At 37.4% G+C, this 144,179-nt stretch overlaps 1 protein-coding gene across 10 annotated transcripts; it reads right to left on the reverse strand.

Annotated features, from left to right (window-relative positions):
• Positions 1-7,944: 7,944 nt before the first annotated feature.
• Positions 7,945-110,930, reverse strand: SPIN1 (spindlin 1). 10 transcript variants are annotated; one of them, XM_077139564.1, is made up of 8 exons: positions 110,817-110,916; positions 105,513-105,581; positions 56,285-56,487; positions 31,409-31,457; positions 22,855-22,932; positions 17,666-17,919; positions 14,110-14,343; positions 7,945-11,569 (listed from the first exon to the last, which is right to left on the reverse strand). In XM_077139564.1, the coding sequence occupies exons 3-8, from the start codon at positions 56,334-56,336 to the stop codon at positions 11,370-11,372; spliced, it is 867 nt and encodes a 288-aa protein (XP_076995679.1). In that variant the 5' UTR covers positions 56,337-56,487; positions 105,513-105,581; positions 110,817-110,916; the 3' UTR covers positions 7,945-11,369. The 10 variants fall into 10 exon arrangements, with proteins under 10 accessions (XP_076995679.1, XP_076995690.1, XP_076995676.1 ...); XM_077139575.1 differs by lacking the exons at positions 105,513-105,581; positions 110,817-110,916 and adding exons at positions 26,258-26,331; positions 30,405-30,653 and having other exon boundaries at positions 56,285-56,318; XM_077139561.1 differs by lacking the exon at positions 105,513-105,581 and having other exon boundaries at positions 110,817-110,930.
• Positions 110,931-144,179: the final 33,249 nt, after the last annotated feature.

Consider the following 144,179-nt stretch of genomic DNA (forward strand, 5'->3'; position numbering starts at 1 on the left):
TCATTCACGAAGACTATATTTCTGATGATTATCAAAGCTAATGTGCAGTAAATTCCTATTTCTTGGATTTTTAAATCCTTTTTCCCCAAAGGAGTAAAGAACTTAATAGTGAGTTTAAGCACATCACACATTGATAAAGAAAAATACAAAAAAAACCACTCCTTAAAGGATTTAAGGCAATGAGTGAATTTTCTGGAAGGGCTTACTTGGGCTTATGACAGACCAGTTTAGAAACCTAAAAAGTATGTGAACTGTTGGCATGGCAAGGGAAATAAAATCATGAAAGGACTGGGGAATTACCTGTGTAAAAGAAAGCAGTCAAGCAAGTCTATATTTCATTAAGTTACATAGTGCTGATTCCAACAGGCAACCTTAGTCATCTGCTCAAAAAAGCTAAAAAAGAGGCAATTAGACACTGACTAGTTTTCCCAGCTACCACTCATTTTAAAGGAACCAGTTTCGGTGAAAAGAATTCCCAAGCTCCTAAATAACTGAAAAGCATGCATATTTGATAGCAAGATTAGTCATCACAGTCACACTAGACAAGCTTCCAAGCTTATAAATTCTAGCAAAGCCATTTATGATTGAGTTTCGGTTCTTGTTTGTAAACTGGTGAAGCCTATAACCATTTGCTCCTTCCATCGTGGTCCTGCCTAGCCATCTTCAACAGGTTTATAAGTTCAGACAGTATTTCAATTTGTATTTTTCTTCTAGCAAATTAGTCCCTAATTTCAGATTCTTCTCAGGGTCTATGTATGTACCCTGATTTTTTTATGTTAAGTGTGGATCTTTAACCTTTCCCACAATCTAGGAGTGTTAATAAACACATTTCACATTGCCAATCAAGTGGAGTTAACAGTGCCAGCCTCTATCTACTTAGGCACCTTTGATACTACTTTTAATTTGGGACCTAAGGAAAGGTCACTGCATCCATTGTACCCAGCAATGTCTGAAGGGTGGCCAGTGCAGCAAGATCCTCAAAAGGTAAATGGACATCTTGATTTCCTGAGGTTTACTGTTTCAGTGTCATCTCAAGGGATACAGTCAAGAGCTACATTTCTTACCCAAGGACTGCAATCATCACTGTGAATCAGGTCTGGTCTGCACTGCAGCTTGGAGTTTATGGAGACTTCATGGGTAACACCACATTCAGGGGCCTGTGCCACCAATTATGACGTTACAGGAAATGCTGTGCTTAGCGAACTCTGGTCAGATGACACTGAAAAAGATCCTGGGGGACTTGACCAGCGTGGCTGGAGGAGCCTCATCACTCTAACTTGTTTCACCTCTGAATGCCTCAAACCCATGCACATCTGATAGGAACTCAGGGGCTTTCACTAAGGTGAGCAGAAAGCCTGACCTGGAGAGTGAAATATAGAAGAAACTGCATTGAACATTTCTTCTAATGCTTAAAGGTATCTGGGGCACTGTATGAATTAAAGCTTACTCCTTTTTTTCAACAATGTACTTTCATCTATTTCCTTTCCTTGGGATTTTATTATGAAACTCACAACCAGAACTTTTTCCAAAGGGTACTTTCCCAGATAGACTACTTCCAAAACAATGAACTAGGACTTAAGTCTTAAAAATTCTTAAAATCTTTGCTTTAAAAATCACGAGAAAAAGTGAAATCAAACACAAAATTCTACTAATACGATGCTTAATAAAAATCCTTAATAAAAGCGTGACAATGATAAACATGGTTTTTACTAAATGCATATATTTGGTTTTGTGGTTGCTTATAAGAGCAACTGTGTTTTCCTGGAAATTAGCATCTCAAAATAAATTGCATGTTTAAGGCCTCTCATCAACTTTGAAAAATATCAATTCACTTCCAGTTCAGTGCTGAGACAGCATATAAACTAGGATTCTTTCCACAGTTTAAGGAAAACATTAAAATACTGTGGTTCACCAAAGGCCCATTTTAATAATTTCTTTCCTCAAAATATTTGAAATCTTTTTTGAAATCCATTGAATCCACCATATCCCCATCAAAAAGGTAAAGCTGGTATTTTTTTTCTTCTAAATACTGTGCCTTGACTAAGTGGGTAATTCATCCAGTTACCTTTAAGATAGGATTTCTAACCAAAATCACAGCTCAGCACCAATTCCTCCTTCTATTACACATTAAAACCAAAGCTATTTTTAAAGGTTAGTAAAATATGTGAAAAAGCAATTTTAGGAAATTTTAAATTACAAAGACATAGAAACTAGGAAAAAAGCATTTGAAGTTCTCTGAAAGTAATGGGATACATACAACTTGAAATCTGACCTTGCAATTCATGATTAAAACGATATGGTAATGTGCACATAAAACCTGAGAATTAGCAGATACAATGTCCATGGCAGGCAAGATCCTGAACACAGCCAAATGGATCCTGCTTAAATACTCAAAGCATATTTTGTTGATTGGGCAGAAGGCCAGCCACTGCAAGAAATTGTGCAGAAACAGCTATGGTAGATTCTAATGAATTAAAATGCCCATTGGCTAATGGGCAGCTGAGAGAACGATGGCTATAAACTGAAATTATACTACAGTTTATATTTACTTTATTCCCCTTTTTAAAAGTTACATCACACTACTATCTAGTTTCACAAATAATCGAAATGCTTCAGACTTTGGCTCCTCTACAGAGTACGGAGCCCACAAGAAGAAATGGTTAGAAGCAAATGCCTATATCGGCTTGACGTCCACAGTTCAAAAGTTCCAGTACAGCTGCTGCTTTTAAGACAAGAGCAATGAACGTACCAGTTAAACTATGTGAACAAGGTAGAACCTGCGATATAGTAATACTTAAAATAGACACTAATGATTCACAGGCAACAAGAGCTTTTGTGAGTTACCTTCATTATCAAGCTGGTTTTACAGATAAAAGGCCAGACAAACTGCTACTTATTCTGAGGCATTTTGTTTCCAACAAGCTTTTAAGAAACAGGAAATCATAACATTATTCTGGATAAAGAAATAAGAAGTTCAGAAGTGAATAGAAAGAAAATCACTTAAGGAAGGAAACTGACACACAGAGATGTTTTAAAATAGAGAACAGTATCCAAACTCCAAAATCCTTGCCCAAGGCTAATTCTATGAGATTTGTTAATTTACCAGGAGTCCAACTGCTGCCTCAGTACAGCAATCTCTACCTTCCTCAAATCATAACCACCATATTCTTCACGTACTGGCAAATTAAACGTATTTAATAATAATAATTGGACCACAGATTTTAGGAGCCATTACTTTAACTGTCACCTGAAATTAACTGGCAGGACACATTACCATTACATTTACTTGACAGGAGCAATCTCAACATGACTGGTTTAAAAATTCACAATTAATGATGAAGAACTTAAAAGAATGATAAAATATATTCTCCTTGCTCCGTAAGATTTTAGGTGGCTCAGAAAACTATTTGTAAGTATACACATTTACAAAATACACTAGAGGAAAATGTTCATTCCTGCTACTATATCACTAACATTTAAGCGGAATTAGGTTAGAATTAATCTGTTTATAAGTAGCAATAAAGATTCCAAAATTTGAAAATTCCATTCTAAAGTTTAATTAAGCCTTCCCCTCCAAGGATTTTCTGTACTGGTGGTACAGACTTAATTCTTTAGGAAGTTTGCCTAATACTGTGGATTTCCTTCTACATGTGCTATCACTGTGACCCCCTCTGCCACCTGGAACACCTTGTCAAAGGACCCGAACAACACTGCATGCCCATGCCAGGACTGAGATCACCATTCTAACACAATCTTGATGGAAGCTTTTCAGCACACATTAAAATAGAATGATTCTATTGCAATTTAAATAAAACTACTTTTATTCAGAGAGTATAGGGAACCAATTATATTTCTAATCTGTATTAGAAATATAATTAATGACAGAATATAAAAAACTAAGGTGAATTCTTACACCTGCAAATATCCCCCCTAGAATCATAGCCAACCCTTCAAACTTAATTTCAAATTACGTTAGAAAGGAAGAAAGAGCTGTTTGTCAAAGACTAGGTGAAAATGAGGACAAAGCTGACTTCCTTACTGGACACAACTGATGCATTTTTTTTGTCCATAGCTGTTAACTGTCCTCTTGCATAGCTCTGCTTCCCTCTTTGGCAACAATATATCCCGAAAGAGGATATGCTATTTAAATTACTTCTAATACAGCCATCACTTTACATTGCAAACTAAAGTACCGTCTTATGAAAGTACTAGGGAGACATTTAGTATTCATGGGTGCTATGATACTGTGACTGCATATAGAACAGATGTATACATTTATTCATAAAGGTTAGATTTATAGCCTACTTCTCAGTTACACTAAAATAGAAAATGCTAAACTTTCTACTACCATTTTACACACTGCTTATTGCATTAATTTTTACATGTGCCGGGATGTCAGTGTTTAAAAAAAAAAAAGTAGATTCTGAAATTTTCCCGATTATATGATCAGTGAAATTGATCACATGGAACTGAATATGTGATCTAGAACATCAAAAAATAAAACATGTTAAGCCCTTAAATGACAAAACCATTAACCCTTACCTATATGGAATCGGAGTGGAATATTCTGGCACCAAGATGGGTCACACAGCCTTGCATTATGCCCAGGCAGATTCTCTTCCGAAGCTTTAAACAAGGAAGGATTTTACCCCCATTTTGCAGATGAGGGAATCCAGTTGGAGAGGATAAGTAATTTGTCCTGAGACCTCACCAAGAGGAAGTGCTTGAGCTAGACCTAGAACTCAGTCATTTGGCTTATTTCAATGCTCCTTTTAGCACATTTTAGTACACTAAATTTATATCAAGTTTTACTTTCATATCAAAGTAGCCTATCAGTATTCATAGTTTGTCAAAAATAATGCCGTCAATAAGATTTTTGTTCTTAATGTTAATAAGAAAAGCCAACTAAATTTTAATATACAAAATATTATCATAGAAGCACTTCTTTAACAGTCTACCAAATGTACTTGATAAATCAGGACACGGTCCCTTTAAAAAATATTTACTAATCAAAAAGGGCCAGTGACAATGACTGTGAGATATTTTCATATTACTTAGGGGTGTGTGGTAAGCTACAGGCATCTGGGTAAGAGGAAGTGTGTCTTTGCACACAGAAGACAATGGCTCTAGTGTGTTACTATGCAGACTGTGGAGTCTATCGCCTCAGACATGTTGGGTCTTTGATAATTCTGCTCCACTGCAGCTGCTCTGAGAAGGACCACAGTCTTCATCTTCCTAGTAGGACAAATCAGATTTGGATTAGATTAAGAACTCAGTCCAGTGGTTAAAACTGCTTTACCCCAGTGTTACAACACAACTCGATAAGCATTTTCCTGATAAAATTAAGACCCTGATACTGACACAGACAGCACACACACACTGCCTGATAAAGAACAACTTTAGGGAAAACAGCCACTGTTGACGTCATTTTCCTGAGAGCTCAGTGACCCGTTCCTCCTGTTTTCTGTTGACAATGCCCAGGGATGCAGTCACGAAGAAACAAGCACAAGCACTTCGAGTGCTGAGAAGATAGAGTAAAAAGTAGCTAGTTACCAAATTTCCTACAAATCTTGAAGGAGACAAATCTTTATCTGAAGGCAATTCAGACTGCTAAAATCCAATTTTGAGTTGTTTTTAATTGTTGTTTGGTAACATCAAGGTTTTAAAAAGGTCTTCTACTATCCTTTCTACAAGCATCATAATCTGCTTCAGCAGTTCCAACATAAAAACACATCATTTAAATTTATAATAATCTTTCCTAGCCTATAAAGGATTTTAGCTGGTTTACAGGATACCTCTCTCCTCCACTCAGAAAGCATCTCAGCCGGCAGGCCACTTTGTACAGGTCCTCACTTAAAAACTAGGCAGAAAAAACATCAATGTCACCTTTAGGTACAATTATGTGCCCAGGAAATATCCCAAACCTGTCTGCCACTTGATTCACTAAAATTTAAAGATTCATAGTCAATATAAGAACTAATAAAAAATAATGAGGACGGTCTGGAGAAATAATTTAAAGAGATTCACCTGTCTGAAACTCTCCAGCATAAAAACATAATTATGTGATAGATCAAACCAAGCAACAAAAAATTTATTACAAGAGTGTACACTATGATTGTAAGAAATTCAGAATTTATGAAACTATTAACTAATGATGCTTAGTGTCTCAAATATAAAAATATCTATGTTCTTGTGATGAAAAATTACTATTTAAATTCTTTTAGCATAATTTCTCTAATTAAATAAGATAACTCATTTTTTTCAAGGAAAAAACAACTTTAGGGTTAATTCTTAGTATACAAATATAGAAACAGATTCCTACATCAAGAGACTAATTAATGCAAAACTTTTTATTTGGAAATTTGGAAATAGAACACTTTCACTATCTATCAACTTGTGAAATAAGGTTAAAAAATTATTCATAGAAAGTATAAGACCTTAGGTCTCCAATCACTGCTGAAGTAACTTAAGTCTCAACTGTCAGCAGAGACGCCCGGGCACAAGGTCAAGGGCAACATGAGTATGTGTTTCAGCTCCAACACCTCTCATTTTTACAATCCTAGGTGAGTACTAAACTGCTTCTGCTCCTTTTCCTCATCTATAAAAAAAGCAGTGCCTTCCTCACAGGACTGTTAAGAATTAAATGATACAGTACATGTAAAATGCTTGGCATGGTTATTTATTAAGCAGCTTCTAATACTTACACATATCAAATGCTTTTACCATCACAGAGCTGTAATTGAACTAAGACCCAAAAATAACTCCACACTGATAAAAAAGAAGGTCCATTTCTCCAATTTTCCAGTAGTGCTGACTTAAAATGCTGATCCAATTCATTAGTTTACAAATATCAGCCAGCAACTTCTAACCTTTACATTAAACTTGCTCTGTTGTTTTTCTAAGAAAATATTTACCAAGCTGTACTTTCCACACCATGGACAATGATTATCTTCAGCAAAGAGGACTATGAAAGCACCTGTGTTTTCTCAGAACGAGACTCTCCAATTCTTCATTTCCTTCCCAGCAACTATAGCATTCTATCGGAGTCAGGGAAGACCCTACACTTAGTTCATCTCACTGCACCAGTACAAGACTGGAAGCCAGGTTTCCTAAAGCTGAAGTTTATCTCCTCCCCAGATATCAACCATTTTCATACAAGCAGGAAACAGGAGATCCACCTCTCCTCACCTATCCATAACTGTGAGTTCATTTAGCCAAACTTAACAGAGGACCATTACAAAAAAAAAAAATAGAAAAAAGAAACTAATTAAAAGCACATCATATGATATTGTGAATTACTGATTATATATATAGAACAGAATGATCAAAAGTTAGAATGTTTGTATTTGTTTGGTGTTTTTCGGTATTTTTTTAAAAATTTAAAAATTAATAAAAAAAGTCATATTAAAAGAAAAAAGCACATCATAAACTCTTATAACCTTGCTAACTAAAATTACCAAGGAAGGAAAAACATGGAACACATGTAGGTTTTTAACACTGCCTTCATTTCTTTATCCTTAGATTGATAAATGGAGATTTTTCACTGTAGAATCTCACTGATTGGTATTTAAATTATGTATAGAAGTGTAATAGGCATTAAAAGGAAGAATAGAATGAAAGTTTAAAACATATTATGGTAATTAACCCTTTTTAAAACAATTAAGTTTAAAATTTTATGATAAATTAAAAATTCTCATTAACATGAAATCATAAACTTAGTATCTTGGACTAATATATTTGAGATACTGATTACCAAACCCCTTCTTCTCAGTATTGTTAAAAGCTATCATACAAATACAAAACTCTATCTTGTTCTGTTCCTCTGCACACCTGATAATGAGAGAGGTGAAAAAGGAAAAAATATTCATTGGCTTAAAAGCTTTTTTCAAAAGTAGGTTTAACACATCACATTTTGCTCATGAGCACAAAATTTACAGTCAGAAGTTGCACATAAAGGGTTTATTTTAAATGTTTTAAAGATAGGATAGAGTTACATCATAATTATAAAAATTACTTACAGAATTAACAGATTTATATTGTTTATACTTCTAAATGCAGAGAACAGGGAACTGTCTACACATTGTATAAAATAAAATGAAAATTAAAAATGAATTCAAGCTCTAAAGATGAGGTCATTTACCTATTTTTAAAATGTGAACACGAAGACCTCTGAACTATACACATTCATTCAAACTGCACTAATGATGTAAAATACAAAAAGCGCAGCATTTCCAAGGAACCACAAACATTTCAACCATAATTACTTTCTGTCATAGTAATTGTTTCTGTTTTGTCTTTGGAGAACTTTCATTTTTTTAAGACAATCAGCTTCAGAATGTTTTTAGGCACTACAATTTGTGACAATCAAAACAGTTTTCTAATGGGTCTACAGCTTTCAAAAATTCAAGTCCAACACACTTTGGGGTTTGGCACATAAAACAATAATAGAAATGAAATCTGTTTTTAGAAGTAACTGTGATTTTTTTTAAGAATACACAGTCCCTTCAAATGCTGCATGACATATACAAGTGGAAAATTACCTTCTGTTGGCACTACATTTGCTTCACCAGTGCATTTTTATCCAACAACCACTAAAACAGCACAGTAAGCAAATATACAGAAAACAGAAAACAAATAAAAGCAAAGAGTAAAAAAAAACCTAAATATCCTTAACATGCAATTTTAGTTAGTTACATTGAACATTCTACTTATAATAGAGCATGCAAAAAAGGATGGTCTGCTTTTCAGATTTTTCTTTGAAGTTTGACATGGCAGCCCGACAGCTCTCTCTCCCTCCTCTCTCTTTCACGCTCTCTCTCACACTCACACACACCTACACACACCCACACACACAATAATACTATAGCAGGTAAATGAGAAAGGCCAATAAATTTTGTACAGATTCATGTCTTGTGTTGTCACAAGCCCCATGATAATTTTGGAAATTAATGCTGAATTCCTAGAATAAGGAATCAACATTCAGATAACCAGGAAAATGCAAGCAACGCATGCAGATCTGAAACAGGAGCCTAAAATGAAGAAAGCCCCAAACATATGGGCTAGGGAGTAGAAACAGTCACAGCATCAATAAATGTGGTCTAAGCCACCAAAAGAAAAGGGGGGAAAAAAGGAACCAAATAAACAAAACCCTTCCCCTTCCCTTGACCTAAAAGCAATAAATGGGAGAATTATTAAAATAATAATAATCATGTCACATTATTCTGTAGATGGGCAGAACGTGTGGCATATTAAAGTTGCTTGTAGAAAAACCACAATGCAAGTCATTAAATAATGCTAAATATGTTTTGGTTGACCCGTCAGGACACTTCAAAATGAACTTTATTTTTCAGCCCCAAATTCACGGTACCATGTTATGCATATATTTTGTGTGTACTGAACACACCTACTCACCCTTGTGCCACAAACTGAGCACGGGCTCAAGCAGTCAGGCTCAGCCTTGGGATTTACATGCAGGACTCTTGAGAGTCAGTAGAAAACACAACAGATCTATAAGATGAAACTTGTTCCAACACACAAGAAACATTTATGACTTGGGTACTCAGTGCTTTCACACTGCATTGAGCAGCTTGCCTTTGGTCGTCTGAGGTGAAAAACTGGGCGCAATACAACCATAGTCATGGACAGAGAACTGAGATATTTACATCATGAGTAGTTGTTACCATCCAACAGCATGATGAGGCACAAACCTTAAGGCTTAAATGGGAATCAAGCAAAACATGTTGGGGGAAGGCCTTTGAACTTCTCAATCTCTAACTTCAAGACCAGTCACAGCAAAGAAATCACACAGACCTCTGATGGAAAACCCCTGATGTTGACCCACAGCATGTATGCCTAGCCTTCTGCCCACTCACTAAACACACAAGATCCAATTTCAGGCCTCATAGGTTTCACATAATACCTTTCTCCTTGCTTTCAAACCGCCAAGGTTCATCCCAAACAAAGTGATACATGGAGATTTTGCTGCTAAACCAACCACTTTTGCAGTTCTATTTTGGTTTAAAACTACCTTGCAGGAATAAACCATGAAAGGATTCTGTGGCTAAGGGATGCTATTATTTACACCCACAAGCTAACACGGATGACTGAACCTTATATGGTGATATACCACTGACATGCAAAATCCTAGAGTCCACTGAATGGAATTCACATTAACAGCATACTTTAAGCAAGAACATACAACACCACAGAAAGACTTTAAGAGATTTAAGCTGTTATTTGTCTAGACATTCTTTGTGGGGAAAAGCAGGGGTAAAAAGCCTTCTGACCATAATCATTTATCAATAATAATAAAAAAAATAAAATAAAAGAATCCCAGAGAACTTGTTAGAAGGCAACAATGCCATTCTTAAAACTTACTTTTCTAATATAAAAGCATTGTGTTCTTCTAGGAACTTAAAACACATACACACAAATCACTGATGCACTATTGCCTTTTAAATTCATGAACTAATATCCAGGTTATTAATTTGTACAAATATCTGACCAAATGTGCCAACCAAAATACACCTGCATTATATGTTGTGGACCAAGTACCTGGGTTTTGCTAAAAAGTATTTATGTTTTAAAATGTAAACAAACAAAAATTGACAATGCTTAGAATTAAAGGCAGCCTTTTAACCAGATTTCTAACCGTATGTACAACTGCTAATGTGGGTCATTAATTATTCACAACCGTTTCATATTTTTTTACTTATAGTTTAAAGAGACAACTCCAGATTTTAAAGGTGCACTGAACTTCCAACTTTCAAAACAGGTTCAACATTCCTACATGTTTCCTGTGCCCAAATTTAATTAAAATAAAGAATATAATATAGTAAATATATGACTGACTTGGGTCAAGCACAATTGGAGAAAATTATTCAACCCCTACCCCCATCCACAAAGAAAGAACTGCCAATAGTGTATGTGTACACACATACAGCACATATGTATACACTTAAAGACATACAGACAGGTAAAACAGATACATATCTCAAAAAGGCAGTAACAAAAATACCAAACTATGCTTGCATTGTGGCAGCAGAATAAGAGTGTTAAGGTGAAGGGGAAAATGGTTAAGATCTATTATAGTTTCAGATGACTATGATATTAGCTTAACTTTTACCAAACGATGTCTGTAACTCCCCTTCAAACAGACAGGCTTCTTTTAAGAGGAAGGGGTTCCTTAAACAAAATGCTTTGTGTTCACATATATATGTACTATTCAGAACAAAAACAGTTTTGCTGGCAGAGATTGTGGGTTCGCAGGGACATTTAAGCTTTCATTAAACTGGAAAGCAATCAAGTCTTTATGTCTACAAATTATACATTTAATAGTTCCACAAATTTGGCAAAGTTTATGATGACATCTAGGATGTTTTCACCAAATCGTAGACATAAATATGGAAATCATCATCAAACTTGATGAAATAGACAGATGGTTTGGCTTCTACTTGATGAATGACCATGCCAGTCCTTTTCGAGCCATCTTCTTTGGCATATTCCACTTGTTTGCCTACCAGGCTGTCCACAACTTCTCCTGGTTCCCTTTCTGCTGGAGGAGAATCATCTGTATTTAAAGGAAAACAAACAAATAAAAACCTGAAGTCAATTTGTAGAAAAACTAACATCTATTTTAATAATAATATATATATAGACACACTTTTTTTTATCTTTTATCTGTTTTTATAATATATATATGTACATACACCCTTTTTTATCTAGAGCAGAGAGTAAATATTTTTTTTTTCTCTTAAAAGGCCAGAGAGTAAATATTTAGGCTTCAGGGAAATATGATCTCTGTACCTACCATTCAACTCCACCATCTAGCATGAAAGCAGCAATGAACAAAACACAAATGAACAGGTTTACAGTAAAATTTTATTTAACCTCTGATCTAGACAGGTTAATGATTTTGAAAACAGAAGTCTCCCTCTCTCATATTTAACTATAGCTGTCAGAACCAGAGAAGCAGATAAGAACTAAAAGAAAGCAAGGGCCAAGGCAAAATCTAAATGATCGAATAGTTTCTTAAAAACAAGTTTGAGTAGTTGTAAAACAGAATTTCAAAGCACCAGAATTCTTACAGGGATTATTGAGAATGTGCTATATATATCCTCCTTGACTACACTGCCTTCCATAACATATTCCTAACCTCATTTTAAAAGAAAGTTAACATAACTTAAAAACAGGTAACAACTGAACTCCCCTGCCAATCAATTACAAGTGAATCTATGAGGATGGCCCCGGAAAAACTGAGTGTGGAAAAAACTCTAACTTATGACACAGCGAGCACTGTGTAAACTCTAGGACTACAGATAAGCTGACAGCAAACCAACAACATCAAAGAAATAAAGGAAAAGGAAAGGTGGGTGGGTGGGTTAGGGGGCTAAAGTTAAAATTTTATTTTAAGAAAACTTATAGGTCCTCAATAACTCAAGGCTCTATGTCACGGCAGATGGTCTTCAGACAGGGTGATCAGTTGCCCCAGCATGACTGAGCAGTGCAACCACCTCACTCTCACGAGTATCCTGGTATGGACCATAGAACGTATTTATAGTAACAGTCCTCTGCTGCTTTGGTTACAACAAATTCTCTCACTGAATGATACAATCCGAAACCTGTGATTCTGATTTCTGGCACTAACAGTTATACACAATATAAACAAAACATCTAAGCACAATGTAATCAATCCGCTTTGGTAAAGAAGAAGGTGAAGAAGAAACCTACGCTGATCTCTTTTCTTCAAAAATTCTCTTACCTCAAAGAGCATCATTATACTGCAGTATTTCTATGGCACATTAACTATTTATAAAGGAATTCTAAATACATGATCACACTTAACTTGTCAATAACCCTGAGCAACCCAAGAGGCCTACGTTAGCACCAGTGCTGGGGTTCGAATGTAAGTGATGAAACCATTTCAGAGTTCTTTACTTCAGGGCCATCACCTGTTCTGAAATGATTTAAATAAATCTCCAAACCACTAGCAAAAATATTTGGCAGTCTGGAGAAAGAAAGGAGTGAGAGGATAAAGAAGTGGTTAGGAAAGGTGATGGGGCATGTGTGAATGATCTCACACTTTCTATTATTAGGTTAACAATACGGGCTTTCACTGGATTTGTCTGTACAAAAATATTAAAAACTAACTTCATAAAGATTGGCACATGCTTTCAAGGAATGCTGTCGTGATAAGTTAATTTCTCTGTATTTAAATAATTTCCACTGTAACAAATATACCCAAACTGAAAAAATATATAAAATCTTAGTAGGAAGATATGAAAGGCCAGATAAATACACTGATAAGTTCATTAACTAACTGACCTGTGGGCAAGAAGAACTAAAAAATAAAGAAAGAATAGAGATGACTGCCACTCTGCTAACTTACGGACTGTCTATGAGCCACATGTCCAGGGCCACAGAGCTCCGTGTGTATTAAGGCCACGGAGAGGCTTAACAGGCTTGATAAAATTAGCCCAGGTCACACCCCTTTCTATTCTCTCTCCTAAACAAGTTTGTTCTGTTTTTGGTTAATAACTGTTAAAGCTGAGTGAAAAGCACATGGAAATTTATTTTATTAGTTTCCACACCTTCATGTATTACTAAATTATAGATAGTAATAATAAAGTAATTTAAAAGAATAAATACAAAACTGAAATTCACAACACGCAAGTATATGGCTTCTCTCAGGAACTGAAAATGCAGAGACCAGATCCTATGCTTGGATTATTTACTTTATGAAAAAAAGTGCTCCCTCTAATGATAGCTGATTATCAAGAATCAGAAGCTAAAAGTACATTCCTATTGCTATGTATAATTCTAAAGGGAAAATTATGTGAATAGGAAGCTTCAAATATACTTAAATTCCAAAATTTTTCACAACCTATGCTTGTCATGACTAACTGAATAATCACATACCCCTAATAACTAAAATTAAAAAATGTTATCTAAGGTGGGCAGAATTCTCACCTGCCATTCCAGAGACCCGGGTTCAATTCCCGGAGCCGGACCATACAGAAAAAAAAAGGTTATCTGTAACACAGCAGTATTTTCTAAAATTTAAATTCTTGTTGAATAATCAAAAATAGGAAGTTGCCAATATCTACTTACTTGAATCAGGCATAATGCGAAGGTCACCTTCTTTATAGTCATCTAAGAGCTGGTACATATATAAGACAGGATCTTTCTCATAGGTAATGTAAAACCACGTGTTCATTATAGGCGCGCGGGCCAAGACCATTCCCCTCCATTCATCTTTAGAACCATCCTCCGTCTCAAACATATGCTCCACTGCTTTGCCAATCATTGTGTCTGCTAAGTGTGCATCACTAATCCGAGATGTTGCTAGAAAACAAAACAAAAACCTGACAGTTTACAAATTGTTCATGAAATATATACTATGAAAACTGAACTTATTAAAGACTTCCTGAAATATTCTCTAGGAAGTATGTACCAGAATCGCCAGAAGGCTTCTTTAACACAAATTATCAGGTTCCAATTCCAGTTGGATTTAGTACCCCTGGAGAATGTGAACTCCTTATGCTTCCTAGGACCACACTTCGAAAACCACTAGTTTATTCTATTTATTTCTGAATTTCAGAAAACTCCCTGACAGCCACAGAGACAACCGTCTTTAAAAAACAATTAGCACTTCTGTTTTACTCATTATTTCTACTGATGTCACATAAAATAAAAACTAAAGAAAGAAAAATTGGAGTTGGTAAATATAATGCCATTTTAATTCTTCAATCAGAAGGATATATTAAATATATATGGTGGTTTTCTTTGCTTAAATAATTTGCAATAACCATCAAAAATTACATAGTTTTCTTCTGTGCAATTAGAAAAAATTCTGGTTTCTTTATGCCAGCAACTTTTAAACGTGGTGATTTCAAGAGTCCTAAATATTTTAAAATTTACTGACAAACCCAAAGAGCATTTGTTTATATGGACTATATCATCAATATTTACTATTTTAGCAATCAAAAAATTGAGAAATTTTGAAAGTACTTATTTAAAAATATAAACATAATGCATTTTAACGAAAAAACTGTTTTCTAACAAAAAATTGTACCAAGAATGGAATTTTTTTGCATGTTTTCAAACCTCTTTATTGTCTAGTTAATAGAAGAGAGCTAGATTTTCATATCTCTTTCTGCATTCAATCCGTTATATATGGTTTAGGTTGATGTATAAAAATCCAGCCTCGTAAAGATACGCTATTGAAAAATAGGATTATTTTAATATCTTTCAAATAATTTTGGATATTTTTCTATGATACTACATTAAAATGCAATGAGTGGTAATTCTTTAAAGGTTAGTTGCAAGGAAGAATCTGAAAACATTATCAGTAAACTCACATACATTAAAATCCATTCATCTGTCTTGCATAATGACTGGATCACCACTGCTTATTTGGTGATTATCACCAATGGTTCATATGGAAAATACTGTGTTTGCTGAATTATACAGATCTTCCACATGGACAGTGAAAATTCCACTGGGTACTTATGAAAGAAAAAAGGCAAATTACATCTTGATATTATTAAGCAAATAGTTTTGACTTCATAGCCTCTTTGAAAGGGCTTCAGTGTACTCCATGGGTAACAGAACGAGCTTTGGGAACTATAACTCTGTATGCTACCACATGTTTTATTTAGGCCAATTAACTTTCCTTTTTCTCCACCTTTAGCTTAAGGAAAACACAATTATAACTACAGTGTAATGAATTACTGGAAGCAAATTAGGGAAGCCTGTTTTCTTTCTATATGGAAAATCAATGAAGGCCAAATAATTCTTTAGGCTAAAGCATAGTGAATACTAAAATTACAGTAACTGAATAGTAAGTAAATTAGGCACATATGCTGATCTACATAAAAGCTTTTCAATATTTAAAAATTTTTTTTCTGTTTATATAAGCAATCTGTGTCTACTGTTGGACAATGAGATGTCTGAAAAATACCAAAACAACAACAACAACAACAACAACAAAAAAAACATTTAACGAATATTTAGTCCCACCACCCAGAGATACTTAATATTTTAGGGTGCTTATGTTTAGTCAAATACCTTTTTTTTTTTTTTTTTTTTTTAAGTAAAAAGATTTTTCTGTTGTGTGATGACAAAAGAGCTAATTAGCTCTGGTCATACAGCTATGTAAGCTTCAAGTGAACTAGCAACCCTGCCCTCCCTAAAAGGAATGGAGTCTGTATTTCTGGGTCAGAACGAGAATGAATGATGACTATTTGGAACAAATAAGTAGTATGAAGTTTAGGATAATATTTTGTAACCGGTGTCAGTATGTTAGTTTCTTATGAGAGAAATGGATGATATCAAGACCAACAGGAAATACAGGATGTGTATCATGAGGAAGAATGAGATGTCCAGTAATATAAAAAGAGATAATGTTGAAAACGTAAAAAGGTTTAATACTATCCCATTAGTTACCTTTGGGAATAATAATAAGAGATTCAAATTTAAAGAAGGATTTCTGTGAAACTGAACTGTTTATATAGGATGAGTAAAGATTAAACATCTGCTATCTCAGCAGAGAAGATTAATAAAATAAATTTGCTGCTGTGGCAAAGAATCAATTTTGGAGGAAATGCAGATGTCCTAAGAACATAATGGTATAATCTGAAGAAAAATTTAGGGGGGGGATTAGATTAGTTTCTTAACAATTTGATGCAAAATTTCTTCTTAGGATGAATACTAAATTTTTATAAAATCACATCTGTCCCTCAGTGTCTAGGTCTGAACCTTTTTATTTTTTTTTAATTAGTGGCATAAGTTTTTAAAGGCAATTCTAAAAGCAAAAACCAGTATTTTAGCAAGAGCAGCACCACAGTAATAATAAAACATTTAAAAATAAATACTCTGAATAAATTAATATTAATTTGTTTGTATTCAATCTGACTTTAAAATAAAAGCAATTATTTTTATATAACTTACACTTTATGCCTTAACAAACATTTGGCAAGGGAATACTGATACCAGCATATACATAAAAATGGAGCCTTTCATTTCCACAAATAGTGTGCAAGCAAATGCTAAGGAATTATAAAGATTGCTTGTTCTGGTTTTAATTTTAACTCAAAAGTACAGACAATAGTATTTATATAGAATACAATGAAAGATATACTTTATATAAAGATTCAAAAATAAACACAACACAGTCCCGGAGCCTGCCCATGCAAAAATAAACAAACACACAAGATTTTTTAGATACTAAAATCTGGGTGCATGGGTGGTTCAGTGGTAGAATGCTTGTCTTTCATGCAGGAGACCCAGGTTAGATTCCCAGACCATGTACCACACCCTCACCCCCTCCCAAAAAAGTGATGAAATCAACTCACAAGATATTTCAGTTAATAATGGATATTCTTATCCATCAGAGTCCAGAAAAGAGCAAGCAAAAATTTTAGAAATGTATATTGTAAGCTTACTGAGGCAACAATTTCATAAATTTTTATATTCTTCATGGACCCCTGAACAGTAGTTTTATGTTTGCTGATCAGGTTTTGTGGTTTTAGGTGACTAATTTAAATGTGTACCAGGAGTGCTACTATTCCAGTAAAAATATTAATAATGTAAAAGTGATTAAAAAAAAGCAACTTCTTCAAAATTATTTTAAAAGCACATAATACAAAAATAAAAAAGAACTTACCAACTCTATCAGGGAGAACTTCAAGTGCAGAAACTCTTTCATCTTTATTAAGTTCTAGTCCATAAACACAGTCAAATCCATCATATTTTATAAGATACAAAGAAGGGTTTACAGGAACCTGATCCAGAACTGTTCCTTTCCACTGTGTAACAGGTCCATTCCCTTCTTTCCACCCATGTTGAATCCTGCAGCCTACGATGTTTCGCCGGGGCTGGGAAACAGGCTTGCTGGGCCCCACACTGCTCCGATGTTTTCTGTATTCACACATATATACACACAATGTATCATCTACAGCAAAACTACTGACTTTCATGACAGTAATCTTGAATTATATGTTCACTAGTGGCTGCCTCATTCATTTTTCAGGATACTTAAGACTTTTATCCACTAATCCCATTGTAGTAGTGGTTCCAGGGTGTAAACCCTTCTCCACTCATATCCCCACCCTATCCCGCCCCATCACAGAAGTAAAATGATATGTAACACAATAGGGGCTTGCTGTGCGGTGAACCTGAGTACAGGTAGGGAAAAAAAGCTATGTACTACTATTCAAAAGTAACTTAAATCCTAATATTAATCACTAGTTTTTCAGCTGAGTCTCATTTAACTCACAATTATCCAAGAATCAAAGAGAAGGGCTGATCACATTAAGAAGATATTTATACATGCAAATGGCTTTATATAGTATGAATCCATTCAAGTAAAAAAGAAATAAAAAACTATTCTACTTCTTCCATTCTAAAGTCCCAATAATTCTGCCAGCACTGGCTTGAACAACAGGAGTAAGTGCAATATTCAACTTTTTCTTAAACTAGAGTCCAGGCTAGCTTGTGTCTATGTTATACCACCATTACTTCTCTAGGAAACATACAATTTTAAACACACCAGCATTTAGGACAAATAAATTTAATACTGAAAACTATTAGAGTGACATCAAACTACTTTTTTCTGGAAAAATTAGCAATTGAAAAATTTACATGTAATATTTATAAACACTACACCTGGCTCTTTATGTCAAGTTAGGTTTTTGCTTCATCTAGAAAACCCAATGACAAAGCACAGCCTTGGTTTGAATACAAGTTGAAGGTAAAAACAACATGGTAGGTGTTGATACATGCCAAGGATGAAAGTTAAGAGCAAAATAATCCTCCTTTTCCATAGCTTTATAGGTATAATGCTGCCATGAATAGAAGTGTGGCATATCACACAAATTTTTGAACAAACAAAACACCCCAACTTACTACAGGTTTGTAATATCCAAAACTATAATTATATTCTAAATAGGAATAATTTATCCTAGACTACTTAGTTAAATTTAACAGTTTGGGGAAATAAGTATATTATAGCAAACTACCAGGGCAGCCTCCATAAGGCCTTGAATCAGTTGATAAGGCAATTAAACCTAATGGAGAAAGGAAAATGATAGCAGAATCACAGTTGTGTCATCTTTCAAATCTCACAAAACAGGCAAGCAACTGGGATAACAGAAGAAAACTCCCCATATACACTCTTTAACAAAACTAGGCGTCAGGGTATCCTCAACAAATCCCAGAATACAGGTAGATATGGCCAAACCACCAAATGCAGCAACAACCGTGGGGGGGCATCAGCCAAGTCAGAGCTCCTGGAAAGAAGGAAAAGGGGGCTGCTTAGTCATGAGAGCTGCAGAAGCCATCCAGAAGTACTTGCCCCAAAAGGAAAACCTGTCCACATGGAGTGGAAAACTCAGCAAGGGGATCTGAGAACAATGTTGAAGAGCATGATGGTGAGACCAGAAACACTGGAGGAGCCTAAACCTGTAAGGCTCTTGAAACACCCAACAAAATTTCCTTCCAGGAAGGCAGAGCTTTGCACTGAGGACAGGCTGCTGAAATTAAAATCCTAGTTGAGAAGGGCTGGAAGGGTATGGTCAAACACCAATGGGGCAGGGACCCAATGAAGGCAGATCTCAAAAAGTGTAAAAAAAGTGACTACAGAGAGAGCCCATATTTTAAAATAGGTCACAGGAAAACAAAAGAGGAGGCAGCCTTAGAGCTCTATGCTAGGAAAGCTATCTTGGAAGCTCCTCTTAAAACAGGAAACACTTATCGCATTTACATATGTATCGCAGAAAGAAATTTTGGTTGGACGTCACATGAAAACAAGTAAAAAGGAGACTAACAACCTGAATGATAAGACTGACAGGCAATGAAAGCAGACTAGAAAAACATGCCCAAGAAAATGAAAACTATTACCTAACATTAAGCAAACAACAGAAACAATGACAGAGGAAAATAAATCAGAAATAGATAAGCTCAGAAACCAGACACAAAATAAATGAAAAAAAATCAGATGAACGTAAGGAAGCAATTCTGAAATTTTTTTTTTTCAGAAATCAACACTAAACTAGAAGAATATGAGAGCAAAAAATAGACATCATGGAAGCATTACAAAAAGGAAATAAATGCCAGAGAGAAGATGGAAAACAGAAATAATTAATTAAAAGATGGTGACAGATATAAGACAGCTGCAGAAAATTCAACTTAAATGTAACAGGAGCAACTAAAAATAAAATCAAGAAACAGAAAAGAATACTAAAAACAGTAATTCAAGCAAACTTTGCTGAAATAAAAGACGTGAATGTACACAAAGCACTCTGGGAAAATTGACCCAGAACAAAAACACTAATACACATTCCAGTAAAACAAGAGGAATTCAAAGGGGGGAAAATCCTTTGAGCATCCAGGAAAGAGGGCTGAATAATGTATAAGAGAAAGAAAATGAGATTTTGAACGTGACTTTATTAAAAATTTTTTATTAGAGAAGTTGTAGCTTTACAGAACAATCATGCAAAAAATACAGGATTCCCATACCACTATCTGCACCTTGCACTGTCCTGGAACATATTACCATTGTTGATAGCACTTTTTAGTAATTGTCCTATTTTTAAACAGTAGTTACATTTGTTAAAATTGATGAAAGCTTAAAATATTAAGTATTGTCTAGAGTTTACAACAGATTTTTTTCTCACATACTATTAACACCTTGTATTAGTGTTGTACATTTGGTATAATTCATGAAAGAACATTTTTATTCTAGTACTATTAATTATAATCCTTTGTCTAGAACAGGGGTCACTGTGTTGCTCCGTCCTAAATTCAGTTCTTCTGGGAATACACCTAGTAGCGGGATTACCAGTTTCCTGAGGAAGTGCCAAAACTGCCTTCCACTGCGACTGTACCATTTTACATTCCCACCAGCAATGAATGAGTGTTCCTATTTCTCCACATCCTCTCTGACACCTGTAGTTATCTGTTTTTTTCTTAATAGCAGACATTTTGGATGTGAAAAGATATCTCGTGATTTTGATTTGCATTTACCTAACGGCTAGCTGAGGATCTTTCCATGCGCTTTTTCAACCATTTGTATTTCTTCTTTGGTGCAATGTCTATACAAGTCTTTTGTACATTTTTAAAATTGGATTGTCTAACTTTCTATTGTTGAGAAGTAGGATCTGATAGTGCCATTTTATACCAGGAAACAAGGGTCTTAGGGAAAAGAAAATGTGAGCCGAAGACTTTATAACAACCTTCAAATATAAAGGACACAGATAATATTATTATGAAAATGTAAGAATTCAGGTAATATTGTCCTCAAAAATGCTACCTAAAAAAAAGTTTATAGGACAATGAACTGCAGATAATCAAGGAACACCTGCAGAAGTTTCAGCAAAGAACTGATAGTAAACAAGAAATACATTTAACTGCAAAATCAAGACAAATGATGTGGAAAAGCAACAGCAGCATATAACTGTTATATGCTCTAATAATGTAGATTCAACTTTCAAAATGGGAGGAAAGAATGTGGAAAGCAGAATTTGCTTGCTGATACCCTTCCTAAACTTGTACAAAAGGATATTAAATTAGGAGAGAAGGAAATTAGAATAAAAATCTAAATTCAATAATTATTCCAAGTAAGGAATCAAAACATATTATCTTAAAACAAAACAAAACAAAACACCCTAAAAGGAATGAGCAATGTAAAACTTAATGAAGATTGTTGAAGAAATATACACGGATCTAATGACCAATAATACCCACAATCAAAAGATCTTTGTATCTCTTGGAATATGGAACTACATCCAATTGGCCCTCTGTAGGAAAATGGCCAGTGAAGGCAAATACATTTATCCCTTAGAAAAGAACATAGGAATCTTTTTTAACCTTAGTTTCTACTTCAACTAGACAAGCAATTTTTATCTTCTTTTGATCATTAAGCCAAATTCTTAGTGATTCACCCTCTGTACTAGGTCAGATTCCTTTCAGACTTTTGTAACCAAGAAGATGGGATTTATGGTGAATCCCATAAAGATGTTTATGATTACTGAATTACATAGATACTTCTTTTTACTTTCTGTACATTAGAATAGACAGAGGGAAATATCTGATATCTCTGAACTGTAATCCAGATGCCTTGATCTTTGATAATGATTGTGTAACTATATAGCCTTTATCTTGTTATGGTAAAAACCTTGGGACTGATCCTCACTTATCCTTTTTTCAACTTTAGAGTCTTATGGTCACTAAAGACATCTCCTAATGTTTATTAATGAAGGGCCTTGAGTCAGCCCAGAACTAACCTATCTCAATTTCAAAGCATCTCTAATCTCCTTACCTTGAACTACTGTATTCATTATCCACCAACACATCTTTTGACACTATAAACCATCAGAGTAACTGCACTTTGGAGAGACAGATGTTTAGGCCCATAGGCCATGTGATCTCGTTTCCCACCTAGCAATACACTCTTTCTCTTTGAAACGTGGTGCCCCAAGAATTGGTCATTTGAATGCACCAATTCAAAAAGCAGGGAACTCACCACTTTTGATTACTTATCAATTTGGCAACCCCCAGAAGGGACCAAGGTTCCTAAGAAGGAATCTGACTGCCTTAAGTTCTGGAGTCCCAGCATGACAGGTAAACAGATCATTGAGCCTCTTTTTTTAGCTTAGACACTCGGCAATCAGGTTTTTCTGTTTTCTGCAAGCACCCTAGCCCCTCAGTGCCTTAAAAATTTCAAAGAGAGAAAGTGTGAAGATGAGTGGGTCAGCAAGGAAAAGGTGGGGCGGGAAGTAGAAAAGGCAGTTCAAGAGTCCCTGGACCTGGGAATGAGGCCCAGGTGCAACGTAAAACATCCCCCTTTGCTCTGACCTCTTCGCATTCTGTTTATGAACACCATTCTGTTTGGGATTCAAGGCCATGATCTGAATCTGTCTGTTGAGTATATTCCTAGAAAATAAATAATCCAACAATTCATTGGTCATTTGAGCACATTGGGCAGAGAACCCACCACTTTTGATTGGCATCAATCACCCTTAAGTAAAAGCTTTAGACTGGCTCCCAAGCCTTGTTTAGGAAAGAATTCAATCATACCATTTTGTAATTTACATAGACATTCAGCAGCAAATATAACTTTGCTGCAAAAAGGTTCTTTTCCAGTTTCAGTGGCATGAATTTTTCTATTACTTTGATTCTCAATAAAACCAATATAAATTTAGCCAATAATAATAAAAAAGAGCAACTGACTCTGGATACTGATTTTCTAATTCAATCATTCATCCTTTCACATTTATTAGCTGGCATTCTTCTGTAAATAGCAGCCACCTGCACTTCTGTTTAAGAGGTTAGGTAGACACTTGGTTATTTACTTATAAATAAGGTTTACCACCCTTTTGTGAGTATTGCAATGGATTTAAATTTGGCCAGCAAGAATCCTTTCCAAACTGGCTCCCGTGTCCTTTACTTCTGAACACATAGGATCCTTCTTTTTAGGTATATTTTATTTTCTTTCTTTTATAGGGGAATTTTAATCATTAATTTTCACTGTGATAAATTATATCCCTAATCTTACTCTTGACATTTTGTTTTGTGTTTTGTTGGGTTTTTTTCCCTTTTCCTTGCCGTTTTTCCTTTTTCTATCTACCTTATCTGTATAGGTAGAATAACGTTTCTTTGCACCAAATGCAATTTCTAATGGAAAGTATATACCTTATTTTTAGTCTCCCAATAATAACTTTCCAAGCAATAAACTAAAATTTATATTTTTCTAGTAAAATTTAGTCAAAGCCTATTGTTAGGTAGTCATGAGCCCACTTCATGGGAAAAAGGGAACCAGGCTGCTCCCCGGAGGCTAGAACATACCACATTTTTCTGATTGCTAAATGGTTAAATCGATTGAGCAAAGTGCAGTCAGAACATTCTGTTAAAGCAAGAAACAAAGCCGGAAGGGAAAAAACCCAACAAAGTCCCCAGTAATGTGTGCACATTACTACCATCAGCTGGCCCCATAAAACGGTAACCCAGGCCAGTCTGGTTCTTCACCAACTGAGCCCGCTCTTCTTTAGGATATACTCTCCTCCCTTTACTCGCTGCTTTTAATAAATCACCTTGTTCTACCAACTTTGACTCAAGTTTCAATTCTTTGTCTTGGCAAGTAAAGGACCAGGCCTCCCGGACACGTAAGGCTGGGGCTAACATAACTACCACCTGCTCTCCCAACCTTGAGTTTCAATTCTTTGTCTGGGAGAGCCAAGGAATAGGACTCCCAGCCAGTTAAGGCTGGGGCCGACACCATACTTTCCCTTCCCATTTCAATTAAGATGAAAAACAAAACAACAAAAAACCTTTAGCCAAATGGGGAGGAGGAGGAGGGAAAAAGAAAAAAAATAACTTCATAAATTTTAAGTAACCTTACCTGGCCACTTCCATTGTGCTACTGATATTGATGCTTCCATTTTGCAACCTTCTTAAGAATAATTTTTAGCAACTCTTTTATTTAGATATCAGTAAGAAACAGTTTGGTGTTGCTTCCTCCCTAATACTTCCCTCCCTTTTCTTCTCATGTATATTGTTTTCCTAGATCGATCTTCTGGTGACTTAGATAGGGTTGATAAATGCAAACTTTCTGAATTCCTGCAAGCCTCAAAATGATTTTGCCTTCATCCCTGAATTTGTTAGGTATACAAAATCAGGCTCAAAATCTTTTCCCTTTCAGTACTTTTAGGGAAAACAGTATTTTCATCTTCTCATCCACCACTGGCAGATATCAGATACCAATCTGATCCTTGTTCCTTTGACAGTAACCTATCTTTTCCTCTTTTAAGGATTTTCATTGTTCTTGGAGTTCTGAAAAGTCACCACGACTTATGACGTGCTTTTTAATTGCCCCTCACTAGCAGCTGGTCTTCTAAAGATAAGTATACAAAATTATCTTCCAAATTTATTCTTTGATGATTTTTCACCTCCATTCTCTGTTCAAAACCCTTACTAGATAGATGGACTACAGGGTTTCTTGATCTATCCTCCATGAGTCAACTCCCCTCTCAAACTTTTCATCTTTCAGAAACCCTTACTTCAATTTTTCTGGAGTTAGGTAAAATTCTACTTAAGCCTATCTACTGAATATCTTACTCAAGTAGTATTTTAAGAACTGATCGTTTCTTTTCAATTTTTTTTTCCTGAGTCTTCTATTAACTCTTAAGGGGCTGGGTCTTCTTTGTGTTTAGTCTGGTGCCATTCTGAGCGCTAGCTTTCTTTACTTGTTTGGTGATTACTGGTTAGTTCTTCTGTTGTATTTAATGACTTTACTGATGTTTCCTTAGACACTTAGGAATTTTGGTGTTCATGTATGCAAGTCAAGATTAAATGGTATTTTTAGCTGCAGTGTACTTTTTCAGCCCAAGTGAGAGTCTTGGTCTCTTATCAATAATGGCAGGTTCTGAATGCGTCAGCCAAGATCCAGGTTACCGTACAGCAAGCAGGAAGTGAAAAGCGGCCTTAAGTCAAGGGGAAGTAAGCCCAGTATCTTCTGTTTCAGGCTGTTTCCTCACCTCATTCCACTTTCTAGCCCTTTGCTACCTCTGAACTTGACCATATTTATCTGCTTTGAATATCATTTTGATAGTCTTCTTTTACAGCTCTAAGTAGCTGTAAGTTTCTCAGCCCAGCTTAGTTTTGATGTAAATTTGTTCCTATCTGCTCTAGATCTTTCAGAAATTTCACACTGTACTGGTTTGCTGGTAGGATGGGACTTTCTACATCAACAGATACCCACACTGCAAATTCTGATGATTTATTCTAATACAAGTTATGGTAAGGTACTATTTTTTGTCTGCTCACAGAACAGATACAACTTTCCTAGGGAACAATTTGGCAATATGTGCCCAAAGCTTTACCATATGCCCCAGTGATTCTACATCTAGGAATTTACAGAACGAAAATAATGTACATGCACAAAGATATAGATACTATAATTCTGTGAGTATTGTTCATAACAAGGAAAACTGGGGGAAAAGGTTTAACATAGGTACTACTAATTAAATAAGTAAAATACAACTGTATGTGATGAAATAACTATATAGCTTTTTAAATCATGGGAAAGAATTTTAAGACATTTTTAAAAGTTCACAAATGTTGAAAACATGACCCTGAGAAGAACTTGTATGCACAATTATCCATACAGTAACTGTGTAGCAAAGACTGAAAATACATACATTAAATTATTAACAGTTGTTATCTTTGGATGAAAGCATTAAAAATAACTCAGTTTTCTTACCATGTGTTTACCTGCACTTTCAAGATGTCTTATAATTTAACTGCTGCTCAATTAATGTAATTGATGCCAGAATTCTACAAAGAATGGTATTAATAGATTGATATTTTATAAATTTATAGGCTTTATAAAATAGATTCATGTCTTAATGCCAATTTTCACATTTTATTTCTAGTGCCTTTTTTGGTCAAGAATAACTCTACTTTTAGAACATCGTTTCATTACTTCTAAAAGAAGAATTTAACAATATTTAATATAGATGCCATTTCTACCTTTAATGAAGAACATAAGATAACAGAAAAAGCAGAAAAAGCAAAGTTAAGTTTTTACAAAGACAGTCTCTCCCCAATGAATCCTGAAAGTAAAAACGTTTTAAAATCTAAAGTCAAGTTTTTCAGTTATTGGGCCCTGAATCCCTAATCACTCTGCAAACAGAGTTTACAAAGAGCGATTTTTTGTTTTTTTTTTTCCCCACAAAGAGTATTTTTAAAAAATCAGGCCAACCCCAGTATTAAGAGTCTAGAAAATACATAAACCTGTAAATAAATAACTTGGTTTAAGCCCTTTCAACTAGCATCTACTTGAAGACAGGTTGAGAATCTTCCTAAATAACAATTTGCAAAAAGAACATCTAATACTTAGAAAAATATCAATAATTATTGAAGTTAGATGATAGGGATGCATGATTTATTAAATAACTATTCTCACTATTTTTGTGATATATTAAAATCCACAGTAAAAAGTTAAAAATTATATATTAGGCAAGTTCTTCAAAGAAATTTAACTTCTGATTGTTGAACAGGATTAAAAATATCAACAAGAAAAACTTTTATTAAAAAAGTTTGCTGTATGTGAATTGAAATAGTATACATAAAAGCCAAGTATTAGAACACGTCACATTACTAAAAGATACAAAATTAAAACAAACATCCTTTGGTCATTACTGGATACTTTAACCTAAAATCATTACAAATAGAGAAGTGTGATTAATAAATTAAAAAATATGTATTTTTAAATTTAAAATGGTAAATCCCTGGATATGTGTACTATGAGAAGCCATTCAATCCTCTCATATTTTCTTGGAAAAATATCTAAAGCATTCTTAAGGAACCATTATACAGCAATTAGTAACATCCCTTCCCAAAGACCAACACTGTAAAACAGATACCAATACAATTCAATCTAGAAAATCTTAAATTAGAGACAACTGCAAAAAAACTACATGTCATGATTCAAACAATCCAAGTGATAAAAGTAGAGAAACCAGGAATAAACATGTCTGATTTCTTTATTTGTTACTTATCTTCAGAAAGTAGTGCTTTGCAGAAAACAAAAGGGTCAAGGAAAAAAACAGACTAAAAGATATTTAGAGATGAAGTGCTATCTGTCAGAATCTAAGAAGAGCTCTCCATGCAGTGTCAACGAAAGTAAATGGTCAGTTACACAGCATCACAACTATCTCTAAATGCTATTATTTTGTGTACTAATTTCCACACAACTTGACTGTGTCCCTAAGATATTACTTCCAGTAACAGAATGCTTTTACATGTAACAATAACTTGGAGAGCTCATTCAAAGATATTAAGTCTTACCCCCACAAATTCTGATTAGCAGGTCTAGAGAGGAACCAAAAACTTTCCAACAAACTCTCAAGTGATGTGGATATTGTTGACCCATGGGCCACACCTCAGGTAGCACTGATTTAGACCAAAAACTAACTTCTGCATATCCATGTTGCGAAAAGGGTCAAGTGTGACATATATGTATTTTGCTCAACACTTCAAACAAAATTCTGAAGAGTACCATTCTAATTATTTTGTTGTCAAGGGAGGAAAAGCCTGGGTTGAACAACTCCTCAGTAGCCTAAATTGGCAATTATTCCTCACCAGCATTTAAATGTCTTCTTTTGAAAGTCAATATGTAAAGACCCCACACCTCTTAAATTTTCAACCATCAGAATATCACTATGAACTAGCAGCTGCCTGTCATACTATGCACCTTGTTGTATAAATTAATCACTGATGCCCTTTACTATTCTATTTGTAACTTTGATGTATAAAAGTTTACTGTCTCAACAGCTTTTAGAAGAAAAAATTAGTTAAATCAAAATGATACTTTTGTCATATGCATTCTCTGAGAATACCGGAGATTTCCATGACAGATTCTCCAAAGCATCACATACTTTCACTGGCATGAATAACAGTTTATGTACACTGATTAAAAACTATTACATGTTTTGACAAATTCAAGATTGCAAAATCACTGTTGCATTTAGAGGCATGTTCTAACTTGCATGCATATGCCTGAGATGCTCCATTTTTCCAGACATGAACTAACAAACCATATGTTTCAGTAAATATGGTAAGGTAGTTTAATAATGTGTTCTAGAATCAGTGTCCTGTTTTTGAATCCTAGCTCAATCACTTATTAGTTGTAGGACCTTGTCTCCCTGTGCATTAGTTTCTTCATCTATAAAAAAGGGCTCATGGTTCCTACTTCACAGGTTTATCATGAAAACTAAATGAGACTTTACCATGAAATTACGATGATTATGTGTACAATATTATTTGTTAATGAATAGCATTTGTGTTTATAAAATACAAGAAACATCTCTGGAAATGGATCTATACAGTGATCAGTAGAGGTTGATCCACTTTCTGGTCTAGTGAGAAATATACTAAAGTACAAGTTAGCCCTTTCAAGAGTACCTTTAAATGGAAATCTGCTCACTATTCAAATCAGAAAACAAAACAGATTTACATTTAAAGCTAAAACAAACAATCCCTGGTAACTAAACTAAATTCATCCTAGACTCTTCTCCTCCCCTAATTGTACTTTCAATGCAGAAACATTTCCCAAACAACTTCAAAGAAAGACCAGAAAAAAGGCTTGACAACAAAGAACAGCACACTGCCCCACACACAGAAATCACTTAAATTTATTTTTATTTACTTAAAAACAACAACAAAAGCTCACTTCCTATGTAAAGGCAAATATAACACCATTTCTGTATATGGAAACTTCTGTTTCTACTTCTTTCCCCCTCTATTCATTTTCAAATTTGAATACTGAAAAAAGAATATTAAAAAAATAGGAACATGAGGAAAAGTAGGATTTAAAGCTTTTCCTTTTATTTTAACTTCTCCTTTTGCTACACAGTAACACATTTAAGGCGTCTAGTTCTTCAGTCTCCTGTTACAAAGCACTTCCCACAGCACTGGACATACGGGATAGAACCTTTTAGCTGGCATACCTATCAACATTTTAAAATGTTAACAATTATGTTTTCATTTCTCATTTTTAGGAAAAGAGTACAACCAGTTCATCAAACCTGTGAGCAATAAATACTGCTTAGGAGGAAAGACATGAAATCTTTCTTGTACAAGGTACCACTATGAGGCCCATTACTCAAATCCATGAATGCCTCTAATCCTAAGAAAACAAACTTTTAATAATAGCTATCTGCAAATACATAAGGATGGATAAACAGGACGCACATTAGCATTCTGAAGTCTTTCATTTTAACCTAATTGGCAAAAATTTGTTTTGAGTGTACTGCTTTAGTTTTGGCATATTAATACTGCCCTCCTACCCCTGGATTTAAGTTTTTATCATTACCTAATATTTATGGCTTATATTTCTATTTTTATTATTACCTTCTGTTTATGGCAAGAGATGGTTTACCACTTATGGTCATAATATGGTAATGGGTACAGATATATTATGTAAGTTATTAGGTCACTGGATAGGGCAAAACTGTGAGGATGGCAGGCAAATGAATGAAATCTGAAATATACTCCATTAAATCTCAGGGATACAAGGGTATACTTAGTTTACCTTCACATTTTTTCTTTCTGGGTCATTTCTTAAACTGAGTATTAGAAATATTTACATTATATATCCATGTATTCATTTAAACAGAAGAGCTTTGAAAAGGACACATACTGGAGAGGCAACCTTTACCAGGAGCTTGGTCTCGGGGTTGGGGTTGGGAAACTTGCCTGAACTCAACTGTTAGGACTTTAGAGCAAGGTAACCTGTCTGGGTTTCAGTTTAGTCCTGTCAGTGTACTCACCTTCTCAGCATGGAGCCCTTCTTACAAATTAATTTTTATGGAAAAAACTTTAAAAAAACAAAAATGTGGTCTCACCTCTATCCTACCTTGTCTTCAATTAAGGCATGTAAGGGCATTCCAAGGAGTGAGTGAAATGCCTCAGCAAACACTGGGCTGGGTGATTGCAGCACCTGTGACTGTGATCAAGCATTAAGCCCCATATGTTTATAAGAATGTGAGAAATCCACTTGCAATTGCCTCTGGTGCTTGAGGAGAAGTTACAGGGCTACACTGGAGAGCTGTTTTTCATGGTCATCCTTCCTCAGATGACAAGAGCACCTATTCCTGTAAGTTGTTATGAAGTTAAGGGAATCATCTTTAAAGGACTTAAACTTCTGGCTCAGAAGAAACATTACATAATTTAAGATAATGTCCTGATACTCTTTCTGGATCAAACTATGCCAGGCAAAAAAAAGATTTCAGAGAAAAAAAGAGTGACTTTGTATTTTAGTCTAGTGCCTACTGAATGTAGGATTTTAACACATATTTGTCACTTTAAATGCGTGACATTTAGTTAGTTTTTGACATAAATATGCTTTCTGTAATTACAAGCTTTTCATTCATTTAAAAATGTTATAAAGCAGGGAGTGCCAGGCAGAGTACTGGACAGGTCCTCCCAGCAGGGATGGTCTGTGTCCTTAAGAAGCCTCCAACCTAAGATAGAGGAAAGGAACACTGCCTGTCATGACTGTGCAAGCTTCCCAAGGAGGGAAGGTAAAAGTTATTTATTCATGATGTGCTGCTTGCTACTCTCCTGACAACTGGTATTTAATTCCATCAGGACAGGCTTAACTCCCAGGCTTTTAAAGACTAAAGGAATATTCAGGTGCACTTTTAAGCCTGGGCTATATAAAAGAAGGGACCAGACAGGGAATATGATTACTACCACTACCTACACCCACACATAGCGTGGAGGCTATGTGACACCCCTCCTCCTATGTGCTAAGGAGCCCCTCACCGACAGGACACAGGTGGTGGGCTTGTATCCTTGGAAATGAAGGGACACAGCATTTCGAAAAACAAGGTGCAGAATTGCTTACTTGTGGGAAGTCCTTTTCTTCATCATATTTGCAGACACACCAGCATGTCCTATAAGAGAGGTGAATATACAGTCAATGAAAACTGAATAAAAATACTTTAGAACGAGGAAAAATTAATTTCTGAACAACTCCTACATAAAGCACTAAATGAAAATAAACTGTTAGTCAAATGTAAGAAAACCACTTGCTTATTTAGCCTTTACAAAGAAGATATGAGGGATCATGGGAAAATAAAAAGGCAACGATGACAGCCTTGTCATCTCTCCAAATCAACCATAAAAACCCAGAGCAACTAAGACAACAAAACTGAAATCCGATGGACAAAAACTACAACAAAAACGGGTGACAATTTGAGTCATAAAGTACTAAATGGTACAGAGTTTGTCTTTCTGCCACAAACAACAACTAGAAACTGGACTAAATAAATAAAACACCTGGTTTCAGACACTGGGAAAACAGGCACTATAGGCCCAGGGCACCTGAGAGCAGGGTTCAAACCAGACCCTGCATTCACTAACTTCAAGCCTGAAGGCAGTTTCTCTATAAGGCTAATGAGAACTGAGAGCAGTTTTGCTAAGTTTTGCTTAGCTGAGAGTGAGCCTGAAGTTGGGAGGGTGAGGATGAAAGTTGTTTAAACCTCAGACAGCCAGAGTAGAGAAATTTCTTTGAATGCCTGGGGCAATCAATAAAAATTGCCAAAATGGGTGATGCCTTTGTCAGAAAGCTAAAGGAGCCTAGAGGGGAGTTACTCTAGACCTGCCCTAACAACAACAATAAAAAGAATGCCAACAAAATTCCAACTCTCAAAAACTCAACACTTCAAACGTCCAAAATCTCATCAAAAATTACAAAAACATAAAAAACACAGATTGTAACACCATAATGAAGAGGATTATAACTCAAATGATAAAATTAGTAGGCAAAGACCTTAAAAAAGCTATAATACATACGTGCAGATATTTAAAGGAAAACACAAACACTGAAAATTTTAAAATGGAAAATAAAGAAAAAAAACAAACAAAAACTGCTGGAAAAATACATGATGCGAAATGAACAATTCACTGGATATGACTAACAGATTGGGCCCTGCAGAAAAGAAGATCAATAAACTTGAAAGACACAGGAATACAAACTATCCAAAATGTAGCACAAAGACTAAACATTGGGGAAAAAATGAGCAGAACCTGGACGCCCAGGTGAGGAGAGAAGGGGTGGGTGGAGAGAAAGCATCTGAAGAAAGAATGGCAGAGAGGTTTTCCAGATTTGATACAAAGAACATTATACCCAGGCACTTCCCCAATCCAATTTCTGAAAACTATTAATAAACAGAAAACTCTAATAACTAAAAAACAGAAAACACATTAAATATAGGGAAACAAAGGTATGACTACACCAGAGCTCTTGTCAAAAACCAGGAAACAGTGAACTGAAATCTTCAAGGCACTGCTTGAAAAAACTGTCAATTTAGAACACTATAAGCAGGATTACCAGCAAAAAGATCTTTCAAAACAGAGCAAGAGCAACAGTTATATTAAGCATAAACTGTCTAAAATAATCTAACAAAAACTATAAAATGAGAAGGGCCAATCACTGATATCAAAGCAATTAACTTTAAGACAAAGAGTATGCCAGGGAACAAGAACATGGGTCAGTTAATCAAGAAAACATAATCTTATATGTGTATAAACCTACAGAGCATCAAAAACGCATGAAGCAAAAACTGACAGAAACGAAAACAAGAAGTAGATATACCATAATTATACTTAGGAGATTTCAACTGTCCTTTCTCAGTCATCAATGTAACGTAGATAGAAAATTTTTAAAAAATGGAGAAGACATGAACTTCACTAACAACCGACTAGGTGACATTTATAGAACATAACATCCAATAATGGCACAATACAAAATATTTCTCAAATTCACAGGGAACATTTATCCAGAAAGACCATATCAGAGTTATTAGAAATAAAGAATCCATACTTGGAAATTACTCAAGTATTTGAAAATTAATCTCCTAAAACCCCATGGTTCAGAGACAAAAATCATAAAAGAAATTTTAAATTATTAAAAAATTCTGAACTGCATAAAAATTAAAACACAAAATCTGTGAGATACAGCAAAAGCAGTATTACTATATAGAGTTTAACAGTTACTTATCTGTCTCTATAAAACTTGTCAAGTGTCCACACCCCACCCAAAGTCCCTACAAAGTTGGCTTCTCCATTCAGGGGAGTATGGCAGGAACAGAACCTGCTATATAACAGTCAAGGAAAGGTAAGTCACTTAATCTAATAATCATTTATTCTTAAATATGAATGGACAAACAACAACCAATAGCCAAAATTCTTTAAAAAAAACTGCATAAATATGACTGAGAAAGACCACAACCAGTAGTATCATCTATAAAATGATCAAAGAACTAAAAAAATTAAAAGAATTTGTATCATCAAGGAAACTGAAGCTACAGGAACAAGAGGCTATGAAAACGGAAAACAAGAGGTCTTTAGAGATACCATATCTGTCAACTCTTCCGTAAATCTAAAATTATTTTGAAATAAATAGGCTTTTAAAAATTAACCCAGACTCATTCCTTCATCATCAACCCTGGGTTAGAAGAGCAAATAACTAGCACCTTCAAACCTAAGATAAAACGATAATTCTGAACACTGAGCTCCATATTTGGCTAAATGACAAATGGAAGGCAAAGACATTTCCATACATTTCAAGGCTCAAATTTTAAAGGCTCAAAGACTTCTACTAAAGCATACCCTTCAGGAAATAAAAGGGGGGGAAATAGCATAAAAACATAATAAGATCCAAGAAACCATACCAAACCTAGGAGCGCAGAAATTCCAGCATGACTTCTGTTAAGCAGGTTAGGATAACCTGTACAGACAGAAGCCAGAGACTCATGGAAAAATGTCTCCAAGGTGATGCCATACAACAGAATGCGTAAGATGAATAATAACCTATATCACAAACACAAGGTTAATAACTCTAAAATAAAAATATTTTGCCAATCAGATGTTCATTTGACTTAATTTCATTTGCCTGCTCAATAGTGAGGCTGAGCTTCTTTTCATAAGTTTACTGGATACTGTGGTTTCTTTTAAAAATTACTTTTTATACCCTTCTACCCATTTTCTTTTGGACTTTTTGTCTTTCTTTTTGCTTTTTAGGAGACTTCATATATTCTAGATACAATCCTTTGTTGATGTGTATTGCATATACATTCTTAAAAGACACATGAGAAGAACATTATTGTTTGTGATAACAAAAAGCTGTCAATAGAAATCATTCCATTCTACATATGCAATCAGTAATTCTTAACATCGTCACATAGATGCATGATCATCATTTCTTAGTACATTTGCATCGATTTAGGAAAAGAACTAGCAAAACAACAGAAAAAGATATAGAATGTTAATATAGAGAAAAAATAAAAATAATAATAAAAAAAAGAAAAGGAAAAAGAAAAAAAACAAAAGACACAAACAAACAAACAAACCAAAAAAAAGCTGTCAATAAAGTTTATGCCCTTCAATAAAATGAGTCAAATCTGATCATACAATGAATAAAACAGTTTGAATGAACTATCAACAAAGAAAAATCACAAAAACAATGACAAGCAAAAAAAGCAAGCTGTGAACTATGTTCAGCACATCATTTCTTTAAATTAAAATATATTAGCAATACAATATATGCAATAAAAGTATAAAAGTGATACACTCAACTATAGAATACAGCTAATTTGGGTACAGGACAAAGGGAAATAGGGCGGTGTGCTGGTTTAGAACTGTTATGTACCTCAGAAAAGCTATGTTCTTTTAATCCAATCTTGTGGGGCAGGCCTATTGTTGAGCGGGACCTTTTGATTAGGTTGTTTCCATGAAGATGTGATACTTCCCACTGCAGGTGGGTCTTAATCTGCTTGCTGGAGCCCTTTATGAGGGAGACATTCTGGAGAAAGTATGGACACTTGGGAGACAGAAAATGCCTTAGTAGACACTAACCTAAGAGATAAAATCCAGAGTTTGTCCCAGAGAAATCAAGACAGGACCCACAGATGTTTAGAAAGAGAAATGCTCAAGAAATGCTAAGAGAAGACCCGCAGGACACAGAGGGAAAGCCACTGGTATCAGAAACTAAAGGCAACGAACCAGGAGCAAGGATGCCACCACATGCCTTCCCAGCTGAATGAGGCGTTTCAGATGCTGGTGGCCTTTCTTTAGAGTCCAGGCATCATCTTGTTGATACCTTAATTTGGACATTTTCATGACCTTAGAACTGTAAATCTGTAACCTAATAAATTCCCTTTGTAAAAGACACAGAACTGCAGAAGAGCTCAGAAATCAGTAGGACCAGGTTCCTAAAAGAGAGAAATGTGGCAGATGCCAAAAAGAGGACAACTGTTTTAGAATCTGTGTAAAGAGCAGGAAAAAACTACGTCATCCCTCTCCCACCTCATACTGACCAACCATTAACCTATTCCAAAGAAATTTCTATAGTTTCTGCAGAAATTTTAGTCAAGGCTTGAGAACTAGACACCATAGGCACAAAGAAGCACAGGAATGAAGCTTGGTGCTGAAACTGTAGGGATTATGTGAAAGTCTGCACAAAAAATGGCAAGCTCCCCTTCCTATGAAACCCTTTGGCCATCACCCAGCAAGAAGTATGAAAACCACCCCTGGGGACAACATTCACAACTACTGAATCCCCAACAGTTACGAGAAGTCCACCAGGCAACAAGGTGTACTTGCACACACATGGGTTCCAATTAAGAAATATAATTCATTCCTTCAAGGTTACTATTTGCACTTATTAGAACTTTAAAATGCTGACTGAAATTTTAAAAAGTGTTATGGTTAGAAAATAAAGCTAATAAACTCCTAAGGGCGGCATATGACAGAAATGAAAATTGGAGAGAAAATTAAAAAAAAAAAAAAAAAAGAAAAAGAAAAGCCAACCTAATAGGTCTAACATACAACTAGCATGCATTCCAGAGAAGAGAGAAAACAGAATAAAGGCCATCACCAAGGAACAATGCAAGAATATTGCACACAATTAAAGGATGAAGCCAAGTATCAAAGAAGCATGAACAATTATGAAAAAGACACCAAAATATGTTATCACAAAGTTTTAGAACATATAAAAAGATAATTTTAAAAGTCCCCAGAGAAGAGGAAATTAACCATCAGACAACAGAAAGGATAAAATATGAAAATGGTAGCAACTTCCCTGAATAGCATCACTGGAACATCACAGACAATAGAGTCATGACTTCAAAATTCTGAGTGAAAAGTATTTCAAACCTGAACCTTTCACCCAGCCAATGGATTACACATGATGGTAGAAAAAAGACAATTTCAATGAAGATCTTAAAAAATTTTATCTTCTAGGTATCATTTTGAAAATTATAGAAAATTTTAAACATGCATAAAAGTAGAGAGAATAATTTTTATATTTGTATATGTCACCATATATTCCATTTATACCTTTAACAACCAATTCATTCACTGTAAGCGCATGGAAATTTCTTTAATATGAATATGCCTCAGCAAAACCAGAGTACACACTAAAAAATGGGTACCTTATGGGACCCAGGAAACAGATATTTCTAGGATTACAGTATTGCAGCATATCTAATCGGCAGATTAAGAAAAGACAGAAGGTGGCAAAAAAAATGTTTCCAAAAAAAACACGGAACAGATGGAATATCTATCACATATGACTGTGCAGGAAATTATACTGAGAGGAGTTTTACAAACTGTTGGAGGTTATGAGGCTTCAAATTTAAAAGAAATTAAAGTAAACATAAAAATATTTAAAACAATCATTATATTCTAGGTTAAACAAAATGTTATTAAGACCCCCACCACACCCCCCGCGCCGCCCAACGTGGGACATGACTCTCAGGGGTGTAAATCTCCCTGGAAACGTGGGACAGAACTTCTGGGATGAGCTGGGGGCCCAGGATTGAGAAAGCCCTCTTGACGAAAACAGGGAAGAAAGAAATGAGAAAAAATATGACAGGAGGTTATCTTAACGGTTATTCTTTCGGATTGTATAGTTAACCCATTTTAGTTTATGGTATATTGGAGTGACTAAAGAGAAGTAGCCAAAACCATTGAGCTGTGTCCAGTAGCCTTGATTCTTGAAGACAACTGTATAACTATGTAGCTTTTACTATGCGACCTTATGTCTGATGTTCCTTTTATTCAGGGTATAGACAGATGAGTAATAAAAGAAGGATAAAAATAAATAAATAATGGGGGGGGAATAAAGGGTAAAAAATTGGACAGACTGAAATACTGGTGGGTCAATGAGAGGGAGGAGTAAGGGGTATGGGACGAATAAGTTTTTCTTTTCCTTTCTTTTTCTAGAGTGATGCAAATGTTCTAAAAATGATCATGATGATGAATACACAAGTATATGATGATACCTTGAGCCACTGATTGTATACCATGTATGGACTGTATGTGTGTGAAGATTTCTCACTAAAAATACACATTAAAGCAAAAAAAAGTCAACACTCAAAACTTCTGGGTAGACCAAGAGAGAAATTCATATACCCATATTACTTACAAATTATGAACACAAAATTCAGAATGAGTTAAATGTTACCAGAATGAGTTAAGTAGGAGCACCTATTTTTTTTGTTGTAAGCCTTTTAACATTACTTGATATTTTTTAAAACATTTTTGCTTTAGTCTCACACATTCAGTTAAAGTTTTAAAATATGAATCACCATTTATTTTCAACACCCTGCAGTATTAACATTCCTTTCTTTTTCCTCATGTTTTAAATTTGTACATTTAGTCACTATCATTATAATCCAATTTAGTCAATAGATTATATACCATCTCAGTCTTTACTGTCTATCTTGCCTTCTATTTCGTTTGTGTCCCCATCATATTTTCAACTATGATTTTATTATTTTCAATAAAATAACTTGAATTAAAAAAAAAAGATACAAAATAAATATAACAAGTTAGGATTTGTTAGAGTGTTAAGTCTATGAATATCTAGTATTATCATTCCTTATACCTATCAGTATCATTAAAGTATGTCATAAATTTTTTTAAAAGAATAAAGAAAGAAGATGGTGGTTTAGTGAGGTGAAATTTAGTTCATCCTCCAGAGCAGCTAGTAAATAGCTACGAACAGTACAGAACAACTTTTGGGGCCACATAAGTGACTAGACACACAGCATACACCAGCCTAGACCAAGTGGACCAGCTGAGACCCCACACAGAACTGTAAGTCCCCCAGAAGGCTGGCACCCCTTCCCCACAGTTGCAGCACGCTAGTTCCCTGAGGGTAAAGGAAACAGACTTTACTAGCAGCAAGGGTTGAGTTCAACCAAGCTCCAAGTGCAGAATTAATTAACAAATTCTGACAACTAAAAATAAGCCCCCAGGACAGATAAACCTGGAATAAGCATTAAAGGTACTAGAACTTTCTGTACCTACAGAGAAGAGGTGGGGCTGATTGAAAAAAAAACAAAACAAAACAGTTTTTTGAGTCGGACAGCACAACATACTAGAAAAGGGCTGGGCCCTAAAAGGGGGGGCATACAGAGCCTGGAGATACACAGAGCCACGGACCACCTTAACCTTTTCATTGACAAATGAGAGGAGCAGGGGTCCTGCTCTGAAAAGGCTTTTTTTTTTGCTTTATTTCTACTACTTAACAGCTCATTAGATAGAACTGGAAGCCTTCTCAGGCCCCAGCATTGCCCCAGACAAGGGCAAAAGCTTGTCTAAGAGATAAAGTAACCAGTCAGGTGAAAGGAGTTAATTCCTAAAGTGTGTATTTTCCCCAAGACAAAGGTGGGGCCCAGCTCAAGTGGAATGCCTTCAAGGAACTCAGGCCCCAGGGACTGGAAAACTGAACCAATTCAGGCCAGTTTACAACCTCTCCTCTGTCTCAACCGCGCCCCTGCAGGGAGAGTCTGCTGAAGTTAAAGGCAGCACATTACATTACTCTAGTGGGAAGCTACAGGCTAACAAGCGCCATATGTTGGGCAGCATAGGAAAAGCAGAGTCCAGAGGTTTCATTGGAAAGTCCGGGTCTCACTCTCAGGGGAAACTGATGCTGGCTACTCTTTCCTCCTGAGAGGAGGCCAGTCCAGTCTGGGAAAACCTGAAAGCAATCAGGCAAGAAAATCCTAGGTAAAAGAGTGAAAACAATCTCCAGAATAAACTAATTAAGGAAATCAAATGATTAGCTGCCAGCAAAAAATGAGTCATACTAGGAAAATCGAAGATATGGACCAGTCAAAAGAACAAACCAACAATTCAAATGAGATACAGAAACCAACAATTCAAATGAGATACAGGAGTTGAAACAACTAATTGAGGATGTTCGAACAGATGTGGAAAATTGCCTGGGATTTCCTGGAGACAGAGAAAGAAAATGGACACAGCACTAGATGAAGAAAAATAAGACACAGTAGAAAAGTGGGGTCAGGGGATTCAAGTCTTCATTGAGACAAGAGCCACAAACAGCCTTATTACAACATATTTATTCTTTAGATCAACAGAAAGTAAAGTTGTATTTTAACCAAGAATTCTCTAAGTTTTTTCTGCATACTGCATAGGTAAGCACTTAATGTTTAAACCAAGTTCTCATAACACAAAAATATTTTAAACATCTCATCGGGAACTGCAGGGACAACAGTTTCAGACTGTGACATAAACTTTCTTAAGAACCTTGCCTCAGTGGTCTGCTCACTTGTCTGATAAGCACAGCATGCCAATGCTTTGAGTTTTTGATTCATAGCCAACTTACTGAGTCTCCACCACTAGCTGCCAACAGAAAATGTCATCAAAAATCAAACCAACGAGCTGAAGGAGGATATAAAGAGGATACTGAGTGAACAAAAAGAAGAAATAGAAACTTTAAAAAAGCAAATCACAGAACTTACAGAAATGAAAGGCATAGCAGTATAGATGAAAAAAAAAACAATGGAAACCTACAACAGATTTGAAGAGACAGAAGAAAGGATTAGTAAACTAGAGGACTGGACATCTGAAATCTGAAACACAAAAGAAACCATAAGGAAGAGAAAGGAAAAATATGAGCAGGGTCTCAGGGAATTTAGTGACAACATGCAGTGCATGAATATATGTGTACTAGATGTCCCAGAAGGAGAAGAGAAGGGAAAAGGAGGAGAAAGACTAATGGAGGAAACAGTCACTGAAAATTTCCCATCCCTCATGAAAGACACAAAATTACACATCCAAGAAGTACAGCATACCACAAACAGAATAGATCCAGACAGACATACAGCAAGACACTTACTAATCAGACTGTCAGATGATGAAGAGAAAGAAAATTTTGAAAGCAGCAAGAGTAAAGCAATATATCACATATAAGGGAAGGCCAATAAGACCAAGTGTGGATTTTTCAGCAGAAACCATGGAGGCGAAAAGGCAGTGGTATGATATATTTAAGATTCTAAAAGAGAAATTGCCAACCAAGAATTCTATATCCAACAAAACTGTCCTTCAGTTTTGAGATTAAATGAAAGAGAGATTAAAATACTTTCAGAAAAATAATCACAGAGAGAATTTGTGACCAAGAGACTGGTTCTCCAAGAAATACTGAAGGGAGCGCTACAGGCAGATAAGAAAAGAAAGGAGAAAGAAATCTGGAGAATAGTGTAGATATGAAGACTATTACTAAAGGTAAAAAGAGAAAAAAGAACAAAACAAAACAGATTATGACACAAACCCAAAAGACAAAATGGTAGAAGTACTGCCTTTAGAGTAGTAACATTAAATGTTAATGGATTAAACTCCCTAATCAAAAGATACAGCCTGACAGAATGGATTAAAAACAGGACTCATCTATATGTTGTCTACAGAACACTCATTTTAGACCCAAGGACAAAAACAGGTTGAAAGTAAAAGGCTGGGAAAAGATATTGCATGCAAACAACCATCAGAAAAGAGCAGGAGTAGCTATACTAATATTCGACAAATTAGACTTCAAATATAAAACAAAAGAGACAAAGAAGGACACTATGTATAATAAAAGGAACAATTCAACAAAAAGACATAATAATCATAAATACTTATGCACCAAATTACAGTGCCCCAAAGTACCTGAGGCAAACGCTGACAACAATGAAGGGAAAAACAGACACCTCTACCATAATAGTGGGAGATTTCAATTCCCCATTCTCATCAATGGACAGATCATCTAGACAGAGGATAAACAGAGAATCTGAATAATACAATAAATGAACTAGACTTAACAGACATTTACAGAACATTATACCCCACTACCGCAGGATACACATTTTTCTCAAGAGTTCATGGATCAGTCAAGGACAGACCATATGATGGGTCAAAAAGCAAGTCTCAACGAATTTGAAAGGACTGAAATCATACAAAACACTTTCTCAGGTCATAATGGAATGAAAGTGGAAATCAGTAACAGGCAGAAGGCCAGAAAATCAACAATCACATGGAGGCTAAAAAACATACTCTTAAACAGCCAGTGGGCCAAGGAAGAAATTACAAGAGAAATCAATAAATATCTTGAGGCAAATGAAAATGAAATCACAATGTATTAAAATTTAAGGGATGTGAGTGGTGCGACGGTGGCTTAGTGGCAGAATTCTCACCTGCCGTGCCGGAAACCCAGGTTTGATTCCCAGTGCCTGCCCATGCCAAAAAAAAAAAAAAGAGAGAGAGAGAGAGATGCAGCAGGGGCAGTACTAACAGGCAAATTTATTGCCTTAAATGTCCATATTAAAAAAGAAGAGCAAAAATCAAGGAATTAACTGATCACTTGGAAGAACTACAGAAAGAACAGCAAACTAACCCAAAAGCAAACAAAGGAAAAAAAATAATGATTAGAGCAGAAAGAAATGAAACTGAGAATGAGAAAACCAACAAAATTGGAAGCTGGTTCTTTGGAGAAAATTAATAAAATCAATAGGTCCCTAGCTAGGAAGGCAAAAAAAAAAGATGCAAATAAATAAAATCAGAAAGGGAAGAGCAGACATAGCCACTGACCCTACAGAAATAAAGGAGGTAGTGAGAAGATACTATAAGCAACTGCAAGCTAATAAACTAGACAATGTAGATGAAATGGAAAACTTCCAAGAAAGGCATGAACAACCAACAAGAAGAAATAGATGCCCTCAACAAACCAATCACAAGTAAAGAGACTGAATTAGTCATCAAGACGCTCCCCAAAAAGAAAAGTCCAGGACCAGATAGATGGCTTCACTTGTGAATTCTTCCAAACATTCAAGAAAGAATTAATACAAACCCTGCTAAACTCTTCAAAAAATATAGAAGAGAAGAGAAAGCTACCTAACTCATTCAATGAAACCAACATCACCCTAATACCAAAGCCAAACAAAGATACTACAAGAAAAGAAAATTACAGACCAATATCGCTAATGAATTTAGATGCAAAAATCTTCAAAAAACACCTGAAAATCAAATCCAGCAGCACATTAAAAGAAATATACCCACGACCAAGTGGGATTAATTCCAGCTTTGCAAGTCTGGTTCAACATAAGAAAATCAATTAATGTAATACACTGTTATCAACAAATCAAACCAGAAAACCACATGATCATCTCGACTGATGCAGAAAAGGCATCTGACAGGTTCAAATTCCTTTCTTGATGAAAACATTTCAAAGGATAGGAATAGAAGGTAACTTTCTCAATGTGATAAAGGGAATATATGAAAAACCCACAGCTAACATCATTCTCAATGGGGAAAGACCGAAATCTTTCCATCTAAGATCAGGAATAAGACAAGGATGGATGCCCACTGTCCCCACTATTATTCAGCATTGTGCTGGAAGTTATAGCCAGCGGAATTAAAAAAGAAAAAGATAAAAAAGTCATCCAAACTGGAAAGGAAGAAGTAAAACTCTCACTGTTTGCAGATATGATACTATATGTTGAAAATTCCAAAAAATCTACAGCAAAGTGGCAGGGTGTAAGATCAACACCCCAAAATCAGCAGTGTTTCTTTTCTATACACTAGTTATGAGCAATCTAAGGAGGAAATAAAGAAAAAAAATCCATTTATAATAGCAACCAAAAGAATCATAAATTTAGGAATAAATTCAACTACAGATACAAAAGACCTATGCACAGAAAACCACGAGAAATTGCTAAAAGAAATCATGGAAGACCTAGTACCATGTTCATGGACTGGAAGACTAAATACAGTGAAGATGTCAATTCTATCCAAGCTGATATACAGATTCAATGCAATACCAATTACAAACTCAACAATTTATTTTGCAAAATAGAAAAACCAATAACCAAATTTATTTGGAAGAGAAGGGTGCCCTGAATAGCTAAAAATATCTTGAGAAAGAAAAATGAAGTGGGAGGTCGTACACTACCTGACTTGAAAGCATTATGAAGCTACAGGTCAAAACAGCATGGTACTGGCAGAAAGACAGATATACCGACCAATGGAATCAAACAGAGTGTTCAGATATAGACCCTCTTGTCTACAGAAAACTGATCTTTGATAAGTCAGTTAAGCCTACCCACCTGGGACACAGCGGCCTCTTCAATAAATGGTGCTTGGAGAACTGCAAAAGAATGAAAGAGGATCCATATCTCATATCCTATACAAATTTTAACTCAAAATGGATCAAAGACCTAAGCATTAGAGTTAAGGCCATAAAACTTCCAGAAGAAAACGTAGGGAAAGAAAATAAAACCTGTAATAGGAGGGTGTTTCCTAGACCCTAAACTCAAAGCATGAGCATTGAAGAAATAGATAAATGGGGACTCCTCAAAATTAAACACTTTTGTACATCAAAGAAATTTGTCAAGAAAGTAAAAAGGCAGCCTATGCAATGAGAGACAATATTTGGAAACACATATCAGATAAGGGTTTAATATCCAGAATATATAAAGAGATTCTTCAACTCAACAACAAAAAAGACAAACAACCCAATTTAAAAATGGGCAAAAAATATGAACAGACATTTCTCAGAAGAGGAAATACAAATGGCTAAAAGGCACATGAAAAGATGTTCAACTTCACTTACTATTAGGGAAATGCAAATCAAAACCACAATGAGGTATCATCTGACACCTACTAGAATGGCTATTATTGAAAATACAAAAAATGACAAGTGTTAGAGAGGATGAGGAAAAAGAGGCACACTTATCCACTGATAGAGGGAATGTAAAATGATACAACCTGGGTGGGGTGGGGGGAAGTTTCACAGTTCCTTAGGAAGCTAAGTATAGAACTGTGATATGATCCAGCAATTCAATTACTAGGTATATATTCAGAGGACCTGAGGGCAAGGACAAAAATGGATATTTGCATACCAATGTTTATAGCAGCATTCTTTATGACTGCCAAGAGATAGAAAAAGCCTAAATGTCCATCAACAGATAAGTGGCTAAACAAGCTGTGACATACACATACAATGGAATCACACAACTGATAAGACAGAATAAAGTCATGAAGCAAGTAACAATGTGGTTGAACCTTGGGGACATTATGCTGAGTGAAAATTGTATAATTAAAGGACAAATACTGTATGGTCCCACTAATATTAACTGACATTTATGAGTGAACTTGGAGAACTGAAGTTAAAAAACACAGACTATCAGGATATAGAAACAGCATAGATATTGGGCAAATGGTGCAGAAGAAATACAGATTGTGCAACAGGACTGACTATAACATTTCAGAAATGGATAGCAGAATACTACCTGATTGTAGCCCAATAATATAAATACTGAATGAAGCTGGATGTGAGTGTGATAGATGGTAGATGGAGAAGGGTGGGGTCACGCATGAAATCAGAAGGAAAGTAGAAGATAAAGACTGAGATGGTATAGTTTATGCACGTCTAGAGTGGACAATGATGGTGATTAAATGTACAAATAAAAAAATGTTTTGCATGAAGGAGAACAAATGAATGTCATTATTTCAGGGTGTTGGAAATTTACGGCATATGAAAAAAAGTACAATCAATGCAAACGAGGGTCTACAGTCAATAGTAACATTGTAATATGCTTCCACTGAGTATAACAAAGGCATTATGCTAAAACTAATTGTCAACAGGCTTGGGGAAGGGATATGGTTCTTTGTGGAAGAAAAGGAAATATCTTCAGATAGGTTATGGTGGTGAAGACATTTCCATACACTTAGATTTAATTGTATGCTGTGTGAATAAAACTGTTTAAAAATGAACAGAGAGAAATAAGTGCTAGAGAAAATGTGCAGAAAGAGATGAACCTATTAACTATCGGTAGGGGAAATGAGAGGTGCAGCCCCTTGCAGGGCAGTGTAATGGTTCCACAGGAGGCTAGGGGTGAGGTTGCCATATGATCCTGAAATACCGCTGCTCAGTAGATACCTGGAGGAACTGAGTGTGGAGATACAAATGGACATTTGCACACTGGTGTTTATGGTGGCAGTGTTTGCAATCCACAATGGACAGAGGCACTCTAAGGGTACAATGACTGAGGAATGGAAAGGGCAACTGTGGTTTAACATATAACAAACATTGACTGGCTGCAAGAAGGAACAAAGTCATGAGGCATTCAACTAGGTGAATGAACCTTGAGGACTGTATGTTGAATGAAATGTCAGAAACAAAAAGACAAATATTATCATGCCTCACTTATATGGACTAACAATAATATAAACACTTGGTGGACTGAAGTCGAGAGCATGGGTTATCAAGTTGGGACATACTGTAAAAGGAACTAGATTGTAAACTCTTACAGCAATCATTATATTCAGGAGTTATAACTGTTATTTCTAAACTCTGAAATACTAACTGTTTATAACCTGGTCATTCTCAGAAACTTCAGATATTTATGTGACACCTGAGACTCAGAATTAGAGCTCTGAAGCTATGAAAGTCAGCAATACCACATACAGGAACCGTGTAAAAAGGTGAAAAAGGGATCTCTCTTCACTAGAGATATGAATGAAGCTGATCTGGACAGGACTAAGGTAAATCAGAATACAGGGTAAAGGATGATATCATCCAAATATATATATATTTTTTGTATGGGCAGACACCAGGAATCGAAGATATCATTCATATCTTAAAACTTTTGTGTGAGACCAAAGGGAGAGATGTTTACTTGGTGCAAAATGTGTATTTTGGGTAGCGCATTTCCTAATTTCACTTGCATAGTCAGTTTAACTGAACACCGTAAATACATGGAATCTTGAATAGGGTGTGTTGGTTAGTATGATGCCCTGATATATCCCACAGTAATTTGGGTAGTGAATAAAGAAGTATTTGCAATGTCCCCTTGGGGCACTGGGGAGAAAGGAAAAACCCAACTTCTCCACTTTGAGAATTTCTGATATTCTCGCAAGTAGTGGGGACAGCCAATTACATAGACAGATACCTCAATTTTGAGGTTTGCCCTTATGGAACTTATTCATGCAAAGGACAGGCTAAGCCTACTTAAAATTAGGCCTAAGAATCACCTCCAGAGAACTTTCATCACTCAGATGTGGCCTCTTTCTCTAACAACCAGGCGGCACGTGAACCCTCCCCCACTACATGGGACATGACCCCTAGGGGTAAATCTCCCTGGCAATGCGGGACAGAAATCCCAGGATGAGACAGGTTTTCTCATCAAGAGATTGAGAAAACCTTCTTGACCAAAAGGGGGAAAAGAGAAATGAGAAAAAATGTCTCAGTGGCTGAAAGATTTCAAACAGACTCAAAAGGTTATCCCGGAGGTTATTCTTATACATTATATAGATATCCCTTTTTAGTTTATGGTGTATTGGAGTGGCTAGAAGGAAGTACCTGAAGCTGCTGAACTGTGTTCCAGTAGCCTTGTTTCTTGAAGAGGATTATATAATGATATACCTTTTACAATGTGACTGCATGATTGCGAAAACCTTGTGTCTGATGCTCCTTTTATCTAGGGCATAGACATGAATAAAAAACATGGATAGAAGTCTGTCCATGCAAAAAAAAAAGGATAAAAAATAAACAATAGTGGGGACAAAGGTTAAAATAAATTGGGCATTCCAGGTCAAGATGGCAGCTTAACAACGTGCGCATTTTAGTTCATCCTCCAGAACAACTATTAAATAACCAGAAACAGTACAGAACAGCTCCCGGAGCCACAATAGTGACCGGACACACAGCGTACCCCAGTCTGGACCAGCTGGACCGGCTGTGAGCATCCCCCAGAACTGTGAGTTCCCAAAGCTGCGGCAGCCAGTGCCCCTCCACCACAGGCCACTTCCCAGAGGGGAAAGGAAAGGACTTTACCAGCAGCAGGGACTGGGCACAATCAAACACCAATTGTGGAACTAATTAACAAATTCTGACTACTAAAAATAGGCCCCCAGCTTAGGTGAACCTGATCAAAGCGGAGGTTGCTCATTTTTGCCCCAGTGCCAAGGGGGCAGGACTGACAGAAAAAGGGGGAAAAAAAAAGAAGGAAACAGAGGTTTTTGTGGCTGTGTATCTACAAAGGCTTGACTGCCTCTGGATACAGTGGCAGGACTTTTCAGGCTGCAACTGCCCAGGCATAGGCAGAAGTGAGCTCTTTGGGGGGCTTATCTGGAGCTTGTGCCTTCCCCAGGAGAGGGGTAAAGTCCCACCCAGGTGGAATCCCTCCATCAAGGAATTCAGACACCAGGGCTTGGTAAATTGAAGCCATTAAAACCAGCCTACAACCTCTCCTCTGTCTCCACCACGCCCCCAGCAGGAAGAGTCTGCCAAAGTTAAAGGTACCGCATCATCTTATGCTTGTGGGATCTGCAGTCAGACAAGCGCCACATACTGAGCAGGATAAGAAAAACAGAGTCCAGAGACTTCACAGGAAAATCTTTCAACCTGCTGGGTCTCACCCTCAGGGAAAACTGACGCAGGTGACTCTTTCCTCCTGATAGTTTGGTCTGGGAAAATCTGGCTGGGGTCTATAATATCTAAGTAAACCCTCCTAAGTGTGTGTGTGTTGGGGAAGGCACCACACAAGCAGGGCAAGAAACAAAAACACAAGAACTGAAAAATTCTCCTCTGTTAAACAAAACTTAAGCTAAAGGTCCAGATAAAGCTGAACGGAATATCAAAGAACAGATAGACAACAAATTCATCCAGCAAGAAAACCCTAGGTAAAAGAAGTGAAAGCCATCTCCAGAATAAACTAATTAAGGTAATTAAATGCCTAGGCACCAGCAAAAAAATAACAAATCACACTAGGAAAATTGAAGCTATGGCCCAGTCAAAGGAACAAACCAACAATTCAAATGACATACAGGAGCTGAAACAATTCAGAATGCACGAACAGACATGGAAAACCTCATCAAAAACCAAATCAATGAACTGAGGGAGGATATAAAGAAGGCAAGGAATGAACAAAAAGAAGAAATGGAAAGTCTGAAAACACAAATCACAGAACTTATGGGAATCAAAGACACAGAAGAAGAGATGAAAAAAACAATGGAAACCTACAATGGTAGATTTCGAGAGACAGAACATAGGATTTCTCAACTGGAGGATGGAACATCTGAAATCTGAAAAGAAACAGAAACTATAGGGAAAAAAAATGGAAAAATATGAGCAGGGACTCAGGGAATTGAAAGACAATATGAAGCGCATGAATATACATGTTGTGGGTGGCCCAGAAGGAGAAGAGAAGGGAAAAGGAGGAGAAAAACTAATGGAGGAAATAATCACTGAAAACTTGCCAACTCTCATGAAAGACTTAAAATTACAGATCCAAGAAGTGCAGCGTACCCCAAAGAGAATAGACCCCAAATAGATATACTCCAAGACATTTAATAATCAGAATGTCAGAGGTCAAAGAGAAAGAGAGGATCTTGAAAGCAGCAAGAGAAAAGCAATCCATCACATACAAGGGAAGCCCAATAAGACTATGGGCAGATCTCTCAGCAGAAACCATGGAGGCGAGAAGACAGTAGGATAATATATTTAAATTATTAAAAGAGAAAAACTGCCCACCAAGAACTCTATATCCAGCAAAACTGTCCTTCAAAAATGAGGGAGAAATTAAAACATTTTCAGACAAAAAAACCACTGAGAGAATTTGTGACCAAGACACCAGCTCTGCAAGAAATACTGAAGGAAACACTAGAGACAAATACGAAGACAGAAGAGAGAGGTGTGGAGAAGAGTGTAGAAAGGAAGACTATGAGTAAAGATAAAAAGAAGGAAAATTAGATATGACATACAAAATCCAGAAGGCAAAATAGTAGAAGAAAGTACTACCCATGCAGTAATAACACTGAATGTTAATGGATTAAACTCTCCAATCAAAAGACATAGTCTGAAAGAATGGATTAAAAAACAGGACCCATCTATATGCTGTCTCTACTCAAAGGACATGAGGCCAAGGACACAAATGGACATTTACACACTAATGTTTATAGCAGCATTATTAACAATTACCAAGAGATGGAAACAGCCAAAATGTCCATCAACAGACAGTTGGCTAAACAAACTGTGACATTTACATAAGATGGAATATTATGCAGCTGTAAGACAGAATAAAGTTTTGAAGTATGTAACAACATGAATGAACCTTAAGGACATTATGCTGAGTGAGATTAGCCAGAAACAAAAGGACAAATACTGTATGGTCTCACTGATATGAACTGACATTAGTGAATAAACTTGGAATATTTCCTTGGTAACAGAGACCATCAGGAGATAGAAAAAGGATAAGATGTTGTGTAACTGGAGCTGAAGGGATACTGTACAACAGGACTGAATATAAAAACTCAGAAATGGACAGCACAATATTACCTAACTGTAATACAATTATGTTAAAACACTGACTGAAGCTGCATATGAGAACGATAGAGGGAGGAGGGCTGGGGCATAAATGAAATCACAAAGAAAGATAGACAAAGATTGAGATGGTGTGATCTAGGAATGCCTAGAGTGTATAATGATAGTGACTAAATGTACCAATTTAAAAAATGTTTTTGTATGAGGAAGAACAAAAGAATGTCATTACTGCAGTGTGCTGAAAATAGATGGTACTTAATATTTTAAAATTTCAACTAATGTGTGAGACTAAAGCAAAAAATGTTTATTTGGTACAAATCTACACTTTGACTAGTGCATCTCCTAATATAACTTATGTAGATAGTGGATTGAACACCTTAAGTACATGAAACTTTGTATAGGACATGAGATTTTGTTGGTTTGTCCAGGTGATGCCCTGATGAATCCCAGAGTGATCTGATCAGTGAGTGGAAAAGCATTTGCAAAGTCCCCTTCGAGGAAAGGTGAGAACGGGGGAAAACCCAACTTCCCCAAGTTGAATTCTTGATATTCTCATAAGCAGTGTGGACAACCAAACCTATCGGCTGAGCCCCTAGTCTTGGGGTTTGTTCATATGAAACTTAACCCCACAGGGGATAGGTCAAGCCTACTTAAAATTAAGTCTAAGAGTCACCCCCAAGAGAACCTCTTTTGGTGCTCAGATGTGGCCTCTCTCTCCAGCCAACACAGCAAGCAGACTCACCACCCTCCCCCTGTCTACATGGGACATGACTACCAGGGGTGTGGATCTTCCTGGCAGCGTGGACAGAAATCCCAGAATGAGCTGAGACCCAGCATCAAGGGATTGAGAAAACCTTCTCGATCAAAAGGGGGAAGAGTGAAATGAGACAAAGTGTCAATGGCTGAGAGATTCCAAACAGAGTCAAGAGGTTATTCTTATGCATTAAGTAAGATATCACCTTGTTATCCAAGATGTAATGGAGAGGCTGGAGGGAACTGCCTGAAAATGTAGAGCTGTGTTCCAGTAGCCACGTTTCTTGATGATGATTGTATAATGATATAGCTTTCACAATGTGACTGTGTGATTGTGAAAACCTTGTGTCTGATGCTCCTTTTATCTACCTCGTCAACAGATGAGAGGAACATATGGAATAAAAATAAATAATCGGGGGAACAAATGTTAAAATAGATTTAGTTTGAAATGCTAGTGATCAATGAAAGTGATCAGTAAGGGGTATGGCTTGTAAAATCTTTTTTTTTTCTGTTTGTTATATTTTTCTGTTGTCTTTTTATTTCTTTTTCTGAATTGATGCTAATGTTCTGGGAAATGATCATGACGATGAATATGCAACTATGTGATGATATTGTGAATTGCTGAGTGTATGTGCTGGGAATGTTTGTTTCTTGTATTTTGTTAACTAATAAAAAATTAAATAAATAAATAAATAAATTGGGCTGATGAAAATACTAGTAGTCAGTGAGATGGAGGGGTAAGGGTATGGTATGGATGCGTTTTTTCTCACATGGAGGCTAACATTACAGGAAAAAAATATTCAAAAAGAAATCCCGTAACAGTACTTCTATCCAGTATATACAGAAATAAACTACTACTTTAGTAGCCAATTATATTCCGACATAATTATATAGGTAAATCTAAGTTATATTCAAAGTAGAAGCCTATTAGAATAGAATGCAGAAATACGTTAAACTAGTTATATGAAGAGAATATAAAAATCTAGCTTACACATTCATATTAATCACTCACTCTCTTGTCAAACACAGTGGATTTGTGGAAGACAATGGGAGCTGCCTGCGCAATCTATGATCCCTCCCCTTGAACCTGGGTGGGTCTTTGTGACAAACTCAACAAACAGATGTGGCAGAAATGACAATGTGTGATTTCCAAGGCTAGGAGAGAAGCAACCATGTGCTTCTACTATTTTTTCTTGGCACACTTGCTCTGGGAGCCTTCAGTCTACACCTAAGAAGCCTGGATACCCCAAGGTTCCCATGTGAAAAGACCACCTAAAGAGAGATGTCCAGGAGCTCAAACTGTTAAAGCCCCCCAGTTCTATTTCACAATAAAATATAACATAGATAAAGAAAAGTGATGAATTTCAAAATACAGTATAACAAGCAGTTTTAGAGGGAATTTCAAACTGTAGTATGAGTTACAGTTCCACAATTTGAAGTATTTCCTTCTGGTTGCTCTAACGCACTAGAAACTAAAAAACTTTTATAGTAAGCCCCAGCTATTTTAATTTTCCGAGCCTAAGAGTCAGGCATATAAGGGAAGAATCTGAGGTCGCCCTATCCTGATGCATACCTGAGGCACCATATCAACTCTCATATGCCTACCTGGGCTCCTTACTGGATGAGGCAAACTCTTGTGTGAATTTTCTGTTATTTGCAAATGGACATATTCCTAATGGATAAGCAATCAGCATTTGTCAAAGTTAACAGGAAGGATGATTAAGACTTAATTTTATAAACAAGATTTTACAAAGGCTCAGCATTATTTCCAAATTACGGAGTATACTGCACAATAGTGAAAAAAAGTAAATAACCCAATGGCCACATATACTAAAATATCTATCAATAAGTCAGTTAGAATTTGCAGAGTATCCACATTGTCTTTAGCCCTGTGCCATATGTTCTTAGAAATATGGAAAAATAAGAGAACATAAAATGAAAGTAATGGTTAGGATTAACATCCCCACTTAAAAAAAAAAGTTAACATATTTTAGTTTTTAGTTCCTTCAGTTCCTTATACCATACTACACATCAAGGAACAATGAATTTCATTTGCAAAAAAAAAAAAAAAACTTTGGAAATTGAATCACTATTTCAAATGACAGAGACCTGAGAAGTGTTATCGTTCCACAAGAACCTGACAAAAAGTATTTTCTTATAAGGAATATGATCAATAATACTATTTACATGCAGCTATATGTCAGGTATCTAGCTAAGCACCGATACAAAGTACTGCATTTATTCCTCATAATAACTCCACCAGCTATATAATATTAACAGGACCATTTGTAGATGAGAAAAACCAAGAATCTCAAGAAGATTAAAAAATACACTCGATTGAGTTTGTACAGTTGTCCCCATGAGTTTATGCTATGCTGGTCTACAGGTCTTAGTTCCATAAGGAGGAGTGCTTCCACCAAGGGACACAACAATGATTCCACTGAACTGGAAGTTCACTGCCACCTGGCCACTTGGGGTGCTCATGCCCCTGAGTCAACAGGCAAAGAAGGGAGTTACTGTACCGGCTGGGTGACTGATCCTGATTATCAAGGTGAAATAGGACTGCTACTATACCATGGAGGTAAAGAAGAGCTTGCCTGGAATACAAGACATTTCTTAGGGCATTACTTAGTACTATCATGTCCTGTGATTATAGTCACTGGAAAACTTCAACAATCCAATCCAGGCAGGACTACTAATGGCCCAGACCCTTCAGGAATGAAGGTGTGGGTCACCCTACCAGGCAAAGAGCCATAACCTACTGAGATTCCTGCTGAGGTTAAAGGGAATATGGAATGGGTAGTGGAAGAAGGTAGTTATAATATGAGCTATTACCACATGATCAGTTGCAGAAGGATTGTAATGATCGTAAGTATTTCTCCTTTGTTTTGTTATATGGCTGCATGTATGTATAAAGCAAATGTCTGCTCTCTTCCCTCTTTTATCCTCTTATCATATAAGCTGTATTAACCATGTCATATTTAAGTTATTGGGTATCAAGTTTAAGAGTGAATATTACCCACCAACCCCACCCTCTTACATGGGACATGACTCCCAGACATGTAAATCTCTCTGGCAATGGGGAACCTGGCTCCTAGGGATGAGCTGGGACCCAGGACCATTGGAATGAGAAAGGTTTCTTGACCAAAAGGAGGAAAAGAGAAATGAGACAAAATAAAGTCTCTGGCCAAGAGATATCAAACAGGTCGAAAGGTTATCCTGGAGGTTATTCTTATACATTATACAGATATCCCTTTTTAATTTATGGTGTACTGGAATGGCTAAAGCGAAGCACCTGAAACTGTTGAACTGTGTTCCAGAAGCCTTAATTCTTGAAAAGACTGTTTAACTACATAGCTTTTACAATGTGACTGTGTGACTGTGGAACTGTGAAAGCCTTGTGTCTGATGCTTCTTTTACCCAAGGTATGGACAGGTGAGTTTAAAAAAAAGAAAAATAAATAAATAATGGGGGAGATAAAGACTAAAATCTTGGTAGATTAAAATATTGTGGGTCAATGAGAGGGGAAGGGTACAAGTTCTTTTTTTTCCTTTTTTCTGAAGTTATGCAAATGTTCTAAAAATGATCATGGTGAAGAGTACACAACTATGTGATGATATTGTGAGCCACTGATTGTATAATATGATTGGACTGTACATGCGTGGATATTTCTGAATATAAAAAAAAAAAAAAAGAGTGAATATTACCCAAGGATTTGCATCCTTTTCTGTGGAAAGTGTTAGGACATTTCTGGTTGTATGCAGAACAACTCAATGAAGTTTAGCAAGAGTATGACTATGTCATTGTCTTTATTTAGAGATTAAATATGGTTTAAAGAAGTGTATATGAGTTCCAGGTTAACAAGGGGTAGACTGTGGTAATTAACTTCACATGTCAACTTGGCTAGGTTAAGGTGCCCAGTTGTTTGGTCAAACAAGCACTGGCCTGATTGTTACTGTGAGGATATTTCTTAAGCATATTAAATCATTAGTTGATTGCATCTGTAGCTGATAAACATCTACAATCAACAAAGGAGACTGTCTTCAGCAATGCGACAAGCCTCATGTACTCAGCTGACAACCTTAAAGGAGAACTGACTATTTCAGCAGTCAGAAAAGATATTCATCTCTACTTCAGCCAGCCCCCTTATCCTGGAGTGTTCAGACAACATGGAGTTTCCAGCTAGCAAACTGTCCTATGGAATTTGCACCTGCCAATTTTCATGGTCTCATGAGACAATCCTTTTAATAAATCTCCCTAAAATTCACACACACACACACACACACACACACACACACACACACACACACAGTTGGTTCTACTTTTCTGGAGAAACCTGACTAATACAGACAGCTAGTAAGAGTGCTAGGATTCTGAATAATAATGTCTCAGTGATTACACTTCAGTCAGTCATCATTATATCACAATTTAACCTATTTGATAAATACCAAATACACTATTATGTTAGTATTATCTTTACTTTATAAAAGAAGAAGTAAAATCAGAAAAAATATCAGGAAAACTTAAAATCAATCCCTGTTGCTCTTCTACAAAGAACTTCAAATACTACAGTAAATAAATATAAGAGTTCTAAATCACATAGCAACCTTTTTCTAAGATTAATATTTTTGCTAAAATGTTTCTGATTCATTTATCAAAGAACCTTAAGGTGTTATAACAGCTCTTTTTCAAACATTCAAATGTGTTTCTGGGTTAGAAAAAAACATAGATCACATACCTATTTTATATAAATCGTAATAGTGTATCCTATAAGATTTTTGTTTACTTTTGTTTTTAGAGGAGCAAAAATCACACCAAATCTAGATTTCCAGTTCCACTGGCTGTGTGTCACAAAAATAAGACTAATTTCTATTAAACACTTATTTCATTTCCATACCAGTAGGATTCCTTCAAATAAGCATGCAAGTAAACATGAGCTTATTTTTTTCCTTAAAAATGCTATCAACATTCTGAATCTCACTAAATCTAATAATCATCTAGTTACAGCACTTTTATTTTACTATAATTTTACTAAACTGATATTTAGAATTCACTTATTAAGTTTCCTGAGCATCTAATAAATTGCTAGAGGTGAGAGACCAAAAAAATTAATATGATCACTGCCTTTCAAGAAACTAAACCTGTTCATCACATGTATGTTTGTATATATATGTGAATAAACTACCAAATTTCTGACTTCTCATGAAATACAAGAAATCACAAAGTTTCAGGAGCAGCAAATCAGCTGCTAGGTATTTCATGAAACTACTTCTCAATTTTACAATTGTTTTAAATTTATCACACTAAAACATAATTCAAGCCATAAACACTTCATACTCTGCACATATTCCCAGTGCCTACCTGCATCAGCTCTGGACCGCTGGCCAGGTGTCTTTCCAAATGGGGTCTTCATTCATCTGTATTTAAGTGAGCAGCAGAGCTGCTGGACTAGGGTGAAAATTCAATATTCTCCAATTTGAAACTTTTTCATAGAAATTCAATGCTCTTATTTATCCACCATCCAAGAGTCTCTTTTACAAGTTCAGCAAAAAATCACAAGCACTCTGTAAAATAGTGAAATAACAGTTCATTACCAGAAGATCCAAAGAATAAAATTATGCCAAATGAATCATTAAATGTAACATATATTTTAAATGTAAGTAGGAGCTAAAATGCACTTTGCCCAGATTCATTTAATTTTATTTCCTAAGAGCTGAGTTTCTAAAGCAGAAGACAGAAAAGGAGGTGCTGGACCCCTAAATAAGTGAGCCTGCAACACTGATAAAGACCCATTAGTAAAGTTACTCAGCTATTAATAGGAAAGCAACATAACTGCTTGGCCCCACCTTGACTGTTTTGCTACTACAAGTCCGGAAAAGGTGAATGCTGGGGCTTCAGAAAGGATGGAAGCTGGCATGGCCCCATTTCTTTGACGGGACAGAAAGAATAAGACTATGGGGTGAGTGATGAGGGTGTGGGGTAACTGAAGAAAGTAGAGTGGAATGACATTGCAGTGCAGTGGAAGTGCTGGAGATCAAGTTAAAAACCGGTCAACAGCTATGTTGTACATTAGTAGGCTAGTAGCCTTCCCAATCTTCCTGGGGCAAGGGAAAGGATTTTAGCCAACAAGAGTTCACTGTTCTCCTTGTGCTCCCGAACACCCAGAAAACCCGAGGGAAAAAATCTAGTAACTCAGGAAGAGTTTCAAAGAAACCTCTTCACCCATGCAAATGTTAAGTCATTTTATGGAAGCAGTTTATCATCTAAACCAAATTTGGTTCCAGAAGTTTACCATTTAGATAGGAAAACTTATTTTCCTATATTCATAAAATAGGAGATAATCTACTGCAAATTTCACAGAACCATACGACTTCATTCTATTCCTCTATCGGTCTTGGTATCTCCAACCTATGGTTATGTGTTCGCAGGTTTAAGAACTGAAGGGAATGCTAATTAATGTTCTAAAGACTAAAGTGTAATGAAACAGAGTTTTAAAAAATCTAATGAGGGAGAAAGGAATCAGCTTAACTGCAAACATTCTTAACTAAATAAAACTAGTTTAAGCTTTATGATTCAAATTTGTAAAATTCATTCATTCAACAAACATGGAAAGTGTCTACTGTTCAGTGCTTAGGATGGAAAGAGGAAGACATATCAGGAATATATCAGTATCAAATAGCAACAATTATGAAAATACTTGTTAAGCATTAATTATATATATAGTACTCAGAAACGTAAGAAGTAACACCTTTTCTGGAGGTAACTTCCTAATGCAGAGTTTAGCAGAGATCTACAGTAGTGATACAATGCTCTTAAATAAGCATTAGGTCCAATCTGCCTCACCCTGCAAAGGTCCTAAGGAGATCAAGCCAGCCTAAAATGCATGCTATCAGGACAACTGACTGGAGACCCATCAGACCATTCAGATTACATGGCAAATCTTACATCCTTCCTTGCTTTCTGCACTACCAGAAATCCAAGCTTCCCTCATTATATAACTCTCACCCCATACTGTTCTATCCATTTCCTAATGTGACCCTACCAACCTTTCCTCCCTGCGCGCCCAAACCATTCCACTGCCTTCAAGGAGGGCAAAGTCTGCCTTTGGCAAAAGGCTAGTACCACAATATGACCCTAACATTCCTCCCCAACAACAGCTTTCAAATGGTAGTTATTTGTATTGTATATCCTTACATAATTTCTCTTATCCCCAAAACCCCAACTTGGAGCACATGCCATTCTACCAATTAACAACTCCTTTTTGTTATAGTCATCTATCTAGTAGCCTCCTAGTCATGAATTTACACAAAATCTTCCATCATTATTCCCATCAAAATCCTTAGCAACCCAAAGATTCAAATATCTAACTCATCCAAAACTCTGGTCCCTGAGTTCTTTGACATCCTCATTTCAAATCACCTACCACACGTGCTTCAGCCACCTATTTCCATGGCCACAACCTAGACTTCATTATCAACAATAACTGCAGTACCTCCAAAATCTTCACATCAAGCATCCCACACTCAAAATCACCTCTTATTCCAGTGCTCTTATTCTAACACGCTCACTCTAACAATTCTTTTATGCAACCGGTACCTCCAATCTACTGGCTTTACCATTTTTTTACCGTTCTCATTATCTTCCTCAGGATCTAAGTTTTCTCATTACTAGACTTAGATTCCAAAATGGCCAATCACTCCAGTTACTACTTCTTTATTTCAATTTTCTTCTTCTCCTCATAGTGTTATTTAACTTGTTGCTCTATCCTTCTTATTCCCAAAAGATTAGAAATTATGTCTACAAGCTTAATTAGCCTGAGGTAAAGCCTTTTTGCAAAGAATACTTGATAAGTAATATGGCATGCTTTATATTTCACCACATCAAGACCCATACAAAGTGAGGTTGACTCACTTAGTGGTGCTAAGTTTGATCTCGATTCGGTTATTTAAGCCAGATTGCTCCATTTCTCACACTATAATTAGCAAGTAATCTACAGGTGAACTTTTGATACTATGCAAATATTATGTTCTCTAGCAGTTTTTTCATCTAATGATCTTAGCAAATATTGATGACTCTCCTCTGGAAACTATAATTTTATGGCCTTGAAATTGAACTCCATTTGACAACATTTTCCTTAACACTTAAAATAGAACTTTTATAATTCTTACCACCCTAGAAAATAGTGAGATTTTGTACCTCAGCATTTAAGGTGTTTTTTTTGTTTTTTTTTTTAAACCATTTCCCTTCAAAGTTTGTCTCTTTACAGAACTAACAATGAAATAACATAAGGTAAAGATGGTATTAAAAAAAAAAAGTTTAGCCCTTTCTAGTGAAATTAGAGTTTAATTTATTTTAGGAAAGTATGAATTCATCAGAATTTTCAAAGCATTATTTGGCAATTATTGAAATGAAACCAGGATTTCAGTTAGCACCCTTTGGTATTTTTCTCTTCCTCTGGCCTTCCTGGGATAAAACTAGTTGACATTCTAATTGCAACTTAAAAATGGGGAAGGACTTTCATCTGAATTTTTTCATTCTTTAACATTATAAACTTTCATGTTTAAATTATTTATAAAGTTTCTTAAACTTCCCCAATGCAACTCTTCCCTAAATCTCTGTCTTATAATTTTTAAAGGTTCACTAACAAGGTCACCCTGAAAATTATACTCAAGTGGAAAATAATAAAATATTACGAATTCAGAAACGTGTAGTTTCTACAAGACAAATGGGCAATACTCTTAAAAAAGTCAATGTCATTAAGGAAAAGACAAAAGAGAGACTAAAGGGATACAATAACTAAAAGTAATGAATAAACCCTGAACAAATGGTTTCAACAAAACAACAAAAGACATACAAGTCAACTGGGGAAACTAAAATAGGTACAAAATATGAGATTATTATGGAATTACCATTAACTTTTATAAAGCACAGTAATGACTGGTTATATAAGAAAATATACTTATTCTTAAGAATGCTGATGTTACTACAGGCTCATATCTATAACTTAATTTCAAATGGCTCAGTGATAAGGAAATGATATTCACAGAATAAAAAGTAAACATTACAAAATGCTGATATGCTAATCTATGTGAAAGATAGACAAATGGTCACTAATGCCATTCTTTGAAATTTTATTTAAATTAGACATTTTCTTAATAAAAGGTTTGGGGGAAAATAATCCTGTATTTTCCTTAGCTAAATATCCAGTATTTCAATTTTGCTAAGTGATCTTAAAAAAAAAAAGCATCAAAAACTTATTTTTCTTTTTTTACTTAGGTTTATATAATACAAAATTTGCCATTTCAACCATTTTTAAGAGTACAATTCAGTGGCACTAATGTTATTTACAATGTTATGCTACCAACACCACTATGCATTACCAAAACCTTTTCATCACCCCCAAACAGAAACCCTACATGAAGCTAATAACTTTCCATTCCCATCACTCAACATGATCTGTGATAACCTCTAATCTAATTTCTCTTTTTATGAACTTGCTTATTCTAAGTATTTCACATATGTGGGATCATACAATATTTGTACTTTGTGTTTGGCTTATTTCACTCAGCATAATGTTTTCAAAGTTCATCCATGCTGCATCATATATCAGAATTTTATTCTTTTTCATGGCTGAGTAACATTCCATTGTATAGCTTATATCCCGTTTTATTTGTCCATTCACTGGCTGGCAGGTATGTGGTTTGTTTCTACTTTATTCACAGTAGCCTGTGATAATGCTGCTAGGAACACTGATGTACAAGCATCTATTTGAATTGCTTTTTCAATACTTTCAGGTATATACCTCAGAGTGGAAGTGCTAGGTCATATAGTAATTTTAACTTTTTTTGAGGAACCACCAAATGGTTTTCCACAGAAGTTGTACCATTTTACATTCACATCATAATGTACAAGGGTTCAAATTTTCCTACACCATCTCCAACTCTTTTTATTTTCCATGTTTTTAAATAATAGCCATTCTAATGGGTATGAAATGATATCTCGTGGTTTTGATTTGTATTTCCTTAATGGCTAATGATGTGGAACACTTCTTCGTGTGCTTTTTGGCCATTTGTATATCTTTGGAGAAATGTCTAGTCAAATCCCTGCTCATTTTTAAATTGTTTTTTTTTTGTTGTTGTTGTTGTTTTGTTGTTGTTGTTGAGCTGTAGGACTTCTTTTTACAGTACTGCTATTAAACCCCTATTAGATCATTTGCATTTATTTTCTCCCTTTCTGTAGACTGTCTTTTCACTTTCTCGACTAACTTTCATACACACACAAGTTTCCAATTTTGATGAAGTTCAATTTATCTATTTTTTTTCTCTTTCACTACTCATGTTTTTGGTGTCACATTTAAGAATCCACTGCCGAATCCAAGGTCAGGAAGATTTTACAGTTTTACTTCTGTGCACGGGGATATCCAGCTTTTCCAACATCATTTGCTGTAAGAGACTACTCTTTTCCCATTGAGTGGACTTGGCATCCTAGTCAAAAAAAATCAACTGACCACGTGTGGGTTTATTTCTGCATCTTTGGACTCTCAATACTATTCCATTTGTTTATATGTCTACCCTTCTGATAGTGCATAACTAGTTTTTATGTTCAAAATTCTCTATAATGGTTTCAAAGGGGTTCACAACATTCTCAAAAGCTATTTAACAGGAAAACTAATGTTTACCAAGCACTCAACCAAGTCAAACCCTGCTGTAAGTACTCATTTACTCCTCATAAACACCAGACATGGAAGCTACGTACTACTCCCATTCTCTTTTTAAAGATTTGAGAACTGTGTACAGAAAGTTAAAATAACTTCTCAGTCACTGAGTGCAAGTACCACTGCTAAAATAAACGTCAAATTTAAAAAATAAGCACACAGTGCTCCCTTGGAGGAACAGTTTTGACAAAATCAATGACAATATCTTCCGTCTCCCAAAAGTTAAGAAATGAATGTGCCAATGTTTGATATAAAATCAGAATTAACCACAAAGCAGAAGCTACATAATCAAAATATCTGCTGCCAATTATCACTGTTATTTATAAAGAGAAAATAAATTCTCCAAAACTGTTTAAGCAAAAATACTATGTTTGAAAGCCTCAACATCTAGATCACTAACAGAAAAGTCTACTGGATCATTAATGACCAATTATGCCACGTGTTAAGTAAGCTGAAATTGGGGCTGCCAATATCAAGCTGTCTTTAAATTGTTAACCCACAAAGGGTTAAACATGGTGGACAGAACATAACTTATCATGAATATTTATGTGAAGTAAGGTGCCTGGCTAAAATATGAATAGGATGCAAACTTTGGATAAGGACTTAATGATTACCTTAAGTGTGATCATGAGATTGTAATCACAATGAACAAACATTTTAAGAAGGGTCATGTTTGCAACAAAAAATGTTAGTTGACAAAATGTCAGCAACTGAAGGTAAATGGAGAATATAAGGGTGATTTACTCATCTACACTTCCAACTTTTCTCCATGTGAGAAAATTCATTTTCAAAGTTCTGGGAGGAAAACAGCAGAGGGAGAAGAGCCAAGATCAGAATTGGTGGTGGCAGCAGGACAGGGGTTTACTGCAGAGGTGGTCTTTTATCTTTTTTCAATGATATTAATTTTTAAATGATGGCAAAATATTAAAAATTTCTGAGCCTAAGTGATGGGTATGCAGATGTTCACTTGTCTATTTCAGTTTTTCTATGTTTAAAAATTTTCACAAGAAAAAGTTGACAGATACAAAGGTTTAGTGCATTCAGGTTTTGAAATTATGGGAATAAAAAGCACAGGAAATACAACTTAAAGAAATTTCAATTAGAAATGTCTGAACAAATGGAACCTAAGGACAATGCTCTAGTGAACACTGGTAGAGCCTATACCTTTGGTTAGAACTTGAAAGGTTAAAAATGAAGCACCCAAGTCTAATGAAGCATTATTAGTATTACATGGTATAATATGTAAGGTCTATGGAACCACAACTTCATCTATAAATATAAACAATCTAAACCACTTAATACCTAAACATCAAGTTCTAATAAGAGCTCTTAACCATGAACAAAACTCACAAGGACCATGAATTTGGACCAGGGGAAAAAATACATCTTTATTTTTCCTAGGCTCTATCTGAAATATAGCATTTCTGTCCATCATAAATGTACCTCAGACTTTCTCAACAATTTAGAAATTACAGGTCTTTTCACAGCATGACATGTGTTGCAGATCTAAAAATATCATGTAAGCTCGCCAACTACTTTCAATTTATGACAATTACTTGACCTGCCACTTGAACAAACATGACCACACAGTCTTTTAATCCACAGAGGCTCATGTACAGAGCAGGTCAGCCATCAGGCAATTATGGGACAGGTCATTAGTCATCGAATACTGAAAAACAGACTTATTGTAGATAGCCCACGTATCTACAATGCTAGATTTCTATCAACAATTATTAGTTAGTCAACATATTAAAGGAGTTAAACCAAAAGACACAAAATTTTTTCTGCAACAAAGCATAACAAACCTTTACCATGACTACATGAAAAAACAAAATTTAAATTACTTTTAACTGTATTGCTTGTCACTTAAAGTACTAATAAAGAAATATTACATTACAAATTATTTTCATAACTTTGTCAATATAATACATATTTTTGGTGATCCATGTATTTTATTTATTGTGTTCAGAAACATTCCAAGAAAGTTTCTATAGTTTCACTAGACTGTCAAAAGGTCCATTACATAAAAACCTCTACATAAAACCATGGACAAGTTATTCCTGTGTGTCCTTGATGGGTTTGTGAAGGCCACCTGCAAGCTTCAATGTAAAAAATGGTGGACAGTACCATTTTTTACCAGGACAGCGTCTGGTAATAACAGACTAGGAATTTAAATAACCCTCTTGTAAGCTAGTAGAGCAAAATGAAATTGGAAAAAACACTGTCAGTACAACTACTGAGAACCAGGGTTTCTAATAGAAATGGCTAATTCCGGGTCTGAGACAGAAAACATATGAGGGGTCTGGAATATCCTATCAAAATACCATAAACAGAGAAGCTATAAAAGAATACTGAAATTAGGTCAAAGAGACAATCATGCTGTATGTAATCGAAAACTTCCATGAAAAAAAGTTGAACACAGAATAAACATTGGCTTGAAGATACCAAATAACTTAAAAGATAATAAAGCTTCGAAGAGACAGAATTTAGGGTGGCAAACCCTGCTTATGGAACTTCTTTTACGCTGGGAAAGACTGTCAAAACTTAAGGGGACAGCTGAGAAGCTAATGACTTTGCAACTGCAGAGGTGGGGCAGATGGTGATGCTTTGCTGTGAGTAGGAATCTTGTAGTATTACCCTCAGAAATGGGGGAAAGGGGAAGCAGCCTAGCCTGGCTCTAAGGAACTGCATGCAACTAGATTTCAAATCATCTCTATCCCTAAAATTCAACTGAGATGATCCCGAGGCAGGAGAGAATAGGGTATCGAGTCTGTGGTTCCTGGTTTCCTATTCAGCTTCCAAGGAAGGAGTTAATACACAATTGAAAACTCTCCTGAACAAAAATTTTCCCTTAAGTACTGAAACTCTCCAAATCCATACAGCTTGTAAAATCATAGGACAGAAAAAGATTCTTAGTTAATAATACAAAGTTTGGGGTCACACAGATTGTTAAACTATGTGCCCAAAAGAAACTCTTAATAAGTGACAAGAAGCCACAAGCACCGATAGTTCTCTTCACAAAACAAAGAATTCACCTGGCACTGAAAGGTCAAAATGGAAAATCACCACTAGCAAAACCTACCCATAAAGAAAACTAAATCCACACCACTGCCTCTCCCTTGAGCACATCCGTGCTAATTTCTTCAGTGTGTACTAATCTTTCAATAATCATCACTGCTTACTGCGACCTGCTTTCTCATCCTCGAATTCTTTCTTGCAGCAAGACACCGAATCTGGAGTGGAGCTTGGCTGTGGTGTTAGTGGAGCTCCACTTAGAAGCCCAGATTTCATTCCCTCAGAAGCTGGCAGAAGTAAGCATAAATCCACTCTGGGAATATCATCCCAGACCCTGAATTAATTCAAACAATTTAAAAACTTGCAAGCCCTCTGACAATATTGAATTTTACTTAAAGCCTGTGATTCTGAAACTTTTCCCTAGCTTGACTAAACTTTAGACAAGCTTCTCCTTGTTCTGAGACCCTGACTTGGCCTTTACAGAATCCAAATTACATGTTCCACTTGGCTTCCACAGTAAACTAGGAGTTATCACATAACTGGCATGCCCCAATGCTTTATCATCCCCCCCCCCCCAGTATCCTTCCATTTGCTCTTCCCAGTCCTTACTTAATTCTCCTGCTCTCTGCTTCAGCAGAACTGCGCTCTCTCTCTCCCCCCTATTGTGATAGCATGGTAGTCTTTCTATCACAATAGCCTTCTGGTTTCTCTCCTCTCCATTGTGCATAACTATCAATATAGTCCTCCTTGACTGTTTCACAATCTCTGGTGCAGATTTTCTCTTTGGCCCACTAAGAGTCAAAATTAATAAAAACCAACAGAAACAAGAAAAACGAGAGTCTAACCAAACCACCGAGTACCGGAGTTGCAAAATCAGACTTCAAATAAGCTAAGAAGTGGTGGTAAGGAATAAAAAAAAAAATTACAAAATGAAAATAAAACAGCTACAACTATTATATTCATAGAAATAAAACCTAAGATTGAAAACTTTTGTGGAAAACTGGAAACTATCAAAGACCCAATCAAGAGTTTAAACAGCAGGTTAAACTTGTTAAAAAAAACGAGTAAATCAAGACAAGTCACAAAAAAATATCCAAAATTAAACATGGGGAATACAAGAACTGAAGTCTAACATGCATTTAAATTAATTCTCAGAAGAGGAAGGAAAAGAAAACAGGACAGCAAAAATATTTAAAAAGATAATGCATGAAGTTTTCAAAACCTAATGAAAGACATTAAAACACAGATTCAGTAAGACCTAAGAATTTCAAGCAAGATAAATAAACAGAAATATATACCTAGACACAGCATAGTAAAACTGTTGAAAACAAATGATAAAAAAAAAAATCATAAAAGCCTGAAGTAAAAAAGATAGATTCATTCACTAGAACAATTACTAAACTGACAAATTCGTTCTTACAAAAACAATGCGTAAAATACAATTCAGTTCTTCCAAACTGACAATGAACTCCAGAATTCTATAAAAAATAAAAATACTCTTCAAAAATCAATTTCACACCTAACAGAACAGTCACTATTAAACAAACAGGAAACTATAACTACTGGAGAGGATATGGATAAAGAGAAATACTCATTCATTGCTGGTGGAAATGTAGAATGGTGCAGACATTTTGCAGTTTGGCAGTTCCTCAAAAAGGTAAGTACAGACCTGCCATATGATCCAGCAGTCCCACTACTAGGTATATACCCAGAAGAATTGAAAGCAGGGGCATGAACAGACATTTGCACACTGATGTTCACAGAACCATTATTCACATTTGCCAAAAGATGGAAACAACCAAAACGTCTATCGATCTATGAACAAAATGTGATTTATACATACAATGTAATATTCATCAGTAACAAGGAGCGAAATCCTAAGGCACGTAACAACATGGACGAACCTTAAGGACAGCACACTGAATGAAATAAGTTAGACACAAAAGGACAAATATTTTATGAACTCATTATATGAAATAATTACATCATATAAGCTTATAGAGAGAAAATCTAAAATATAGATTACCAAGACAGAATGAGGCTAGAGAATGGGGAGCAGTTGCTTATTATATAATGTTTAACTAGGTCAAACTCAAAACATTTGGAAATGGATAGAGGTGACAGTAACATGTTACTATGAGTATAATTATCATTGCTGAACTGCAGATGAATGCGGTGGAAAGGGGAAGTTTATAATCATGTATCTCACTAGAAGGGAAGCTGGATGTTAAAACATGGGAGGGTATTACAGTGAACTTCGTGGGGGACGATGACTGGTGATTAACAGTATAAATATTAAAAAGTTCTTTCATGGGCTAGAACAAATGTACGTCACTATTACAAGAAGTTAAAAATGCACCTACCGCAAATTACGGAGTATTGCCAACAGTAATATTTTTAACATTTTAACAGTAACAAATGTACCACACCAATGCTAGGAGTCAATAATGGGGATAGGAGATATGGGATATTTGGAGGTTTTGTTCTGTTTTGCTTTTGGAGTAATGAAAATGTTCTAAAATTGAACATGGTAATGAATACACAGCTATGTGATAATACCATGAACCACTGGTTGTATACGCTGATAGATTCTAATAAATTGCATTAAACATATATATATAAAATTCAAAAAGAAAGATCAGGATTAGAGTCAACCAAAATGGCAGCTTAAGAGACTCAAGGGTGCCATTCCCCCAGAATCTCTGAACAATTATTAAAAACTGGCAGAGCCACTCAGGAAAACACAGGGAAACAGTTAAACTCAAGAAAATGTAACTAAAAAAAAAAGGCATGAGAATCTCAGGGAATCCTTGGGTCCTTGCTGATAATCTCCTACAACCCTTCAGGAGTACAATGTGGAGCCAGCCAGCACTTCCTACGTGGCCCTGTTCTGGAGAGAACAAAGTAACCCCTATACCCATAATGGGGTCCTTGTCACACTGAACCAGTAAACTTTTCTCTGGCCCATCCCCCTAGAACCTGCCCTCAAGAAGCAGCAGCTTGCACAGAACCAAAGCAGTGTAAGAAACAATTAATTCAAAGCAGTCCATGGCAAAGGATTACTAGCTTAAGCCATACAATAGATCACCTCCGAGGGGATAAAATCTATTGCCTAGTGAACAAAGGAGGTGAATATTCAAGTACCTGTAAACAGGGAAATATAAGGCCACAAGCAAGCACAAGTCCAGGACAGAACACAGGTTCAGCAGAGACAGGACAGGACCCTGCATAACCATATTCACCTCAGGTTGAGAATCTTTATAGGAGGGCTAACCTCTAAAGGAAAACACTAGTCAAGGCAGAGCCAATTTGCAGACCGCAAAAGGTACTTTTGGTTTGTTTTTCTTAGCTCCTGGCACTTAAGGAAATCTGTCACATAATCTTAAGGATACAGACAGCTCAGGGATTATTTCTGAGAATTAACACTTTATTAAACAAAAATTTACAGTATGTTCATGTCTATATTTCCAATATCCAAAATACTGCCCTCCTGCCTAGCTGCATTTAGCCCACCCACTCACATCTGGCCCACAACAGTGCTTCTGTCACCATAGTTTCGCCTCTTCTAGAATTTCACACAAATGGAATCATACAGTATGTATCTTTTGCTTCTGAGAATCTTTCAAGTAGTCTGATACTTCTCAGATTCATCCATGTTGTTATATTAGATGAAGCTTTGAAAGAGCTAACCCCATCAGATAAAATAATCTACATAAATTTCTAAATAAAAATGGACTAATGATGCCTGAAAAAAAAAATACACTGTACATCAAGAGATTATGGAACAAAAACACAGGAAACTCTGACCCATCTAAAAAGGAACTAGACAAAAATCCAGAAACCATTAGCAAAGACCAGACTTTGGACCTACAGGACAAAAACTTCAAATAAAAAAAGATACTAAATATGCTCAAAGACAAAAGGAAAACACAAAGAACGAACTAAAGGATATAAGGGAAATGATGAATCAACAAAACAATCTCAATAAATAGGAATTTTTAAAAGGGACCAAACAAAATACTACAGTTGAAGAACACAATAACTGAAATGAAAAATTTCCAGGAGTTTCAACAGTAAACTGGAGTAGGAAGAAAAAAAAAAAAGAATCAAAGAACTTAAGACAAAACAACTGAAATGATTCAACATGAGTAGCAGAAATAAAAAAGAAAAATAGAGAACAAAGTCTAACAGACCTGTGTAATACCACCAAATGTACCAATTTATGCATTTATGGGAGTCCCAAAGGGGAAGAGAGAAAGGGGAGAAATATTCAAAGAAATAATGGTAGAAAAGTTTCAAAGGTGAGTGAAAGACATGAATATGCACATTCAAGAAGCTCAAGGAACCCCAAAAAGAATTAACTCAAAGAAAACTATGTCATAACACACAGTAATCGAACTGTCAAATGCCAGGACAAGAGAGTCTAATTAACTCAAAGAGAACTATGTCACAACCACAGTAATCAAACTGTCAAATGTCAAGGACAAGAGTGTCCTGGAAGCTGTAAGAGAAAAGCAACATGTTATATACAAGGGAGTCCAGATAAATTGTCAATTTCTCATCAGAAACCAAGAAGGCAAGAAAGCAGCAAGATGAAATATTAAAAATGCAGAAAGAAAATGACAGAAAAATCAAAACATTCCCAGATTTAAAAATAAGAACAGAGAGCATCTGCGGCCACTAGACCTGCCCTACCAGGCAATGCTAAATGGCATTCTTAAGACTGAAAGGACACTAGACAGTGGCTCAAGATGGAAAATACAAATAAATAAGTAAAGACCTCCAATAAAGGTACCCAGTACTATTGTATTATACCAAAAACTTATTAAAGGTTCTAAAACGCAAATGCATCAAAGTAATGACAATCTACAGTTCTGGACCTCATGGTAACCATAAAACAAAAAAAAAGTAAAGAGAAAAAGGAGTCAAAATGCAACAATATAAAAAAAATCAAATAAATACAAAAGTAGCATTAATGGGAGAACGGAATGAAAAAAAATGGTATGAGATTTACAAAGACAAAGTGCCAAAATGGCAGAAAACCCTGCAGCTGTAGTGTTAAATGTAAATGGATGAACCATGCAAACTAGCATAATGGACAAAAAAGCATGATTCAAAGATAGGCTGTATACAAGACAAACCCTTAATTCAAAGACACAAGTAGGATGAAAGTGAAAGGATGGAAAAAATATATATACCATGCAAACAGAAATCAGGAAAGAGCTGGGGTGGCTATACAAAGATCAATAATTAGACTAAGTCAAAAGCTGGCGTGAAGGACAAGGAAGGTATATATATAAACACATACACACTTTTAATGGGGTCATTTCAAGAAGACGTAACAATTATAAAAATATATACACCCTGAATGGCAGAGCCCCAAAACTTTGAAGCAAATATTGACAGACTTGAAGAGCAAAATAAATGTTACTGTATTAACAGCAGATTTTAATATGCCACTGTCACAATAATGCACACAGCATCCACATAGACGATCAACAGGAATATAAAATCAAATGTACTAAGGGCACACTAGACTTGACAGCTATAAAACACTTCATCCAACAGCAAAATACATTCTTCTAGAGTGCACATGTATCACTCTCCAGGATAAACCATATGTTAGCTCACAAAACAAGTCTGGATAAATAGAAAAATATTGATACCATGTGATGTATCTTCCCCAACCACAACAGAATGAAACTAAAATTAAATAGCTGAGGGAGAACTGAGGAATGCATAAACACATAGAAGTTAAAATATATACTCAAACAATTAAGGAGTCAAAGAATAAATCACAAAGGAAATGCTTTGAGACAAATGAAAACAAAAATACAACATACCAAAAGTTATGGGATGTAGCAAAGACAGTGCTCAGAGGGAAGTTGTATAGCTTTAAACATTTACATTAAAAAAGTACATTGGGCAGGGCAAGGGTAGCTCAGTGGTAGAGCTCTAGCCTGCCATGTGCGAGACCTGGGTTTGATTCCCTGACCCTGAACCCCAACCTCCTAAAAAAAGAACATCTATGGACTCACTCTAAATCCAACTCTGCAAGTGAAATCATTGCCCTCCCCGCTATGTGGAATATGATGTCCAGGGGTGAGAGTCTCTCTGGTGGCGTGGGAGATGACTCCAAGGGATGTGTCTGGCCCTGGTACCTTGGGATCAATGGTGCCACCTTGACCGAGAGGGGGAAAAGAAGTATAACTAATAAAGTATCAGTGACTGGGAGAGCCCAAATGGAGTTGAGAGGATACTCTGGAGCTCACTCTTACACAAAGTTCAGTTAGACATCACTACCTATCATAACTTGCCAAACCCCAACCAAAACCATCCCAGACAATTTTAAAGAACACCCAGGGCAATATATAAGATTCTACAAAGGTTCCATGCACTAGGGTAACTTTCCAGAAAACTACAACCTCCAGATGGGTCCCTGGACCAGAAAAGTCCTGAAGCCTAGGGGGCACAGCCTCACTAGAACATTGGCTGGTTCCATCTCCTACCCCATATTGTTGACAACCCCTTCCAACATGAAAAAGTTAGAATGGCCATAGCCCAAATACCCCTGGCAAGTGGGACAGAAGGATCAAGGGTGATAGTGGAGATATGCAGAGAAGGTAGGGTTTAACAGATTAGAATATGACTGCTGAATCACTGACCTGATACTTCTTTTAGTCTCCAGTATCTTGCAGCACCTAGAAGCAAAAACCTAAGGTTGTGGAGCTACGGCCCTTGCGGGGCTCTAGAATCTATTCTACAACTAACTGTTGTGCTGTGCTTTGAAATTTATTGTTTTTTGTATATATGTTATTTTACACACACACACAAAAAAAAAACAGCGATTGTGATGATAAAAAAATATTTATTTCTTCTAGCCTCCTATGTTCTGGAGCAGCTAGAAGGAAAAATCTGAGATGATGGTATGGTGGCCCAAGACAAACTCGAGGATCTTTCCTATAACTACTTGCTGAAGAGTGCTTTGAATACCATTGGGTTTTTTTCCTTTGCTTTGTATGTTATATTATACAATAAAAAAAAGTGACCAGAGGAAAGAAAATAAAGATTAGAGTGGAATAAATGAAATAGGGAGTAAAAAAGCCAATACAATCAATGAAATCAAAAGTTGGGTCTTACAGAAGATCAATAAAATTGAGACTGATCAAAAAAAAAGGGAACATGCAAACATGCAAAAATAAATAAAAAAAAAAAACCAGAGATGAAAAGGGACATTACTACTGATACCACTGAAATTTAAAAGATTTTAACAGGAGCCTATTAACAATTTTATGACAACAAACTGGATAAAGTAGATAAAATGTATAAATTTCTAGAAACACACAAATTACCTAAACTGAGTTAAGAAGAAAGAGAAGACCATAACAGACCAATAACAAGAGATTGAATGAGTAATAAAAAATATCCCAACAGGGAAAAGTCCAAGATCAGATGGCTTCAGTGGTGAATTTTACCAACCATTTCCAGAAAAAGTAATGACTCCATCTCAAACTCTACCAAGAAATTGAAGAGGGAACACTGACTAACCCACCTTATGAGGCCAACATCATCCTCATACCAAAGTCAGTTAAACATACCGTAAGAAAACTACAGACCAATATCCCTTATAAATATAGATGTAAAAACTCTCATCGGAAAGCCATCTTGACCAAAAGGGGGAAGAGAAATGAGAAAAAAAATCAAGTTTCAGGAAGCAGGTCTCCCCACACAGGCCAAGGCAGCACGGTGGCTCCTGGCAGCAAAAGAGGAAGCCCTGCGGTGGACGGCCGAGCAGGACACTAGCATGTACAGCTGCAGCAGAAAGGCCAGAGGGTGCCCACAGAGCCCCCAAGCCAGCTCCTCAGGGCCAGCAGGCCCACCTGCACAAACCATGCCAGCTGACTCTCCACCTTGCTGGGAAACTGCTTGGTGGGCATGTGCCAGACAGGAGCCTCCTCTGCCAGACAGGAGCCTCCTCTATGAACTCCAGCTCGACAGGACCCAGAGTGTGGACGCCATGGGAAAAGACGCGGGATTCGGACATGTGGAATGTCGTATTTGCTGAGAGAACACCCAGAGCACTAAAGGAGACCGCCACAAAGAACACAGACAAAGAACACAGACAGAACTGCTGAGTCGGGCAAGAAACCGAAAGATGTAAATCAGCAGGAATGGGACATTGGTAGAAAAGTTGAGGAGGCGGGCCGGACACAAATGGACCCAAGGCTTACCCCTTCTTTAGGCACTTCTGCCCTCCACATCTCCACACATCTCCACTTTCACCCTGCACATCTCCACACATCTCCACTTGCATCCTCCATATCTCCACTGGCTGGAAACACAGCGGCTGTCCTTTTGAGCACAAGGACTTTCTGATTTGAGTGACAGCCGGTTAGCATTTATAATTCAGGAACCGCAATAATAATGAATTCTATAAATTAATGACCTATAACTGTGGGAATATACAGTTATCTAAATATCTAAACAGGCGGAAAGACATTCCCTGTTCATGGATCGCAAGTTTAAATATAGTTAAGATATCAACCCTATCCAAATTGATCTACAGATTCAACAAGTACCAACCAAAATTCCAACCTACCCTGAAGACTTCCAGCAGCTTAACAAACTAAAATAGATCTTAGTACCAGAAAAGTAGGGTGCTAATGCAGTGTGCAAATACCAAACACATTAGAATCGCTTTTTAAATGGATAAGGGGAAGATTCTTGAAAAACTGTGAGGAACTTGATAGAGAAGACCTAGAACTCTTTGAAGAGACTGTTGATAGAAATTGGGCTCTAAAGCTCTCTGAAAAGGCCTTAAACAGAAATGATGCACGCTATTAAAAACTGGAAGGAAGGCAACCCTTGTTTTAAAATAGCAAATAATCTGGCAAAATTGACTACTGCTTTTGGATGGAAGGCAGATTTTAAAAGCCATGAACTTGGATATTTAGCAGAAGAGATCTCTAAATTAAATGTGGAAAGTATGGTCTGGTTTCTTCTTGCAGCTTACAGTGAAATGTGACAGGAAAGAGATAAGCTGAAAACTGAATTCTTGGGTACAGAGTAACCAGAAATTAATAGTTTGGAAAATTCTGGGTTTCCAGGAAGGGAGCCCCCAGAGAATAGTGCCTCTCGTGAAGATTTAACCAAATATGGATCAGTCAGCCTTTTCAAAAAAAGCCAGAATTGGAAATGGAGTTATTCAGGAAGGACCTACGGAAAGTCCTCTTGTCTGATGGTTACAATCCCTGCCTACTACATAGAAAACGAACAAGATGTATAAATGGAACCACTGCCAGTCTGGAAGAAAAGGGACAAATTAAAGGAAAAATAACTTCAAAGACAGGAAAATGGAAGGTAAGGTCTAAAGCCAACAAACTTCAGGAGCGCAGACCCCCTCCCCGCCATGCACATGGAGAGGGTGAGTTTGCCCCAAAGGCAGAGGGCAGGAATTTCAGTGTCCCAGGCCTCAGAGAAGGTAGAGCACACTCCTTGAGGATTGGGGAGAACCCTGCTGCTACCATATAGCTCTGAGGGTATTTAGCTTGTGCCCTGGAGATAGCAGAGAGCCTGGGTGTTGCTGCAATGCTTGGAGAGTGGAACTGAGGAAAAGGTGGTCTCTCCAATGTCCTTCAAGGTTGCAATTCTCACTCCTCACTCCAGTATTTGGAGAGCCCAGCCTCTGCATAGGTCCTTGGAAAGGGTGGGATTGCTGTTTTCTAAAGCCCTGAAGATAACTGACTCTCAGACTTTGAAATCCAATGGAATTTGCCCTACAGATTTTCAGAACTGTTCAGGTACAGCGACCCCTGTGTTACTTCCAATTTCTCCCTATGGAAATGGAAACATGTATTCTATGACTGCCCCTCCTTTGTATGTTGACAGCAGATAATTGGTTTGAATTTTACAGGTCCAGAACCAGGGAATTTTGTCTTAGAAAAGATCATGCTAAGGGGAGGGGCCAAGATGGCGGCTTAGCAATGTGTGCGTTTTAATTCGTCCTCCAGAACAACTACTAAATAACCAGAAACAGTACAAAACAGCTCCCGGAGCCACAACAGTGACCAGACACACAGCGTACCCCAGTCTGGACCAGCTGGACCGGCTGCGAGTCTCCAGAACAGTGAGTTCCCCAAGCCGTAGCAGCTCCCCAAGCCGCAGCAGCTGGCGGCCGGCACCCTTCCCCTATAGGCGGTCCCGGAGGGAAAGGAAAGAGACTCTAACAGTAGCAGGGACTGAGTCCAAACCAAACACCAATAGTGGCATTAATAAACAAATTCTGAGTACTAAAAATAGGCCCCCAGCTCAGGCGAAACTGGTCAAGGCGGAGGTCGCCTATTGGGCTAACCGAAAAAGAGGAAAGGGGACAAGGCTTTTGTGGCTGTTTCTAAGGAGGCTTGGCTGCCTCTGGATTCAGCGGCGGGACTACACATGCTGCAACTGCCCCAGGCATACGCAGAAACAGGCTGCTTTCAGGGCTGTCTCCCGTCTGAGCCTTCCCCAGGGGAGGGGTGTAACGCAAATCAGGTGGAATCCCTCTCTCAAGGAATTCAGACCCCAGGGCTTGGTAATTTGAAGCCATTAAAACCAGCCTACAACCTCTTCTCCGTCTCCACCACGCCCTCAGCCAGGAGAGCCTTCCAAAGTTAAAGGAGCCACAACATCTGTTGCTGGTGGGACCGGCAGACAGACAAGCGCCACATACTGGGCAGGATAAGAAAAACAGAGCCCAGAGACTTCACAGGAAAGTCTTTCACCTGCTGGGTCTCACCCTCAGGGAAAACTGACACAGGTGACTCCATCCCCCTGATAGGAGGCCAGTTTACTCCGGGAAAACCCGGATGGAGTCTGTAATACCTATGGAGACCCTTCTAAGGGTGGGGAGGGAAAAGGCACCTTACAAGCAGGACAAGAAACAAGAAAACAAGAACTGAAAAATTACCCTCTGTTAAATGAAACTTAAACTAGAGGCCCAGAAAAAGCTAAACTGAAGGTCAAAGAACAGACAGAAAGCAAACTCATCTAGCAAGAAAACCCTAGGTAAAATAAGTAAAAGCAATCTCCAGAATAAACTAATTAAGGTAATTAGTGTCCAGACGCCAGCAAAAAATAACAAATCACACCAGGAAAATTGAAGATATGGCCCAGTCAAAGGAACAAACCAATAGTTCAAATGAGATACAGGAGCTGAAACAACTAATTCAGAATATAAGAACAGAAATGGAAAACCTCATCAAAAACCAAATCAATGAATTGAGGGAGGACATGAAGAAGGCAAGGAATGAACAAAAAGAAGAAATGGAAAGTCTGAAAAAACAAACCACAGAATTTATGGGAATGAAAGATACAGTAGAAGAGATGAAAAAAACAATGGAAACCAACAATGGTAGATTTCAAGAGACAGAGGTTAGAATTAGCGAAGTGGTGGATGGAACATCTGAAATCCAAAAAGAAACAGAAACTGTAGGAAAAAGAATGGAAAAATACGAGCAGGGACTTGGAATTGAATGATAATATGAAACGCACAAATATATGTATTGTGGGTGTCCCGGAAGGAGAAGAGAACGGAAAAGGAGAAGAAAAACCAATGGAAAAAATTATCACTGAAAACTTCCCAACGCTTATGAAAGACCTAAAATTACAGATCCAAGAAGTGCAAAGCATCCCAAAGAGAATAGATTCAAATAGGCGTTCTCCAAGACATTCACTAGTCAGAATGTCAGAAATCAAAGAGAAAGGGAGGATCTTGAAAGCAGTAAGAGAAAAGCAATCTATCACACACAAGGGAAACCCAATAAGACTATGTGTAGATTTCTCAGCAGAAACCATGGAGGCAAGAAGGCAGTGGGATGATACATTTAAATTACTAAAAGAGAAAAACTGCGAACCAAGAATTCTATATCCAGCAAAATTGTCCTTCAAAAATGAGGGAGATTCCGGAGAAGATGGTGGCTTAGTAAGACACGCGGGTCTTAGTTCCTCCTCCAGAACAGCTACTAAAGAAATAGAAATGGTACAGAACAGCTCCCGGAGCCACGACAAAAACCAAAAAGACAGCGTACCCCATTCTGGAACGGGTGAACCGGCAGGGAGAATCCGCTGCAGTGAGATCACCGAAGGGCGCGCGTTTCCCCGGGCCGGGGCGGCTGGCGGCCAGAGTCCCTCCCTCCCTCCTTCCCGGGCCGGCTGGGAGAACTGGACAGACGGTCTCCTCAAGCCGTGGCAGCTGGCGCCCCCACCACACGCGGCCCCCCGGACCGGCTGGGAAAATTGAATCGGAGGTCCCCCAAGCCGCAGAGACAGGCGACCAGGGTCCCTTCCATACACGTGGCTTCCCGGTCCGGCTGGGAACGTTGGACAGGCACTCCCCCAAGTCGCGGCGGCCAATGCCGCCCCGCCACGCTTGGTGTCCCAGGCTGGCTGGGAGATTTGGACCAGCACTCCCCCAAGCCGCGGAGACCTGCAACCCTCCCCACGCGTGGATTCCTGGGCTGAACAAAAAGAAGAAATAGAAAATCTGAAAAAACAAATGACAGAACTTATGGGAGTGAAGGTCAAAGTAAAAAAAAAAGGAAAAAACAATGGATACTTACAATGGTAGATTTAAAGAGACAGAAGCTAGAATTAGTGAACTAATTCTAGTGAGGACGGAACATTCGAATTCCAAAAAGAAACAGAAACTATAGAGAAAAGAATGGAAAAATCTGAGCAGGGTATTAGGGAACTGAATGACAATATGAAGCGCACACATATACGTGTTGTGGGTGTCCCAGAAGGAGAAGAGAAGTGAAAAAGAGGAGAAAAACTAATGGAAGAAATTATCACTGAAAATTTTCCAACTCTTATGAAAGACCTAAAATTACATATCCAAGAAGTGCAGCGCACCCCAAAGAGAACAGAACCAAATAGGCGTTCTCCAAGACTCTTACTAGCAAGAATATCAGAGGTCAAAGAGAAAAAGAGAATCTTGAAAGCAGCAAGAGAAAAACAATCCATCACATACAAGGGAAACCCAATAAGACTATGTGTAGATTTCTCAGCAGAAACCATGGAAGCTAGAAGACAGTGGGATGATATATTTAAATTACTAAAAGAGAAAAACTGCCAAACAAGACTTCTATATCCAGCAAAACTGTCCTTCAAAAATGAGGGAGAAATTAAAACATTCTCAGACAAAAAGTCACTGAGAGAATTTGTGACCAAGAGACCATCTCTGCAAGAAATACTAAAGGGAGCACTAGAGTCAGATACGAAAAGACATAAAAGAGAGGTATGGAGAAGAGTGTATAAAGTAGGAAAATCAGATATGATATATACAATACAAAAGGCAAAATGGTAGAGGAAAATATTATCCAAACAGTAATAACACTAAATGTTAATGGACTGAGTTCCCCAATCAAAAGACATACACTGGCAGAATGGATTAAAAAACAGGATCCTTCTATATGCCGGCTACAGGAAACACATCTTAGACCCAAAGATAAACATAGGTTGAAAGTGAAAGGTTGGGAAAAGATATTTCATGCAAATAACAACCAGAAAAGAGTAGGAGTAGCTATACTAATATCCAACAAATTAGACTTCAAATGTAAAACAGTTAAAAGAGACAAAGAAGGACGCTATCTACTAATAAAAGGAACAATTAAACAAGAAGACATAACATTCATAAATATTTATGCACCGAACCAGAATGCCCCAAAATACATGAGGAATACACTGCAAACACTGAAAAGGGAAATAGACACATTTACCATAATAGTTGGAGACTTCAATTCACCACTCTCATCAATGGACAAAACATCTAGACAGAGGATCAATAAAGAAACAGAGAATTTGAATATTACAATAAATGAGCTAGACTTAACAGATATTTATAGGACATTACATCCCACAACAGCAGGATACACCTTTTTCTCAAGTGCTCATGGATCATTCTCAAAGATCGACCATATGCTGGGTCACAAAGCAAGTCTTAACAAATTTAAAAAGACTGAAATCATACACAACACTTTCTCGGATCATAAAGGAATGAAGTTGGAAATCAATAATAGGCGGAATGCCAGAAAATTCACAAATACGTGGAGGCTCAACAACACACTCTTAAACAACGAGTGGGTCAAGGAAGAAATTGCAAGAGAAATTAGTAAATATCTCAAGGCGAATGAAAACGAAAACACAACATATCAAAACCTATGTGACGCAGCAAAGGCAGTGTTAAGAGGGAAATTTATTGCCCTAAGTGCCTATATCAGCAAAGAAGAAAAGGCAAAAATTCAGGAATTAACTGTCCACTTGGAAGAACTGGAGAAAGAACAGCAAACTAACCCCAAAGCAAGCAAAAGGAAAGAAATAACAAAGATTAGAGCAGAAATAAATGAAATTGAAAACATGAAAACAATAGAGAAAGTCAATAAGACCAGAAGTTGGTTCTATGAGAAAATCAACAAGATTGATGGGCCCTTATCAAGATTGACAAAAAGAAGAAGAGAGAGGATGCAAATAAATAAGATCAGAAATGGAAGAGCAGACATAACCACTGACCTCACAGAAATAAAGGAGGTAATAACAGGATACTATGAACAACTTTACGCTAATAAATACAACAACTTAGATGAAATGGACGGGTTCCTGGAAAGGCATGAACAACCACTTTGACTCAAGAAGAAATAGATGACCTCAACAAACCAATCACAAGAAAAGAAATTGAATCAGTCATTCAAAAGCTTCCTAAAAAGAAAAGTCCAGGACCAGACGGCTTCACATGTGAATTCTACCAAACATTCCAGAAAGAATTAGTACCAACTCTCCTCAAACTCTTCAAAAAAATCAAAGTGGAGAGAAAGCTACCTAATTCATTCTATGAAGCCAACATCACCCTCATACCAAAACCAGGCAAAGATATTACAAAAAAAGAAAACTACAGACCAATCTCTCTAATGAATATAGATGCAAAAACCCTCAACAAAATTCTAGCAAATCGAATCCAACACATTAAAAGAATTATACATCATGACCAAGTCGGATTCATCCCAGGTATGCAAGGATGGTTCAACAAAAGAAAATCAAATAATGTAATACACCATATCAACAAATCAAAGCAGAAAAATCACATGATCATCTCAATTGATGCAGAGAAGGCATTCGACAAGATTCAACATCCTTTCCTGTTGAAAACACTTCAAAAGATAGGAATACAAGGGAACTTCCTTAAAATGATAGAGGGAATATATGAAAAACCCACAGCTAATATCATCCTCAATGGGGAAAAATTGAAAACTTTCCCCCTAAGATCAGCAACAAGACAAGGATGTCCATTATCACCACTATTATTCAACATCGTGTTGGAGGTTCTAGCCAGAGCAATTAGACAAGAAAAAGAAATACAAGGCATCAAAATTGGAAAGGAAGAAGTAAAACTATCACTGTTTGCAGACGATATGATACTATACGTCGAAAACCCAGAAAAATCCACAACAAAACTACTAGAGCTAATAAATGAGTACAGCAAAGTAGCAGGTTACAAGATCAACATTCAAAAATCTGTAGCATTTCTATACACTAGTAATGAACAAGCTGAGGGGGAAATCAAGAAACGAATCCCATTTACAATTGCAACTAAAAGAATAAAATACCTAGGAATAAATTTAACTAAAGAGACAAAAAACCTATATAAAGAAAACTACAAAAAACTGTTAAAAGAAATCACAGAAGACCTAAACAGATGGAAGGGCATACCGTGTTCATGGATTGGAAGACTAAATATAGTTAAGATGTCAATCCTACCTAAATTGATTTACAGATTCAATGCAATACCAATCAAAATCCCAGCAACTTATTTTTCAGAAATAGAAAAACCAATAAGCAAATTTATCTGGAAGGGCAGGGTGCCCCGAATTGCTAAAAACATCCTGAGGAAAAAAAACGAAGCTGGAGGTCTCGCGCTGCCTGACTTTAAGGCATATTATAAAGCCACAGTGGTCAAAACAGCATGGTATTGGCATAAAGATAGATATATCGACCAATGGAATCGAATAGAGTGCTCAGATATAGACCCTCTCATCTATGGACATTTGATCTTTGATAAGGCAGTCAAGCCAACTCACCTGGGACAGAACAGTCTCTTCAATACATGGTGCCTAGAGAACTGGATATCCATATGCAAAAGAATGAAAGAGGACCCATATCTCACACCCTATACAAAAGTTAACTCAAAATGGATCAAAGATCTAAACATTAGGTCTAAGACCATAAAACAGAGGAAAATGTAGGGAGATATCTTATGAAACTTACAATTGCAGGCGGTTTTATGGACCTTAAACCTAAAGCAAGAGCACTGAAGAAAGAAATAAATAAATGGGAGCTCCTCAAAATTAAACACTTCTGTGCATCAAAGAACTTCACCAAGAAAGTAGAAAGACAGCCTACACAATGGGAGACAATATTTGGAAACGACATATCAGATAAAGGTCTAGTATCCAGAATTTATAAAGAGATTGTTCAACTCAACAACAAAAAGACAGCCAACCCAATTACAAAATGGGAAAAAGACTTGAACAGACACCTCTCAGAAGAGGAAATACAAATGGCCAAAAGGCACATGAAGAGATGCTCAATGTCCCTGGCCATTAGAGAAATGCAAATCAAAACCACAATGAGATATCATCTCACACCCACCAGAATGGTCATTATCAACAAAACAGAAAAGACCTTGCCTGTAGCTGACTGATGAGATTTTGTACTGTGTCTGACTTTGTACTGTTTTTGAAATAGTTGAAATCTTTGTGATATTGTGATGGATGGAATGTACAATGCATTTGAAAAGAATATGTCTTCTAGGGTTCAAAGTGTGGAATGTGCTGGCTTGAATCTGTCATGTACTCCAGAAAAGCCATGTTCTTAAATCTTCATTCAATACTGCTGGGTGGAATTTTTTTTATTATCTCTATGGAGATGGTATCCATCCAACTGTGGGTGGTAACTTTCGTTCAGGTGGTTTCCATGGAGAAGTGTCTCCACCCATTCAAGGCAGGGTGGCTTAGTGGACTTGTTTAAGAAGGAACCATTTTCAGAAAAAGCTTAAATGCCAACAGCGCCTACAAAGCCCACACAGCAGAGACCTTTAGAGATAAAAGAAAACACCTCCAGGGGAAGCCACTGAACAAACTCAAAAGGGAAAGCTAGCAGACCTCGCCATGTGCCCTTCCCAGCTGACAGAGGTGTCCAGAAGGCAAAGATCCCAATGGACCCCAGCCAGGTAGTTGCCAACGAAAAGAGAGGTTCCAGACAGTATTAACATTTTTTTTTCTTTTTTTTTTTTTCTTTTTTTTTTTATTAATTAAAAAAAGAATTAACAAAACAATTAGAAATCATTCCAATCTACATGTACAATCAGTAATTCTTAATAACATCACATAGTTGCATATTCATCATTTCTTAGTACATTTGCATCAATTTAGAAAAAGAAATAAAAAGACAACAGAATAAGAATTAAAACAATAATAGAAAGAAAAAAAAACAGAAAAAACAAAAACAAAAAACCTATACCTCACATGCAGCTTCATTCAGTGTTTTAACATAATTGCATTACAATTGGGTAGTATTGTGCTGTCCATTTCTGAGTTTTTATATCCAGTCCCGTTGTACAGTCTGTATCCCTTCATCTCCAATTATCCCTTCTCTTTTTTTTTTTTTTAATTAACGGAAAAAAAGAAATTAACCCAACATTTAGAGATCATACCATTCTACACATGCAATCATTAATTCTTAACATCCTCACATAGATGCATGATCATCATTTCTTAGTACATTTGCATTGGTTTAGAAGAACTAGCAACATAACCGAAAAAGATATAGAATGTTAATATAGAGAAAAAAATAAAAGTAATAATAGTAAAATCAAAACAAAACAAAACAAAACAAAACAAAAACCTATAGCTCAGATGCAGCTTCATTCAGTGTTTTAACATGATTACTTTACAATTAGGTAGTATTGTGCTGTCCATTTTTGAGTTTTTGTATCTAGTCCTGTTGCACAGTCTGTATCCCTTCAGCTTCAATTACCCATTGTCTTACCCTGTTTCTAACTCCTGCTGAACTCTGTTACCAATGACATATTTCAAGTTTATTCTCGAATGTCCGTTCACATCAGTGGGACCATACAGTATTTGTCTTTTAGTTTTTGGCTGGATTCACTCAGCATAATATTCTCTAGGTCCATCCATGTTATTACATGGTTCATAAGTTTATCTTGTCTTAAAGCTGCATAATATTCCATCGTATGTATATACCACAGTTTGTTTAGCCACTCTTCTGTTGATGGAGATTTTGGCTGTTTCCATCTCTTTGCAATTGTAAATAATGCTGCTATAAACATTGGTGTGCAAATGTCCGTTTGTGTCTTTGCCCTTAAGTCCTTTGAGTAGATACCTAGCAATGGTATTGCTGGGTCGTATGGCAATTCTATATTCAGCTTTTTGAGGAACCGCCAAACTGCCTTCCACAGTGGTTGCACCCTTTGACATTCCCACCAACAGTGGATAAGTGTGCCTCTTTCTCCGCATCCTCTCCAGCACTTGTCATTTTCTGTTTTGTTGATAATGGCCATTCTGGTGGGTGTGAGATGATATCTCATTGTGGTTTTGATTTGCATTTCTCTAATGGCCAGGGACATTGAGCATCTCTTCATGTGCCTCTTGGCCATCCGTATTTCCTCTTCTGAGAGGGGTCTGTTCAAGTCTTTTTCCCATTTTGTAATTGGGTTGGCTGTCTTTTTGTTGTTGAGATGAACAATCTCTTTATAAATTCTGGATACTAGACCTTTATCTGATATATCATTTCCAAATATTGTCTCCCATTGTGAAGGCTGTCTTTCTACTTTCTTGATGAAGTTCTTTGATGCACAAAAGTGTTTAATTTTGAGGAGTTCCCATTTATTTATTTCCTTCTTCAGTGCTCTTGCTTTAGGTTTAAGGTCCATAAAACCCCCTCCAGTTGTAAGATCCATAAGATATCTCCCAACATTTTCCTCTAACTGTTTTATGGTCTTAGACCTAATGTTTAGATCTTTGATCCATTTTGAGTTAACTTTTGTATAGGGTGTGAGAGATGGGTCTTCTTTCATTCTTTTGCATATGGATATCCAGTTCTCTAGGCACCATTTATTGAAGAGACTGCTCTGTCCCAGGTGAGTTGGCTTGACTGCCTTATCAAAGATCAAATGTCCATAGATGAGAGGGTCTATATCTGAGCACTCTATTCGATTCCATTGGTCGATATATCTATCTTTATGCCAATACCATGCTGTTTTGAGCACTGTGGCGTCATAATATGCCTTAAAGTCAGGCAGCGCGAGACCTCCAGCTTCGTTTTTTTTCCTCAAGATGTTTTTAGCAATTCGGGGCACCCTGCCCTTCCAGATAAATTTGCTTATTGGTTTCTCTATTTCTGAAAAATAAGTTGCTGGGATTTTGATTGGTATTGCATTGAATCTGTAAATCAATTTAGGTAGGATTGACATCTTAACTATATTTAGTCTTCCAATCCATGAACACGGTATGCCCTTCCACCTATTTAGGTCTTCTGTGATTTCTTTTAGCAGTTTTTTGTAGTTTTCTTTATATAGGTTTTTTGTCTCTTTAGTTAAATTTATTCCTAGGTATTTTATTCTTTTAGTTGCAATTGTAAATGGGATTCGTTTCTTGATTTCCCCCTCAGCTTGTTCATTACTAGTGTATAGAAATGCTACAGATTTTTGAATGTTGATCTTGTAACCTGATACTTTGCTGTACTCATTTATTAGCTCTAGTAGTTTTGTTGTGGATTTTTCCGGGTTTTCGACGTATAGTATCATATCGTCTGCAAACAGTGATAGTTTTACTTCTTCCTTTCCAATTTTGATGCCTTGTATTTCTTTTTCTTGTCTAATTGCTCTGGCTAGAACCTCCAACACAATGTTGAATAATAGTGGTGATAGTGGACATCCTTGTCTTGTTGCTGATCTTAGGGGGAAAGTTTTCAATTTTTCCCCATTGAGGATGATATTAGCTGTGGGTTTTTCATATATTCCCTCTATCATTTTAAGGAAGTTCCCTTGTATTCCTATCTTTTGAAGTGTTTTCAACAGGAAAGGATGTTGAATCTTGTCGAATGCCTTCTCTGCATCAATTGAGATGATCATGTGATTTTTCTGCTTTGATTTGTTGATATGGTGTATTACATTAATTGATTTTCTTATGTTGAACCATCCTTGCATACCTGGGATGAATCCTACTTGGTCATGATGTATAATTCTTTTAATGTGTTGTTGGATACGATTTGCTAGAATTTTATTGAGGATTTTTGCATCTGTATTCATTAGAGAGATTGGTCTGTAGTTTTCTTTTTTTGTAATATCTTTGCCTGGTTTTGGTATGAGGGTGATGTTGGCTTCATAGAATGAATTAGGTAGTTTTCCCTCCACTTCGATTTTTTTGAAGAGTTTGAAGAGAATTGGTACTAATTCTTTCTGGAACGTTTGGTAGAATTCACATGTGAAGCCATCTGGTCCTGGACTTTTCTTTTTAGGAAGCTTTTGAATGACTGATTCAATTTCTTTACTTGTGATTGGTTTGTTGAGGTCATCTATGTCTTCTTGAGTCAAAGTTGGTTGTTCATGTCTTTCCAGGAACCCGTCCATTTCCTCTAAATTGTTGTATTTATTAGCGTAAAGTTGTTCATAGTATCCTGTTATTACCTCCTTTATTTCTGTGAGGTCAGTAGTTATGTCTCCTCTTCCATTTCTGATCTTATTTATTTGCATCCTCTCTCTTCTTCTTTTTGTCAATCTTGCTAAGGGCCCATCAATCTTATTGATTTTCTCATAGAACCAACTTCTGGCCTTATTGATTTTCTCTATTGTTTTCATGTTTTCAATTTCATTTATTTGTGCTCTAATCTTTGTTATTTCTTTCCTTTTGCTTGCTTTGGGGTTAGCTTGCTGTTCTTTCTCCAGTTCTTCCAAATGGATAGTTAATTCCTGAATTTTTGCCTTTTCTTCTTTTCTGATATAGGCATTTAGAGCAATAAATTTCCCTCTTAGCACTGCCTTTGCTGCGTCCCATAAGTTTTGATATGTTGTGTTTTCATTTTCATTCGCCTCGAGGTATTTGCTAATTTCTCTTGCAATTTCTTCTTTGACCCAGTCGTTGTTTAGGAGTGTGTTGTTGAGCCTCCACGTATTTGTGAATTTTCTGGCACTCTGCCTATTATTGATTTCCAACATCATTCCTTTATGGTCCGAGAAAGTGTTGTGTAAGATTTCAATCTTTTTAAATTTGTTAAGACTTGCTTTGTGACCCAGCATATGGTCTATCTTTGAGAATGATCCATGAGCACTTGAGAAAAAGGTGTATCCTGCTGTTGTGGGATGTAATGTCCTATAAATGTCTATTAAGTCTAGTTCATTTATAGTAATATTCAGATTCTCTATTTCTTTGTTGATCCTCTGTCTAGATGTTCTGTCCCTTGATGAGAGTGGTGAGTTGAAGTCTCCAACTATTATGGTATATGAGTCTATTTCCCTTTTCAGTGTTTGCAGTATATTCCTCACGTATTTTGGGGCATTCTGATTCGGTGCGTAAATATTTATGATTGTTATGTCTTCTTGTTTAATTGTTCCTTTTATTAGTATATAGTGTCCTTCTTTGTCTCTTTTAACTGTTTTACATTTGAAGTCTAATTTGTTGGATATTAGTATAGCCACTCCTGCTCTTTTCTGGTTGTTATTTGCATGAAATATCTTTTCCCAACCTTTCACTTTCAACCTATGTTTATCTTTGGGTCTAAGATGTATTTCCTGTAGACAGCATATAGAAGGATCCTGTTTTTTAATCCATTCTGCCAATCTATGTCTTTTGATTGGGGAATTCAGTTCATTGACATTTAGTGTTATTACTGTTTGGATAATATTTTCCTCTAACATTTTGCCTTTTGTATTATATATATCATATCTGATTTTCCTTCTTTCTACACTCTTTTCCATATCTCTCTCTTCTGTCTTTTTGTATCTGACTCTAGTACTCCCTTTAGTATTTCTTGCAGAGCTGGTCTCTTGGTCACAAATTCTTTCAGTGACTTTTTGTCTGAGAATGTTTTAATTTCTCCCTCATTTTTGAAGGATAATTTTGCTGGATATAGGAGTCTTGGTTGGCAGTTTTTCTCTTTTAGTATTTTAAATATATCATCCCACTGTCTTCTAGCTTCCATGGTTTCTGCTGAGAAATCTACACAAAGTCTTATTGGGTTTCCCTTGTATGTAATGGATTGTTTTTCTCTTGCTGCTTTCAAGATCTTCTCTTTCTCTTTGACCTCTGACATTCTAACTAGTAAGTGTCTTGGAGAACGCCTATTTGGGTCTAATCTCTTTGGGGTGCGCTGCACTTCTTGGATCTGTAATTTTAGGTCTTTCATAAGAGTTGGGAAATTTTCAGTGATAATTTCTTCCATTAGTTTTTCTCCTCCTTTTCCCTTCTCTTCTCCTTCTGGGACACCCACAACACGTATATTTGTGCGGTTCATGTTGTCCTTGAGTTCCCTGATACCCTGTTCAAATTTTTCCATTCTTTTCCCGATAGTTTCTGTTTCTTTTTGGAATTCAGATGTTCCATCCTCCAAATCACTAATTCTATCTTCTGTCTCTTTAAATCTATCATTGTAGCTATCCATTATTTTTTCTATGTTTGCTACTTTATCCTTCACTTCCATAAGTTCTGCGATTTGTTTTTTCAGTTTTTCTATTTCTTCTTTATGTTCAGCCCATGTCCTCTTCATGTCCTCCCTCAATTTCTCGATTTCATTTTTGAAGAGGTTTTCCATTTCTGTTCGTATATTCAGCATTAGTTGTCTCAGCTCTTGTGTCTCATTTGAGCTATTGGTTTGTTCCTTTGACTGAGCCATATTCTCAATCTTTTGAGCGTGGACAGTTATCTTCTGCTGCTGGCGTCTGGGCATTTATTCAGATTTCTCTTGGTGTTGGACCCAGCAAGGTTGTAATATTTTTCTGTGAAATCTCTGGGTTCTGTTTTTCTTATCCTGCCCAGTAGGTGGCGCTCGTGGCACACGTTTGTCTGCGGGTCCCACCAGTAAAAGGTGCTGTGGGACCTTAAACTTTGGAAAACTCTCGCCGTCCGGGGGGTTCGCTAGCCGAAGCGGCTTGAGCCGGCCCGGGGTCCGAACGCAGGGAGGGTTGCTGGTCGCCGCAGCCAGGGAAAGAGCCCGTCCGAATTTCCTAGTCGGCCCTGGGCAACAAGCGTCGCGGGAGGGCGCCAGCGGCCCGCCCAAGAGAGTGCACGTTCCCCGGGAGTCACGGGGTCACCGTTCTCCGCGGCCTGGGGGTTTCCGATCCAATTCTCTCAGTTGGTCCGGGGGCTGCGCGTGGTGTGGGCGCCAGTCGCCTTGGTTTCAGGGGACCACCTCTCCAATTCTCCCAGCCGGCCCGGGAAGGGGGAAGGGAGTAAATCCGGCCGCTTGCCACCCCGCCCGGTAAGGCCCGCGCGCCTCGGCGATCTCACCCGAGCTGCTTCTCTCAGCCAGCCAGCCATTCCAGGATGGGGTACGCTGTCTTTTTTATCTCTGTTGTGGTTTTGGGCGCTTTCTGTATCGTTTCTACTCCCCTAGTAGGTGTCCTGGAGAAGAAACTAAGATCCGCGCGTCTTACTAAGCCGCCATCTTCCAGGAAGTCCAGTATTAACATTTTTTGAGTGAAGGTAACCTCTTGCTGGTGCCTTAATTTGGTTATTTTCATGGACAAAGAAGTGTAACCTTGCAACTTAATGAATTTCCTATTTAAAAGCCAAAAACAAATACGTAAATAAATAAATAAAATAAAGTTTCAGTGATTGAAACAGGTTATTCTCATGGACCCCTTTTTAGCTTATGGTGCAGCAGAGTGGCTAGTGGGAAGTACGTGAAATTGCTGAACTGTACCTCAGTATCCTTGATTCTTTGAAGACAACTGTATAAAGATATAACGTGACTGTGTGATTGTGAAAACGTTGTGTTTGATGCTCCTTTTATCCAGGGTATGGACAAATGAGTAAATACAAGGAAAAATAAATAAATTATAGGGGAGATAATGGGTAAAAAAAAATTGGGTAGGTTACAATTTACCAGTGGCCAATAAGAGGAAGGGGTAAGGGTATGCAATGTATGGGTTTTTTTCTTTTTATTTCTTTTCTGGAGTAATGTGAATATTCTAAAAATTCTACAGTGATGAATACACAACTATGTGATGATACTGTGGGCCACCTGACTGTATATTTTGGATCGACTGTATGGTGCATGAAGATATCTCAATAAAATTATTAAAAAAAAAAACCCTCACCAAACCAAGTCCAACAACACACAAAAAGAGAGCCTCTTTCGTTGCTCAGGTGTGGCCTCTCTCTCCAGCCAACACAACAAGCAAACTCGCCCCCCCCATCACCCCCCCCGCCCCCGTCTATGTGGGACATGACTCCCAGGGGTGTGGACCTTCCTGGCAACGTGGGACAGAAATCCTAGAATGAGCTGAGACTCAGCATCAAGGGATTGAGAAAACCTTCTCGACCAAAAGGGGAAAGAGTGAAATGAGACAAAGCGTCAATGGCTGAGAGATTCCAGAGTCGAGAGGTCATCCTGGAAGTTATTCTTAAGCATTAAGTAGATATCACCTTGTTATTCAAGATGTAATGGAGAGGCCGGAGGGAACTGCCTGAAAATGTACAGCTGTGTTCCAGTAGCCATGTTTCTTGATGATGACTGCATGTATAATGATACAGCTTTCACAATGTGACTGTGTGATTGTGAAAACCTTTTTCTACAAGGTAGATGCTCCTTTTATCTACCTTGTCAACAGACAAATAGTACATATGGAATAAAAATAACTAATAGGGGGAACAAATGTTAAAATAAATTTAGTTTGAAATGCTAGTGATCAATGAAAGGGAGGGGTAAGGGGTATAGTATGTATAATTTTTTTTCTGTTTTCATTTTATTTCTTTTTCTGAATCGATGCAAATGTTCTTAGAAATGATCATGATGATGAATATGCAACTATGTGATGATATTGTGAATTACTGATTATATACGTAGAACGGAATGATCATATGTTAAGAATGTTTGTATTTCTTGTCATATTTTTTAATTTAAAAATCACTAAAAAAAATTTTAAAAAAAGAATGACAAGGAAAAAAAAAAGGCATATAAGAAAAACCCACAGCTAACATTCCACTCAATGTGAAAGACTGAAAGCTTTCCTCTAAAATCAGTAACAAGGAGGCCCACCGTCATCACTGTTAATCAACATTGTACTGGAAGTTCTAGCAAGAACATTAGGCAATAGTAACAATAAAAGGCATCCAAATTGAAAAGAAAGAAGGAAATTCTTTCTTATACGCAGATGACATGCTGCTATATACAGAGATTCTGAAAAATCCACCACAAATCTATTAGAGCTAACAAACAAATTCAGAAAAGTAGCAGGGTGTAAGAGCAACACTCAGAAATCAGTAGCATTTCTAAACACTAGTAATGAACGATCTGAAAAGAAAATACAATAGGAACTAAAAGACTCAAATATCTAGGAATAAATTCCACAAAGGATGCAAAAGACTTATGAATGGAAAACTACAAAGCACTGCTGAAAGAAATCAAAGACCTAAATAAATAGAAGGACATTTCATGTTCATGGATTGGAAGGCTAAATACTGTCAAGACGTCAATTATACCCCAAAATAATTTACAGATTCAAAACAATTCCAATCAAAATTCCAATAGCCTTCTTTGCAGAAGTGGAAAAGCCAATCATAAAATTCATATGGAAGTGTACCAGGCTCTGAATAACCAAAAACATTTTGAAAAAAATTGTAGTTGGAGGACTTATATTTCCCAATTTTAAAACTTATAAAAAGCTACACAGTACTGGCATGAGATCAGACATACATAAAACAATGGAATCAAAGTGAGTTCAGAAATAAGCCCTCTTATCTAAAAACCAGTTGATTTTTGACAATGGTACCAAGTCCACTCATTTGGGAAAGAAAAATCTCTTTAATGGTGCCCGGAAAACATATATCCATATGCAAAACAATGAGGGTAGACCCCTGTGTTAGTTAGATTCAGTTGTCAATTTGGCCAGGTGAGCATACCTAATCTTGTTGCTGCAGACATAAGCCAAAGGTACTTGAACCTCATCTGTTGCCAATTACACCTGCAGTCAGCTAGGAGGCGTGCCTGCTGCAATGAACGATGTTTGACTTAATCGGCTGGTGCTTAAATGAGATAGCACAGCCGAAGCAGCTCAGTATACCTCATCTCAGCACTCGCAGTTCAGCCCAGGCCTTTGGAGATGCAGAAAGAAGTCACCCTGGAGAAAGTTGTTGGAACCCAGGGGCCTGGAGAGAAGACCAGCAGAGACCATACTGTGCCTTCCACATAAGAAAGAACCTCAGTGGAAAGTTAGCTGCCTTTCCTCTTAAGAACCATTGGCTTTTTTATTAAAAGCCAATCCGTCTCTGGTGCGTTGCATTCCGGCAGCTAGCAAACTAGAACAACCCCCTTCTCACACCACATACAAAAAATTAACATGGATCAAAGACCTAAATACAAAAACTACAACTATAAAACTCCTAGAAGAAAACATAGGGAAGCACTTTCAGGGCCTTCTGTGAAGCAATGATTTCTTAAACTTGATTTCAAAAGCATAAGCAACAAAAGAAAAAATAGAGAAATGAGACTTCATCAAAATTAAGAACTTGTCTGCATCAAAGCACCACAATATGAAAGTAATCTACAGAATGAAAGCATGTGGATACCATATATCCTATATGTCTTCTAATCAGAATTCATAAACATATGCTACAACTCAACAAAAAAGACAAACAACCCAATTAAAAAATGGACAAAAGTTCTGAGTAGATATTCATCCAAGCAGATATACAAATGGCCAAAAAGCATATGAAACAATGCTCAAACTCATCAGCCATTAGGGAAATGCAAATCCAAGTCACAATGATTTACCATTTCACACCCATTAGAATGACTATCATTAAAAAAGAGAATATAACAAGTGTTGAGAAGGAATGGAAAAATATGAATACTTATTCATTGTTGGTGGGGAAAAATCGTGCAGTTTCTATGGAAGACAGTTAGTTTGGCAGTTTCTCAGAAAATTAAATATAGAATTACCATATGACCTGACAACCACACATCTAGGTATATACCCAAAAGAACAGAGAGTAAGGATTCAAATATATATTTGCATTTCAATGCTCTTAGCAGCCAAAAGATGGGTGCAACCCATCAACAAATGAAAGGACAAATAAAATGTTGTACATATACACACACACACACACACAATGTGTGTTAAAAAAGGAATGAAGTTCTAATATGTGTAACAGCACAAGCGATGGAACTTGAAGACATATTGACTGAAATACGCCAGACACAAAAGGACAACTGCATGATCTCACTGATACGAAATAATCAGATCAGATAAATCCACTGAGTCAGAAATGAGAACATGGGTTACAGGGGGCCAGGATGGGGATAGGCAATGGAACATTAATGCTACTGGTACAAAAAAATTTCTGTTTGGGTGATATAAAAGGTTTGGTAATGGACGGTGTTGACAGTAGCACGAGATTGTGAATGTAATTAACATCTCTGAATTACACATCTGAATGTGGTTAAAAGGAGAAATTTTAGACCATGTGTTACTAAAATAAAACTTCAAAAAGAAAACCACAAGACCATACAATTAATCCTAATGTAAACTATGGACTTTAATAAATAGAATTATAATAACATTCTTTCATCAATTGTAATACTGGTACCACACTAATACAAATATAAATTAATAGTATCTTAAGAGGTTAAACTATTACACAATTAAATCAGCACAACAATGGCATATTAGTGATAATGAGGCAAATGGTGTATAAGTGTCCAGGAAGAGTAAGAAAGTACCAAATAATATTAGAGTTTGTTAAGTTATGGGTGAATGCTCTAGGTACAACTTATAAAAGAATAAAAGTAACTTTCAAGTTAAGAGACATAACACATAATAAAAACATGCATCAAAAGTAGGTAAAAAAAAAAAAGAAGAAAGGCACAAAAAATAGGAAGGATAAAAAGAAAACACTCAATATAATAAGAGATTGAAATCCAACTGTGTCAGTTATTTTGTTGACAAAATGCTCCAATTTAATGATACTGTCAGAGCAGATTTTAAAAATTCTATCTACATGTTGACAAGAGAATCATCTAGAACAAAGGCATTCTCAAAAATTGAAAATAGAAGAGTAAAAAAACATATGCACATACTACCAAAGGAAAGATATTGCAGTACATTAATAGCAAGTCATGTTTTACTCTCTAGTAATGCTCTCATCTTCAAGAGAGACAACATGATTTTTAAAGGCTCAATTTATGACAAACATACAATTCTAAGTATTTATTCACCTAATAAAGTAAAAATTGTCAGAACTTAGGAGAAACAGACCGATGTAAAATTAACACAGCTCTCAATAACTCACTGAACAAGCAAATCAAAAGAGAAAAAATGAATAAGGATATAGATGAATTTAACACAATTAACCCATATGAAGTAATAAGTATAGAAGAACACTGCATCCAACAACTGGTGAATAGTAAAATCTTCCTAAGTATGCACAGAACATTTTAAAAAACTGCCCCTATGTTGGGCCATGACACACATCTCAGAGTATTTCAAAAGCTCTTAACTACATAGTGTTATGTTTTCTGATCGTAATAGAATTAAGACAAAATTTGATTTAAAAGTGTTTTAATTTAAAAAAACTAGAAAAATCCTGTTAAAAACTTTAAACTCTTAAATATTACCTATGGGTCAGAAAAGAAATTAAAATGGAAAGTAGAAAATATTTTAGACTAAAACAATTTGCCCACATGGCAACAAGGATGAACCTTGAAGACATTATGTTAAGTGAAACACAAAATGACAAATACTATATAATTTCACTAATACAAACTAATTATAATATGTAAATTCAGGCATAAAATATAGAATATTGGTTACCAGGATATAGAATGAGGCTACAGAATGCAGAGGGACTGCTTAACTAGACCAAACTTAAACAGCTGGAAATGGACAGAGGTGATGGTAACATGCTATTATGAAAGTAATTACTAATGCTGAATTGTGGGTGAATGTGGTGGAAAAGGGAAGTTTAGAGTCACATATGTCCCCGGAAGGAAAGTTGGAGGTTAAAACACGGGAGTATATAACACAATGAATCTTGTGGTGATAATGACTGTGATGAATTGCACAAATACTAAAAAGTTCTTTGATGAACTAGAACAAAGGTACAACACTATTACAAGGAGTCAGTAATAGAATGGTATGTGGGAAAAACTGCTATCCACTGCAAACTGTGGACTATAGCTAACAGTAATATCTTAATATTTTCATCAACAGTAACAAATATATCACACCAATAATGGGGAAGGATAAGGAGTATGGGGGGATTAGGGTTTTCTTTTTTCTTTTTAAATTTAGATTACAGGACTGTATGCACAACTATGCGATGCTACTATGAACACTACAGTGATTATACACTTCAGATGGTTCTATGCTGGGTGAATATACCTTAATAAAATAATGATAATGATAATGGGAGGGTAAGGGTTATAACATGTTTTAGGTTTTACTTTTCTATTTTTATTTCTTTTTCTGGAGTAATGAAAATGTTCTAAAATTGATCCTGGTGTTGAATGCACAACTATATGATGCTTCTATGAGCCAGTGATTGTTACTTCAAATGGATTGTATGGTATGTGAATATACCTCAATGAATTTTCACTTAAAAATTTTGTAGAGGTATGGACAGATGAGTAAAAAATATGGATTAAAAATAAATAACAGGGAGAATGAATGTTCAAATAAACTGGGTAGAGGGAAATAGTAGTAGTCAATGAGAGAGGGGGTGAAGGGTATGGTATGTATGAGTTTTTTCTTTTTATTTCTTTTTCTGGAGTGATGCAAACGTTCTAAGAAATGATCACGGTAATGAATATACAACTATGTGATGATATATATTGTGAACACCAAGTATGGAATGTTCATATGTTAAGAATGTTCATGTTTGTATGTTGTTTGGTTTTATCAATAAAAAATTTTTTTAAAAAATTGTAGAAAAAATACTTGTGATGTCCACTTAAATTGTGCTTAGTATGAACTTTATAGCTTTAAATGCAAATTAAGAAAAGACTAAAAATATAGGATCAAATGAAGTAAGCATTTCTCTAGAAGTTAGAACAAATTAAAACCAAAGAGAGAATGCAGAAACAAGGCAACTAACAAAACAAAAGAGAAATTATATAATCACTGTTGTTAGAGAGAAAAAGATAATTAACTAGATATAAGAATTGTTAAAAAATAAATAAAACTTTCATTATTTGCAAGCAATGACAGAAAATAAATTTGAAAACTCAATAGCTAAAACATGTGACAATGATGGATGGAAGGTCAATATCCAAAGTAAAATTCATTTCCTTTCATCAACAACAATTAGAAAATGAAAATTTTAAACAGTACTCCTCTTAATTGAACCAAAAAGTCAGGAATAAATTTAACAGAAGATAAGACCTCTTCTCAGAAAAATAAAAAACATTCTTGAAAGAAATAAAGACTTAAGTAGAGGAATACACAACATCTAAGAACTGAAGACTCGATATTGTCAAGATGTCAATTCTTCCCCCAAATAATCATTTAACGCATCCCTACAAAATCCCAGTAGTTTTTTGGAACCTGACAAGCTGTTTCTAAATTGTGTATCAAAATCCAACGGGCCAGGGCACGCAATGGCAGCTCAATTGCAGAAATCTTGCCTGCTGTGCTGATGACCTAGGTACAATTGCCAGAGCCTACCCAATGAAAAAAAAAAAGGAAAAAAAAAATTTCAGTGGGCTGTAAGCTCAAAGGTGATAATGAAGTTATAAAGATAGGATTTAACAAATGAATATGAATACTGAATTATTAAAATGATCATCTCTTTCAGTCTCCAGTATCTTAAACCAACTAGAAATAAAAAGCTAAAATTGTAGAACTGTAACCCATGCCAAGCTCTGAAGTATGTTCTACAGCTAATTGTGGTGCTGTGCTTTGAAATTTATTGCTTTTTTGTATATATATTTTCACTAAAAAAAAAAAAAGAAAGAAAAAAGTCAATTATGATGATAAAAAAATATTTAACCCTCTAGGCTCCTATATTCGGGAGCAGCCAGAAGGGAAAATCTGAGAGGAACATATGGTAGACCGCGACAAACTCTGGGATCAGTCCTGTAACTACTTGTTGAAGAGTGCTTTGAAAACGATTGTTTTTATGTCTTTGCTTTATATATGTTATACTATACAATAAAAAAGATAAAAGAAAAAAAAAACCAATGGGCCAAGAAAAGCTAAGACTGTCCTGGACAAAAGAACAAAGTAGACGGACTTATCTTACCAGATAGCAAACTCTACTATAAAATTATAATAACCAAAACAGTTTAAACATGGCCAAAATGGTGACCAAAGACCCATATACAGACACTTGATTACAAAACAGCAGGGAAAGGATTAGCAAGTCAAGAGATAATGATGTAACTGTTAGATTATTTAGGGGGAAGGGAAATGAAACCTCACCCCCATCTCACATCATATGCAAAAATCATGTAAAGGTAAACAATAAAAGTTCCAGAATAAAGAAAATCATTTTCATGATACCGGAAAGAGAAAAGGCTCTAAAATATAACATAAAAAGCTCTAACCACAAAAGGAAAGATTATTAGGCTGAACTATATGAAATTATAACATCTGTGCATAAAAAGAAAACATCAAATGTCAGCAACTGCATGTGGTATGACCTGATAAAGTGGACCTTATTAAAATTAAGAACATTTCATCAAAAGCAATATTCATTCTTTCATCCCTATTCCTCCCCACCGTACCCCTCCTTCTCTCTCTCTCTTTCTCTCCCCAAAAGTCCAATATGGGTAGCCAGAGGCTCTCTGCTCACTGTAGACACACAATATTTCTGTGTTGCTGGAAGTTCCATCTAGAAATATAACTGTATTCTGACAGAAGAAAGGGGGTGTGGCAAATCTCACCAGTACTCTTCAAAATTTGTATAAGTGCCTTTTGTTCACACTTCACTGACCAAGGCAAATCACACAACCACCCCTAACTTAGAAAGAGGCAGGAACTTCAATAAGATATTACTCATTCTGGATTACTAAAATTAAAAAGACCAACAGTACCCAATATTGGTAAAGACATGGAGACACAACAATGCACTCAGTGCAGTAGGAATGGAAATTTACCACTTTGTTAAACATTTGGCCTTATCCAGTAATGCTGGACTTAGGTATAATCTACAACTTAAAAATTCCAGTCCTAAGACTATCGAACTCAAGAAACATAGGCATGAATATTCATAGCAACATCATGCCTATCAACCCTGTGAGAGCCATGAAAATGAGCCTCTCAGGTAACCTATGATGGGGAAGAAAACTGATTAATTTAACTGTTGGACTCTCAATCCACCACTGTCTTCTTCCAGAAGCCACAACTCCCACAGTCTGCTTCTAAACAAAGATGAGCTGGCTGGAGGAATCCTCGTTGTTCTTGGCCAAAAACCTCTTAAAACTCCATGGCAATCCTAAGACTTTTCCTATCCAATTTCCTGTCTTTTCCTTTCTCCCCAGCAATGATAAAACCTTTATGTTTTTTCATAAAGGAGCCTTATGTTTTTCACAAAAGAGCCTGATGGCTCCTTCCCATTTTTCTTCACAATAAATGTAAGTCTAATCCCAACCTGTCTTGCTCTTGGAGGACCTGAATCAACAGTCTCAAACTGGAAATAACACAAACATGTATCAACAGGAAAATAGATAACCATGCGATCATACATGAAACTACAACTGTGATGAATGTTACACAGAAATTCACGATGAAATGGTCACACAGTTGGTTATCTGTCATAAACATGGTTCTATAAGTTATTTAGTGGCACAGTATATTTCACAGTAAAACAGAAACTCTGTGAAGTAAACAGTCCTCAACAAAAAGGGAGTTTGCTAAGATGAATTTTAAGTTTAAGAAGCTATTTGGAGGTCCAAGAATTAGAGAAGAGTTGAGCATCTGACCTGGACACCCAACTTGCTCTCGTGGCCTTCCCTCCCTCTGCCCTGCTTGCTACATCATGCCCCCCACCACCACCCACCCCGAAAGTTCCCACTTGAACAAAGGCATCAAACAAGTATACAGAGCTCTGCCTTGGAGCGAGATATCAACTTCAGCACCAAGGCCAAGTGGAGAAGAAAATGGTCGGAAGTACACTGAGGAGTCCATTGAGAAACTAAGCAAATGGCACCAGTACCATCCACGCCTACGATCCCAAGGGGAGCCTGGACAACACCCAGAACCTAACTGAATTTCACAAAACATCAAACATCAATGATTTCTCTGCTGGGATGGCCAAATGTGGGGCCAGCATCTGCACTCCCAGGACCAACGGCCAGAAGGGCTACTTTGAAGATTGCCACCCTTCCGCCAACTGTGACCCCTTTGCAGTGACAGAAGCCCTCACACGCACAGGGCTTCTCAATGAGACCAGCAACGAGACCTTTCAGTACAAGAACTAAATGAACTAAACCTCTAGCTGTCAAACCCCTCCCAGTTCTTCATCCCACTCCCCCTTTGCCTCTCTCCCAATTGTCCCACTAACTGTAACTCAAAGAGCAGAACATCAAGTTCTTTTTTATTCCTCTTGTTCAGTTAAATAACTCTTGCTTTTGGGGGCCAGGGTAGAAGGGTCACGTTCTTAATTTCTTCATACATAACCCTAATCCCCCTTTTACCCTATCACAGAAGCTTTGGAAGACTGAGGAAGCGGTGTATTAGTGAGGAGGGGACAGAGGAAAAACATAACCACTGCTTCCATTTAAATCAGGTGTGTCTATCTAGTAGGCACTGTCCAGTCTGGACAAAGAGCGTCCGTTTGTGGAGAGCAAGATTTTTTCTGTGACGTCACCAGAAGGTGAAGGGGGCCTGTAGTTAGCTGAGGACACACCCTCCCCCTTTTGGGGAGGGAAGTCTCATTTTTTTTTTTTCAAGATTATAGCCAACTTTCCTTTTTAAAGTGAGAATTAGAAGAGAAGGAAGGGTTAGGGTGATTAGGAGGAAAATGCTCTTGATCTCCTGCTGTTATGCTTCCCTCCCTTGAGGCTAAATACCCTAGCCTGAAGTCAAACCTCAGCGTAATTGATGGAAGAAAAAGTTCCTATGCTTAGTCCTCCTTTCTAACACAAGTATTTTTATATTTAAATGTAAACACAACAAAATATATATACAAGGGTGTGGATATGTTATTTTTTTCTAAAGAAGAAACCCATTCTAATTACCAGGAGGCAAACTGATTTAAACAGTCTGGTTAGAAATAAGAATCTCCTTTTGAGTGGGGGTGGGAGAGGCAGTACTTGAAAAGTCGGCTGTTTGGGGCCATTATTCACTCCCTAGCACTTGGGGAATGTCACTGTGTCCTGTCCACTCTTCTGCAGGGAGTGGGAATTGGTCCTGCCTGTATCAGGCCGAAGCAGGTTACTAGTAGTAGCAGTCATGAGAGCCTGGCGGTTGTGGTTTAAAAGACACACGCACGTGAGGGGCGAGCCTTTCCAGAACATCAGCTAGTTTCATCTTCCGACTCCTCACTATTGAAAGCCCTTCCAACATGAAAAGGTAGAATAAGCATAGTCCAAATACTCCTAAAGAGTGGCAGAAGGTCAAAGGTGATGGAGTTATACAGAGAAGGTAGGGTTTAACAAGAGTATGATTGCTGAATCATTATATTGATATTTCTTTTAGTATCTAAAACTCCAACTAATTGTTGTACTGCGCTCTGAAATTTATTTTTTGTATATATGTTATTTTTCACCAAAAAGAAAAAAAGAAGTGATGATAAAAATATCTCCAATGTTCTGGAGGAGCCTGAAGGAAAAATCTGAAATGATGTTCTGGTGGCCCATGACAAACTCTGGGATCTGTCCTGTAACCACTTTTTGAAGAGTACTCTGAAAACCATTGCTTTTTTTCTTTCTTTACTTTGTATATATGTAAATATTATACAATGAAAAATAAATAAATAAAAGATACGTGCTAACACACAGGGGTTTAGCAATACAAGCTGGCTGGTTAATTTAAGCTTTATGTTCCCAACAAGGGGGTACTGAGGTTATCTTCTGGTGGGAGTAACATGTCACTAAAGCAGTCTTTTGATACATTAAAATTGAAAAGAAAGCAAGAAGCTATTTGGAGCAAAGCAAACAATGCACTGTTAGTATCATACAAAAAGCCCTTCTCATTGCACCATCCAATCTCACTCTACAGATAATCACTGCTAGGAGACGGCTGTGAATCTAGCGATGTATTTCTGTGCAAATAGTTAAACATAATAAGTAACAGATACACACATCTTAACATACACATACACACACTGAGACTAACAGTTCTACAACTTGCTTCTCCTACTGAATGTTATTCTTTCCATATCAATATAATAAATTTTCCCTGTCAGTCTCTTTTTTTTTTAACAGTGGCAGAACATTCCAGTATATGGGTATAAAGATAATTTCTTTCACTAAATTACTATTGAACAGTTGTTTCTAACTTTCCACTATAATGAATAACCTTACACACAGTTGTATACTTGTGCAAATGCATCAATAAAATAAGTTCAGTAGAACTAAGGATAAAAAAGGATGTTTTAAATTTTGTTTTTTCACAATGAAACCACCCTCCAGAAAGTGGAACCAAATTATAGTCCCACTATAACAATAAAAGCTATTTATTTAAAAAGACAATGTACTTTAGATGAATATTACTTTATAGACAAATATCTTTTTTGTTTTTTTTTTTTCATGGTCAGGCACCAGGAATCGAATCAGGGTCTTTGGCCTGGCAGGATGGAAAAACATCATTTTAAAAACTGTGAGGAATAGCCATGAAAGGTACATAAGATTAATTTTATCTTTTGCTGCATTCATTTAAAGAAAAAACTTTATAAAGTTAAACAATAATGTGAGAGGTAAACCAAAAGGTCACTAGTTGTTTAAACCAAGAGATTAATGCTAAATGTAAAAAAGATCATTCAATAGACCTTTATGTACTTATTTAACAAAGATATTCTTCTAATAGTGCATTTGGGTGCTTAAACAATGTAACACGTTGTAAAATTTAGAATGTCTACGAAAAGGGAATAAATCATGTTGCAAACACTGAAACAGATCTCTAAACAGAATGCTTTAAGTATAAACTGTAGTTATTTGTGGACCACTGCTATAACCAAAACTATCTCACAAAATTTAACCTTAAATTTCCCAAAACGGAACAATTAAAAAACTCAATCTAAGAATGATTTTAAGAAATTGATAATTCATTGCAATTTACCAATAAAAAAATGATTCCTAGTTTTAGTATCCACCTTCCAAAATAGTGGAGAAAAGGGAAAATCTGGGAATGTTATACACCAAAGCCACTTAACAATCTTAGTTCATCTGAAGCATACATTCAATGTGTTTCTTGTAAAAAGTTTATCAAAAATCTTTATATGATTACTAATTAACTTCATCCACAGCTACACTTCAGAAATCTTTATTGTGAAGAACAATTTTCAGAAGAATAAAAGAGCCAATACATTCATAATATACTACTACGGCAACAAATACTGAAAAAAATGAGAGTAGAACACTTTCAGTAGGGGGAAACAATGAAAATTTCAAGGAAGAAAGGGGCGTCTACATGGGATCATAAAGTTAGGTAGAATTCCTGGCTCCCTGCCAGTCTTCTTTGCCTAACTTGATTACCTACTCCCCACTCAACCTTTCAAAGAATTTCAATCTTGCTCAATTAAGCTTCTCAGACCACCAGCATCTTGCACTTCTCTCATGAATAACAATGACCTGGAAAGCTAACAGGCTGCAAGTAAGTTATTTGTTTAAGCACTAGAAGACAGATTTTCTCTTTTATTTAGTTTCTTCCTTTCCCTGTGGTCAAATTTCCATTATTTTTAAACAAACAAAAACAATCTTTGAGCTGTGCTGCCCCACTGATACCAGACCTATATGCCATTAAAACATGACTTTCATATTATCAAATCAAGCATCAGCCGATTTTATTCTCACAGCATTTATTTACTTTCTGTGTCGGTGTTCATATTGTTTCTCAGTTCTCTTAGTCTTTCCTCCACTCTGTATTCTCACACAGAACTATCTCAAAGCTCCTCATTTGGGCTTAATTACTTGATGCTACAGACTACTGAAATTTACTGCAAAACTGGGAATTTGAAATTTAGAAGCCAGCATCACTGTATCATCAATACCATCTGAGAAGTGTAAAAATTTGGCTAATACAGATATTCCTAAAGATGGTCATTACAACATCTGGGAGTTTCTTCATATCAGAAGCAAAACTGCATGCGTTTCTCTTTGGTTCCTTGAGAGAAAACATGGTCAAAATAAAGTTAGAAATTATTATATGGAATAGATGAGATTCTGATACATACACATTGTTACTGGTAGCAGTTACTATTGAAAAACAGAGCTGATAAACTAGTAAAGATGAGAAGACCATGAACAAATAAAAACAAGCCTTACTAAACATAATAATTAAAGAAAAAAGGTCTTTCTTCAAGGGGACCTGACTTTTCCACCTTCATTCCAGAGGCTCTGGGAGTATGAACTCATTCACAGTTAACAAGGCCCAGGAACTGTGACTTCTGTCCATTAGATCTAGAACTTTATTGCTTATACAGATTAAGTAAGACCTTAGTAGAACTGCCCGTCTATCTCACTTCTAGGGACAGCTACTAGCCAACACCAAAGATCTCTAGAAGACAGACTATTCTGATTACTGCTTTGGCTCTACTGTCCATTACAGTAACCACGACCATCTTGTCTTTGGTGGTTAAGTGCAGCCACTTGGCCCCTGCCACCCTGGAATCCCATCATACCCCCCACTGCATATAGGGACTGGGTAAAATCTGCTGTTTATCTGCTGATTCACCTGGTTGGTATATGGCAGCACTGGGCCTGCAAACTGCTGTGGCAACTACTCCACCTTGCCCTGTAGGTCCTCCTGGAGCTTCTCTATCTCCTAAGCCAAGAATACATCTTTAGCTCCTCGATCAAGGGCCCAGCTATTGTAGGATACTCACACCACCAACCTTAGAAGCAAGAGGAAATGGCCTGGGCTTCAGTCTATTCCACCTGCAGCTTCCAATTTATTCTTCCCCACTTTATATCCACCTTCCTTTCCTGAATGCCTACCCTATGAACTTCCAGCTCCAGCATCAAGGACAAAGGCACAACAACCTTATAGAAACTGCTCAGCCAACTCCCAAAATTTTGTTTAACTCAAATCCTTGCAATCCCTCAAAAAAAAACAAATACTATAAACACATACGCAGATACATATTTTTTCCTCCATTTATCCTAGTAGTTCTGCTCTTCTAATTAAAGCCTAATTAAATAGTATAATTAAATATTACAGTATTCTAAAAAAAGGCAGTTAAAATTCAACAGATGTTTACTTATTACCCATATATATGCTAGACACCTGCACCGTGGACAAGATACTTAAATACACAGCCTCAATGTTCTTACTGGATAATTCTACCTTTCTCACACTGATAATCCAGGCTCTAAGCTAAGTACAAGAAGAGTAACTGTGGGCAAAATCAGGAACATCTCTGCTTTTATGAAGCTCAGCTTTCTGGGGAAAACTAATTAATTATGTAGGCAAATGTAATATTTGAATTTTGATAAGCACCAGAAAGGAGAAATTGGTATCTCTAATAGGAGAACTTGACTTCAGGGAGGTCAAAGAAACTTTGAGAAAAAGTTAATACTTGACAAAATTGCATAAAATTGATGGTCAAAAGCTGGGTAATGGAAACATGGGGGTTCATTGGACTATTCTCTTTACTTTTATAATGAAGATTTTCAAATGCACACAAAAAAAGAAATTTAAAGAAAAAGCGATGCTTAAGCCAAACTCTAAAAGAAGACTAAGAATATCTGAAACAAGCAAAGGACAGCATTTCAGGTAGTGCAAGCAGAGAAAGAACAAGCACCAAGATCCCTGGTGAATGAGAAGATAGTGAGTATGAGAGACTGAAGAAGGACAGTTATGTCTACAGCAAAGACAGCAAGAGGGAATAAATGTGGTACAAAATGAGGCTGCAGCCCAAAAGGATTATATAAACCCTTGAGGCCATGTTATGAAGTCCTTCAAGCAATGCCCTTAAAAACAATGAGAAGTCAATGAGGGTAAGTAAAGGGTGACACACTCAGATCTACCTTTAAAACGGTAATTTTTTGGCACTAACAAAGTTGCCAATGTGTTTACCTTTTACCTAGCAATTTCACTATTTTAAAACTACACCTGCACAAATATAAAACAATGTGTCACAAGATTACTCACTGCAGCAATATTTACAACAGAAATAGAATTTAAAAACCCAAATGTTTATTATTAGAATGCTGCCTCAAAAGGGTGTGAAAAATTTACATAGAGATATGAAGTCATCTCCAGACTAACTTAGATAAAAAGGCAGAAGCAAAAGAGCAAACACAGAATGCTATCTTTTGCACAGGAAAAGAAAGGGCAAAAAAAGTTTCTAATTATATTTGCAAAACTGAAATACTGGAAGAATAAACCCAGAAAATAATAAAAACGGGCAGGAGAGGAATGAGTAAAACAGACATAAATGAAAGTGACACTGTGAATGTTTTTTTATATAGTTTTACTTTCTTTTGGGTGCATGGTCTGGGAATCAAACCCGGGTCTCCTGCTTGGAAGGCGAGCATTTTTCCAATGAACGATCTGTGCATCCAGTTTTGACTTTTAAGCTACACAAATGTTTCACACATTGAAAAAAACTGCACTAAAAAAAAAATTAAAGTAACTCCTAAAAGTGAAGAATTTCAAGCAAATACACGAAACTAATTATCAAACTGATAACATAAATAAAGAGAATATCACAATCAAATGACTGAGAATATCAACTGTACATCCTTATAGGGTCACCATTTAAGAAAAAGAACTATAACCAAGTATAAATCTAGTAGTTTCAATGTTTATAAACTAATAAGTACTGATTTCCAAATATTTGTATTTTAAGATACAGGAAAGTATTGTTGCCAAGAATGCAAATTTTCAATGTTAGCAAAAAAAGGATAAAATCAAAGATAAGTAAAAACCCTGTAATGTTACATTTGAATTAGGAATATGAATAAAAAATCAACATCCATACTACCCCCAGTCTGTCCAATGAAAGTAGTAGCATTCCAGCACCAATGAGAACAAACACAGCACCCAAATTTTGGTATCTAAATTCCACTCCCCAATAAAAGGAGCTAAAAGACATGTAAAGAGCCTGGTACAGCTTGTGCCAGAAAGCAACAAATGTTTCAAAGATCAGTGGAACCATGCATGAAAGTACTCCCAGGGGCCAAAGATGGGACAAAGTGATGAAAAAAATTACTATTCGATTAAAATACACAGAACATATAAAAATCCATGGGTTCACAATCAATGTTAAGAAAGAAAAAGCAGAGAAACTCTCACATGCACACACACAAACAAAACCATGCAAGAAGAAAAATGAAAAAAGCGCTCTTTCTTCTGTTAAGCTGTGCCAGGACCCAAAACTCAGATTAGTAATATTAAATAATCATTTGCAGGCAAATCCAAAATCAAACATAACTTGTAAAGGGACATGAATGCAAGTAACACTGCGCAAATATTCCTTTTTATACAGTTCTGACCTTTTTTTCTTTGGGGGGCATGGTCCAGAAATCAAACCTGGGTCTCCAACATGAGAGTTCATATCTAAACTGTAGGAAAACCAAACACAACTTAATACAAATATAATCTAGGTGGGATCAACAATTCCCTCCTGACCAAAAGGGGGAAAAGAAGTGTAACTAATAAAGTATCAGTGGCAGAGAGAGTTCAAATAGAGCCGAGAGGCTACTCTGGAGGTTGTGCTTATGCAAACTTCAGTTAGACGTTGCTACCTATCATAACCTGCCAAATCCCAAGCAAAAACATTACAGTAAATCCTAAAGAACACCTAAGGCAATATATAAGATTCCACAAGGGTTCCATGCAGTAGAGTAACTTTCCAGACATCTACAACCTCCAGATAGGTCCCTGGACCAGATAAGCCCCAAAACCTAGGGGCCCAGCCTCTCCAAAACATCAGATAGTTCCATCTCCTGACACCATATTAGTGACAGGCCCTTCCAACATGAAAAAGTTGGAATGGCCATAGTCCAAACACCCTTAAAGAGAGGGAAAGAAAGATCAAAGGTGATAGCGGAGTTACACAGAGAAGACAGGACTTAACAAATGAATATGATGGCTGAATCATTAAACTGATATCTCTAGTCTCCAGTATCTTAGAACAGCTAGAAGCAAAAATCTAAAACTGTGAAACTGTAACCCACGTCAAACTCTGAAATATATTCTACCTCTAATTGTGGTGCTGTGCTTTGAAATTTATTGCTTTTTGGTATGTATGTTATTTTTCACAAAAAAAGAAAGAAAGTCAATTGTGATGAAAGAAAGGTATTCAAGCCTTTTAGCCTCCTATATTCTGGAACAGCTAGAAAGAAAAATCTGAGAGGATCATATGGTAGCCCATGACAAACTCTGGGATCTGTCCTATAACTACTTGTTGAAGAGTGCTTTGAAAACTATTGCTTTTTCATTTCTTTGCTTTGTATATAGGTTACACTATAAATTAAAGTTTACATAATCTAGACTAAAAAAAGGGCTTGTCCTTGTAAGTCTTTTTAAAAAAATCTCAAATTTATTAAAAAAAAAAAAAAAGCCTTACCTAGACTCTTCATTTACTCTCTCAACATTCAACATTGTGATGAAATAATATCCATGCTGAATGGAAACTGTCCAGTGGGGCCCAAGCCCCCGAAGGTGAACACAGTAACATTCTAGTGAGTCCGGACTTACTCCCCCTGCCTCAAATGACTTTAATCATCTTCTCTAACAGACTAAACTCTGGAAATTAGGTATTTCATACTGGCCAGAATGTTCCAACAATCTGTTGTAAAAATTATCCTTCTGAAGCACAGGCCTGATTAATGTCGCTACCTTTCAATGGCTTCCCACCATCTGTAGGATAAATGCCAATGACATAAATGTGAAGCATTTAAAACCTACCTCCAAAAAACAGACCAACCATATCACACTATGAGTGGTGGTAAGCAGTGGTATCGGTATCACCATCATCACCACCACCACCACCACCACCACCACATCAACCAGGCCCTTACCATATGCTAGAAGCTGCACAACCACTTTATCGAGCTGCCTCATTTAATCTTATACCTAGTGAAGGAGGGATTATCACCCCATTTTATAGGTAACACTGTCACGCATGAATAAAAGGTAACAGTGTAGGAATAAAATGGTTGTGATTCAAATTCAGGACATACGACCTCTTTTCATGCCTGTGCTTTTGCTGTTACCATCATCTAGAATTCCTTTACTTTCCTACTTTAACATTCTTGAACCAACTACAGCATTATCTTCTCTTCCAAGATACCCCTTAGCACAGAATTTCCTCATTATATGTATGTGTAATCTTCCCTACCAGACTGTAAAGTACTTTAAGGTATTTATGTACTTATATCTATACATTATATCTTTACTGACTTGTTTCAGAAAGTGGTTTCAAGGCTTTAAAAAGCTACCCAATAAAGATCTAACTTAAAATTAATAAACTGGACTGAATACTGAGGCACAACTAAGCAAACTGTTAATTTCAGCATGAAAACAGAAAAATCATACTAATGACTACTGCCAAGTTCAAAAGTAGGAAGGGGAAGGAAATCAACTATTATTGGCCCTAACCACTATCAGGAACAGTACTGGGAATTATACAAATTCATTTAATTCTCACAATAGCTTTACATGAGAGGTTTCATCCAAATTTAAAGTCAATTTGAAGAGTTTGAAAAAGGCTGCATGACGAATCAGATATATAGCTTTGGACGAGTAAGCAGTGGTGCTCAATTTCAACCCAGATTCTTCTGATTTGAAGGCCATGTTAATTCCATGTTTAACTCCAGACATCTTTTTCACAATACCATAACGCCTTCCACTGAACAAATTCCTTGGGTAAAAGAATTGATTCTCTTCTTCCAACTTCTTTTCATTCAAAGGAAAAGAAAAAAAATTCAATTTAGTGCCTAAAAAACATAAAGAAGAATTTACATGGATATACACCAATTGTTCTTTCCCAGCAAATTGAGATTCTAACAGGCAGGCCATAAGAATGTTCAAGCCATTCTTTTTAACCTCTAAATGATCCACATAATTAATTCTTCAAAAACAATAGTATCCTTTTCGTTTATTTCTAACACACTAGGAAAAAAGATGCTAACAATTAAGAAGAACTGTTGGTAAACTTGTTACTGTTCTTAACAATGTGTGCAATCATTTAAGTCACTGGGAAGCAAAAATGCATTAAATATCTTCTAATTAAGACTTCTGGCTAATAGAGCTCATAAAAACTTATCAATACAGTAAGAGCCAGATTATAGGGAACTGCCCATAAAATGCACAAGAACACACAAATCACATCACCACCACCCCCTCCTCAGTTCACAATTAAGGGAGAGGTGCTATTTTCTAAGATATACCATAAAGACACCAATGACCATACTTTCATAATCTAAGTATGTCCCAAGAAATATCAGCTGTTTTCTGATTTCCTTGATGCTAAACAGACACCCTACCAAACCAAACAAGGGTTCTGGGGCCAAATAAATGCAGAAAAGGCTGCAATATTTTTCAGCACCTGTGGCATCTCATTGAACAAGAGTCACAAAGAATGCCACATTAAGCAACACTGCTAAAGACATTCCAAAGCAAAGTTATCGAATCCCATATTGTCATTATGTTCCTAACTGGTAATTAAAGGCACTGTCAAAAACCTACTACAGTGAAATTTGGGGGCTCAATAAGGGTTAGAAAAAACAAACATGAAGAAATAGCAAGGTGTATACTGGTCCTTTTGTCTTACATATTTCATACACTCTTAACAGTAACTATTTCACTACTTAAAAGATTAAAAATTTAAAAACTCAGTTTTATTTCTCATGAGAAATACCAACTACCCAGAGTTTTGACATATTACGAAACCTTAACGTATAATTATTAAGGGTGGGTCATGAACGTTCTATAAATTACTAGCAACTCTAGTTGTTGGTGTTTGCCCATAACTAAAGCTGGAGGTGGGAAAGGAAGCATCAATTCACTTGATCTCTTTTCTGAAATTTCACAACCTCTAAGACCACGAACTCCGTAAGTCCTGATATAAATCGCCAGGTTTAGCTTTAATTCTCACTTCCTAGTGACAGTCACGTAGAAAACAATTACTGTACAAATCAATCCTTTCAGACTGCACCGACTTCATTCCAGAAAATTCGAACAGAGGAAAGTTATATAGGTTTTCGCATTTGGGTACGTATATCCGCTTTGGCACAAATCACGTTGGACAGTGAAATCCTTTAAAACATTTCATTATCTTGTACTACTTTTTATGTTCACGGTAAAATAGCTCAACAATGCACAGCCAAAGAATATGTCTGGAAAACTCTCTCCAAATAACCGGAATCCCGATGAACAAATTAAAGTAAAAAAAAAAAAAATTACGTAAATAAACTTTGAGGTACTTATTAAATAACATATATCACTGAAACCACTACCAAGATCAAATCTCGTAAAATCAAGAATGCATTAATGAAAGAACCTAACAGAAAGCCAAACCAAAACGCACTGCGTAGTTACCGCACCAAAAATTAATCTGAAGAAATTCCTAGTAGAATACATTCAAGGTCACTTATGATGGGGGAAAAAATGTGTCGAAAGAAATGCATTCCCAACGTCAATTCCTTATCCAACAGAAGGGCTGCCGAAGTATTTAACAAAGCCAGGAGAGGGTGCTGCGGCTGCCGGAGGACCGCATAGGATGGGAAATGTGCTAGTGGGCGTTATTGGAAGCAACAGAAAACATGCCTTTTCTATGAATCCAACAACTTCCAAGGACTAAGGGCTCCTCCACTCAAAAGCAACGCTACCTTCAAAACCCAGTACCCCTCACCCTGGGAAAAACAGGGCTACGCGCAAGTTCGTCTACCCACTAACAGAACCATACCCCGCAAGAGACGCGGCAACCCCGGGATTAGCTGCAGACACCCCAGACCTGCCATCCCACCCTCCCAACAGCAGCGCGGACGCAGCCTCCACACGAAAGCACCGCTCTCCGCCCGGCCCATCCGCGACCCAGGTGGTACCGTTTCTCTTCCTCCTCGCCCGCGACGAGCCGCGTCCAGCGCGCAGAGAGACTAGGCGTATTATGCAACACTGAACATTTCGCCGCTGCCAACGATTTTGGCGCATCGTCCCCTCCCCCACCCGCCCTCGAAAATACGCAGAGGCGAAGCCCCCCGCCCCCGCGCGTTCCGGGCTCCTCCGCCTGTCGCTGCCGGCAGACGCCGACAGCTGGGACTGGCCGGAGCCCGCAGAACCTTACCCCGCGCGGGCGGCGGCGCCGGCGCCGAGGAACAAAAGCGGCGCTAAGGGGCCGGCGGCGCCGGGGGCGCGGGGTGCGGCGCGGCGGCGGCCATGTTGGCGGGCGGGGCGCGCCGGGCGCCCGGGACTCGCTGGGCGGCGGCGGCGGCGGCGGCGGCAGAGGAGGAGGGGGCCGAGCGCGGCGGCGAACAAAGAAACGCGCAACCCGCGCGAGGAGGCCCGGGGAGGCCCGAGGAGGCCGAACCGCCTCCACCCCGGGGGTCGTCTCGGCCGGCAGGGGGCGCTGCGCTGGCGCGGCCCGGCCCGGACAATGCGCCGCCGCGGGGCACGGGCTGCCGGGCCGTCGGGCAGCGTTCACCTGGCACGACTTGGCCCGGGCCGGGCGAAGGCAGCCCCGCGCGGAAACCAGGGAGAGACGCCGACGCGCGCCTCACGCCCGCGCCTTCTCTCGCGGCGGCGACGCTGCCCCCGGAGCGGCCCCGTTCCCGCCCGCGGCGGAGAGGCCTCACCTGCCAACCCGCTTGAGGGCCGCTGTCCACAAGCCCCACGCGGGTTTTCGCCGACCCTCTTCTCTCAGGCTCCCTGCCCTGGCCCCAACCCGAGCCAGACGGCGCCTCCCCGCCCCCGCCAAGCCTCTCTTCGCCGCCGCCGCCCGCCTCCCGGCCTCCACGGCGCACGCGCACTGGGCCCGCCGAACTGCGACGGCCCCGCCACCCCGGCAGCAGACTCCGAGCCGGGCCGAACTGCGCAGGCGCTTCCGGGTGGGGGCGGGGCCTCGCGGCTGCTCACCTGGCGGGGCGGGGCGTAGCGGAGTATCGTCCTGGCTTGGAGGCACTGCCAGGTGCGCTAGGCGGACGCCAGGCTGGAGTCGCCTACGCGTTCGAAGTGCGGAGCTCCAGGAGTCTTGGGAGCAAGGTGGGTGCCGTTTCTACCAAAAGTTAGGCAGCTTGGGAGGAGTTTAGTTCTCGTTACTATGAAGACTTTCTAAGAGACGACTAGGTGCTCTTTGTCCTTGGATGTAAATAGTGAATCCTTCTGAGGCGTGCATACCCCAAGGATTTATGAAACTGGACAGAATGGCAAGAACATGCGCAAGAAAGGTGAGCTTTAAACGATAGAGAACATACTAGCTAAAATTGCAGTCGTTCGGGACCGCAGGACTTAAATCCTATAAAAATGCATATAGATTTGTTTCCTGTGATTTACTAGAACAGACGCCTTCCTCTTACCGCTGCCCTGCGAAGAGGTCTAGCGTCAAATCCCGGTCACCCCACAATCTACTTCCATGTAAAAAGCTATTTCTAGGTATTTCATGTTAACTTAAACCCCGAAGCTTCTCCTGCAAGATTCCTGACCTTACCGAGGTTGAGGGGTGGGAGGGCGGCTGGGGGAGGGGGGCATGATTTCTGCAAAGCCAGAAGTTTCAATCTGTACCAAGCCTCCTTCCCAAATGCAAGAACCCACCCACTCTCCTTGCGCGGTTAGAACCAGACATTCCCACGCTTGCGCGTTAATCTGTCCTTCTGTTTAGGTTAAGATACGCTTGGAGTATTAGGTTTACGTTGCTTGCACGAGAAGGGGTGGGGGAGGGAATGAAGCATGGAGAGCAGTTTTGAATGCTTCAGAGTGGACCGAAGGACATAGAGGCTGAATCCGGGTCTGCATCTCGCCGCCCGCTCCCATCCCGCCCCACGCGGTCACTAGACCTGTGTCCTGAGCTGGTCCCACTCCCTGTTCTGGTTCCTCGAGTGCGACAGCGCAGCCCCAGCACCCGCATGATAATAAACCGTCTCCCAGAGTGTTGTCGGCTCACGTTGCCGAATGCAATATTGGAGAAAGCACTTTGTTCACCCTAAATTGCAGAGCACCGAATGCAGTATTGGAGAAAGCACTTTGTTCACCGTAAATTGCAGGGCATTTGTGAGTTAGTGTTCTTTGGGATTATCCTGGCAACTTTTCTTCCAAGTAATTTTGTGTGCCTACACAAACAAACTGGAGGGCACATCTTAAATGACACGATGTTCATAGGCTAATTAAAGGGTTAACAAGTATATATATCATAAAATAAATATATTAAATAGTACAATACATCATTTTATATTGTTTATTTTATATTTTTGTATATATTTGTTATTGGTATACAAATAAATATAATAAATGCACATACATCGCTGTGCTCACCATATAATATTGAGAAATTGCATTCTTTTGTGTCCTTTTGTGTGTTTAATTTTTGTCTCATGAGACAATACAGGAGAATCTGGAACAAGAAGGAATGGGAAGCAGATATGTGCTCAGAAGTATGCTAGTTGGGACGCTTCAGTATTATAGTGACAGGTTTCTCAGTCTGTCGCTATTGACATTTAGGGCAAGATAAGTCTGTGCTGTCGGAGGCTTTCTTTGCATTGTAGGATGTTTGCAGCACCCCTGGCCTCTACCCACCAGAAGCCAGTAGCACACATACACCACCCACAACCAAAAATACCTCAAAACATTGCCAAATATCCCCTGGGGGCGGTGGAGAACCACTGTTTTAAATTTTATCTCTAAAGATGGTCAGATTGGGAGCTTATCAAGAATGCTCAGGCATGGGAATGCACATGGCCCTATATCAGAAAGGGCCCCACTTCCTGGTCTTTCTGCCATCAGCATTTCAATTACCTTCTGAAGCCTTGCTCATTAGTATCTTGTCTTAGGTTGCCAGGGCTGCTGTAACAAAGTGCCACAGAGTATTTGGCTTAAACAGCAGGAATTTGTTGTCTCATAGTTTGGGAGACTAGAAGTCAAAATCAGAGTGACAACAGGGCCATGCTTTTTCTGAAATTGGTTGCATTCTGATGCCGGCAATCTGTAACTCAGTCTCTGCCTCTGACGCGTGGCTGTCTCGCTACAGTCTGCCTCCTAATTCTCCTGCCTGTGACTTAATTCCTTCTGTTTACTGGGACCCCTGTCATATTGGATCAACTTCGGCTCACCTTAATACCATCTTCAAAGATCCTGTTTACAGATGGGCTCACATCTACAGTGCCAGGAGATAAACCTTGAGCATGTTTTTGGGGGGGACATGACTGAATCCATAACACATCTTGAATTTCAAAAATGGGTTTTTACATGACCCATGTGTATCTGCTAAAAACGTTTAAAATGAATCTAATCAGAAAAAATCAGACAAATCCAGATTGAGAGGCATTCTGCAAAACAACTGGTCTGGACTCTTAAAAACTCAGTATAAGCATCCCTGGCCTCTCTATGCGCTAGAAACCATTAGCACACACATCCATCGCAGTTGTGGCAATCAAAAACATCTCTGTATATTACCAAATATCCCCTGGGGGCGATTGAGAGCCATGTGACAGAGGCAGAGAAAAACAAAAAAGGTAGGGAATTATTCCAGAATAAAAGAGACTATAGACTACTCCAGTGCATGGCCCTTAAGTGGAAAAAAATAAAAAGCTACCATGGAAATTTGGGGGGACAATTGGGTGCTCTGAATGCATTACGGAATCATCTTAAACAATGCTCTTGTTCTCAGGAGGCACATAACAAATTACTTAATTCAAGTGTCCAGATGACTACAGCTTACTTCAAATATTTCAGAAACAAGTACATTTTATATATAAAGAAAGCAAAAGTAGCAAAATGTTAAAGTTGGTGAGACAAGGTATAGGATCCATATGTATTCATTGTGCAATTATTTCAACTTTGGAAAAAAAATGTTCAAAATATAAATTTGGAAAAATAGAAGACAGCATAATTTCATGAATTTCTAGGATACTTTAGCCACACTGTTCTACTTTTCAGGCAGCTCCTGCTCGCTTCAGTTTCCCAGTCTCACAGAAACTCACCAACAAGCCCTTCCAGAAACTTAAATTTTCTAGTCAATTTATTTGTAGTTTCTCAATCACGCTGGAAGATTAGGTTAGAAGGGCCTACATAAATTTTTCCTCCTGCAGGAAGTTTATTGCTGGCAAGTAAATCAGCATGTTAATAGTCTCAGCCTGTAGCTCCCACTCTGTTTTCATCTTCTGCCCTATGGCTAGAAAACTCTCGGGGCACCACTCATATCTTTTAAATGGGCTCCTACCTGGAGAGAAAGTTCTGCCACAGGGATGAACACACTTGTGATATAAGAGTGGAAAGAGGGAGCAATAGCAATGAACCTCAGAATATTCACTACACTGACTCTTATGCAATAATCAGAAAGAGACTCAAGGCAGCCTTTCCAAATTAGTTGTGTTTGTTATGGAATTATTCAGCACAGCAAGAAGTATCCAATATTTACCCATTTGCATTAGCTAAACCTCTAGGTGGGTGGGCTTGATGGTTCAGCCTCCAGCCTTGTAAGAATGCTGTCTTCAGATATACAAATAGACTTTTGCACATTGATGTTCAGGGTGGCATTACTCACGATAGCCAATGGATGGATGTGGCCACAGGGTCCGTCGACTGATGAGCTGTGCTGTATACATAGAGTGTTGTGGGGCTACAGAAAGGAATGTAGGCATGAAACAAGGTGAATGAAACTTGAGGATATTATGTTAACCAATATAAGCCAGAAACGAAAGGACAAATATTGTATGGTCTCATTTAGAAAATGCTTATAAGAAAACTAGGGCTTAGATTGTAAGCTCTTAGAGTAGTCGTATTTATTCCTGAGTTTTAAATGTTATTTTCAAAATGCTGAGATGCTGTACTCTTTGTATGTAACTTGATAGTTCCCTGGATTTATGGTTACCTGTGTGATTCAGAGTTAGACTCAGAGTTAAGAGTTCTGCAGCTCTGAAAGTCAGCATTACTCCATACTGCGATGGTTAAAAGATGAAATAGAGTTCAGACTTCAATTAGAGATATGAATGAAGCTGATCTGTTTGGGACTAAGATAAATCAGAATACAAGTAAAGGATGTATAGTCTGCATATTAAAACTTCAACTTCTGTATGAGACCAAAGGAAAAGAGGTGTATTTTGTCCAAAATCTAAATTTTCTTAGGCATACTATCTAACTTAACCTGTCTAACCAGTTTATTTGCACATCCTAAATACATAGAACCTAAAATAGAGAATGAAATCTGATGATTCTGTATAGCTTAATGTAATACCGAGATACATTCCAGAGTATTTTGGGCAGATAATAAAAAAGTATGTATAAAAAAAAAGGAATGCCATCTTCCCCAGTGTCACATGAGCTATCCTGTGATTGATGTGCTAAGATGCTCCCATCAAAGCTAGGTCCAGAGCTTTGGCATTTAAGCTTTGAGTGAGTGAGTGACATCTGGTCCCCATGCGGCAGGAGCAAGTGTCATTGTCAAGCTGGAAGCTTTCAGGGTTCTTCAGCAACCCTAACATAAGGTCCTTCAGTATGGTGGGGGTTCATGCTGGCTCTGCCTCTCTCACCCATGGCTGTATATGCAGACTTGGCAAATCTACTGTGTGACTCCTGATTAGATGGTGGCCCTCTATGGTACAGCAGCAACCCTCCTATGTTGGTTCTGATAAGGTGCTTAGGCCAGATCTACCACTGAGAGTCAACTGATTGATGCACACTACAGGAGGAAACATGGGGTCCAGGGCTGAGGAGACCACAGCCCATCTGGATGGTCAGCAATGGGACCAGAAAGAGGGAAGGAGTTGAGAGCATAAGAAGGAACAAGGTCAGAAACAAATAGTGTTTCTGTTCAGCTTTGCCTGAAACCCTCCAGGCTTCCATGGAGGAAGATACATTCTCTGTGCCTTTTGCTTTTGTTCTCTGCTGTACCTCCACTAGCCAGAAAAAGGGTTCATTAAATATTCCACAGAAGACGATTTAAGGCCTTCAGGTCAGCTTCCCAAGACATGCTCTACACCTTTAATCTATGAGATTTCAGAAATTAATCCTCCAGAGGAAGTAATGTGGTTAGAAGGAAACACAGACGCTTTAGATGCAGTTGCAAGATCCAGGGTGATCCTTACCTCCTCTTTGGTCCAGCCCCCACTCTCTGACACCTCTCCCATTAACCCAAGGCTACCTCTCTAAGGTCCAGCTCAACCTGCAGAGCTCAATATCTGGAAGGGCCTAGCCAGCCTGCTTCCCAGAACCCCTTAGACCACCTGGGCCTACACTATAGTTTCTTCCTATTCTAGGGTGAAGGAGCAGCTTGTTGCTATCCTCTCTCCTTGAAAGTAAAGCAGCAGTGGTGTTAAAAGAGTGTAGGAACGCAGTCAGGAAGTCACTCTCTCTACACTCTTTTTTTTTTTTTAGCTTAATGACTTGCTCCTGGAGCTTCAGAAAAATCAAATGACGATGTCATGCCCCTTCCAGGCTTCTCTCACACAATGAGACTGTCAGCGTGACTGTCCTGCTGAATGAAGAGGAAAACCAGGGGCGGGCCGCGGTGGCTCAGCGGGCAAAGTGCTTGCCTGCTATGCCAGAGGACCTCGGTTCGATTCCCGGCCCCAGCCCATGTAACAAAAAAACGGAGAAACAGAATACAATAAAACAAGAAAATGTTTAAAGATGTTTCCCTTTCTTCCTTCCTTCCTTCCTTCTATCCTTCCTTCCTTCTCTCTGTCTTTCCTTTAAAAAAAAAAAAAGAGGAAAACCAGAACATCCCTTTCAGTCACTCACTCATCAAATATCAACTGAACCCCTAGCGAGCTCGAGGCACTGCATTAGCCTCTGGAGGGGATACTGTGTCTACATACATAAGCATGTTTACGCTTCATGAAGGGAACAGCACATGGCACTCAGAAAATGTTTACTGAATGAAGGACTCAAAGGGCAGCATGGCAATGAGCAGAGCTCAGCCATCTGGTCAACTACGTCAATCTCCCCTGCTCCACTGTTACCTCCTTCCAGGTTGTCTTATGCACAGCAGGCAGATAGAGATTTTTAAGTGTCTCCTCAGAGAAACTTTCCCTGACCAGATACCAAAGTAGATTGCTCACTCTCACTCTCTCTTACTTAAATCCTTGTTTGTTTTCCATCATAGCACCTATTTCCTTTTATAATTGCATGTAGTATTGAAATATTTACTTGAATATCACCAGTTCCCCCACAGGATTAAAAGGCCTGGAAGGCAGGAACAAGATCTGTTTTCATTATCAATATATTCCCTGGAGCAAAGTCTATTCAACAACTATTTGTTATAAATTAAGGCATAACTTGTTCTGGGAGTTCTGGGTTGTATGGATTTGTTAGGATATGGGCTTATGAAAGGTCTTGAATGCCAGGAGACTGGGTACTCTAAACTCTCCTTAACCAATCTCACTGGGTTATGTCAATAACGAAAGATACGATATAAACTGTGCAGAATTGCACACATGTAAGGGACTCTCACCATCCAGTACAAAACAATTGAAGATGATCAATCAGCCTTGTAGTAAGAACTTTGTTGAATCAGTCTGGTTCTATCTAGAAAATTCTGAAATCTAGGAAACCACTTAAAAGTTTACTGTAAGAAACTTTGGGAGACATGATTTGAACAAGATGCAATGCTCATGAAAATGATCATTTTCAAACAGTAAGCAAACTGGTTATTTGATGATAATAAGATGTCATTATTTTATAGTGGGGGACTATCTTAATTTGTCAGGACTGCTTTAACAAGTTACCACAGGTCAGTTGGCTTAAACCACAGGAATTTATTGTCTCATGTTCTGGGGGCCAGAAGTCTGAAATCAAGGTGTCAGCAGACTGCAATCTGTAGGATTTTGTTGGTGGCTGGTAATCCATGATGTTCCTTGGTTTGTGGCATAACTCAGTCTCTGCCTCTGTCACAGAGCTAGCTATCTCTTTCTCTCTTACTCACTGTGTCCAAATTTCCTCTGCTTATAAGGATAGCAATCATATTGGAGAAGGGACCATTCTGATCCAATTTGGACTTATCTCAAGTAATAACATATTCAAATATCGTATTTCCAAGTAAATTCACATTCACAGAACCAGGGGTTAAGACGTGGCAATGTCTTCTGGAGAATACAATTCAATCTATAACAGAGGGTGATAGTGGCATAGTGGTGAAGGTGAAAAGGAGGGAGTGATCATCATTTAGTGATATGTTCCGAAGGATTTTCCATTAGAAATTATGTCTGAGATTAATTTCAACTGCCCTCCCCTTGCATCTGAACTTGTCTTTGTGACATGCTGAACCAACAGAATGTGGCAGGATGATGTCGTGGGGCTTCTGAGACAAGGTCATAATAAGCTATGCAGCTTTAAATTCTGCTAAAGCTTATGTGAAAACACTTTTCAAGCATCTATTTTTTGGGGGGAAGGGTGTATTGTCTGGGAATCAAACCCAGGTCTCCTGCATCAAAGGCAAATCAAGCATCTATTTTTTGTTTTCTAAAATAGATGGTTAGTAACTCTTACGAGTAGGGTAGAGAGAGGGGTCTGTCTTAACAAATTTTAGAGAACATTCAATAAATAGTGATAAAGAGTATTTTGATAGTCAATGGACTTTTACTGGGTTTATAGACTGATACCAAACAATTTATTCTCTGTCCAATACGCATAACAGCCAATCTATGACACTGGGATTTCAAAGAGAGAAAGAATTTACTACTATGCATGACGCAGGAAGTCAGACAGTCTCTTAGTCTAAAAATATGTGCCCCCCCCCCGCCCCCCCCAATACCAGCCCCTGTGCCCAACCCTCCTCCCTAAGCAGTTTAGCATTTGTATGGATTCAAACAAGGGAAGGTGGAGTGGTTACTATCACTATAGTAAGTATAAACAGGCTGAGACCAGTTCAGGGAGTTTCAGTAATTTCAGGTATTAACTTTTGGCTATTCTATTCTATATAAGAAGGAAAAAAATCTATAATGATTCAGTAATCCTAATAATTTGTTAACTCTTAACTGTCAGTTACAACTCCTCCCTCTTATTTATCCATTTCCTCAATCTTGAGGGGTATCTGGGTGATAATGCTCTAACTTCTTCATGTTGAGAAGGGGTGTCAACATGGGATAGAGAAATGAAACTGGTTGTTATTCTTGGAAAGACTGGTACCTCTGGATTTCAGGGCTTAACTGGCATAAATTACAATCCAGAAGCTTTAAGTCTCTGAAAAATAAGCTTAAAAAGTAAATAGAAAATTATAGGTTTAAATAAAAGGAGTAGAAAGAATATGATTGGGTGATTTATATCTATGTTGTATGGGGGAAATAACTTGTTACAGATGTTTAGATAGAACCTGGGGTGCTTGTTAGTGTTTTCAGGAATAGTGTTGGCAATATCTGACTGAGACTTGCATGACAGTAACCTCTGAAATGACCTCTTGACCCTATTTGAAATCTCTCAGGCACTGAAGCTTTATTTATTTATTTATGTATTTATTTTTTGTATGCTGTATGGCAGGGTCACATTTCGTTCTTTTTCCATTTGAGTATCCCACTATTGAAGCATCATTTATTGAATTTTTTGTTTGTTTGTTTGTTCTGGTTTGTTTGTTTGTTTGGGAAGTACATGGGCTGGGAATAGAACCCAGGTCTCCCACATGGCAGGCAAGAATTCTACCACTGAACTACCCTCGCACCCCTGAAACCTTATTTTATTTCTCTTCTCCTTTTTTATCACAAATCCATTGCTAATCCCACAGTATAAAGGAGGTCACCCCTGAAAGTCATGTCTGACAGTGCCAGGGAAATTTACTCCTGGGAAGTTTAGGAGAGGGAGAGGAAGGAGGAGAGGGAGGAAGAGAGACACTACATTTGAGCAATGTGGAGATTATGGAGTTTTCAGGGGGTGACGCTTAAGCATTACATTTTACAAAGGTAAGTTTTATAACTGCAAGCCTCAAGATTAAGGGCTTGTCTTATCAGCATATTTCCTTTTATTAGGCAGGGCTCATATATTTTAAAGCTTATTTTTATAGGTCTCCCTGATATAAGTTGAAATAGAGATAATTTATGTTTTTCAAAAAGAAGTAGATCTTAGATTTAGACTTTGCAAAGTTCTTTGGTTATAGTTTTAGTAAATTAGGAGCTCCTATTTCTTGAGAGAATAGTGGGAATTCCCCAAGTGGAGAAATTTAATAAGTCTATGTTTTGTTCCCCCAGTCCCTAAAGGGACTTTGCAAATACTTTTCATTTTATGCACAAAATATTCTGAAATGCAGAATATTCTGTGCAGAATGCTTTGATCTCATCTCTTATTCTAGGTTCCATGTCAAATAAAGCTGAATCAGGTTGTTAAATAAACGGAACAGACAGGTTAAGTCATATAGTGTGCTATAGAAAGTCTAAGCTTTCTTTCTTTGATCTTTCATAAAAATTAAAGTCTTAAAAATACAGTTAAAGGGTGCATGGGTAGTTTAGTGGTTAGAATGCCCGCCTTCCATGTGGGAGACCCAGGTTCGATTCCCAGACCATGCACCGACCCCCTCCCCCCCAAAAAATACAGTTAATATCACCCTTCCCCTTGAATTGTAATTTACTTTAGGTCTCAATGAGATGAGCCCCATTCACTTCTCTAATTGATATCCAATTCTTTCTCTAGCTTTTAAAAATTGTTGTACGAGTTGTCTTTTTAGAATTAATGCTGCTTCATCATACTTTAGAGCTAGAGAACTTAACTGAGTTTCAGTTGTCTTTCAGATACCTAAAGTTCCAGGGACCTATCAAGTTATACAAAAAAAGTAAAGCATCTCAGAATTTAGAAATAGCAGTTAAAGCTCAGGAATAATTATAACCGCTGTCAGAGCTTACAATCTATGCCCTCATATTCTTATAAGCATTTCCTAGAAATAAAGTTTTGATAATTGACTTTTATTGGGGTCATCAGCCAAAATCCATGGCACAAATTTTGTCCTGCTCACCTTTACACTTTTACAAGGGTTATGTTAATTAACAGGTAGAATATTATTTATATCCTTGCCTTGCTTCTCTTTTTTTTTTTAATTTTTTATTAATTAAAAAAAATTACAAGAAAGAAGCACAAACATTCCCAACACATACACTCAGCAATTCACGATATCATCACATAGTTGCATATTCATCATCATGATCATTTCCCACCTTGCTTCTCTTTTAAAGTCCCTTTTTGTTGAAGATTAAGTTCTGACTTGTAGCTGACCCCATATACTTTCAGAAACACATTAGTGAAAAATGGTGTAACTAACAGGTATATTTATTTTTTTCTGCAATATGTAACTAAAACCAGGACTAATGCTATCAAAAAAACTGCTGCTAATTCCACTCAAGTCTGTATCAGGATAACATGGACAGGGAGAACATTGTCAATCTTTAAGAATTTTTAAAAATCTCTAAATATATGAATAACATTTTGCCCATACAAATTCATCCAATAGAAGGTTAGAAAACCCCTTTTTATTTTGATAACAATTGTCAAACACTTCTCATGTAATATATATATTAAACTAACTATTTTTAGCACCACACTTTTACAAGGTGAGAGAACAAATCCATTGCAACAGTTTGGAATGAAACCATATCCTTTTAGGGTTCAATTCTGGAGGGCAAAATTTCAAAAATTGTTAGGTTGAACATTATGTGGAACAGGAAAATGGAGTAATGTGAAAAAATTTGGTTGCTTATTTAACCAAAGTGGCAACAAAAAATAAAATAGCAGTTAATATGTTTGTAAGAAAAAGACAGTTCTTTTAAAAGTGAAAATACTTGTCTTCTAAAATAAAGGATAAGAGAAACACAAATATCAACAAGAATATTATTCTGATATGACATGGAATCTTTGTCTTCTAAACAAAATACTCAGATAATTAAGGAAAACTTTTTATACCTTTATCAAGAGGAGACCAACAATCTACATTATTGTAACAGAGAGAAAACTAAACCCCTTTTGTAGGAATACACAGATTGGCACAAAATCTTTAAAAATACTATAAACAAGCCTATCAAGTGTTTGGTCAGCATTGACTATGACAAACAAAATTCATTTCCATAAACTTCCACAACTTTCCATATCCATCTAGTCTTTGTCCTACACATTATCACAGACAAAACCACACAATTTTCCTTAACAAAACACATCCTGTATTCTTTACATACCTGCATACCTTAAGTTACCAAAAAGATCTTTGATAACTGTTTTTAAACACCCTACAAAATATAATTATTCTTAAAATATGGGTGGGCAAATGTGGTGCAGTGGTAGAGTTCTCGCCTGCCATGTTAGAGACACGGGGTCGATTCTCAGTGCCTGCCCATGCCAAAACAAACAAACAAAAAAACCATAATTATTCTTAAAATACATTTTGTCAAAATGATAATTTCATTGAACACGAACTTACATTTTTCACCATCTTAAAGATCTAATTGATATAATCCTAGTTTATTTTACAGTAAATGTGTATAAATTTAGAGAGAACATACGCAAGTAGAAAAAAATTGCATTTAGTTCAAAAGTCATCAGAAAAACAGGAATTGGACTAGAATTTGTCACTGCATTATTTGTAGCTGCATTTGTTTTTTTTTCTGTGAGAGATTAAAAAATTCTGTGTTTTCATATATCCTAAAATTATGAACAACCTCAAAGCACATTGACTGTCAGACTCTAGAAAATAAACCACAAAAGTTTAATTTGTCTCAAGAATAAATCCAGAAAAAATTTCCGTGGCTTTCAAGGACATTTTCCTTTACTTACTGAAATTTGGCAATTAAATTTTATTCAATTACCTCCATCCCAAAGCTATTTATGTTTTAATGATTTGTTTACTACCGCTACTATTGCAAAGGTATTATTAGGAAAAAATTTTTAATTGGGAAATTCTTTTAGAAAAACAACATGCTCTACTCCACAGCATTTCCCTTGTGCCTGCCATTTCAAATCTCCAGGCCCAATAGAAAGAATTCTAATCCAAGCTCACCCTCCTCCATCTTTCCACACCCAACTGGTCCCTCACAGCTGCCTCAGCTGATTAGGCCCTAGGGGTGGAGATAGGTGAGGCAGAAAGAATGAGGCCTGATTTTAAAGGTTTAAATGAGGGTGAAGGGATTTAAGACCCCTAAAGTGGCCTTAGTATTGATGAGAGTTCCTGTGCCCTTCTTTCAACTGTTTTGACTTGTTAGACCTATTTTGCTTAAAGCTGAGACCTGGACAACTGGAAAAGTCTTTGCCCTTTCCAGAAGGCAGCACTCTGCTGCCCTAGGGAAATTCTAGGAGGAGGTTTCTTTCCAATGTACTTAATCATAAGTACTAAGGCCTTGAACCTGGTATCTAGATGGTTGTTTTTCTACTTTGTGGCACTCCAGGAGTACTACTTTATATGTGTATATGGAAGTGATTATTTATCTTTAAGCAGTTTGAATAGAGCTCTTTTAATAATTTTTTAAATTTGCTATTACCATCTGGAGGTATGAAAATATACATCGAACAAGCAGACAGACACAAGTAGAAAGTTAAACACACAAAAAAAACCAAAAACACAGAAATATTCTTTTGAGAAAAACAAATAAAGGATTGACTATATGCTCTCATCCCATTTTTGCTTTCTTTTGCAGAACAAATCTAATTGTAATACAGCATTTTTTCTATAGAATCTTTCTCATGCCATTTCTCTCCTGACTCTAAATAATATTGAGGCCAGACTGCATTACAAAAATAAACTCTTTTTTTTTTTTTATTTTTCATGAACTTGTAACTAAAATTCCGGTTTTTCAAAATACAGCCCAAAGGTTACATTCAGGAATGCAGTTAGAATTAGAATTTCCCATTTTAAAGAATTTCATTATCAGTAACCAATTAGGAACACTTGAATACTACAAATTCAGTAGCATGCCAACTATTTAAACAGACATTTCACATATACTATATATTTAAGCAACACATCAATTAACAATTAAACAGGCATTAAACACTTAATTTCATTAAATACCAATTAGTTGTTGGATTACTCATTTTCCAGGAGTATACGCAACAGACTCGGGTCAGGGCCTTGAACCCCATATAGAATGGTACCCAAAAAACAAAAAGGTGTAGATGTCAGAGCAAGGGGGATTGTTCTGGAAGCAGGACACAGGGCCTCAAAACCCAGGTACAGGGGACTCGAAACTACATATGAACATCCTGATCCATTGCTACCTTGGTGACCCATTCACCTGATCAGATGTCTGAACCTGGAACAAGAAACTATTTCCCCCTTTGAAGTTTTAAAGTGCCAAGAGCCTGAAGTGCCAGCAAGGCAGGGCAAAACCCAATTACTGAGCCTCTAGACTAACAGGATGCAATGGCTGCAAAAGGCTCGATTATCATTATAATGCCCACTTGTCCTGCTGGGGCTCCAGAACTCAGGCAGTCAGACTCCTCATTCCTTAGGGACCCTTGGTCCCACCAGAGGCACCAAATGACACCAAACAAAAGCAGGGTTCGCTGCCTGATGTGCATAACAGCCAATCTATGACCCTGGGGTTTCAAAGAGAAAAAGAGTTTATTGCTAAGTGCAAAGCAGGAAATCAAATGACCTCTCAGTCCAAAAATATGTATCCCCAAGCATTTTTTTTTATGGATTCAAAGAAGGTGAAGTGGTTACCATTACAATGTGAAGTATAAACAGGGCTGGGAACAGACTAGAATAACCATCACAATAGTAAATATAAACAGGACTAATTTATATCAAACTAGTTCAGGGAGTTTCAGTAACTTCAGGTATTAACTTTTGGCTATTCTACACTATACTAGAAGGAAAAACATCTATATAGTGATTCAGTAATCATAATCATTAAATTCTTAACTCTTGGTTACAACTCTTCAACAATCTTTTGAGCAATTCATGGATCTGATTGTATTGTTCAGTATATGAACCTAAAAAATATCTGGCCAGATTATTTAGAGTGATGGAATGTTTATCACTGTTTCAAAAGAAAAAGAAGAAACCATATAGCTTTTTGTCTAAGTCTTTTCGAACACACTAAATGCAAAAAATCTGACTGCCGTAGATTGCCATGCTGGAAATCAGCAGTCCCAGATCAACAGTCGCAGATGAGGCCAGACTTCCAGTCATCCCATCTTTATTAGTCAAGGTTCTCCAGGGAAAAAGAACTGACAGCCTCTCTAAATTTTACAAGATTATATAAAATTGTCTCATGCAACTGTGGGAAGCACGAGTCCAAATTCAGTAGGGCAGCCTGCAAGCTGCAGACTCCAATGAAGGTTTTCAATGAATTCCCCAGGAGAAGCTGGCTGGCTAAGGCAAAAATGAAAATTCTCTCCTAACTGCTGAAATCATCACTTCTGCTTTTAAAGCCTTCAACTGATTGCATGAGATGTCTCTCATTGCTGAAGGCAATCTCCTTAGTTGATTGTAGATGCCATCAGCCATAGATGCTAGCAACCTACTGATGATTTAAGTCCACAAAATGTCCTCACAGTAACAATTAGGCCAGTTCTTGCTTGACCAAACAATTGGGCACCATTACTTGGCCAAGTGGATACATGACGTTAACCATCACACCGTCTAAATGCCATACACCTCCAGCCATCACATCAACTCTTCACCAAGTCCTATCACCACATATCCATCACTGGCAACATGATCACCACCAAACAAAATCAGCTCAGTAGAAGCTGCTGAATTCCTGAACAACAAAATCATGAGATATAATTGCAGATATTAAAAAATGGCTATGGGTGGGCCACGGTGGCTCAGCAGGTAAGAATGCTTGCCTGCCAAGCCGGAGGACCTGGGTTCGATTCCCGGTGCCTGCCCATGTAAAAAAATGGCATTTAATCCAGTAAGGTGCAGAATAATTTATTACCCAGGAAAAAGGTAACTGGAGCATTGGGTTAGGAACCACCAAGTTCAACTTTTTAAGTCTCTATATGGTTCTTGCTGGATTCCTGGTTGATACATGGGAAAGAAAATATGAAGAGTTCTATGGTAGATATGCTGTATATAGTGCATAATTTTATTGGCCACATAAATGTTTAGCCCAGTCAACGAGAAATGTAGGAACTGAATTTAGAGATAAGATCAAACTTAAAGATGAAGATTTAGTAGTTCTCCATAGAAAAAATAATAACCACAGTTGGGAGAAGAGATAAGCTTCTCCAGAAAGACAAAGCAAAGGGACAAAGGATAAGTGAGGTAGAAGCAACTGAAGATTCTTGGCTTAGCAAGGAGTCTTCATTTCCAAATTAAGAGACTGGGAGAAAATTTTTAAAAAGGGGGAGGATGTGGCACCATTTGTAGAAGGAGAAGAGGTGCTTGACAAGGAGAAAGTCATTAGGATCAGATGCTGCAGAGAAATCTAAAAGGATGAAGTCTAGAAACAATGCCAGCTGTGATTTTGAAGGCAGTGGCGATCTTGTTAGAGGCCACCTATGAAAATCCAGATGGTGAGGAGGTGAGTCAGAAATTGGGGACCAGTGGGAGGTGTGAAGGGGAGTGGGAATTGGCTTGTGCATGAAGTTCAAACACAGAGTATTCATTCAGTTCTCCCTAAAAAATTGTAGCTGCGCATCCAATGACCACATTTACCATCACCAGAAGTAAAAAAGAAATTGACTTCATTGCCTCACCATGTGATGCAATCAGGAAGACACAAATATTACCTCTGCAATATTCTGACCAAAATGTTTGACCTGAAGCCAGCCTTTGAGAAACAATCAGGAAAGCTAGATTAAGGAATGTTTGTTGAAGATAAGAAGCCTGGAGTCTTCAAAAATGTGAAAGAGTTCTGGATTAGAGGATAACACAGACAAATCCAAGACTTGGTTTATTTCTTTGGTTTTAAAAGCTGTAAAGGAGATTTGGGGAGCAATTAAGCAAATGTGAGTATGAATTCTTTATTGGATCAGTGTAAACTATGCTTTCTTGGCTGAGTTAATGGCACCATGGTTATGTAGGAGAATGCCCTTATTCTTAGAAGAATGTGCTGAAACATCACATAGGGTGAAACATCATATCCGTCATCTATCTTCAACTTGTTCAGAAAAAAAAGTTATATAGATGGATAGTGTGTGTGTGTGTGTGTGTGTGTGTGTGTATGTGTGTGTTTGTCTGTGTAGTCAAGAGCAAGAATTCGTTAATGTGATGAGGAGAAATGGATTGTGGTTCTCAAGGACAAATGTCAACTGGCCCCTCAAACTTGTTCTTGGAGTAGTGAAAGGCACATCATTCAATAACTACCTCCTTGTTCATCTCCTGTGCTCCAAGCGATCAGCTGCCTGGGAAGGAGGTTCTGGATCCCCAGCCCAGCCACTGTAAACAAATAGCTTGGCAGTCTGAGTATCAGCCATCCTTGGGAAGAAGATGTTTTGCTAACACCTTTTCGTATTATAAAAGTGACACGTACTTACTGTAAGAGATACAAACAATATTAGAAGTGTATAGAGTAAGTTTTCCCTCTCCTTTTCACTGCTCAAGGGGGGCTACTATTGACCTATCAAGCATTTCTTTTGTTAGAAAAGTTTCTTTTCCAATTACATTGTTGGATGCCCCTGAGAGTAATTTTTTGTACACATCCAAATTACTTTGTGAGGCAAGCTTTTTGTTTTTTTTAATAAGCAACTGCTTTATCAAAGCATTAGATTTAAAATTAGAGAAGTTTATAATGTACAAACTCAGAGAATTGAACTTGAGAGCATGGGTTATCAGGTTGGGGCCTATTGCAAAGGGTCCTAGATTGTAAATTCTTACAGCAGTCACATCTAGTCAGGGGTTGTAACTGTTATTTCTAAATTCTGAGATATTGAGCTGTTTGTATATAAACCTGGTTGTGCCCAGGAACTTCAGGTATTTATGTGACACCCAAGACTCAGAGATAGAGCTCTGAAGTTGTGAAAGTCAGCATTACCCCATATGGCAACTGTTAAAAAAGTTGAAAAAGTGAACAGATTTCAACTAGACCGATGAATAAAATTGATCTGGATAGGACTAAGGTAAATCAGAATGCAGGGTGAAGGATAATATGGCCCATATTTGAAAAATTCAACTTCTGTGTGAAACCAAAGGAAGAAATGTGTATTTGGTATAAAAATTATATTTTTGGTAGCGCATTACCTAATTTAACTTGTAGAGTCAGTTAGTTGAACACCATAATACATGGAATCTTGAATAGGACATGAGATCTTGTTGGTTTGTCCAGGTTGGTGTGATGCTCTGATATATCCCATAGTAACTTGGGCAGATGATAAAAAAGTATTTGAAATACTTTTTTCAAAAAAGTATTTGACTGTGGATGAAGAAGGAAATATTCAACTTCTCCATCTGGGGAATTCCTGATACTCTCTCAAGCAGTAGGAACAACTGTTCTAGTTTGCTAGCTGCTGGAATGCAATATACCAGAAACAGAACAGCTTTTAAAAAGGGGAATTTACTAAGTTACAAGTTTACAGTTTTAAGGCTATGAAAATGTCCCAATTAAAGCAAGTCTATAAAAATGTCCAAGCTAAGGTATCCAGAGAAAGATACCTTGATTCAAGAAGGCCAATGAAGTTCAGGGTTTCTCTCTCAAGTGGAAAGGCACATGGCAAACACAATCAGGGTTTCTCCCTCATCTGGAAAGGCACACATCGAACATGGCATCATCTGCTAGCTTCCTCTCAAGGCCTCCTGCTCCTTGAAGCTCCCTGGGAAGCATTTTCCTTTTTCAGCTCCAAGGGTTGCTGGATGGTGGACTTTCTGCTTCTTGTGGCTATGTCATTCTCTGCTCTCTCAGATTCTCCCTGAATCTCTCCAAAATATTTCCTCTTTTATAGAATTCCAGTAAACTAATCAAGACCTACCTGAATGGATGGAGTCACATCTCCATCTAATCAAGTTTAATCCCACTATTGATTGAGTCACATCTCCATGGAGATAACCTAATTAAAGTTCCCAACATACAGTACTGAATAGGGATTAGAAGAAACCATTGATCTCCAAAAATCGTTTAGGATTAAAGCTTTGCTTTTTTAGGGTACACAAATCCTTTCAAACCAGCACAATAACCAATTCAATAGGCTGACCCCTCGATCTTGGGGCTCACCCCTGTGAAACTTATTCCTGTAAAGGATAGCTAAGCCTACTTATAATTCTTCCTAAGAGTCACCCCCCAGAAAACCTCTTTTGTTGCTCAGATGTGGCCTCTCTCTTTACAGCAACTTAGCAGGTGAATTCACTGCCCTCCCCCTCAACGTACAATATGACTCCTAGGGGTGTAAATCTCCCTGGCAATGTGGGACAGAACTCCTAGGATGAGCTGGGACCTGGCATCATGGGATCAAGAAAGCCTTCTTGACAAAAAGGGGGAAGAGAGAAATGAGACAAAATAAAGTTTCAGTGGCTGAGAGATTTCAAACAGTCAAGAAGTTACTCTGGAGGTTATTCTTATGCATTATATAGATATATCCCTTTTTAGTTTATGGTGTATTGGAATGGCTAGAGAGAAGTACCTCTAACTGTTGAGCTGTGTTCCAGTAGTTTTTTTTTTTTTTTTTGACTGAGCAATTTTGGTTTTTGTGTTGTTCCAGTAGTCTTGATTCTTGAAGATGATTGTATAATGATGTAGGTTTTATGATGTGACCATGAGGTTTTGAAAAAAAAAATTAGAGAACTTTAAAAATGTAAAAGCCTAGTCTTCTTTAAGATAAAGTTATGATTCTTATTATTCTAGAATAATCTGGGAAGTCTTTTACAATTAATTTTAAGGAGCAGTTTTTACAACTTAGATTCCCTAGAAAATTTTATATATATTTGATTTTCTTTGTAGGAACTCCAGTTATTCAATTAGAAAGCAAAATCTTCCCAAGCATTGAATAATCATCATAAATTAATAAATTATGTTCTTTTAAATGGTCCAACTCTGTTTATGAAGAGTGAAATTTACTTTTAAAATTACAAGTCTAATCAGTTATCTAATTGCACATTTTATACTGAAATCCCAAGACTGTTGAGCCCAAAATACCTTAAACGTTATAAATATTTAAAATATCAGGTCTTTACAGGCTATTCCTTAATGTAAAAATATTAATACTATGGGGTTCAGTTTAATTTATCTGGCTTATAAGGAGTTTTAAGTCTTCCTTGATTAAAATACACAACAAAGACACAGGGACCTCATAAGAAAGTTGCAGGGCTGACCCAAGCAGTGTTATCCCCCCACCTCTAGAACTCCCAGGTGATGCATCTGACAAGGGATACATTGCTAGACCAAAGGGTTTGCCACCGATATTCAGAGGATTCAAGTTTCACTTGCTCTACGTCTAGTCAATTGATTATGTAGCCTAACCATATCCCTCCCTAGTGAGAGAGTTTTGGAGATAGAGTCATGTATCCCAACGAAATTCAAGGCCCAATCCAAGTGCCTATAGTATGAACCCATTTGTAAATTGCATCTTTGATTAACTTAAGGTGAGTAGGATCTTCAAGGATTCTATTTAGCTGTGGTCAAACTGAATCATGGGTGGGTCTTAATCCATAGGAGTGGAGGAGTGGGTTCCTTTTAAAGAGAGGAGTTCCTAACAGAGTCAGTGGAAGGAAGGGGAAGACATGGGTAGAAGCCAGAAGTCAGGGGAAGTCAGAGAGCATAGAAGGATCAAGATAAGTAGAACACTACCAGCTCCAGGAGAAAGTAGAACCTGGCCCACATCTTGGTGTTGGACTTGTAGCCTTCAAAACCATGAGACAATAAGGGTTTGTCATCTGAGCCACCCATTGTGTGCTCTTTGTCATTGTGATACTGAACAAACATGGGGTTCTCTGCCCCATGCTCTTAGGGTTTCAAAGAGAGAAAGAGTTTCTTGCTTAGCTTGAAGCAGAAGATTGGATGGCCTCTTGGCCTAGAAATCTCTGAGTCTGAGGAGTTTAGGGTTTTTTATGGATTCAAGCAAGGGAAGGTGAACTTGCTACAATTACAACAAGTATAAGCAAATACAATTTACAAATATAAAGGAGTGGACCTAGGCTAACAAGTCATTGGTTCATTCTGGGCTGACTCAGGTTCCTTCATTAACATTAGGAGTTGTCTTTATGATTTTATAATCACTAAGAGTCTTTTATAAGACTCTAAAGTTGTAAAACGAGGTGGGACCAGTCATGAGGATTTAACAATTTGCAGTTGAGTAGGTTTCAGTAATTTCAGGTATTTCCTTTTAGCTATACTACAGTATACCAGAAAGTAAGAAAAAAAGGCATAAATATAATGATTCAGTAACCATAATTATTTGTTAAATTTAAATTTCTCAATTACAATTGCAACTCTGGCAAAATAAGACAGAGGGTTTCTTGTATTTTTGCATTTTTCTTTCTTACATTTTACTTCTTTTTCTGGTTTTTAAGATATGTAAATGATACACACTTATAATCTACATTTCTCCTAGGCTCTGACTTGCCCTGCAGCTACAAATTCTAAGGTCTTTCCAAACACCAACTTCTTCAAATAAAGGAGGAAGTCCACACCCTTCTGAGCCTACCAAATCCATAAAACAGAATTTAGCAATCCATAGTTGTCCAGTGTACCCTGGAGGCCCTCAGGAGAGGAATGGCGGCTGAGTACAGAAGGAAAGCATATTTTAGGCAGGAGGCCCTGGGGCCAGGCTCTGAAGCCCAGTGTCCTGGAGGTCCAGCTTTGAAGGTAGCCATTGTGCTGCTCCTCTTCTTCTAATATTCCTTATCTTTGATATTCCATGCTCCTGATAGGTCCTTTGTTTTCTGGCTCTTTGAAGATTTTCTCTTCATCACTGGTTTTAAGCAATTTGATTATGATGGTGCCTTGGTGTAATATTCTCCATGCTTCTTCTGCTTTAGGTAATTAAGGTTTTGTGGACTGTGGGTTTACAACTTTTGTTAAATTTGGTAAATTTTGTCCAATATTTCTTGTAATATTTTCTCCCTCCATCCCTGCCTCTGTCTTCTGGGACTCAAAATTACACAAATAATAGGCTACTTGACGTTGGTCCACAGAGCACTAGTTCACTGACACTGTTCTTTCTTCTCTTTTCTTTTTCTGTTGTTTGTCTTTATTTTTTTTCCCTCTGTGATTCATTTGGGATGATTTCTATTGAGAGGTATTCAAGTTCATTCATCCTTTCTTAAAATGCTGTTAATCCCATCCAGTAATATTTTTCATTTCTTGAAACTCTATCTGAGTTGTTCTATGTCTCTTTGTATAGATATGCTTCCCCTGCCTTCTCAAACATTTGGAACTGTTTTAACATGTTTGTCTACTAATTCTGTATTTGGTGTCATTTCTGAATCTGTTCAAATGAATGATTTTCTCTGAAGCATGGGTCACATGTTCCTGCTTTTTTGCATGCTTGGTAATTTTTATTGGATGTCAGTGTTAATGGACGAAGATGGTGGATTCTTTTGCCTAATGCACTCAAATGATCAATTCCTGAGACACTGGGATTTCAAAGAGAGAAAAAGTTTAATACTAGGTGTATAGCTGGAGATCAGATGACCAAAATCTGTCTCCCTGAACTGCAGTAATTCTGATAGTTTTATAGTATCAAAAGATGGGTAGGTTTGATGAAAATGAGCACAGTGAGAGGTGATATAATTATTGAGCATGCATAAATTGATTACATGCTTAGTCACTGAACATATGTGAGAAGATGGTAGTTTAATATGATGATGGGTGTGATTTTTAGTATTATAATGTGGTACAGGTGGCTTGTAAGTTAATGTTTAAGCTACTGTGTATGTCAGGTGGGCACACTTTGGTTAAATCCAGTCTTGGTTATCAAGATAGCTTTGGACTTGGGGTGGGTGAGTTCTGGACTGAGCCAAGACCCTTCATCAATAAACTCTAGGAGCTGTCTTTAGTGATTTACAAGACTCTAAAGTTGAAAAACTGGATAAATAGGTACAAATGAAGGTTAGTCACAAGGTTTTTACAATCACAAGGGCAGAAGATAAAGGCTAAACGGCCATTATCAGAAATCAAGGCAACTGGATTACAATCTAGAGATTTCAGGTATTTCCCTCTGTCTACTCCAATATACCAGAAAGTGAAAGCGAATATCTATATAATGATTCAGTAATCAAAATCATCCCTTATATCCTAATTTTTCGATTACAACAGTCATGGTGAATATTATGTTTTGGGTGCAGGAATTTTTCTGTTTACCTTTAAATATTTTGGGGCTTTGTTTTGCAAAGCCCTTAAGCTACTTTGAAATAATATGATCTCTTCAAGTCTTGTTTTTTCAGTGTAGGGCTAATTTAGCCCCACAACGGAAGTAATACCCTTTTGACTACTTTACTTGATGCCTCATCTGTTAGAAGTGTTTTCTTCTCTGGTTGGTGAAAGAGGAATTCTTCCTGCCCTGGTGTGAGCCACAGGGATTGTTCCACCTAATAATTTCTCATAATTTTTCCCTGGCTTCAGCTTCCTCACAAACTCACATTCTTTAGTACTCCACTGAAGTGCTGAGGGAGCCCTCTGCAGATTTCCGGAGTTCTCTATGATACTCTCTCCTCTGTGGTACTCTGCCCTGTGACGTCTCCCTGCCTTGGCTACCCCATCTCTGAGCTCTGTCTCCTTAACTCAGGGAGACCTCCAGGCTATACCTGGGCCCCTTCCCTGCATCAATCCAGAGATCACTGTCCTCGGTTGCCTATTGTCCAATGTTTGAAAACTGTTGTTTCCTTTTGTGGGGGGGATGGTTGGGGGTGGTAGGTGGAGATAAATCCTATCCCTATAGTTTCACCATGACCAAAAAGAGAAGCTCTCCCTTTTTGATCCCTAAGTAGCCAATCCTCTCGGACTTTGATGGTGGGTGTTTGGTTCACGGCCATCAGCAGCAGCTCTCCAAGCCTGTTAGAAATCTCAGCTCTCCTGTCACATTCTTCCTTTTAACAAACTCTCCTGGTGCATCATACATGTATTAGGCAATGCCTCAAGAAGTAAGCTCAAAAGAGCAATAACACCTTACATTTTGGTTTAAATAATACAAAACAAAGCAATGAATTTGAGGGCAATAAGAATTCCACCTACACCTAGCATTAAAAAGGTTATGTTGTTTGGCTTGTCCTTGATCTGGAACAATTTCCCCAGGATTACATTAACCACAGGTCATACAAAATATATTTATTTTCTTTCATCTTTTAACTTAAATTCAGTTTGACAAAAGAGCTCTTTTATCCTCAGTGTCATTTTGGTTTTGTAGAGCAGACACTTCCCAAGTCTGGGATCGTCACTCAGCATGGCCAATAAACATCACACAGAACAGGGCTGCAGAGGAAAAAGAGGTTTATTTATGCCAGTGGGAGAACAGGGGAATTTTCCCAGATCTTTCTCCCCAAAGTGATTTTTCAATTGGCTTGTTCATAGCGAATAGTATTAAATGCTTTTAGTAAACTCATTCGTAAGTTATTGTGTGTTATGTACAGATCTCACTGCCACTGTAACTGGTCACTTATGGAGTTGGAGAATAATATGCTGAGCAGAAGAAAACAATCAAAATGCCAATAGCAGGAACCCTTTTAACAGAACAAACTCTGGGAAATTCCACTCTAAATTCATTATGGGATATAACAGATAACAGCAAAATATTAACACGATTAAAAAAAGAGGTTAAAAAAAAGACTCCAAACACTGAAACTGAACAATATTCTCCCCAGATACAGAAATCCCTCTGCCTCCCTAAGGTTTGTTTTAACTGAAAGATGCTGCCATTTTTTGTGTCTTTTATACCAAAGGTGTAGACATAGCAGTCTATAATTTATAGTTGGAGATGTACATTCTTGCTTTGCTGATTTTCTGCCTCTGCCCTCCTGCCCTCATTCATTCAGCAGATACTTATTGGGTGTCTTCTATGTTTTTAACACTTTTATGTGCTAAGGATATCATGCTTAACAAGACTTGAATAGTGCCTGAAAACATGAAGTACTCTGACAACAACAAAATGCCTGGATTCCATGGAAGAAACACATCTAATAGTTCTACCCTTTGGCAAATTATAGCTAGGAAGAAATCTTCCCAGTTCATAAACATGGTGAAGTCACACTAATTCATCTTTTTAACTGCAGAGGTAGGAAACCACCTTAATCCAACTGCAAATCCCCAGAAATGAACAACATGTGTGGGCCAAAATCAAAATGTAATGTTGATGAGGCATTTACAGGGAATCTGTTGCAGGTTGAGAAATATTGTTTGCCTATGGATGTCCAATTGCCCCAACCCCAGTTTTTGAAAAGGCTAGCTTTCCTCCATTGACTTGGAGGAAGTCCATTGCCAATTTGAAGCAGTTATGTACCCCAGAAAAGCCATGTTCTTTTTCCTGAAACAGTCTTGTGGGGGGAGTCATGTTTCTTTTAATCCTGATTTAATATTGAGGGGTGGAAATCTTTGGTTGTATTGTTTCCATGGAAATGTGACATACCCACTTATGGGTTTAAACTCTGATTGGATGGAGATGTCACACCACCCATGTATGTGGGTCGTCACTAGTTTATTAGAGTCCCTTAAAGGGAGATACATTTTGGAGAAAATGCAGTTGCTTCAGAGCGGACCAAGATGCAGACATTTAAAAATGCTTGGAGTGCCAACAGAGAGAGCAGACACCTAGACACCTAGATGTTTGGAGCTGCAGAGCACAGCAGACATTGCCATGTGCCTTCCCATGAGATGCTGACCAAGCCAGAACCTGGAGAGAGCAAAGGGAAGCTAAGAGATAAATCCAGAGTTTTGACCCAGAACAGTTAAATGAAGGTCCATGAAAACTTAGAGAGGAAGCCACTGGAATCAGAAGCTGGAAGCAACCCAACAAGGAACAAAGACCAGCAGATGCCAGTCACGTGCCTTCCCATGTGACATTGGCCTTTCTTGAGTCAAGGTATCTTTTTCTGTATGCCTTGGTTTGGACATTTTTATGGACTTACAACTGTAGTCGAGAGGAAGCCGCTGGAAGCAGCCCAACAAGAAACAAGGACCAGCAGATGCCAGTCACATGCCTTCCCATGTGACACTGGCCTTTCTTGAGTCAAGGTATCTTTTTCTGGATGCCTTGGTTTGGACATTTTTATGGGCTTACAACTGTAAACTTATAACTTAATAAATTTCCATTTTAAAAGCTGTTCCATTTCTGGTATATTGCATTCTGGCAGCATTTAGCAAACCAATACAACTTGCTTTTGCAATTTTGTGAAAAAATCATTTGGGTTTATTTGTGTGGGTCTGTTTCTAAGTTCCTTGTTCTCTTCCATTGTGTCCATCTCTGGTGCATCAAATTGTGTATCCCAGTTTGGACATGTTCTTGGTCTTGGTCTGCATGCTGGTGGGTGTGGACCCTTGTCAACAGGATCTCTTGAAGATGTTAGATAAGGTGTGGCCCAACTGAATCAAATGAATTAAAGTCAGTTGGGCTTTAATCTGATTACTGGAGTCCTTTATAAGCAGAGTAAAAGGCAGACAGAGGGAAACCCTGGGTAGTGGCTAGAAACTAGAAGTCAGTGGAACCCAGAAGGGAAAGAAGACGGCTGCTGTGTGCAATACCATATTTCAGAAAAGCCAGGGACCAAGGATGGCCAGCAGCCAGCCCCAAAATGCCACAGTCTTTTGGGAGAAAGCATCTTTTCTGAAGATTCAAGTTTGGACTTTGCCTAGCCTCACAACCATGAGCCAATAAATTCCTGCTGTTTAGACCAACCCGTTGTGTGGTTTTTGTTTTAGCAGCCAGGCAATTAAAACAGTATCCCTCTACCAAGACTATACATTGTTGATTACTGTAGTTATTTAATAAGCCTTGAAAGAAATAAACTGATTCCCACCCTCTTTATTCTTTTTCAAAATTATTTTAGCAGTTCTACTTCCTTTTGCCTTTGATATAAATTGTAGAATAATCTTGTACAAATACACAGATAATTTTGCTGGGATTTTGATAGGAATTGCATTAAGCCTGTGCATCAATTTTGGGGAGAATCTTTATTTTGCTGAGTCTTCTAATCTGTGAACATGGTATGTTTCTCTATTGATTTAGACATTCTTTGCCTTCTTTAAACAGTGTTGTATACTTTTTAACATATAAGTACTATATATGTTCTGTTTGATTTTGTTCCAGTTTGCTAGCTGCCAGAATGCAATATATCAGAAACAGAATGACTTTTATAAAGGGGAATTTAATAAGTTACTAGTTTACAGTTCTAAGGCTGAGAAAATATCCAAATTACAAGTCTATGGAAATGTCCAATCAAAGGCATCCAGGGAAAGATACCTTGGTTCAACAAGGCCGATGAAGTTCAGGGTTTCTCTCTCAAGTGAGAAGGCACATGGCAAACAAAGTCACAGTTTTTTTTTTTTTTTTTTTTATTAATTAAAAAAAGAATTAACAAAACAATTAGAAATCATTCCAATCTACATGTACAATCAGTAATTCTTAATAACATCACATAGTTGCATATTCATCATTTCTTAGTACATTTGCATCAGTTTAGAAAAAGAAATAAAAAGACAGCAGAATAAGAATTAAAACAATAATAGAAAGAAAAAAAAAACAAAAAAAACAAAAACAAAAAACCTATACCTCACATGCAGCTTCATTCAGTGTTTTAACATAATTGCATTACAATTGGGTAGTATTGTGCTGTCCATTTCTGAGTTTTTATATCCAGTCCCGTTGTACAGTCTGTATCCCTTCATCTCCAATTATCCCTTCTCTTTTTTTTTTTTTTTTAATTAACGGAAAAAAAGAAATTAACCCAACATTTAGAGATCATACCATTCTACACGTGCAATCATTAATTCTTAACATCATCACATAGATGCATGATCATCATTTCTTAGTACATTTGCATTGGTTTAGAAGAACTAGCAACATAACCGAAAAAGATATAGAATGTTAATATAGAGAAAAAAATAAAAGTAATAATAGTAAAATCAAAACAAAACAAAACAAAACAAAACAAAAACCTATAGCTCAGATGCAGCTTCATTCAGTGTTTTAACATGATTACTTTACAATTAGGTATTATTGTGCTGTCCATTTTTGAGTTTTTGTATCTAGTCCTGTTGCACAGTCTGTATCCCTTCAGCTTCAATTACCCATTGTCTTACCCTGTTTCTAACTCCTGCTGAACTCTGTTACCAATGACATATTTCAAGTTTATTCTCGAATGTCCGTTCACATCAGTGGGACCATACAGTATTTGTCCTTTAGTTTTTGGCTGGATTCACTGAGCATAATATTCTCTAGGTCCATCCATGTTATTACATGGTTCATAAGTTTATCTTGTCTTAAAGCTGCATAATATTCCATCGTATGTATATACCACAGTTTGTTTAGCCACTCTTCTGTTGATGGAGATTTTGGCTGTTTCCATCTCTTTGCAATTGTAAATAATGCTGCTATAAACATTGGTGTGCAAATGTCCGTTTGTGTCTTTGCCCTTAAGTCCTTTGAGTAGATACCTAGCAATGGTATTGCTGGGTCGTATGGCAATTCTATATTCAGCTTTTTGAGGAACCGCCAAACTGCCTTCCACCGTGGTTGCACCCTTTGACATTCCCACCAACAGTGGATAAGTGTGCCTCTTTCTCCGCATCCTCTCCAGCACTTGTCATTTTCTGTTTTGTTGATAATGGTCATTCTGGTGGGTGTGAGATGATATCTCATTGTGGTTTTGATTTGCATTTCTCTAATGGCCAGGGACATTGAGCATCTCTTCATGTGCCTCTTGGCCATCTGTATTTCCTCTTCTGAGAGGTGTCTGTTCAAGTCTTTTTCCCATTTTGTAATTGGGTTGGCTGTCTTTTTGTTGTTGAGATGAATAATCTCTTTATAAATTCTGGATACTAGACCTTTATCTGATATATCATTTCCAAATATTGTCTCCCATTGTGAAGGCTGTCTTTCTACTTTCTTGATGAAGTTCTTTGATGCACAAAAGTGTTTAATTTTGAGGAGTTCCCATTTATTTATTTCCTTCTTCAGTGCTCTTGCTTTAGGTTTAAGGTCCATAAAACCGCCTCCAGTTGTAAGATCCATAAGATATCTCCCAACATTTTCCTCTAACTGTTTTATGGTCTTAGACCTAATGTTTAGATCTTTGATCCATTTTGAGTTAACTTTTGTATAGGGTGTGAGAGATGGGTCTTCTTTCATTCTTTTGCATATGGATATCCAGTTCTCTAGGCACCATTTATTGAAGAGACTGCTCTGTCCCAGGTGAGTTGGCTTGACTGCCTTATCAAAGATCAAATGTCCATAGATGAGAGGGTCTATATCTGAGCACTCTATTCGATTCCATTGGTCGATATATCTATCTTTATGCCAATACCATGCTGTTTTGACCACTGTGGCTTCATAATATGCCTTAAAGTCAGGCAGCGCGAGACCTCCAGCTTCGTTTTTTTTCCTCAAGATGTTTTTAGCAATTCGGGGCACCCTGCCCTTCCAGATAAATTTGCTTATTGGTTTTTCTATTTCTGAAAAATAAGTTGTTGGGATTTTGATTGGTATTGCATTGAATCTGTAAATCAACTTAGGTAGGACTGACATCTTAACTATATTTAGTCTTCCAATCCATGAACACGGTATGCCCTTCCATCTATTTAGGTCTTCTGTGATTTCTTTTAGCAGTTTTTTGTAGTTTTCTTTATATAGGTTTTTTGTCTCTTTAGTTAAATTTATTCCTAGGTATTTTATTCTTTTAGTTGCAATTGTAAATGGGATTCGTTTCTTGATTTCCCCCTCAGCTTGTTCATTACTAGTGTATAGAAATGCTACAGATTTTTGAATGTTGATCTTGTAACCTGCTACTTTGCTGTACTCATTTATTAGCTCTAGTAGTTTTGTTGTGGATTTTTCCGGGTTTTCGACGTATAGTATCATATCGTCTGCAAACAGTGATAGTTTTACTTCTTCCTTTCCAATTTTGATGCCTTGTATTTCTTTTTCTTGTCTAATTGCTCTGGCTAGAACCTCCAACACAATGTTGAATAATAGTGGTGATAGTGGACATCCTTGTCTTGTTCCTGATCTTAGGGGGAAAGTTTTCAATTTTTCCCCATTGAGGATGATGTTAGCTGTGGGTTTTTCATATATTCCCTCTATCATTTTAAGGAAGTTCCCTTGTATTCCTATCTTTTGAAGTGTTTTCAACAGGAAAGGATGTTGAATCTTGTCAAATGCCTTCTCTGCATCAATTGAGATGATCATGTGATTTTTCTGCTTTGATTTGTTGATATGGTGTATTACATTAATTGATTTTCTTATGTTGAACCATCCTTGCATACCTGGGATGAATCCTACTTGGTCATGATGTATAATTCTTTTAATGTGTTGTTGGATACGATTTGCTAGAATTTTATTGAGGATTTTTGCATCTGTATTCATAGAGAGATTGGTCTGTAGTTTTCTTTTTTTGTAATATCTTTGCCTGGTTTTGGTATGAGGGTGATGTTGGCTTCATAGAATGAATTAGGTAGTTTTCCCTCCACTTCGATTTTTTTGAAGAGTTTGAAGAGAATTGGTACTAATTCTTTCTGGAACGTTTGGTAGAATTCACATGTGAAGCCATCTGGTCCTGGACTTTTCTTTTTAGGAAGCTTTTGAATGACTAATTCAATTTCTTTACTTGTGATTGGTTTGTTGAGGTCATCTATGTCTTCTTGAGTCAAAGTTGGTTGTTCATGTCTTTCCAGGAACCCGTCCATTTCCTCTAAATTGTTGTATTTATTAGCGTAAAGTTGTTCATAGTATCCTGTTATTACCTCCTTTATTTCTGTGAGGTCAGTAGTTATGTCTCCTCTTCCATTTCTGATCTTATTTATTTGCATCCTCTCTCTTCTTCTTTTGTCAATCTTGCTAAGGGCCCATCAATCTTATTGATTTTCTCATAGAACCAACTTCTGGCCTTATTGATTTTCTCTATTGTTTTCATGTTTTCAATTTCATTTATTTGTGCTCTAATCTTTGTTATTTCTTTCCTTTTGCTTGCTTTGGGGTTAGCTTGCTGTTCTTTCTCCAGTTCTTCCAAATGGATAGTTAATTCCTGAATTTTTGCCTTTTCTTCTTTTCTGATATAGGCATTTAGAGCAATAAATTTCCCTCTTAGCACTGCCTTTGCTGCGTCCCATAAGTTTTGATATGTTGTGTTTTCATTTTCATTCGCCTCGAGGTATTTACTAATTTCTCTTGCAATTTCTTCTTTGACCCAGTCGTTGTTTAGGAGTGTGTTGTTGAGCCTCCACGTATTTGTGAATTTTCTGGCACTCTGCCTATTATTGATTTCCAACATCATTCCTTTATGGTCCGAGAAAGTGTTGTGTAAGATTTCAATCTTTTTAAATTTGTTAAGACTTGCTTTGTGACCCAGCATATGGTCTATCTTTGAGAATGATCCATGAGCACTTGAGAAAAAGGTGTATCCTGCTGTTGTGGGATGTAATGTCCTATAAATGTCTATTAAGTCTAGTTCATTTATAGTAATATTCAGATTCTCTATTTCTTTGTTGATCCTCTGTCTAGATGTTCTGTCCCTTGATGAGAGTGGTGAGTTGAAGTCTCCAACTATTATGGTATATGAGTCTATTTCCCTTTTCAGTGTTTGCAGTATATTCCTCACGTATTTTGGGGCATTCTGATTCGGTGCGTAAATATTTATGATTGTTATGTCTTCTTGTTTAATTGTTCCTTTTATTAGTATATAGTGTCCTTCTTTGTCTCTTTTAACTGTTTTACATTTGAAGTCTAATTTGTTGGATATTAGTATAGCCACTCCTGCTCTTTTCTGGTTGTTATTTGCATGAAATATCTTTTCCCAACCTTCACTTTCAACCTATGTTTATCTTTGGGTCTAAGATGTGTTTCCTGTAGACAGCATATCGAAGGATCCTGTTTTTTAATCCATTCTGCCAATCTATGTCTTTTGATTGGGGAAGTCAGTCCATTGACATTTAGTGTTATTACTGTTTGGATAATATTTTCCTCTAACATTTTGCCTTTTGTATTATATATATCATATCTGATTTTCCTTCTTTCTACACTCTTTTCCATATCTCTCTCTTCTGTCTTTTTGTATCTGACTCTAGTGCTCCCTTTAGTATTTCTTGCAGAGCTGGTCTCTTGGTCACAAATTCTTTCAGTGACTTTTTGTCTGAGAATGTTTTAATTTCTCCCTCATTTTTGAAGGATAATTTTGCTGGATATAGGAGTCTTGGTTGGCAGTTTTTCTCTTTAGTATTTTAAATATATCATCCCACTGTCTTCTAGCTTCCATGGTTTCTGCTGAGAAATCTACACAAAGTCTTATTGGGTTTCCCTTGTATGTAATGGATTGTTTTTCTCTTGCTGCTTTCAAGATCTTCTCTTTCTCTTTGACCTCTGACATTCTAACTAGTAAGTGTCTTGGAGAACGCCTATTTGGGTCTAATCTCTTTGGGGTGCGCTGCACTTCTTTGATCTGTAATTTTAGGTCTTTCATAAGAGTTGGGAAATTTTCAGTGATAATTTCTTCCATTAGTTTTTCTCCTCCTTTTCCCTTCTCTTCTCCTTCTGGGACACCCACAACACGTATATTTGTGCGGTTCATATTGTCCTTGAGTTCCCTGATACCCTGTTCAAATTTTTCCATTCTTTTCCCTATAGTTTCTGTTTCTTTTTGGAATTCAGATGTTCCATCCTCCAAATCACTAATTCTATCTTCTGTCTCTTTAAATCTATCATTGTAGCTATCCATTATTTTTTCTATGTTTGCTACTTTATCCTTCACTTCCATAAGTTCTGCGATTTGTTTTTTCAGTTTTTCTATTTCTTCTTTATGTTCAGCCCATGTCCTCTTCATGTCCTCCCTCAATTTATCGATTTCATTTTTGAAGAGGTTTTCCATTTCTGTTCGTATATCAGCATTAGTTGTCTCAGCTCTTGTGTCTCATTTGAGCTATTGGTTTGTTCCTTTGACTGAGCCATATTCTCAATCTTTTGAGCGTGGACAGTTATCTTCTGGCTGGCGTCTGGGCATTTATTCAGATTTCTCTTGGTGTTGGACCCAGCAAGGTTGTAATATTTTTCTGTGAAATCTCTGGGTTCTGTTTTTCTTATCCTTCCCAGTAGGTGGCGCTCGTGGCACACGTTTGTCTGCGGGTCCCACCAGTAAAAGGTGCTGTGGGACCTTAAACTTTGGAAAACTCTCGCCGTCCTGGGGGTTCGCTAGCCGAAGCGGCTTGAGCCGGCCCGGGGTCCGAACGCAGGGAGGGTGTCCGAACGCAGGGAGGGTTGCTGGTCGCCGCAGCCAGGGAAAGAGCCCGTCCGAATTTCCTAGTCGGCCCTGGGCAACACGCGTGGCGGGAGGGCGCCAGCGGCAGCGGCCCGCCCGAGAGAGTGCACGTTCCCCGGGAGTCACGGGGTCACCGTTCTCCGCGGCCTGGGGGTTTCCGATCCAATTCTCTCAGTTGGTCCGGGGGCTGCGTGTGGTGTGGGCGCCAGTCGCCTTGGTTTCAGGGGACCACCTCTCCAATTCTCCCAGCCGGCCCGGGAAGGGGGAAGGGAGTAACTCCGGCCGCTTGCCACCCCGCCCGGTAAGGCCCGCGCGCCTCGGCGATCTCACCCGAGCTGCTTCTCTCAGCCAGCCAGCCGTTCCAGGATGGGGTACGCTGTCTTTTTTATCTCTGTTGTGGCTTTGGGCGCTTTCTGTATCGTTTCTACTCCCCTAGTAGGTGTCCTGGAGAAGAAACTAAGATCCGCGCGTCTTACTAAGCCGCCATCTTCCAGGAAGTCCTCTTCATTACATCTTGACTAGCAAGGTGATATCCATTTAATGCGTAAGAATAATCTCCAGGATAACCTCTTGACTCTGTTTGGAATCTCTCAGCAATTGACATTTTATTTTGTCTCATTTCACTCTTCCTCCTTTTGGTTGAGAAGGTTTTCTCAATCCCTTGATTCTGTGTCTCAGCTCATTCTAGGATTTCTGTCCCACATTGCCGGGAAGGTCCACACCCCTAGGAGTCATGTCCCATGTAGACTGGGGGAGAGTGGTGAGTTGATAGCAGACA

This window comes from Tamandua tetradactyla, chromosome 2 (genome assembly GCF_023851605.1).
Source record: "Tamandua tetradactyla isolate mTamTet1 chromosome 2, mTamTet1.pri, whole genome shotgun sequence".
In the NCBI taxonomy this organism is placed as follows: domain Eukaryota; kingdom Metazoa; phylum Chordata; class Mammalia; order Pilosa; family Myrmecophagidae; genus Tamandua; species Tamandua tetradactyla.

Excerpts from the sequence above, each read along its gene's own strand:
- SPIN1 (XM_077139561.1), bottom strand. The coding sequence starts at position 56,336 with ATGAAGACCCCATTTGGAAAGACACCTGGCCAGCGGTCCAGAGCTGAT. Across the intron at positions 22,933-31,408 it reads AAGAAAAGGACTTCCCACAA|GAATATACTCAACAGACAGA; the intron begins GTAAGCAATTCT and ends TTTATTTTCTAG. Across the intron at positions 11,570-14,109 it reads TCGCATTATGCCTGATTCAA|ATGATTCTCCTCCAGCAGAA; the intron begins GTAAGTAGATAT and ends CTTTAAATACAG.